The following is a 134,903-nucleotide window of genomic DNA, read 5'->3' on the forward strand; positions in this document are numbered from 1 at the left end:
GCAGCGTTGGAGGAGAGCGGTGAACCCAGTGTGGAGCAGCCATGGAGGAGAGCGGCGAACCCAGTGTGGAGCAGCATTGGAGGAGAGTGGTGAACCCAGTGTGGAGAAGCGTTGGAGGAGAGCGGTGATCCCAGTGTGGAGCAGTGTTGGAGGAGAGCGGTGAACCCAGTGTGGAGCAGCGTTGGAGGAGAGCGGTGAACCCAGTGTGGAGCAGCGCTGGAGGAGAGCGGTGAACCCAGTGTGGAGCAGCGCTGGAGGACAGCGGTGAACACAGTGTGGAGCAGCATTGGAGGTGAGCGGTGAACCCAGTGTGGAGCAGAATTGGAGGTGAGCGGTGAACCCAGTGTGGAGCAGCTTGGAGGAGAGCGGTGAACCCAATGTGGAGCAGCATTGGAGGAGAGCGATGAACCCATTGTGTAGCAGCGTTGGAGGAGAGCGGTGAACCCAGTGTGGAGCAGCGTTGGAGGAGAGAGTTGAACCCAGTGTGGAGCAGCGATGGAGGATAGCGGTGAACCCAGTGTGGAGCAGCATTGGAGGAGAGCGGTGAAACTAGTGTGGAGCAGCGCTGGAGGAGACGATGAACCCAGTGTGGAGCAGCGTTGGAGGAGAGCGGTGAACCCAGTGTGGAGCAGCATTGGAGGAGAGCGGTGAACCCAGTGTGGAGCAGTGTTGGAGGAGAACAGTGAACCCAGTGTGGAGCAGCGTTGGAGGAGAGCGTTGAACCCAGTGTGGAGCAGCGTTGGAGGAGAGCAGTGAACCCAGTGTGGAGCAGCGTTGGAGGAGAGCGGTGAACCAAGTGTGGAGCAGCCTTTGAGGAGAGCGGTGAACCCAGTGTGGAGCAGCGTTGGAGAAGGGCGGTGAACCCAGTGTGGAGCAGCGTTGGATGAGACGATGAACCCTGTGTGGAGCAGTGTTGGAGGAGACGATGAACCCAGTGTGGAGCAGTGCTGGAGGAGACGTTGAATCCAGTGTGGAGCAGCGTTGGAGGTGAGCGGTGAAACCAGTGTGGAGCAGCGTTGGGGGAGAGCGGTGAACCCAGTGTGGAGCAGCGTTGGGGGAGAGCGGTGAACCCAGTGTGAAGCAGTGCTGGAGGATAGCGGTGAACCCAGTGTGGAGCAGTGCTGGAGGAGAGCGGTGAACCCAGAGTGGAGCAGCATTGGAGGAGAGCAGTGAACCCAGTGTGGAGCAGTGTTGGAGGAGAGCAGTGAGCCCAGTGTGGAGCAGCGTTGGAGGAGAGCGGTGAACCTAGTGTGGAGCAGTGTTGGAGGAGAGCAGTGAGCCCAGTGTGGAGCAGCGTTGGAGGAGAGCGTTGAACCCAGTGTGGAGCAGCGTTGGAGGAGAGCAGTGAACCCAGTGTGGAGCAGCGTTGGAGGAGAGCGGTGAACCCAGTGTGGAGCAGCGCTGGAGGAGAGCAGTGAACCCAGTGTGGAGCAGCGTTGGAGGAGAGCGGTGAACCAAGTGTGGAGCAGCCTTGGAGGAGGGCGGTGAACCCAGTATGGAGCAGCGTTGGAGAAGGGCGGTGAACCCAGTGTGGAGCAGCGTTGGATGAGACGATGAACCCAGTGTGGAGCAGTGTTGGAGGAGACGATGAACCCAGTGTGGAGCAGTGCTGGAGGAGACGTTGAATCCAGTGTGGAGCAGCGTTGGAGGTGAGCGGTGAAACCAGTGTGGAGCAGCGTTGGACCCAGTGTGGAGCAGAGTTGCAGGAGAGCGGTGAACCAAGTGTGGAGCAGTGCTGGAGGAGAGCGGTGAACCCAGTGTGGAGCAGTGCTGGAGGAGAGCGGTGAACCCAGTGTGGAGCAGCATTGGAGGAGAGCGGTGAACCCAGTGTGGAGCAGTGTTGGAGGAGGGCGGTGAACCCTGTGTGGAGCAGTGCAGGAGGAGAGCGGTGAACCCAGTGTGGAGCAGCATTGGAGGAGATGATGAACCCAGTGTGGAGCAGTGTTGGAGGAGACGATGAACCCAGTGTGGAGCAGCGTTGGAGGTGAGCGGTGAAACCAGTGTGGAGCAGCGTTGGGGGAGAGCGGTGAACCCAGTGTGGAGCAGTGCTGGAGGAGACGTTGAATCCAGTGTGGAGCAGCGTTGGAGGTGAGCGGTGAAACCAGTGTGGAGCAGCGTTGGGGGAGAGCGGTGAACCCAGTGTAGAGCAGAGTTGCAGGAGAGCGGTGAACCCAGTGTGGAGCAGTGCTGGAGGAGAGTGGTGGACCCAATGTGGAGCTGTGCTGGAGGAGAGCGGTGAACCCAGTGTGGAGCAGCATTGGAGGAGAGCGGTGAACCCAGTGTGGATCAGTGTTGGGGGAGAGCGGTGAACCCAGTGTGGAGCAGCGTTGGAGGAGACGATGAACACTGTGTGGAGCAGCGTTGGAGGTGACGATCAAACCAGTGTGGAGCAGCGTTGGAGGAGAGCGGTGAACCCAGTGTGGAGCAGTGTTAGAGGTGACAACGAACCCAGTTTGCAGCAGGGCTGGAGGAGAGCGGTGAACGCAGTGTGGAGCAGCGTTGGAGGAGAGAGATGAACCCAGTGTGGAGCAGCGTTGGAGGAGACGATGAACACTGTGTGGAGCAGCGTTGGAGGTGACGATCAAACCAGTGTGGAGCAGCGTTGGAGGAGAGCGGTGAACCCAGCGTGGAGCAGTGTTAGAGGTGACGATGAACCCAGTTTGCAGCAGGGCTGGAGGAGAGCGGTGAACCCAGTGTGGAGCAGCGTTGGAGGAGAGAGGTGAACCCAGTGTGGAGCAGCGTTGGAGCAGAGCGGTGAACCCAGTGTGGAGCAGCGTTGGAGGAGAGCGGTGAACCCAGTGTGGAGCAGTGTTGGAGGAGAGCGGTGAGCCCTGTGTGGAGCAGCATTGGAGGAGAGTGGTGAGCCCAGTGTGGAGCAGCGTTGGAGGAGAGCGGTGATCCCAGTGTGGAGCAGTGTTGGAGGAGAGCGGTGAACCCAGTGTGGAGCAGCGTTGGAGGAGAGCGGTGAACCCAGTGTGGAGCAGCGTTGGAGGAGAGCGATGAACCCAGTGTGGAGCAGCGCTGTAGGAGAGCGGTGAACCCAGTGTGGAGCAGCGTTGGAGGAGAGAGTTGAAACCAGTGTGGAGCAGCGATGGAGGATAGCGGTGAACCCAGTGTGGAGCAGCATTGGAGGAGAGCAGAGAAACCAATGTGGAGCAGCGCTGGAGGAGACGATGAACCCAGCGTGGAGCAGCGCTGGTTGAGACGATGAACCCAGTGTGGAGCAGCGTTGGAGGAGAGCGGTGAACCCAGTGTGGAGCAGCATTGGAGGAGAGCGGTGAACCCAGTGTGGAGCAGTGTTGGAGGAGAGCAGTGAACCCAGTGTGGAGCAGCGTTGGAGGAGAGCGGTGAACCAAGTGTGGAGCAGCCTTGGAGGAGGGCGGTGAACCCAGTGTGGAGCAGCGTTGGAGGAGATCGGTGAACCCACTGTGGAGCAGCCTTGGAGAAGGGCGGTGAACCCAGTGTGGAGCAGCGTTGGATGAGACGATGAACCCAGTGTGGAGCAGTGTTGGAGGAGACGATGAACCCAGTGTGGAGCAGTGCTGGAGGAGACGTTGAATCCAGTGTGGAGCAGCGTTGGAGGTGAGCGGTGAAACCAGTGTGTAGCAGAGTTGCAGGAGAGCGGTGAACCCAGTGTGAAGCAGTGCTGGAGGAGAGCAGTGAACCCAGTGTGGAGCAGCGTTGGAGGAGAGCGTTGAACCCAGTGTGGAGCAGCGTTGGAGGAGAGCAGTGAACCCAGTGTGGAGCAGCGTTGGAGGAGAGTGGTGAACCAAGTGTGGAGCAGCCTTGGAGGAGGGTGGTTAACCCAGTGTGGAGCAGCGTTGGAGGAGAGCAGTGAACCCAGTGTGGAGCAGCGTTGGAGAAGGGCGGTGAACCCAGTGTGGAGCTGCGTTGGATGAGACGATGAACCCAGTGTGGAGCAGTGTTGGAGGAGACGATGAACCCAGTGTGGAGCAGTGCTGGAGGAGACGTTGAATCCAGTGTTGAGCAGCGTTGGAGGTGAGCGGTGAAACCAGTGTGGAGCAGCGTTGGGGGAGAGCGGTGAACCCAGTGTGGAGCTGAGTTGCAGGAGAGCGGTGAACCAAGTGTGGAGCAGTGCTGGAGGAGAGCGCTGAACCCAGTGTGGAGCAGTGCTGGAGGAGAGCGGTAAACCCAGTGTGGAGCAGCATTGGAGGAGAGCGGTGAACCCAGTGTGGAGCAGTGCAGGAGGAGAGCGGTGAACCCAGTGTGGAGCAGCATTGGAGGAGACGATGAACCCAGTGTGGAGCAGTGCTGGAGGAGACGATGAATCCAGTGTGGAGCAGCGTTGGAGGTGAGCGGTGAAACCAGTGTGGAGCAGCGTTGGGGGAGATCGGTGAACCCAGTGTGGAGCAGAGTTGCAGGAGAGCGGTGAACCCAGTGTGGAGCAGTGCTGGAAAACCTTCACGGTTTTGTGAAGGGGAGGTCGTGTCTCACTAACTTGATAGAGTTTATCGAGGAGGTCACTAAGATGATTGATGCAGGTAGGGCAGTGGATGTTGTCTATATGGACTTCAGTAAGGCCTTTGACAAGGTCCCTCATGGTAGACTAGTACAAAAGGTGAAGTCACACGGGATCAGGGGTGAACTGGCAAGGTGGATTCAGAACTGGCTAGGCCATAGAAGGCAGAGGGTAGCAATGGAGGGATGCTTTTCTAATTGGAGGGCTGTGACCAGTGGTGTTCCACAGGGATCAGTGCTGGGACCTTTGCTCTTTGTAGTATATATAAATGATTTGGAGGAAAATGTAACTGGTCTGATTAGTAAGTTTGCAGCCGACACAAAGGTTGGTGGAATTGCGGATAGCGATGAGGACTGTCTGAGGATACAGCAGGATTTAGATTGTCTGGAGACTTGGGCGGAGAGATGGCAGATGGAGTTTAATCCGGACAAATGTGAGGTAATGCATTTTGGAAGGGCTAATGCAGGTAGGGAATATACAGTGAATGGTAGAACCCTCAAGAGTATTGAAAGTCAAAGAGATCTAGGAGTACAGGTGCACAGGTCATTGAAAGGGGCAACACAGGTGGAGAAGGTAGTCAAGAAGGCATACGGCATGCTTGCCTTCATTGGCCGGGGCATTGAGTATAATAATTGGCAAGTCATGTTGCAGCTGTTTAGAACCTTAGTTAGGCCACACTTGGAGTATAGTGTTCAATTCTGGTCGCCACACTACCAGAAGGATGTGGAGGCTTTAGAGAGGGTGCAGAAGAGATTTACCAGAATGTTGCCTGGTATGGAGGGCATAAGCTATGAGGAGCGATTGAATAAACTCGGTTTGTTCGCTCTGGAACGAAGGAGGTTGAGGGGCGACCTGATAGAGGTATACAAAATTATGAGGGGCATAGACAGAGTGGATAGTCAGAGGCTTTTCCCCAGGGTAGAGGGGTCAATTACTAGGGGGCATAGGTTTAAGGTGAGAGGGGCAAGGTTTAGAGTAGATGTACGAGGCAAGTTTTTTTACGCAGAGGGTAGTGGGTGCCTGGAACTCGCTACCGGAGGAGGTAGTGGAAGCAGGGACGATAGGGACATTTAAGGGGCATCTTGACAAAGAGATGAATAGGATGGGAATAGAAGGATACGGACCCAGGAAGTGTAGAAGATTGTAGTTTAGTCGGGCAGTATGGTCGGCGCGGGCTTGGAGGGCCGAAGGGCCTGTTCCTGTGCTGTACATTTCTTTGTTCTTTGTTCTTTGTTCTTTGAGAGTGGTGAACCCAGTGTGGAGCTGTGCTGGAGGAGAGTGGTGAACCCAGTGTGGAGCAGCGTTGGACGAGAGCGGTGAACCCAGTGTGGAGCAGCGTTGGAGGTGACGATCAACCCAGTGTGGAGCAGCGTTGGAGGAGAGCGGTGAACCCAGTGTGGAGCAGTGTTAGAGGTGATGATGAACCCAGTGTGGAGCAGGGCTGGAGGAGAGCGGTGAACCCAGTGTGGAGCAGCGTTGGAGGAGAGAGGTGACCCCAGTGTCGAGCAGTGTTGGAGGAGAGCGGTGAACCCAGTGTGGAGCAGCGTTGGAGGAGAGTGGTGAACCCAGTGTGGAGCAGTGTTGGAGCTGAGCTGTGAACCCAGTGTGGAGCAGTGTTGGAGCAGAGCGGTGAACCCAGTGTGGAGCAGTGTTGGAGGAGAGCGGTGAACCCAGTGTGGAGCAGCCTTGGAGGAGAGCGGTGAACCCAGTGTGGAGCAGCCTTGGAGGAGAGCGGTGAACCCAGTGTGGAGCAGTGCAGGAGGAGAGCGGTGAACCCAGTGAGGAGCAGCGTTGGAGGAGACGATGAACCCAGTGTGGAGCAGCGTTGGAGGAGACGATGAACCCAGTGTGGAGCAGCGTTGGAGGAGAGCGGTGAACCCAGTGTGGAGCAGCGTTGGAGGAGTGCGGTGAACCCAGTGTGGAGCAGCGTTGGAGGAGAGCGGTGAACCCAGTGTGGAGCAGCGTTGGAGGAGACGATGAACCCAGTGTGGAGCAGCGTTGGAGGAGGGCGGTGAACACAGTGTGGAGCAGCGTTGGAGGAGAGCGGTGAACCCAGTGTGGAACAGTGTTGGAGGAGAGCGGTGAACCCAGTGTGGAGCAGCGTTGGGGGAGGGCGGTGAACCCAGTGTGGAGCAGGGTTGGAGGAGAGCGGTGAACCCAGTGTGGAGCAGCGTTGGAGGTGACGATGAACCCAGTGTGGAGCAGCGTTGGAGGAGAGTGGTGAACCCAGTGTGGAGCAGTGCTGGAGGAGAGCGGAGACCCCAGTGTGGTGCAGCGATGGAGGAGAGCGGTGAACCCAGTGTGGAGCAGCGTTGGAAGAGAGCGGTGAACCCAGTGTGGAGCAGCCATGGAGGAGAGCTGTGATCCCAGTGTGGAGCAGCGTTGGAGGAGAGCGGTGAACCCAGTGTGGAGCAGCCATGGAGGAGAGCGGTGAACCCAGTGTGGAGCAGCGTTGGAGGAGAGCTGTGAATCCAGAGTGGAGCAGCGTTGGAGGAGAGCGGTGAACCCAGTGTGGAGCAGCGTTGGAGGAGAGCGGTGAATCCAGTGCGGAGCAGCGTTGGAGGAGAGCAGTGAACCCAGTGTGGAGCAGCGTTGGAGGAGAGCGGTGAACACAGTGTGGAGCAGCGTTGGAGGAGAGCGGTGAACACAGTGTGGAGCAGCGTTGGAGGAGAGCGGTGAACCCAGTGTGGAGCAGCCTTGGAGGAGAGCGGTGAACCCACTGTGGAGCAGCCTTGGAGAAGGGGGGTGAACCCAATGTGGAGCAGCATTGGAGGAGAGCGGTGAACCCAGTGTGGAGCAGTGTTGGAGGAGAGCGGTGAACCCAGTGTGGAGCAGCGCTGGAGGAGAGCGGTGAACCCAGTGTGGAACAGCGCTGGAGAGCGGTGAACCCAGTGTGGAACAGCGCTGGAGGAGAAAGGTGAACCCAGTGTGGTGCAGCATTGGAGGAGAGTGGTGAGCCCAGTGTGGAGCAGCGTTGGAGGAGAGCGGTGAACCCAGTGTGGAGCAGCGTTGGAGGAGAGCCGTGAACCCAGTGTGGAGCAGCGTTGGAGGAGAGCGGTGAACCCAGTGTGGAGCAGCGTTGGAGGAGAGCGGTGAACCCAGTGTGGAGCAGCGTTGTAGGAGAGTGATGAACCCAGTGTTGGGCAGCGTTGGAGGAGAGCGGTGAACCCAGTGTGGAGCAGCAATGGAGGAGAGTCGTGAGCCCAGTGTGGAGCAGCGTTGGATGAGAGCGGTGAACCCAGTGTGGAGCAGTGTTGGAGGAGACGATGAACCCAGTGTGGAGCAGTGTTGGAGCAGAGCTGTGAACCCAGTGTGGAGCAGTGTTGGAGTAGAGCGGTGAACAAAGTGTGGAGCAGTGTTGGAGGAGAGCGGTGAACCCAGTGTGGAGCAGCGTTGGAGGAGAGCAGTGAACCCAGTGCGGAACAGCCTTGGAGGAGAGCGGTGAACCCAGTGTGGAGCAATGCAGGAGGAGACGATGAACCCAGTGTGGAGCAGCGTTGGAGGAGACGATGAACCCAGTGTGGAGCAGCGTTGGAGGAGATCGGTGAACCCAGTGTGGAGCAGCGTAGGAGGAGAGCGGTGAACCCAGTGTGGAGCAGCGTTGGAGGAGAGCGGTGAACCCAGTGTGGAGCAGCGTTGGAGGAGACGATGAACCCAGCGTGGAGCAGCGTTGGGGGAGGGCGGTGAACCCAGTGTGGAGCAGCGTTGGATGTGACGGTGAACCCAGTGTGGAGCAGCATTGGAGGAGAGCGGTGAACCCAGTGTGGAGCAGTGCTGGAGGAGAGCGGTGACCCCAGTGTGGTGCAGCGATGGAGGAGAGCGGTGAACCCAGTGTGGAGCAGCGTTGGAAGAGAGCGGTGAACCCAGTGTGTAGCAGGGTTGGAGGAGAGCGGTGAACCCAGTGTGGCGCAGTGCTGGAGGAGAGCGGTGACCCCAGTGTGGTGCAACGATGGAGGAGAGCGGTAAACCCAGTGTGGAGCAGTGCTGGAGGAGAGCGGTGACCCCAGTGTGGTGCAGCGATGGAGGAGAGCGGTGAACCCAGTGTGGAGCAGTGCTGGAGGAGAGCGGTGACCCCAGTGTGGTGCATCGATGGAGGAGAGCGGTGAACCCAGTGTGGAGTAGCGTTGGTGGAGTGCGGTGAACCCAGTGTGGAACAGTGCTGGAGGAGAGCGGTGAACCCACTGTGGAGCAGCATTGGAGGAGAGCGGTGAACCCAGTGTGGAGCAGCATTGGAGGAGAGCGGTGAACCCAGTGTGGAGAAGCGTTGGAGGAGAGCGGTGTACCCAGTGTGGAGAAGTGCAGGAGGAGAACGGTGAACCCAGTGTGGAGCAGCGTTGGAGGAGAGCGGTGAACCCAGTGTGGAGCAGTGTTAGAGGTGACGATGAACCCAGTGTGGAGAAGGACTGGAGGAGAGCGGTGATCCCAGTGTGGAACAGCGCTGGAGGAGAGTGGTGAACCCAGTGTGGAGCAACGTTGGAGGAGAGAGGTGAACCCAGTGTGGAGCAGTGTTAGAGGAGACGATGAACCCAGTGTGGAGCAGGGCTGGAGGAGAGCGGTGAACCCAGTGTGGAACAGTGCTGGAGGAGAGCGGTGAACCCAGTGTGGAGCAACGTTGGAGGAGAGAGGTGAACCCAGTGTGGAGCAGCGTTGGAGCAGAGCGCTGAACCCAGTGGGGAGCAGCGTTGGAGGAGAGCGGTGAACCCAGTGTGGAGCAGTGTTGGAGGAGAGCGGTGAACCCAGTGTGGAGCAGCGTTGGTGGAGACGATGAACCCAGTGTGGAGCAGCGTTGGAGGAGAGCGGTGAACCCAGTGTGGAGCAGCGTTGGAGCAGAGCGGTGAACCCAGTGTGGAGCAGCGTTGGAGCAGAGTGGTGAACCCAGTGTGGAGCAGCGTTGGAGCAGGGCGGTGAACCCAGTGTGGAGCAGCGTTGGAGGAGAGAGGTGAACCCAATGTGGAGCAGCCATGGAGGAGAGCGGTGAACCCAGTTTGGAGCAGCGTTGGAGGAGAGCGGTGAACCCACTGTGGAGCAGCGTTGGAGGAGAGCGGTGAACCCAGTGTGGAGCAGCGTTGGAGGAGAGCGGTGAATCCAGTATGGAGCAGCGTTGGAGGAGAGCAGTGAACCCAGTGTGGAGCAGCGTTGGAGGAGAGCGGTGAACACAGTGTGGAGCAGCGTTGGAGGAGAGCTGTGAACACAGTGTGGAGCAGCGTTGGAGGAGAGCGGTGAACCCAGTGTGGAGCAGCCTTGGAGGAGAGCGGTGAACCCACTGTGGAGCAGCCTTGGAGAAGGGCGGTGAACCCAATGTGGAGCAGCATTGGAGGAGAGCGGTGTACCCAGTGTGGAGCAGTGTTGGAGGAGAGCGGTGAACCCAGTGTGGAGCAGCCTTGGAGGAGAGCGGTGAACCCACTGTGGAGCAGCCTTGGAGAAGGGCGGTGAACCCAATGTGGAGCAGCATTGGAGGAGAGCGGTGAACCCAGTGTGGAGCAGTGTTGGAGGAGAGCGGTGAACCCAGTGTGGAGCAGCGCTGGAGGAGAGCGGTGAACCCAGTGTGGAACAGCGCTGGAGAGCGGTGAACCAAGTGTGGAACAGCGCTGGAGGAGAAAGGTGAACCCAGTGTGGTGCAGCATTGGAGGAGAGTGGTGAGCCCAGTGTGGAGCAGCGTTGGAGGAGAGCGGTGAACCCAGTGTGGAGCAGCGTTGTAGGAGAGTGATGAACCCAGTGTTGGGCAGCGTTGGAGGAGAGCGGTGAACCCAGTGTGGAGCAGTGTTGTAGGAGATACGTGAACCCAATGTGGAACAGCGCTGGAGGAGAACGGTGAACCCAGTGTGGAGCAGTGTTGTAGGAGAGAGGTGAACCCAGTGTGGAACAGCGCTGGAGGAGAGCGGTGAACCCAGCGTGGAGCAGCAATGGAGGAGAGTCGTGAGCCCAGTGTGGAGCAGCGTTGGATGAGAGCGGTGAACCCAGTGTGGAGCAGTGTTGGAGGAGACGATGAACCCAGTGTGGAGCAGTGTTGGAGCAGAGCTGTGAACCCAGTGTGGAGCAGTGTTGGAGTAGAGCGGTGAACAAAGTGTGGAGCAGTGTTGGAGGAGAGCGGTGAACCCAGTGTGGAGCAGCGTTGGAGGAGAGCAGTGAACCCAGTGCGGAACAGCCTTGGAGGAGAGCGGTGAACCCAGTGTGGAGCAATGCAGGAGGAGACGATGAACCCAGTGTGGAGCAGCGTTGGAGGAGACGATGAACCCAGTGTGGAGCAGCGTTGGAGGAGATCGGTGAACCCAGTGTGGAGCAGCGTAGGAGGAGAGCGGTGAACCCAGTGTGGAGCAGCGTTGGAGGAGAGCGGTGAACCCAGTGTGGAGCAGCGTTGGAGGAGACGATGAACCCAGCGTGGAGCAGCGTTGGGGGAGGGCGGTGAACCCAGTGTGGAGCAGCGTTGGATGTGACGGTGAACCCAGTGTGGAGCAGCATTGGAGGAGAGCGGTGAACCCAGTGTGGAGCAGTGATGGAGGAGAGCGGTGACCCCAGTGTGGTGCAGCGATGGAGGAGAGCGGTGAACCCAGTGTGGAGCAGCGTTGGAAGAGAGCGGTGAACCCAGTGTGTAGCAGGGTTGGAGGAGAGCGGTGAACCCAGTGTGGCGCAGTGCTGGAGGAGAGCGGTGACCCCAGTGTGGTGCAACGATGGAGGAGAGCGGTAAACCCAGTGTGGAGCAGTGCTGGAGGAGAGCGGTGACCCCAGTGTGGTGCAGCGATGGAGGAGAGCGGTGAACCCAGTGTGGAGCAGTGCTGGAGGAGAGCGGTGACCCCAGTGTGGTGCAGCGATGGAGGAGAGCGGTGAACCCAGTGTGGAGTAGCGTTGGTGGAGTGCGGTGAACCCAGTGTGGAACAGTGCTGGAGGAGAGCGGTGAACCCAGTGTGGAGCAGCATTGGAGGAGAGCGGTGAACCCAGTGTGGAGCAGCATTGGAGGAGAGCGGTGAACCCAGTGTGGAGAAGCGTTGGAGGAGAGCGGTGCACCCAGTGTGGAGAAGTGCAGGAGGAGAGCGGTGAACCCAGTGTGGAGCAGTGTTAGAGGTGACGATGAACCCAGTGTGGAGAAGGACTGGAGGAGAGCGGTGATCCCAGTGTGGAACAGCGCTGGAGGAGAGTGGTGAACCCAGTGTGGAGCAACGTTGGAGGAGAGAGGTGAACCCAGTGTGGAGCAGTGTTAGAGGAGACGATGAACCCAGTGTGGAGCAGGGCTGGAGGAGAGCGGTGAACCCAGTGTGGAACAGCGCTGGAGGAGAGCGGTGAACCCAGTGTGGAGCAACGTTGGAGGAGAGAGGTGAACCCAGTGTGGAGCAGCGTTGGAGCAGAGCGCTGAACCCAGTGGGGAGCAGCGTTGGAGGAGAGCGGTGAACCCAGTGTGGAGCAGTGTTGGAGGAGAGCGGTGAACCCAGTGTGGAGCAGCGTTGGTGGAGACGATGAACCCAGTGTGGAGCAGCGTTGGAGGAGAGCGGTGAACCCAGTGTGGAGCAGCGTTGGAGCAGAGCGGTGAACCCAGTGTGGAGCAGCGTTGGAGCAGAGTGGTGAACCCAGTGTGGAGCAGCGTTGGAGCAGAGCGGTGAACCCAGTGTGGAGCAGCGTTGGAGGAGAGAGGTGAACCCAATGTGGAGCAGCCATGGAGGAGAGCGGTGAACACAGTGTGGAGCAGCGTTGGAGGAGAGCGGTGAACACAGTGTGGAGCAGCGTTGGAGGAGAGCGGTGAACCCAGTGTGGAGCAGCCTTGGAGGAGAGCGGTGAACCCACTGTGGAGCAGCCTTGGAGAAGGGGGGTGAACCCAATGTGGAGCAGCATTGGAGGAGAGCGGTGAACCCAGTGTGGAGCAGTGTTGGAGGAGAGCGGTGAACCCAGTGTGGAGCAGCGCTGGAGGAGAGCGGTGAACCCAGTGTGGAACAGCGCTGGAGAGCGGTGAACCCAGTGTGGAACAGCGCTGGAGGAGAAAGGTGAACCCAGTGTGGTGCAGCATTGGAGGAGAGTGGTGAGCCCAGTGTGGAGCAGCGTTGGAGGAGAGCGGTGAACCCAGTGTGGAGCAGCGTTGGAGGAGAGCCGTGAACCCAGTGTGGAGCAGCGTTGGAGGAGAGCGGTGAACCCAGTGTGGAGCAGCGTTGGAGGAGAGCGGTGAACCCAGTGTGGAGCAGCGTTGTAGGAGAGTGATGAACCCAGTGTTGGGCAGCGTTGGAGGAGAGCGGTGAACCCAGTGTGGAGCAGCAATGGAGGAGAGTCGTGAGCCCAGTGTGGAGCAGCGTTGGATGAGAGCGGTGAACCCAGTGTGGAGCAGTGTTGGAGGAGACGATGAACCCAGTGTGGAGCAGTGTTGGAGCAGAGCTGTGAACCCAGTGTGGAGCAGTGTTGGAGTAGAGCGGTGAACAAAGTGTGGAGCAGTGTTGGAGGAGAGCGGTGAACCCAGTGTGGAGCAGCGTTGGAGGAGAGCAGTGAACCCAGTGCGGAACAGCCTTGGAGGAGAGCGGTGAACCCAGTGTGGAGCAATGCAGGAGGAGACGATGAACCCAGTGTGGAGCAGCGTTGGAGGAGACGATGAACCCAGTGTGGAGCAGCGTTGGAGGAGATCGGTGAACCCAGTGTGGAGCAGCGTAGGAGGAGAGCGGTGAACCCAGTGTGGAGCAGCGTTGGAGGAGAGCGGTGAACCCAGTGTGGAGCAGCGTTGGAGGAGACGATGAACCCAGCGTGGAGCAGCGTTGGGGGAGGGCGGTGAACCCAGTGTGGAGCAGCGTTGGATGTGACGGTGAACCCAGTGTGGAGCAGCATTGGAGGAGAGCGGTGAACCCAGTGTGGAGCAGTGCTGGAGGAGAGCGGTGACCCCAGTGTGGTGCAGCGATGGAGGAGAGCGGTGAACCCAGTGTGGAGCAGCGTTGGAAGAGAGCGGTGAACCCAGTGTGTAGCAGGGTTGGAGGAGAGCGGTGAACCCAGTGTGGCGCAGTGCTGGAGGAGAGCGGTGACCCCAGTGTGGTGCAACGATGGAGGAGAGCGGTAAACCCAGTGTGGAGCAGTGCTGGAGGAGAGCGGTGACCCCAGTGTGGTGCAGCGATGGAGGAGAGCGGTGAACCCAGTGTGGAGCAGTGCTGGAGGAGAGCGGTGACCCCAGTGTGGTGCATCGATGGAGGAGAGCGGTGAACCCAGTGTGGAGTAGCGTTGGTGGAGTGCGGTGAACCCAGTGTGGAACAGTGCTGGAGGAGAGCGGTGAACCCAGTGTGGAGCAGCATTGGAGGAGAGCGGTGAACCCAGTGTGGAGCAGCATTGGAGGAGAGCGGTGAACCCAGTGTGGAGAAGCGTTGGAGGAGAGCGGTGTACCCAGTGTGGAGAAGTGCAGGAGGAGAACGGTGAACCCAGTGTGGAGCAGCGTTGGAGGAGAGCGGTGAACCCAGTGTGGAGCAGTGTTAGAGGTGACGATGAACCCAGTGTGGAGAAGGACTGGAGGAGAGCGGTGATCCCAGTGTGGAACAGCGCTGGAGGAGAGTGGTGAACCCAGTGTGGAGCAACGTTGGAGGAGAGAGGTGAACCCAGTGTGGAGCAGTGTTAGAGGAGACGATGAACCCAGTGTGGAGCAGGGCTGGAGGAGAGCGGTGAACCCAGTGTGGAGCAACGTTGGAGGAGAGAGGTGAACCCAGTGTGGAGCAGCGTTGGAGCAGAGCGCTGAACCCAGTGGGGAGCAGCGTTGGAGGAGAGCGGTGAACCCAGTGTGGAGCAGTGTTGGAGGAGAGCGGTGAACCCAGTGTGGAGCAGCGTTGGTGGAGACGATGAACCCAGTGTGGAGCAGCGTTGGAGGAGAGCGGTGAACCCAGTGTGGAGCAGCGTTGGAGCAGAGCGGTGAACCCAGTGTGGAGCAGCGTTGGAGCAGAGTGGTGAACCCAGTGTGGAGCAGCGTTGGAGCAGGGCGGTGAACCCAGTGTGGAGCAGCGTTGGAGGAGAGAGGTGAACCCAATGTGGAGCAGCCATGGAGGAGAGCGGTGAACCCAGTTTGGAGCAGCGTTGGAGGAGAGCGGTGAACCCACTGTGGAGCAGCGTTGGAGGAGAGCGGTGAACCCAGTGTGGAGCAGCGTTGGAGGAGAGCGGTGAATCCAGTATGGAGCAGCGTTGGAGGAGAGCAGTGAACCCAGTGTGGAGCAGCGTTGGAGGAGAGCGGTGAACACAGTGTGGAGCAGCGTTGGAGGAGAGCTGTGAACACAGTGTGGAGCAGCGTTGGAGGAGAGCGGTGAACCCAGTGTGGAGCAGCCTTGGAGGAGAGCGGTGAACCCACTGTGGAGCAGCCTTGGAGAAGGGCGGTGAACCCAATGTGGAGCAGCATTGGAGGAGAGCGGTGTACCCAGTGTGGAGCAGTGTTGGAGGAGAGCGGTGAACCCAGTGTGGAGCAGCCTTGGAGGAGAGCGGTGAACCCACTGTGGAGCAGCCTTGGAGAAGGGCGGTGAACCCAATGTGGAGCAGCATTGGAGGAGAGCGGTGAACCCAGTGTGGAGCAGTGTTGGAGGAGAGCGGTGAACCCAGTGTGGAGCAGCGCTGGAGGAGAGCGGTGAACCCAGTGTGGAACAGCGCTGGAGAGCGGTGAACCCAGTGTGGAACAGCGCTGGAGGAGAAAGGTGAACCCAGTGTGGTGCAGCATTGGAGGAGAGTGGTGAGCCCAGTGTGGAGCAGCGTTGGAGGAGAGCGGTGAACCCAGTGTGGAGCAGCGTTGTAGGAGAGTGATGAACCCAGTGTTGGGCAGCGTTGGAGGAGAGCGGTGAACCCAGTGTGGAGCAGTGTTGTAGGAGAGAGGTGAACCCAATGTGGAACAGCGCTGGAGGAGAACGGTGAACCCAGTGTGGAGCAGTGTTGTAGGAGAGAGGTGAACCCAGTGTGGAACAGCGCTGTAGGAGAGCGGTGAACCCAGCGTGGAGCAGCAATGGAGGAGAGTCGTGAGCCCAGTGTGGAGCAGCGTTGGATGAGAGCGGTGAACCCAGTGTGGAGCAGTGTTGGAGGAGACGATGAACCCAGTGTGGAGCAGTGTTGGAGCAGAGCTGTGAACCCAGTGTGGAGCAGTGTTGGAGTAGAGCGGTGAACAAAGTGTGGAGCAGTGTTGGAGGAGAGCGGTGAACCCAGTGTGGAGCAGCGTTGGAGGAGAGCAGTGAACCCAGTGCGGAACAGCCTTGGAGGAGAGCGGTGAACCCAGTGTGGAGCAATGCAGGAGGAGACGATGAACCCAGTGTGGAGCAGCGTTGGAGGAGACGATGAACCCAGTGTGGAGCAGCGTTGGAGGAGATCGGTGAACCCAGTGTGGAGCAGCGTAGGAGGAGAGCGGTGAACCCAGTGTGGAGCAGCGTTGGAGGAGAGCGGTGAACCCAGTGTGGAGCAGCGTTGGAGGAGACGATGAACCCAGCGTGGAGCAGCGTTGGGGGAGGGCGGTGAACCCAGTGTGGAGCAGCGTTGGATGTGACGGTGAACCCAGTGTGGAGCAGCATTGGAGGAGAGCGGTGAACCCAGTGTGGAGCAGTGCTGGAGGAGAGCGGTGACCCCAGTGTGGTGCAGCGATGGAGGAGAGCGGTGAACCCAGTGTGGAGCAGCGTTGGAAGAGAGCGGTGAACCCAGTGTGTAGCAGGGTTGGAGGAGAGCGGTGAACCCAGTGTGGCGCAGTGCTGGAGGAGAGCGGTGACCCCAGTGTGGTGCAACGATGGAGGAGAGCGGTAAACCCAGTGTGGAGCAGTGCTGGAGGAGAGCGGTGACCCCAGTGTGGTGCAGCGATGGAGGAGAGCGGTGAACCCAGTGTGGAGCAGTGCTGGAGGAGAGCGGTGACCCCAGTGTGGTGCAGCGATGGAGGAGAGCGGTGAACCCAGTGTGGAGTAGCGTTGGTGGAGTGCGGTGAACCCAGTGTGGAACAGTGCTGGAGGAGAGCGGTGAACCCAGTGTGGAGCAGCATTGGAGGAGAGCGGTGAACCCAGTGTGGAGCAGCATTGGAGGAGAGCGGTGAACCCAGTGTGGAGAAGCGTTGGAGGAGAGCGGTGCACCCAGTGTGGAGAAGTGCAGGAGGAGAGCGGTGAACCCAGTGTGGAGCAGTGTTAGAGGTGACGATGAACCCAGTGTGGAGAAGGACTGGAGGAGAGCGGTGATCCCAGTGTGGAACAGCGCTGGAGGAGAGTGGTGAACCCAGTGTGGAGCAACGTTGGAGGAGAGAGGTGAACCCAGTGTGGAGCAGTGTTAGAGGAGACGATGAACCCAGTGTGGAGCAGGGCTGGAGGAGAGCGGTGAACCCAGTGTGGAACAGCGCTGGAGGAGAGCGGTGAACCCAGTGTGGAGCAACGTTGGAGGAGAGAGGTGAACCCAGTGTGGAGCAGCGTTGGAGCAGAGCGCTGAACCCAGTGGGGAGCAGCGTTGGAGGAGAGCGGTGAACCCAGTGTGGAGCAGTGTTGGAGGAGAGCGGTGAACCCAGTGTGGAGCAGCGTTGGTGGAGACGATGAACCCAGTGTGGAGCAGCGTTGGAGGAGAGCGGTGAACCCAGTGTGGAGCAGCGTTGGAGCAGAGCGGTGAACCCAGTGTGGAGCAGCGTTGGAGCAGAGTGGTGAACCCAGTGTGGAGCAGCGTTGGAGCAGAGCGGTGAACCCAGTGTGGAGCAGCGTTGGAGGAGAGAGGTGAACCCAATGTGGAGCAGCCATGGAGGAGAGCGGTGAACCCAGTTTGGAGCAGCGTTGGAGGAGAGCGGTGAACCCACTGTGGAGCAGCGTTGGAGGAGAGCGGTGAACCCAGTGTGGAGCAGCGTTGGAGGAGAGCGGTGAATCCAGTATGGAGCAGCGTTGGAGGAGAGCAGTGAACCCAGTGTGGAGCAGCGTTGGAGGAGAGCGGTGAACACAGTGTGGAGCAGCGTTGGAGGAGAGCTGTGAACACAGTGTGGAGCAGCGTTGGAGGAGAGCGGTGAACCCAGTGTGGAGCAGCCTTGGAGGAGAGCGGTGAACCCACTGTGGAGCAGCCTTGGAGAAGGGCGGTGAACCCAATGTGGAGCAGCATTGGAGGAGAGCGGTGTACCCAGTGTGGAGCAGTGTTGGAGGAGAGCGGTGAACCCAGTGTGGAGCAGCGCTGGAGGAGAGCGGTGAACCCAGTGTGGAACAGCGCTGGAGAGCGGTGAACCCAGTGTGGAACAGCGCTGGAGGAGAAAGGTGAACCCAGTGTGGTGCAGCATTGGAGGAGAGTGGTGAGCCCAGTGTGGAGCAGCGTTGGAGGAGAGCGGTGAACACAGTGTGGAGCAGCGTTGGAGGAGAGCTGTGAACACAGTGTGGAGCAGCGTTGGAGGAGAGCGGCGAACCCAGTGTGGAGCAGCCTTGGAGGAGAGCGGTGAACCCACTGTGGAGCAGCCTTGGAGAAGGGCGGTGAACCCAATGTGGAGCAGCATTGGAGGAGAGCGGTGTACCCAGTGTGGAGCAGTGTTGGAGGAGAGCGGTGAACCCAGTGTGGAGCAGCGCTGGAGGAGAGCGGTGAACCCAGTGTGGAACAGCGCTGGAGAGCGGTGAACCCAGTGTGGAACAGCGCTGGAGGAGAAAGGTGAACCCAGTGTGGTGCAGCATTGGAGGAGAGTGGTGAGCCCAGTGTGGAGCAGCGTTGGAGGAGAGCGGTGAAACCAGTGTGGAGCAGCGTTGTAGGAGAGTGATGAACCCAGTGTTGGGCAGCGTTGCAGGACAGCGGTGAAACCAGTGTGGAGCAGTGTTGTAGGAGAGAGGTGAACCCAATGTGTAACAGCGCTGGAGGAGAACGGTGAACCCAGTGTGGAGCAGTGTTGTAGGAGAGAGGTGAACCCAGTGTGGAACAGCGCTGGAGGAGAGCGGTGAACCCAGTGTGGAGCAGCATTGGAGGAGAGTCGTGAGCCCAGTGTGGAGCAGCGTTGGAGGAGAGCGGTGAACCCAGTGTGGAGCAGTGTTGGAGGAGACGATGAACCCAGTGTGGAGCAGTGTTGGAGGAGACGATGAACCCAGTGTGGAGCAGCGTTGGAGGACAGCGGTGAACCCAGTGTGGAGCAGCGTTCGAGAAGAGCGGTGAACCCAGTGTGGAGCAGCCATGGAGGAGAGCGGTGAACCCAGTGTGGAGCAGCGTTGGAGGAGAGCGGTGAACCCAGTGTGGAGCAGCCATGGAGGAGAGCGGTGAACCCAGTGTGGAGTAGCGTTGGAGGAGAGCGGTGAACCCAGTGTGGAGCAGCGTTGGAGGAGAGCAGTGAACCCAGTGTGGAGCAGCGTTGGAGGAGAGCGGTGAACCCAGTGTGGAGCAGCGTTGGAGGAGAGCGGTGAACCCACAGTGAAGCAGCCTTGGAGAACGGCGGTGAACCCAGTGTGGAGCAGCGTTGGAGGAGACAATGAACCCAGTGTGGAGCAGTGTTGGAGAGACGATTAACCCAGTGTGGAGCAGTGCTGGAGGAGACGTTGAATCCTGTGTGGAGCAGTGTTGTAGGTGAGCGGTGAAACCAGTGTGGAGCAGCGTTGGGGGAGAGCGGTGAACCCAGTGTGGAGCAGAGTTGCAGGAGAGCGCTGAACCCAGTGTGGAGCAGTGCTGGAGGAGAGCGGTGAACCCAGTGTGGAGCAGTGCTGGAGGAGAGCGGTGAACCCAGTGTGGAGCAGCATTGGAGGAGAGCGGTGAACCCAGTGTGGAGCAGTGTTGGAGGAGAGCGGTGAACCCAGTGTGGATCAGTGTTGGGGGAGAGCGGTGAACCCAGTGTGGAGCAGTGCAGGAGTAGAGCGGTGAAGCCAGTGTGGAGCAGCGTTGGAGGAGACGATGAACCCAGTGTGGAGCAGCGTTGGAGGAGAGCGGTGAACCCAGTGTGGAGCAGCGTTGGTGGAGAGCGGTGAACCCAGTGTGGAACAGCGTTGGAGGAGAGCGGTGAACCCAGTGTGGAGCAGCGTTGGAGGACACGATGAACCCAGTGTGGAGCAGCGTTGGAGGTGACGATGAACCCAGTGTGGAGCAGTGTCGGAGGAGAGCGGTGAACACAGTGTGGAGCAGCGTTGGAGGTGAGCGGTGAACCCAGCGTGGAGCAGTGTTGTAGGAGAGAGGTGAACCCAGTGTGGAACAGCGCTAGAGGAGAGCGGTGAACCCAGTGTGGAGCAGTGTTGTAGGAGAGAGGTGAAACCAGTGTGGAACAGCGCTGGAGGAGAGCGGTGAACCCAGCGTGGAGCAGCATTGGAGGAGAGTGGTAAGCCCAGTGTGGAGCAGCGTTGGAGGAGAGCGGTGAACCCAGTGTGGAGCAGCGTTGGAGATGAGCGGTGAACCCAGTGTGGAACAGCGCTGGAGGAGAGCGGTGAACCCAGTGTGGAGCAGCGTTGGAGGAGAGCGGCGAACCCAGTGTGGAACAGCGCTGGAGGAGAGCGGTGAACCCAGCGTGGAGCAGCATTGGAGGAGAGCGGTAAGCCCAGTGTGGAGCAGCGTTGGAGGAGAGCGGTGAACCCAGTGTGGAGCAGCGTTGGAGATGAGCGGTGAACCCAGTGTGGAGCAGCGTTGGGGGAGAGCGGTGAACCCAGTGTGGAGCAGCGTTGGAGGAGAGTGGTAAGCCCAGTGTGGAGCAGCGTTGGAGGAGAGCGGTGAACCCAGTGTGGAGCAGCGTTGGAGGTGAGCGGTGAACCCAGTGTGGAGCAGCGTTCGAGGAGAGCGGTGAACCCAGTGTGGAGCAGCCACGGAGGAGAGCGGTGAACCCAGTGTGGAGCAGTGCTGGAGGAGAGCGGTGAACCCAGTGTGGAGCAGTGTTGGAGGAGAGCGGTGAACCCAGTGTGGAGCAGTGTTGTAGGTGAGAGGTGAACCCAGTGTGGAACAGCGCTGGAGGCGAGCGGTGAACACAGCGTGGAGCAGCATTGGAGGAGAGCGGTGAACCCAGTGTGGAGCAGCGTTGGGGGAGAGCGGTGAACCCAGAGTGGAGCAGCGTTGGAGGAGAGCGGTGAACCCAGTGTGGAGCAGCGTTGGAGGTGACGATCAACCCTGTGTGGAGCAGCGTTGGAGGAGAGCGGTGAACCCACTGTGGAGCAGTGCTGGACGAGAGCGGTGAACCCAGTGTGGAGCAGTGCTGGAGGAGAGCGGTGAACCCAGTGTGGAGCAGTGCTGGAGGAGAGCGGTGAACCCAGTGTGGAGCAGCATTAGAGGAGAGCGGTGAACCCAGTGTGGAGCAGTGTTGGAGGAGAGCGGTGAACCCAGTGTGGAGCAGTGTTGGAGGAGACGATGAACCCAGTGTGGAGCAGCGTTGGAGGAGAGCGGTGAACCCAGTGTGGAGCAGCGTTGGAGGAGAGCGGTGAACCCACAGTGAAGCAGCCTTGGAGAACGGCGGTGAACCCAGTGTGGAGCAGCGTTGGAGGAGACAATGAACCCAGTGTGGAGCAGTGTTGGAGAGACGATTAACCCAGTGTGGAGCAGTGCTGGAGGAGACGTTGAATCCTGTGTGGAGCAGTGTTGTAGGTGAGCGGTGAAACCAGTGTGGAGCAGCGTTGGGGGAGAGCGGTGAACCCAGTGTGGAGCAGAGTTGCAGGAGAGCGCTGAACCCAGTGTGGAGCAGTGCTGGAGGAGAGCGGTGAACCCAGTGTGGAGCAGTGCTGGAGGAGAGCGGTGAACCCAGTGTGGAGCAGCATTGGAGGAGAGCGGTGAACCCAGTGTGGAGCAGTGTTGGAGGAGAGCGGTGAACCCAGTGTGGATCAGTGTTGGGGGAGAGCGGTGAACCCAGTGTGGAGCAGTGCAGGAGTAGAGCGGTGAAGCCAGTGTGGAGCAGCGTTGGAGGAGACGATGAACCCAGTGTGGAGCAGCGTTGGAGGAGAGCGGTGAACCCAGTGTGGAGCAGCGTTGGTGGAGAGCGGTGAACCCAGTGTGGAACAGCGTTGGAGGAGAGCGGTGAACCCAGTGTGGAGCAGCGTTGGAGGACACGATGAACCCAGTGTGGAGCAGCGTTGGAGGTGACGATGAACCCAGTGTGGAGCAGTGTCGGAGGAGAGCGGTGAACACAGTGTGGAGCAGCGTTGGAGGTGAGCGGTGAACCCAGTGTGGAGCAGTGTTGTAGGAGAGAGGTGAACCCAGTGTGGAACAGCGCTAGAGGAGAGCGGTGAACCCAGTGTGGAGCAGTGTTGTAGGAGAGAGGTGAAACCAGTGTGGAACAGCGCTGGAGGAGAGCGGTGAACCCAGCGTGGAGCAGCATTGGAGGAGAGTGGTAAGCCCAGTGTGGAGCAGCGTTGGAGGAGAGCGGTGAACCCAGTGTGGAGCAGCGTTGGAGATGAGCGGTGAACCCAGTGTGGAGCAGCGTTGGGGGAGAGCGGTGAACCCAGTGTGGAGCAGCGTTGGAGGAGAGTGGTAAGCACAGTGTGGAGCAGCGTTGGAGGAGAGCGGTGAACCCAGTGTGGAGCAGCGTTGGAGGTGAGCGGTGAACCCAGTGTGGAGCAGCGTTCGAGGAGAGCGGTGAACCCAGTGTGGAGCAGCCACGGAGGAGAGCGGTGAACCCAGTGTGGAGCAGTGCTGGAGGAGAGCGGTGAACCCAGTGTGGAGCAGTGCTGGAGGAGAGCGGTGAACCCAGTGTGGAGCAGTGTTGGAGGAGAGCGGTGAACCCAGTGTGGATCAGTGTTGGGGGAGAGCGGTGAACCCAGTGTGGAGCAGTGTTGTAGGTGAGAGGTGAACCCAGTGTGGAACAGCGCTGGAGGCGAGCGGTGAACACAGCGTGGAGCAGCATTGGAGGAGAGCGGTGAACCCAGTGTGGAGCAGCGTTGGGGGAGAGCGGTGAACCCAGAGTGGAGCAGCGTTGGAGGAGAGCGGTGAACCCAGTGTGGAGCAGCGTTGGAGGTGAGCGGTGAACCCAGTGTGGAGCAGCGTTCGAGGAGAGCGGTGAACCCAGTGTGGAGCAGCCACGGAGGAGAGCGGTGAACCCAGTGTGGAGCAGTGCTGGAGGAGAGCGGTGAACCCAGTGTGGAGCAGTGCTGGAGGAGAGCGGTGAACCCAGTGTGGAGCAGTGTTGGAGGAGAGCGGTGAACCCAGTGTGGAGCAGTGTTGTAGGTGAGAGGTGAACCCAGTGTGGAACAGCGCTGGAGGCGAGCGGTGAACACAGCGTGGAGCAGCATTGGAGGAGAGCGGTGAACCCAGTGTGGAGCAGCGTTGGGGGAGAGCGGTGAACCCAGAGTGGAGCAGCGTTGGAGGAGAGCGGTGAACCCAGTGTGGAGCAGCGTTGGAGGTGACGATCAACCCTGTGTGGAGCAGCGTTGGAGGAGAGCGGTGAACCCACTGTGGAGCAGTGCTGGACGAGAGCGGTGAACCCAGTGTGGAGCAGTGCTGGAGGAGAGCGGTGAACCCAGTGTGGAGCAGTGCTGGAGGAGAGCGGTGAACCCAGTGTGGAGCAGCATTAGAGGAGAGCGGTGAACCCAGTGTGGAGCAGTGTTGGAGGAGAGCGGTGAACCCAGTGTGGAGCAGTGTTGGAGGAGACGATGAACCCAGTGTGGAGCAGCGTTGGAGGAGACGATGAACCCAGTGTGGAGCAGCGTTGGAGGAGAGCGGTGAACCCAGTGTGGAGCAGCCATGGAGGAGAGTGGTGAACCCAGTGTGGAGTAGCGTTTGGAGGAGAGCGGTGAACCAAGTGTGGAGCAGCGTTGGAGGAGAGTGGTGAACCCAGTGTGGAGCAGCGTTGGAGGAGAGCGGTGAACCTAGTGTGGAGCAGCCATGGAGGAGAGTGGTGAACCCAGTGTGGAGTAGCGTTTGGAGGAGAGCGGTGAAACCAGTGTGGAGCAGCGTTGGAGGAGAGCGGTGAACCCAGTGTGGAACAGCGTTGGAGGAGAGCGGTGAACCAAGTGTGGAGCAGCGTTGGAGGAGAGCCGTGAACCCAGTGTGGAGCAGCGTTGGAGGAGAGCCGTGAACCCAGTGTGGAGCAGCCTTGGAGAAGGGCGGTGAACCCAGTGTGGAACAGCGTTGGAGGAGACGATGAACCCAGTGTGGAGCAGTGTTGGAGGAGAAGATGAACCCAGTGTGGAGCAGCGTTGGAGGAGAGCCGTGAACCCAGTGTGGAGCAGCGCTGGAGGAGAGCGGTGAACCCAGTGTGGAGCAGCGTTGGAGGAGAGAGTTGAACCCAGCGTGTAGCAGCATTGGAGGAGAGCCGTGAGCCCAGTGTGGAGCAGCGTTGGAGGAGAGCGGTGAACCCAGTGTGGAGCAGTGTTGGAGGTGACGATGAACCCAGTGTGGAGCAGTGTTGGAGGACAGCGGTGAACCAAGTGTGGAGCAGCGTTCGAGGAGAGCGGTGAACCCAGTGTGGAGCAGCCATGGAGGAGAGCGGTGAACCCAGTGTGGAGTAGCGTTGGAGGAGAGCGGTGAACCCAGTGTGGAGCAGCGTTGGAGGAGAGCGGTGAACCCAGTGTGGAGCAGCGTTGGAGGAGAGCCGTGAACCCAGTGTGGAGCAGCATTGGAGGAGACGATGAACCCAGTGTGGAGCAGTGTTGGAGGAGACGATGAACCCAGTGTGGAGCAGTGTTGGAGGAGGCGATGAACCCAGTGTGGAGCAGTGCTGGAGGAGACGTTGAATCCAGTGTGGAGCAGCATTGGAGGAGAGTGGTAAGCCCAGTGTGGAGCAGCGTTGGAGGAGAGCGGTGAACCCAGTGTGGAGCAGCGTTGGGGGAGAGCGGTGAACCCAGTGTGGAGCAGCGTTGGAGGAGAGCGGTGAACCCAGTGTGGAGCAGCGTTGGAGGTGACGATCAACCCAGTGTGGAGCAGCGTTGAAGGAGAGCGGTGAACCCAGTGTGGAGCAGCGTTGGAGGAGAGCGGTGAACCCAGTGTGGAGCAGCGTTGGAGGAGAGCGGTGAACCTTGTGTGGAGCAGCGTTGGAGGAGAGCGGTGAACCCAGTGTGGAGCAGCGTTGGAGGAGAGCGGTGAACCCAGTGTGGAGCAGCGTTGGAGGAGAGCGGTGAACCCAGTGTGGAGCAGCGTTGGAGGAGACGATGAACCCAGTGTGAAGCAGCGTTGGAGGTGACGATGAACCCAGTGTGGTGAAGTGTTGGAGGAGAGCGGTGAACACAGTGTGGAGCAGCGTTGGAGGTGAGCGGTGAACCCAGCGTGGAGCAGTGTTGTAGGAGAGAGGTGAACCCAGTGTGGAACAGCGCTGGAGGAGAGCGGTGAACCCAGTGTGGAGCAGTGTTGTAGGAGAGAGGTGAACCCAGTGTGGAACAGCGCTGGAGGAGAGCGGTGAACCCAGCGTGGAGCAGCATTGGAGGAGAGTGGTAAGCCCAGTGTGGAGCAGCGTTGGAGGAGAGCGGTGAACCCAGTGTGGAGCAGCGGTGGAGGTGAGCGGTGAACCCAGTGTGGAGCAGCGTTGGAGGAGAGCAGTGAACCCAGTGTGGATCAGTGTTGGGGGAGAGCGGTGATCCCAGTGTGGAGCAGCGTTGGAGGAGACGATGAACCCAGCGTGGAGCAGCATTGGAGGAGAGTGGTAAACCCAGTGTGGAGCAGCGTTGGAGGAGCGCGGTGAACCCAGTGTGGAGCAGCGTTGGAGGTGAGCGGTGAACCCAGTGTGGAGCAGCGCTGGAGGAGAGCGGTGAACCCAGTGTGGAGCAGCGTTGGAGGAGAGCGGTGAACCCACTGTGGAGCAGTGCTGGAGGAGACGATGAACACAGTGTGGAGTAGCGTTGGAGGAGAGCGGTGAATCCAGTGTGGAGCAGCGTTCGAGGAGAGCGGTGAACCCAGTGTGGAGCAGCCATGGAGGAGAGCGGTGAACCCAGTGTGGAGCAGCGTTGGAGGAGAGCAGTCAACCCAGTGCGGATCAGTGTTGGGGGAGAGCGCTGAACCCAGAGTGGAGCAGCGTTGGAGGAGAGCGGTGAACCCAGTGTGGAGCAGCGTTGGAGGAGAGCGGTGAATCCAGTGCGGAGCAGCGTTGGAGGAGAGCAGTGAACCCACTGTGGAGCAGCCTTGGAGAAGGGCGGTGAACCCAATGTGGAGCAGCATTGGAGGAGAGAAGTGAACCCAGTGTGGAGGAGCATTGGAGGAGAGCGGTGAGCCCAGTGTGGAGCAGCGTTGGAGGAGAGCGGTGAACCCAGTGTGGAGCAGCGTTGTAGGAGAGTGATGAACCCAGTGTTGGGCAGCGTTGCAGGACAGCGGAAAACCCAGTGTGGAGCAGTGTTGTAGGAGAGAGGTGAACCCAATGTGTAACAGCGCTGGAGGAGAACGGTGAACCCAGTGTGGAGCAGTGTTGTAGGAGAGAGGTGAACCCAGTGTGGAACAGCGCTGGAGGAGAGCGGTGAACCCAGCGTGGAGCAGCATTGGAGGAGAGTCGTGAGCCCAGTGTGGAGCAGCGTTGGAGGAGAGCGGTGAACCCAGTGTGGAGCAGTGTTGGAGGAGACGATGAACCCAGTGTGGAGCAGCGTTGGAGGACAGCGGTAACCCAGTGTGGAGCAGCGTTCGAGAAGAGCGGTGAACCCAGTGTGGAGCAGCCATGGAGGAGAGCGGTGAACCCAGTGTGGAGCAGCGTTGGAGGAGAGCGGTGAACCCAGTGTGGAGCAGCCATGGAGGAGAGCGGTGAACCCAGTGTGGAGCAGCGTTGGAGGAGAGCAGTGAACCCAGTGTGGAGCAGCGTTGGAGGAGAGCGGTGAACCCAGTGTGGAGCAGCGTTGGAGGAGAGCGGTGAACCCACTGTGGAGCAGCCTTGGAGAACGGCGGTGAACCCAGTGTGGAGCAGCGTTGGAGGAGACAATGAACCCAGTGTGGAGCAGTGTTGGAGAGACGATGAACCCAGTGTGGAGCAGTGTTGGAGGAGAGCGGTGAACCCAGTGTGGAGCAGTGCTGGAGGAGACGTTGAATCCAGTGTGGAGCAGTGCTGGAGGAGAGCGGTGAACCCAGTGTGGAGCAGTGCTGGAGGAGAGCGGTGAACCCAGTGTGGAGCAGCATTGGAGGAGAGCGGTGAACCCAGTGTGGAGCAGTGTTGGAGGAGAGCGGTGAACCCAGTGTGGATCAGTGTTGGGGGAGAGCAGTGAACCCAGTGTGGAGCAGTGCAGGAGTAGAGCGGTGAAGCCAGTGTGGAGCAGCGTTGGAGGAGACGATGAACCCAGTGTGGAGCAGCGTTGGAGGAGAGCGGTGAACCCAGTGTGGAGCAGCGTTGGTGGAGAGCGGTGAACCCAGTGTGGAACAGCGTTGGAGGAGAGCGGTGAACCCAGTGTGGAGCAGCGTTGGAGGACACGATGAACCCAGTGTGGAGCAGCGTTGGAGGTGACGATGAACCCAGTGTGGAGCAGCGTTGGAGGTGAGCGGTGAACCCAGTGTGGAGCAGTGTTGTAGGAGAGAGGTGAACCCAGTGTGGAACAGCGCTAGAGGAGAGCGGTGAACCCAGTGTGGAGCAGTGTTGTAGGAGAGAGGTGAAACCAGTGTGGAACAGCGCTGGAGGAGAGCGGTGAACCCAGCGTGGAGCAGCATTGGAGGAGAGTGGTAAGCCCAGTGTGGAGCAGCGTTGGAGGAGAGCGGTGAACCCAGTGTGGAGCAGCGTTGGAGGTGAGCGGTGAACCCAGTGTGGAGCAGCGTTGGGGGAGAGCGGTGAACCCAGTGTGGAGCAGCGTTGGAGGAGAGTGGTAAGCCCAGTGTGGAGCAGCGTTGGAGGAGAGCGGTGAACCCAGTGTGGAGCAGCGTTGGAGGTGAGCGGTGAAACCAGTGTGGAGCAGCGTTCGAGGAGAGCGGTGAACCCAGTGTGGAGCAGCCACGGAGGAGAGCGGTGAAACCAGTGTGGAGCAGTGCTGGAGGAGAGCGGTGAACCCAGTGTGGAGCAGTGCTGGAGGAGAGCGGTGAACCCAGTGTGGAGCAGCATTGGAGGAGAGCGGTGAACCCAGTGTGGAGCAGTGTTGGAGGAGAGCGGTGAACTCAGTGTGGATCAGTGTTGGGGGAGAGCGGTGAACCCAGTGTGGAGCAGTGTTGTAGGTGAGAGGTGAACCCAGTGTGGAACAGCGCTGGAGGCGAGCGGTGAACACAGCGTGGAGCAGCATTGGAGGAGAGCGATGAACCCAGTGTTGAGCAGCGTTGGAGGAGAGCGGTGAACCCAGTGTGGAGCAGCGTTGGAGGTGACGATCAACCCTGTGTGGAGCAGAGTTGGAGGAGAGCGGTGAACCCACTGTGGAGCAGTGCTGGAGGAGAGCGGTGAACCCAGTGTGGAGCAGTGCTGGAGGAGAGCGGTGAACCCAGTGTGGAGCAGTGCTGGAGGAGAGCGGTGAACCCAGTGTGGAGCAGCATTAGAGGAGAGCGGTGAACCCAGTGTGGAGCAGTGTTGGAGGAGAGCGGTGAACCCAGTGTGGAGCAGTGTTGGAGGAGACGATGAACCAGTGTGGAGCAGTGTTGGAGGAGACGATGAACCCAGGTTGGAGCAGCGTTGGAGGAGACGATGAACACAGTGTGGAGCAGCGTTGGAGGAGAGCGGTGAACCCAGTGTGTAGCAGCGTTGGAGGAGAGCGGTGAACCCAGTGTGGAGCAGCCATGGAGGAGAGTGGTGAACCCAGTGTGGAGTAGCGTTTGGAGGAGAGCGGTGAACCCAGTGTGGAGCAGCGTTGGAGGAGAGCGGTGAACCCACTGTGGAGCAGCGTTGGAGGAGAGCGGTGAACCTAGTGTGGAGCAGCCATGGAGGAGAGTGGTGAACCCAGTGTGGAGTAGCGTTTGGAGGAGAGCGGTGAACCCACTGTGGAGCAGTGCTGGAGGAGAGCGGTGAACCCAGTGTGGAGCAGTGCTGGAGGAGAGCGGTGAACCCAGTGTGGAGCAGTGCTGGAGGAGAGCGGTGAACCCAGTGTGGAGCAGCATTAGAGGAGAGCGGTGAACCCAGTGTGGAGCAGTGTTGGAGGAGAGCGGTGAACCCAGTGTGGAGCAGTGTTGGAGGAGACGATGAACCCAGTGTGGAGCAGTGTTGGATGAGACGATGAACCCAGGTTGGAGCAGCGTTGGAGGAGACGATGAACACAGTGTGGAGCAGCGTTGGAGGAGAGCGGTGAACCCAGTGTGTAGCAGCGTTGGAGGAGAGCGGTGAACCCAGTGTGGAGCAGCCATGGAGGAGAGTGGTGAACCCAGTGTGGAGTAGCGTTTGGAGGAGAGCGGTGAACCCAGTGTGGAGCAGCGTTGGAGGAGAGTGGTGAACCCAGTGTGGAGCAGCGTTGGAGGAGAGCGGTGAACCCACTGTGGAGCAGCGTTGGAGGAGAGCGGTGAACCTAGTGTGGAGCAGCCATGGAGGAGAGTGGTGAACCCAGTGTGGAGTAGCGTTTGGAGGAGATAGGTGAACCAAGTGTGGAGCAGCGTTGGAGGAGAGCGGTGAACCCAGTGTGGAGCAGCGTTGGAGGAGAGCGGTGAACCCAGTGTGGAGCAGCGTTGGAGGAGAGCCGTGAACCCAGTGTGGAGCAGCGTTGGAGGAGAGCGGTGAACCCACTGTGGAGCAGCCTTGGAGAAGGGCGGTGAACCCAGTGTGGAACAGCGTTGGAGGAGACGATGAACCCAGTTTGGAGCAGTGTTGGAGGAGATGATGAACACAGTGTGGAGCAGCGTTGGAGGAGAGCCGTGAACCCAGTGTGGAGCAGCGTTGGAGGAGAGCGGTGAACCCAGTGTGGAGCAGTGTTGGAGGTGACGATGAACCCAGTGTGGAGCAGTGTTGGAGGAGACGATGAACCCAGTGTGGAGCAGCGTTGGAGGACAGCGGTGAACCAAGTGTAGAGCAGCGTTCGAGGAGAGCGGTGAACCCAGTGTGGAGCAGCCATGGAGGAGAGCGGTGAACCCAGTGTGGAGTAGCGTTGGAGGAGAGCGGTGAACCCAGTTTGGAGCAGCGTTGGAGGAGAGCAGTGAACCCAGTGTGGAGCAGCGTTGGAGGAGAGCGGTGAACCCAGTTTGGAGCAGCGTTGGAGGAGAGCGGTGAACCCACTGTGGAGCAGCCTTGGAGAAGGGCTGTGAACCCAGTGTGGAGCAGCGTTGGAGGAGACGATGAACCCAGTGTGGAGCAGTGTTGGAGGAGGCGATGAACCCAGTGTGGAGCAGTGCTGGAGGAGACGGTGAACCCAGTGTGGAGCAGCGTTGGAGGAGAGCGGTGAACCCAGTGTGGAGCAGCGTTGGAGGTGACGATCAACCCAGTGTGGAGCAGCGTTGGAGGAGAGCGGTGAACCCAGTGAGGAGCAGTGTTGGAGGAGAGCTGTGAACCCAGTGTGGATCAGTGTTGGGGGAGAGCGGTGAACCCAGTGTGGAGCAGTGCAGGAGGAGAGCGGTGAACCCAGTGTGGAGCAGCGTTGGAGGAGACGATGAACCCAGTGTGGAGCAGCGTTGAAGGAGAGCGGTGAACCCAGTTTGGAGCAGCGTTGGAGGAGAGCGGTGAACCCAGTGTGGAGCAGCGTTGGAGGAGAGCGGTGAACCCAGTGTGGAGCAGCGTTGGAGGAGAGCGGTGAACCCAGTGTGGAGCAGCGTTGGAGGAGACGATGAACCCAGTGTGGAGCAGCGTTGGAGGTGACGATGAACCCAGTGTGGTGCAGTGTTGGAGGAGAGCGGTGAACACAGTGTGGAGCAGCGTTGGAGGTGAGCGGTGAACCCAGCGTGGAGCAGTGTTGTAGGAGAGAGGTGAACCCAGTGTGGAACAGCGCTGGAGGAGAGCGGTGAACCCAGTGTGGAGCAGTGTTGTAGGAGAGAGGTGAACCCAGTGTGGAACAGCGCTGGAGGAGAGCGGTGAACCCAGCGTGGAGCAGCATTGGAGGAGAGTGGTAAGCCCAGTGTGGAGCAGCGTTGGAGGAGAGCGGTGAACCCAGTGTGGAGCAGCGGTGGAGGTGAGCGGTGAACCCAGTGTGGAGTAGCGTTGGAGGAGAGCAGTGAACCCAGTGTGGATCAGTGTTGGGGGCGAGCGGTGAACCCAGTGTGGAGAAGCGTTGGAGGAGAGCGGTGAACCCAGCGTGGAGCAGCGTTGGAGGTGAGCGGTGAACCCAGTGTGGAGCAGCGTTGGGGGAGAGCGGTGAACCCAGTGTGGAGCAGCGTTGGAGGTGAGCGGTGAACCCAGTGTGGAGCAGCGTTGGGGGAGAGCGGTGAACCCAGTGTGGAGCAGCGTTGGAGGAGAGCGGTGATCCCAGTGTGGAGCAGCGTTGGAGGTGACGATCAACCCAGTGTGGAGCAGCGTTGGAGGAGAGCGGTGAACCCACTGTGGAGCAGTGCTGGAGGAGAGCGGTGAACCCAGTGTGGAGCAGTGCTGGAGGAGACGATGAACACAGTGTGGAGTAGCGTTGGAGGAGAGCGGTGAATCCAGTGTGGAGCAGCGTTCGAGGAGAGCGGTGAACCCAGTGTGGAGCAGCCATGGAGGAGAGCGGTGAACCCACTGTGGAGCAGCGTTGGAGGAGAGCGGTGAACACAGTGTGGAGCAGCGTTGGAGGAGAGCGGTGAACACAGTGTGGAGCAGCGTTGGAGGAGAGCGGTGAACCCAGTGTGGAGCAGCCTTGGAGGAGAGCGGTGAACCCACTGTGGAGCAGCCTTGGAGAAGGGCGGTGAACCCAATGTGGAGCAGCATTGGAGGAGAGCGGTGAACCCAGTGTGGAGCAGTGTTGGAGGAGAGCGGTGAACCCAGTGTGGAGCAGCGCTGGAGGAGAGCGGTGAACCCAGTGTGGAACAGCGCTGGAGAGCGGTGAACCCAGTGTGGAACAGCGCTGGAGGAGAAAGGTGAACCCAGTGTGGTGCAGCATTGGAGGAGAGTGGTGAACCCAGTATGGAGCAGTGTTGTAGGAGAGAGGTGAACCCAATGTGGAACAGCGCTGGAGGAGAACGGTGAACCCAGTGTGGAGCAGTGTTGTAGGAGAGAGGTGAACCCAGTGTGGAACAGCGCTGGAGGAGAGCGGTGAACCCAGCGTGGAGCAGCATTGGAGGAGAGTCGTGAGCCCAGAATGGAGCAGCGTTGGATGAGAGCGGTGAACCCAGTGTGGAGCAGTGTTGGAGGAGACGATGAACCCAGTGTGGATCAGTGTTGGAGCAGTGCTGTGAACCCAGTGTGGAGCAGTGTTGGAGCAGAGCGGTGAACCCAGTGTGGAGCAGTGTTGGAGGAGAGCGGTGAACCCAGTGTGGAGCAGAGTTGGAGGAGAGCAGTGAACCCAGTGCGGAGCAGCCTTGGAGGAGAGCGGTGAACCCAGTGTGGAGCAATGCAGGAGGAGACGATGAACCCAGTGTGGAGCAGCGTTGGAGGAGACGATGAACCCAGTGTGGAGCAGCGTTGGAGGAGAGCGGTGAACCCAGTGTGGAGCAGCGTTGGAGGAGAGCGGTGAACCCAGTGTGGAGCAGCGTTGGAGGAGAGCGGTGAACCCACTGTGGAGCAGCGTTGGAGGAGACGATGAACCCAGTGTGGAGCAGCGTTGGAAGAGGGCGGTGAACACAGTGTGGAGCAGCGTTGGGGGAGGGCGGTGAACCCAGTGTGGAGCAGGGTTGGAGGAGAGCGGTGAACCCAGTGTGGAGCAGCGTTGGAGGTGACGGTGAACCCAGTGTGGAGCAGCATTGGAGGAGAGCGGTGAACCCAGTGTGGAGCAGTGCTGGAGGAGAGCGGTGACCCCAGTGTGGTGCAGCGATGGAGGAGAGCGGTGAACCCAGTGTGGAGCAGCGTTGGAAGAGAGCGGTGAACCCAGTGTGGAGCAGGGTTTGAGGAGAGCGGTGAACCCAGTGTGGCGCAGTGCTGGAGGAGAGCGGTGACCCCAGTGTGGTGCAACGATGGAGGAGAGCGGTGAACCCAGTGTGGAGCAGTGCTGGAGGAGAGCGGTGACCCCAGTGTGGTGCAGCGATGGAGGAGAGCGGTGAACCCAGTGTGGAGCAGTGCTGGAGGAGAGCGGTGACCCCAGTGTGGTGCAGCGATGGAGGAGAGCGGTGAACCCAGTGTGGAGTAGCGTTGGTGGAGTGCGGTGAACCCATGTGGAGCAGCGTTGGAGGAGACGATGAACCCAGTGTGGAGCAGTGTTGGAGGAGGCGATGAACCCAGTGTGGAGCAGTGCTGGAGGAGACGTTGAATCCAGTGTGGAGCAGCATTGGAGGAGAGTGGTAAGCCCAGTGTGGAGCAGCGTTGGAGGAGAGCGGTGAACCCAGTGTGGAGCAGCGTTGGAGGTGAGCGGTGAACCCAGTGTGGAGCAGCGTTGGGGGAGAGCGGTGAACCCAGTGTGGAGCAGCGTTGGAGGAGAGCGGTGAACCCAGTGTGGAGCAGCGTTGGAGGTGACGATCAACCCAGTGTGGAGCAGCGTTGGAGGAGAGCGGTGAACCCAGTGAGGAGCAGTGTTGGAGGAGAGCTGTGAACCCAGTGTGGATCAGTGTTGGGGGAGAGCGGTGAACTCAGTGTGGAGCAGTGCAGGAGGAGAGCGGTGAACCCAGTGTGGAGCAGCGTTGGAGGAGACGATGAACCCAGTGTGGAGCAGCGTTGAAGGAGAGCGGTGAACCCAGTTTGGAGCAGCGTTGGAGGAGAGCGGTGAACCCAGTGTGGAGCAGCGTTGGAGGAGAGCGGTGAACCCAGTGTGGAGCAGCGTTGGAGGAGAGCGGTGAACCCAGTGTGGAGCAGCGTTGGAGGAGACGATGAACCCAGTGTGGAGCAGCGTTGGAGGTGACGATGAACCCAGTGTGGAACAGCGCTGGAGGAGAGCGGTGAACCCAGCGTGGAGCAGCATTGGAGGAGAGTGGTAAGCCCAGTGTGGAGCAGCGTTGGAGGAGAGCGGTGAACCCAGTGTGGAGCAGCGGTGGAGGTGAGCGGTGAACCCAGTGTGGAGTAGCGTTGGAGGAGAGCAGTGAACCCAGTGTGGATCAGTGTTGGGGGCGAGCGGTGAACCCAGTGTGGAGAAGCGTTGGAGGAGAGCGGTGAACCCAGCGTGGAGCAGCGTTGGAGGTGAGCGGTGAACCCAGTGTGGAGCAGCGTTGGGGGAGAGCGGTGAACCCAGTGTGGAGCAGCGTTGGAGGTGAGCGGTGAACCCAGTGTGGAGCAGCGTTGGGGGAGAGCGGTGAACCCAGTGTGGAGCAGCGTTGGAGGAGAGCGGTGATCCCAGTGTGGAGCAGCGTTGGAGGTGACGATCAACCCAGTGTGGAGCAGCGTTGGAGGAGAGCGGTGAACCCACTGTGGAGCAGTGCTGGAGGAGAGCGGTGAACCCAGTGTGGAGCAGTGCTGGAGGAGACGATGAACACAGTGTGGAGTAGCGTTGGAGGAGAGCGGTGAATCCAGTGTGGAGCAGCGTTCGAGGAGAGCGGTGAACCCAGTGTGGAGCAGCCATGGAGGAGAGCGGTGAACCCAGTGTGGAGCAGCGTTGGAGGAGAGCGGTGAACACAGTGTGGAGCAGCGTTGGAGGAGAGCGGTGAACCCAGTGTGGAGCAGCCTTGGAGGAGAGCGGTGAACCCACTGTGGAGCAGCCTTGGAGAAGGGCGGTGAACCCAATGTGGAGCAGCATTGGAGGAGAGCGGTGAACCCAGTGTGGAGCAGTGTTGGAGGAGAGCGGTGAACCCAGTGTGGAGCAGCGCTGGAGGAGAGCGGTGAACCCAGTGTGGAACAGCGCTGGAGAGCGGTGAACCCAGTGTGGAACAGCGCTGGAGGAGAAAGGTGAACCCAGTGTGGTGCAGCATTGGAGGAGAGTGGTGAACCCAGTATGGAGCAGTGTTGTAGGAGAGAGGTGAACCCAATGTGGAACAGCGCTGGAGGAGAACGGTGAACCCAGTGTGGAGCAGTGTTGTAGGAGAGAGGTGAACCCAGTGTGGAACAGCGCTGGAGGAGAGCGGTGAACCCAGCGTGGAGCAGCATTGGAGGAGAGTCGTGAGCCCAGAATGGAGCAGCGTTGGATGAGAGCGGTGAACCCAGTGTGGAGCAGTGTTGGAGGAGACGATGAACCCAGTGTGGATCAGTGTTGGAGCAGTGCTGTGAACCCAGTGTGGAGCAGTGTTGGAGCAGAGCGGTGAACCCAGTGTGGAGCAGTGTTGGAGGAGAGCGGTGAACCCAGTGTGGAGCAGAGTTGGAGGAGAGCAGTGAACCCAGTGCGGAGCAGCCTTGGAGGAGAGCGGTGAACCCAGTGTGGAGCAATGCAGGAGGAGACGATGAACCCAGTGTGGAGCAGCGTTGGAGGAGACGATGAACCCAGTGTGGAGCAGCGTTGGAGGAGAGCGGTGAACCCAGTGTGGAGCAGCGTTGGAGGAGAGCGGTGAACCCAGTGTGGAGCAGCGTTGGAGGAGAGCGGTGAACCCACTGTGGAGCAGCGTTGGAGGAGACGATGAACCCAGTGTGGAGCAGCGTTGGAAGAGGGCGGTGAACACAGTGTGGAGCAGCGTTGGGGGAGGGCGGTGAACCCAGTGTGGAGCAGGGTTGGAGGAGAGCGGTGAACCCAGTGTGGAGCAGCGTTGGAGGTGACGGTGAACCCAGTGTGGAGCAGCATTGGAGGAGAGCGGTGAACCCAGTGTGGAGCAGTGCTGGAGGAGAGCGGTGACCCCAGTGTGGTGCAGCGATGGAGGAGAGCGGTGAACCCAGTGTGGAGCAGCGTTGGAAGAGAGCGGTGAACCCAGTGTGGAGCAGGGTTTGAGGAGAGCGGTGAACCCAGTGTGGCGCAGTGCTGGAGGAGAGCGGTGACCCCAGTGTGGTGCAACGATGGAGGAGAGCGGTGAACCCAGTGTGGAGCAGTGCTGGAGGAGAGCGGTGACCCCAGTGTGGTGCAGCGATGGAGGAGAGCGGTGAACCCAGTGTGGAGCAGTGCTGGAGGAGAGCGGTGACCCCAGTGTGGTGCAGCGATGGAGGAGAGCGGTGAACCCAGTGTGGAGTAGCGTTGGTGGAGTGCGGTGAACCCAGTGTGGAACAGTGCTGGAGGAGAGCGGTGAACCCAGTGTGGAGCAGCATTGCAGGAGAGCGGTGACCCAGTGTGGAGCAGCATTGGAGGAGAGCGGTGAACCCAGTGTGGAGAAGCGTTGGAGGAGAGCGGTGAACCCAGTGTGGAGAAGTGCAGGAGGAGAGCGGTGAACCCAGTGTGGAGCAGCGTTGGAGGAGAGCGGTGAACCCAGTGTGGAGCAGTGTTAGAGGTGACGATGAACCCAGTGTGGAGCAGGGCTGGAGGAGAGCGGTGATCCCAGTGTGGAACAGCGCTGGAGGAGAGCGGTGAACCCAATGTGGAGCAGCATTGGAGGAGAGCGGTGAACCCAGTGTGGAGCAGTGTTGGAGGAGAGCGGTGAAGCCAGTGTGGAGCAGCGCTTGAGGAGAGCGGTGAACCCAGTGTGGAACAGCGCTGCAGAGCGGTGAACCCAGTGTGGAACAGCGCTGGAGGAGAAAGGTGAACCCAGTGTGGTGCAGCATTGGAGGAGAGTGGTGAGCCCAGTGTGGAGCAGCGTTGGAGGAGAGCGGTGAACCCAGTGGGGAGCAGCGTTGTAGGAGAGTGATGAACCCAGTGTTGGGCAGCATTGGAGGACAGCGGTGAACCCAGTGTGGAGCAGTGTTGTAGGAGAGAGGTGAACCCAATGTGTAACAGCGCTGGAGGAGAACGGTGAACCCAGTGTGGAGCAGTGTTGTAGGAGAGAGGTGAACCCAGTGTGGAACAGCGCTGGAGGAGAGCGGTGAACCCAGTGTGGAGCAGCATTGGAGGAGAGTCGTGAGCCCAGTGTGGAGCAGCGTTGGAGGAGAGCGGTGAACCCAGTGTGGAGCAGTGTTGGAGGAGACGATGAACCCAGTGTGGAGCAGTGTTGGAGGAGACGATGAACCCAGTGTGGAGCAGCGTTGGAGGACAGCGGTGAACCCAGGGTGGAGCAGCATTCGAGAAGAGCGGTGAACCCAGTGTGGAGCAGCCATGGAGGAGAGCGGTGAACCCAGTGTGGAGCAGCGTTGGAGGAGAGCGGTGAACCCAGTGTGGAGCAGCCATGGAGGAGAGCGGTGAACCCAGTGTGGAGTAGCGTTGGAGGAGATCGGTGAACCCAGTGTGGAGCAGCGTTGGAGGAGAGCAGTGAACCCAGTGTGGAGCAGCGTTGGAGGAGAGCGGTGAACCCACTGTGGAGCAGCCTTGGAGAACGGCAGTGAACCCAGTGTGGAGCAGCGTTGCAGGAGACAATGAACCCAGTGTGGAGCAGTGTTGGAGAGACGATGAACCCAGTGTGGAGCAGTGCTGGAGGAGACGTTGAATCCTGTGTGGAGCAGTGTTGTAGGTGAGCGGTGAAACCAGTGTGGAGCAGCGTTGGGGGAGAGCGGTGAACCCAGTGTGGAGCAGAGTTGCAGGAGAGCGCTGAACCCAGTGTGGAGCAGTGCTGGAGGAGAGCGGTGAACCCAGTGTGGAGCAGTGCTGGAGGAGACGGTGAACCCAGTGTGGAGCAGCATTGGAGGAGAGCGGTGAACCCAGTGTGGAGCAGTGCTGGAGGAGAGCGGTGACCCCAGTGTGGTGCAGCGATGGAGGAGAGCGGTGAACCCAGTGTGGAGCAGCGTTGGAAGAGAGCGGTGAACCCAGTGTGGAGCAGGGTTGGAGGAGAGCGGTGAACCCAGTGTGGCGCAGTGCTGGAGGAGAGCGGTGACCCCAGTGTGGTGCAACGATGGAGGAGAGCGGTGAACCCAGTGTGGTGCAGCGATGGAGGAGAGCGGTGAACCCAGTGTGGAGCAGTGCTGGAGGAGAGCGGTGACCCCAGTGTGGTGCAGCGATGGAGGAGAGCGGTGAACCCAGTGTGGAGTAGCGTTGGTGGAGTGCGGTGAACCCAGTGTGGAACAGTGCTGGAGGAGAGCGGTGAACCCAGTGTGGAGCAGCATTGGAGGAGAGCGGTGAACCCAGTGTGGAGCAGCATTGGAGGAGAGCGGTGAACCCAGTGTGGAGCAGTGTTGGAGGAGAGCGGTGAACCCAGTGTGGAGAAGTGCAGGAGGAGAGCGGTGAACCCAGTGTGGAGCAGCGTTGGAGGAGAGCGGTGAACCCAGTGTGGAGCAGTGTTAGATGTGACGATGAACCCAGTGTGGAGCAGGGCTGGAGGAGAGCGGTGATCCCAGTGTGGAACAGCGCTGGAGGAGAGCGGTGAACCCAGTGTGGAGCATTGTTGGAGGAGAGCGGTGAACCCAGTGTGGAGCAGCGTTGGAGGAGAGCGGTGAACCCAGTGTGGAGCAGCGTTCGAGGAGAGCGGTGAACCCAGTGTGGAGCAGCCATGGAGGAGAGCGGTGAACCCAGTGTGGAGCAGCGTTGGAGGAGAGCGTTGAACCCAGTGTGGAGCAGCGTTGGAGGAGAGCGGTGAACCCACTGTGGAGCAGCCTTGGAGAAGGGCGGTGAACACAGTGTGAAGCAGCATTGGAGGAGACGATGAACCCAGTGTGGAGCAGTGTTGGAGGAGATGATGACCCCAGTGTGGAGCAGCGTTGGAGGAGAGCGGTGAACCCAGTGTGGAGCAGCGTTGGAGGAGAGATTTGAACCCAGTGTGGAGCAGCGATGGAGGATAGCGGTGAACCCAGTGTGGAGCAGCATTGGAGGAGAGTGGTGAACCCAGTATGGAGCAGTGTTGTAGGAGAGAGGTGAACCCAATGTGGAACAGCGCTGGAGGAGAACGGTGAACCCAGTGTGGAGCAGTGTTGTAGGAGAGAGGTGAACCCAGTGTGGAACAGCGCTGGAGGAGAGCGGTGAACCCAGCGTGGAGCAGCATTGGAGGAGAGTCGTGAGCCCAGAATGGAGCAGCGTTGGATGAGAGCGGTGAACCCAGTGTGGAGCAGTGTTGGAGGAGACGATGAACCCAGTGTGGATCAGTGTTGGAGCAGTGCTGTGAACCCAGTGTGGAGCAGTGTTGGAGCAGAGCGGTGAACCCAGTGTGGAGCAGTGTTGGAGGAGAGCGGTGAACCCAGTGTGGAGCAGAGTTGGAGGAGAGCAGTGAACCCAGTGCGGAGCAGCCTTGGAGGAGAGCGGTGAACCCAGTGTGGAGCAATGCAGGAGGAGACGATGAACCCAGTGTGGAGCAGCGTTGGAGGAGACGATGAACCCAGTGTGGAGCAGCGTTGGAGGAGAGCGGTGAACCCAGTGTGGAGCAGCGTTGGAGGAGAGCGGTGAACCCAGTGTGGAGCAGCGTTGGAGGAGAGCGGTGAACCCACTGTGGAGCAGCGTTGGAGGAGACGATGAACCCAGTGTGGAGCAGCGTTGGAAGAGGGCGGTGAACACAGTGTGGAGCAGCGTTGGGGGAGGGCGGTGAACCCAGTGTGGAGCAGGGTTGGAGGAGAGCGGTGAACCCAGTGTGGAGCAGCGTTGGAGGTGACGGTGAACCCAGTGTGGAGCAGCATTGGAGGAGAGCGGTGAACCCAGTGTGGAGCAGTGCTGGAGGAGAGCGGTGACCCCAGTGTGGTGCAGCGATGGAGGAGAGCGGTGAACCCAGTGTGGAGCAGCGTTGGAAGAGAGCGGTGAACCCAGTGTGGAGCAGGGTTTGAGGAGAGCGGTGAACCCAGTGTGGCGCAGTGCTGGAGGAGAGCGGTGACCCCAGTGTGGTGCAACGATGGAGGAGAGCGGTGAACCCAGTGTGGAGCAGTGCTGGAGGAGAGCGGTGACCCCAGTGTGGTGCAGCGATGGAGGAGAGCGGTGAACCCAGTGTGGAGCAGTGCTGGAGGAGAGCGGTGACCCCAGTGTGGTGCAGCGATGGAGGAGAGCGGTGAACCCAGTGTGGAGTAGCGTTGGTGGAGTGCGGTGAACCCAGTGTGGAACAGTGCTGGAGGAGAGCGGTGAACCCAGTGTGGAGCAGCATTGCAGGAGAGCGGTGACCCAGTGTGGAGCAGCATTGGAGGAGAGCGGTGAACCCAGTGTGGAGAAGCGTTGGAGGAGAGCGGTGAACCCAGTGTGGAGAAGTGCAGGAGGAGAGCGGTGAACCCAGTGTGGAGCAGCGTTGGAGGAGAGCGGTGAACCCAGTGTGGAGCAGTGTTAGAGGTGACGATGAACCCAGTGTGGAGCAGGGCTGGAGGAGAGCGGTGATCCCAGTGTGGAACAGCGCTGGAGGAGAGCGGTGAACCCAATGTGGAGCAGCATTGGAGGAGAGCGGTGAACCCAGTGTGGAGCAGTGTTGGAGGAGAGCGGTGAAGCCAGTGTGGAGCAGCGCTTGAGGAGAGCGGTGAACCCAGTGTGGAACAGCGCTGCAGAGCGGTGAACCCAGTGTGGAACAGCGCTGGAGGAGAAAGGTGAACCCAGTGTGGTGCAGCATTGGAGGAGAGTGGTGAGCCCAGTGTGGAGCAGCGTTGGAGGAGAGCGGTGAACCCAGTGGGGAGCAGCGTTGTAGGAGAGTGATGAACCCAGTGTTGGGCAGCATTGGAGGACAGCGGTGAACCCAGTGTGGAGCAGTGTTGTAGGAGAGAGGTGAACCCAATGTGTAACAGCGCTGGAGGAGAACGGTGAACCCAGTGTGGAGCAGTGTTGTAGGAGAGAGGTGAACCCAGTGTGGAACAGCGCTGGAGGAGAGCGGTGAACCCAGTGTGGAGCAGCATTGGAGGAGAGTCGTGAGCCCAGTGTGGAGCAGCGTTGGAGGAGAGCGGTGAACCCAGTGTGGAGCAGTGTTGGAGGAGACGATGAACCCAGTGTGGAGCAGTGTTGGAGGAGACGATGAACCCAGTGTGGAGCAGCGTTGGAGGACAGCGGTGAACCCAGGGTGGAGCAGCATTCGAGAAGAGCGGTGAACCGAGTGTGGAGCAGCCATGGAGGAGAGCGGTGAACCCAGTGTGGAGCAGCGTTGGAGGAGAGCGGTGAACCCAGTGTGGAGCAGCCATGGAGGAGAGCGGTGAACCCAGTGTGGAGTAGCGTTGGAGGAGATCGGTGAACCCAGTGTGGAGCAGCGTTGGAGGAGAGCAGTGAACCCAGTGTGGAGCAGCGTTGGAGGAGAGCGGTGAACCCACTGTGGAGCAGCCTTGGAGAACGGCGGTGAACCCAGTGTGGAGCAGCGTTGCAGGAGACAATGAACCCAGTGTGGAGCAGTGTTGGAGAGACGATGAACCCAGTGTGGAGCAGTGCTGGAGGAGACGTTGAATCCTGTGTGGAGCAGTGTTGTAGGTGAGCGGTGAAACCAGTGTGGAGCAGCGTTGGGGGAGAGCGGTGAACCCAGTGTGGAGCAGAGTTGCAGGAGAGCGCTGAACCCAGTGTGGAGCAGTGCTGGAGGAGAGCGGTGAACCCAGTGTGGAGCAGTGCTGGAGGAGACGGTGATCCCAGTGTGGAGCAGCATTGGAGGAGAGCGGTGAACCCAGTGTGGAGCAGTGCTGGAGGAGAGCGGTGACCCCAGTGTGGTGCAGCGATGGAGGAGAGCGGTGAACCCAGTGTGGAGCAGCGTTGGAAGAGAGCGGTGAACCCAGTGTGGAGCAGGGTTGGAGGAGAGCGGTGAACCCAGTGTGGCGCAGTGCTGGAGGAGAGCGGTGACCCCAGTGTGGTGCAACGATGGAGGAGAGCGGTGAACCCAGTGTGGTGCAGCGATGGAGGAGAGCGGTGAACCCAGTGTGGAGCAGTGCTGGAGGAGAGCGGTGACCCCAGTGTGGTGCAGCGATGGAGGAGAGCGGTGAACCCAGTGTGGAGTAGCGTTGGTGGAGTGCGGTGAACCCAGTGTGGAACAGTGCTGGAGGAGAGCGGTGAACCCAGTGTGGAGCAGCATTGGAGGAGAGCGGTGAACCCAGTGTGGAGCAGCATTGGAGGAGAGCGGTGAACCCAGTGTGGAGAAGCGTTGGAGGAGAGCGGTGAACCCAGTGTGGAGAAGTGCAGGAGGAGAGCGGTGAACCCAGTGTGGAGCAGCGTTGGAGGAGAGCGGTGAACCCAGTGTGGAGCAGTGTTAGATGTGACGATGAACCCAGTGTGGAGCAGGGCTGGAGGAGAGCGGTGATCCCAGTGTGGAACAGCGCTGGAGGAGAGCGGTGAACCCAGTGTGGAGCATTGTTGGAGGAGAGCGGTGAACCCAGTGTGGAGCAGCGTTGGAGGAGAGCGGTGAACCCAGTGTGGAGCAGCGTTCGAGGAGAGCGGTGAACCCAGTGTGGAGCAGCCATGGAGGAGAGCGGTGAACCCAGTGTGGAGCAGCGTTGGAGGAGAGCGGTGAACCCAGTGTGGAGCAGCGTTGGAGGAGAGCGGTGAACCCACTGTGGAGCAGCCTTGGAGAAGGGCGGTGAACACAGTGTGAAGCAGCATTGGAGGAGACGATGAACCCAGTGTGGAGCAGTGTTGGAGGAGATGATGACCCCAGTGTGGAGCAGCGTTGGAGGAGAGCGGTGAACCCAGTGTGGAGCAGCGCTGGAGGAGAGCGGTGAACAACGTGTGGAGCACCGTTGGAGGAGAGATTTGAACCCAGTGTGGAGCAGCGATGGAGGATAGCGGTGAACCCAGTGTGGAGCAGCATTGGAGGAGAGCGGTGAACCCAGTGTGGTGCAGCGCTGGAGGCGACGATGAACCCAACGTGGAGCAGTGCTGGTGGAGACGATGAACCCAGTGTGGAGCAGTGTTGGAGGAGAGCGTTGAACCCAGTGTGGAGCAGCATTTGAGGAGAGCGGTGAACCCCGTGTGGAGCAGCGCTGGAGGAGACGATGAACCCAGCGTGGAGCAGTGCTGGAGGAGAGCGGTGAACCCAGTGTGGAGCAGCGTTGGAGGAGAGCAGTGAACCCAGTGTGGAGCAGCGTTGGAGGAGAGCGGTGAACCCAGTGTGGAGCAGCGTTGGAGGAGAGAGTTGAACCCAGTGTGGACAGCGCTGGAGGAGACGATGACCCCAGCGTGGAGCAGTGCTGGTGGAGATGATGAACCCAGTGTGGAGCAGCGTTGGAGGAGAGCTGTGAACCCAGTGTTGAGCAGCGCTGGAGGAGACGATGAACCCAGCGTGGAGCAGTGCTGGAGGAGACGATGAACCCAGTGTGAAGCAGCGATGGAGGAGAGCGGTGAGCCCAGTGTGGAGCAGGTTTGGAGGAGAGCGGTGAACCCAGTGTGGAGCAGCGTTGTAGGAGAGTGGTGAACACAGTGTGGAGCAGTGTTGTAGGAGAGACGTGAACCCAATGTGGAACAGCGCTGGAGGAGAGCGGTGAACCCAGTGTGGAGCAGTGTTGTAGGAGAGAGGTGAACCCAGTGTGGAACAGCGCTGGAGGAGAGCGGTGAACCCAGTGTGGAGCAGCCTTGGAGGAGGGTGGTGAGCCCAGTGTGGAGCAGCCTTGGAGGAGAGCGGTGAACCCAGTGTGGAGCAGTGTTGGAGGAGAGCGGTGAACCCAGTGTGGAGCAGCGTTGGAGGAGAGCGGTGAACCCAGTGTGGAGCAGCGCTGGAGGAGAGCGGTGAACCCAGTGTGGAGCAGCGTTGGAGGAGAGCGGTACCCCAGTGTGGAGCAGCGCTGGAGGAGAGCGGTGAACCCAGTGTGGAGCAGCGTTGGAGGAGAGCGGTGAACCCAGTGTGGAGCAGCATTGGAGGTGAGCGGTGAACCCAGTGTGGAGCAGCTTGGAGGAGAGTGGTGAACCCAGTGTGGAGCAGCGTTGGAGCAGAGAGTTGAACCCAGTGTGGAGCAGCGATGGAGGAGAGCGGTGAAACCAGTGTGGAGCAGCATTGGAGGAGAGCGGTGAACCCAGTGTGGAGCAGCGCTGGAGGAGACGATGAACCCAGCGTGGAGCAGTGCTGGAGGAGACGATGAACCCAGTGTGAAGCAGCGATGGAGGAGAGCGGTGAGCCCAGTGTGGAGCAGTGTTGTAGGAGAGAGGTGAACCCAGTGTGGAACAGCGCTGGAGGGGAGCGTTGAACCCAGTGTGGAGCAGTGTTGTAGGAGAGAGGTGAACCCAGTGTGGAACAGCGCTGGAGGGGAGCGTTGAACCCAGTGTGGAGCAGCGTTGGAGCAGAGCGGTGAACCCAGTGTGGAGCAGCGTTGGAGGAGTGCGGAGAACCCAGTGTGGAGCAGCGCTGGAGGAGAGCGGTGAACCCAGTCTGGAGCAGCGTTGGAGTAGAGCGGTGAAGCCAGTGTGGAGCAGTGTTGGAGGAGAGCGCTGAACCCAGTGTGGAGCTGCGCAGGTGGAGAGCGGTGAACCCAGTGTGGAGCAGCGTTGGAGTAGAGCAGTGAACCCAGAGTGGAGCAGCGTTGGAGGAGAGCGGTGAACCCAGTGTGGAGCAGCGCTGGAGGAGAGCGGTGAACCCAGTGTGGAGCAGCATTGGACGAGAGCGATGAACCCAGTGTGGAGCAGCGCAGGTGGAGAGCGGTGAACCCAGTGTGGAGCAGCGTTGGAGGAGAGCGGTGAACCCAGTGTGGAGCAACGTTGGAGGAGAGCGGTGAACCCAGTGTGGAGCAGCGCTGGAGGAGAGCGGTGAACCCAGTGTGGAGCAATGTTGGAGGAGAGCGGTGAACCCAGTGTGGAGCAGCGTTGGAGGAGAGTGGTGAGCCCATTGTGGCAGCGTTGGAGGAGAGCGGTGAACCCAGTGTGGAGCAGTGTTGGAGGAGAGTGGTGAGCCCAGTGTGGAGCAGCGTTGGAGGAGAGCGGTGAACCCAGTGTGGAGCAGTGTTGGAGGAGAGCGGTGAACTCAGTGTGGAGCAGCGTTGGAGGAGAGCGGTGAACCCAGTGTGGAACAGCACTGGAGGAGAGCGGTGAACCCAGTGTGGAGCAGCGTTGGAGGAGAGCGGTGAACCCAGTGTGGAGCAGCGCTGGAGGAGTGCGGTGAACCCAGTGTGGAGCAGCGTTGGAGGAGAGCGGTGAACCCAGTGTGGAGCAGCATTGGAGGTGAGCGGTGAACCCAGTGTGGAGCAGCTTGGAGGAGAGCGGTGAACCCAGTGTGGAGCAGCGTTGGGGGAGAGAGTTGAACCCAGTGTGGAGCAGCGATGGAGGAGAGCGGTGAAACCAGTGTGGAGCAGCATTGGAGGACAGCGGTGAACCCAGTGTGGAGCAGCGCTGGAGGAGACGATGAACCCAGCGTGGAGCAGTGCTGGTGGAGATGATGAACCCAGTGTGGAGCAGCGATGGAGGAGAGCGGTGAGCCCAGTGTGGAGCAGTGTTGTAGGAGAGAGGTGAACCCAGTGTGGAACAGCGCTGGAGGGGAGCGTTGAACCCAGTGTGGAGCAGTGTTGTAGGAGAGAGGTGAACCCAGTGTGGAACAGCGCTGGAGGGGAGCGTTGAACCCAGTGTGGAGCAGCGTTGGAGCAGAGCGGTGAACCCAGTGTGGAGCAGCGCTGGAGGAGAGCGGTGAACCCAGTCTGGAGCAGCGTTGGAGTAGAGCGGTGAAGCCAGTGTGGAGCAGCGTTGGAGGTGAGCGGTGAACCCAGTGTGGAGCAGTGTTGGAGGAGAGCGCTGAACCCAGTGTGGAGCTGCGCAGGTGGAGAGCGGTGAACCCAGTGTGGAGCAGCGTTGGAGGAGAGCAGTGAACCCAGAGTGGAGCAGCGTTGGAGGAGAGCGGTGAACCCAGTGTGGAGCAGCGCTGGAGGAGAGCGGTGAACCCAGTGTGGAGCAGCATTGGAGGAGAGCGATGAACCCAGTGTGGAGCAGCGCAGGTGGAGAGCGGTGAACCCAGTGTGGAGCAGCGTTGGAGGAGAGCGGTGAACCCAGTGTGGAGCAACGTTGGAGGAGAGCGGTGAACCCAGTGTGGAGCAGCGCTGGAGGAGAGCGGTGAACCCAGTGTGGAGCAATGTTGGAGGAGAGCGGTGAACCCAGTGTGGAGCAGCGTTGGAGGAGAGTGGTGAGCCCATTGTGGCAGCGTTGGAGGAGAGCGTTGAACCCAGTGTGGAGCAGCGATGGAGGAGAGCGGTGAAACCAGTGTGGAGCAGCATTGGAGGAGAGCGGTGAACCCAGTGTGGAGCAGCGCTGGAGGAGACAATGAACCCAGCGTGGAGCAGTGCTGGAGGAGACGATGAACCCAGTGTGAAGCAGCGATGGAGGAGAGCGGTGAGCCCAGTGTGGAGCAGTGTTGTAGGAGAGAGGTGAACCCAGTGTGGAACAGCGCTGGAGGGGAGCGTTGAACCCAGTGTGGAGCAGTGTTGTAGGAGAGAGGTGAACCCAGTGTGGAACAGCGCTGGAGGGGAGCGTTGAACCCACTGTGGAGCAGCGTTGGAGCAGAGCGGTGAACCCAGTGTGGAGCAGCGTTGGAGGAGTGCGGAGAACCCAGTGTGGAGCAGCGCTGGAGGAGAGCGGTGAACCCAGTCTGGAGCAGCGTTGGAGGAGAGCGGTGAACCCAGCGTGGAGCAGCGTTGGAGGTGAGCGGTGAACCCAGTGTGGAGCAGTGTTGGAGGAGAGCGGTGAACCCAGTGTGGAGCAGCGCAGGTGGAGGGCGGTGAACCCAGTGTGGAGCAGCGTTGGAGGAGAGCGGTGAACCCAGTGTGGAGCAGCATTGGAGGAGAGCGGTGAACATTGTGTGGAGCAGCGCTGGAGGAGAGCGGTGAACCCAGTGTGGAGCAGCATTGGGGGAGAGCGATGAACCCAGTGTGGAGCAGCGTTGGAGGAGAGTGGTGTACCCAGTGTGGAGCAGCGCTGGAGGAGATCGGTGTACCCAGTGAGGAGCAGCGCTGGAGGAGAGCGGTGAACCCAGTGTGGAGCAGTGTTGGAGGAGAGAGGTGAACCCAGTGTGGAGCAGTGTTGGAGGAGAGCGGTGAAGCCAGTGTGGAGCAGTGTTGGAGGAGACGATGAACCCAGTGAGGAGCTTTGTTGGAGGAGAGCGGTGAACCCCGTGTGGAGCAGCTTTGGAGGAGAGAGTTGAACCCAGTGTGGAGCAGCGATGGAGGATAGCGGTGAACCCAGTGTGGAGCAGCATTGGAGGAGAGCGGTGAACCCAGTGTGGAGCAGCGCTGGTGGAGACGATGAACCCAGTGTGGAGCAGCGTTGGAGGAGAGCGGTGAACCCAGTGTGGAGCAGCATTGGAGGAGAGCGGTGAACCCCGTGTGGAGCAGCGCTGGAGGAGACGATGAACCCAGCGTGGAGCAGCGCTGGAGGAGTCGATGAACCCAGTGTGGAGCAGCGATGGAGGAGAGCGGTGAACCCAGTGTGGAACAGCGCAGGAGGAGAGCGGTGAACCCAGTGTGGTGCAGCGTTGGACGAGAGCGGTGAACCCAGTGTGGAGCAGCGTTGGAGTAGAGCGGTGAACCCAGTGTGGAGCAGCGTTGGAGGAGAGCGGTAAACCCAGTGTGGAGCTGCGTTGGAGGAGTGCTGTGAACCCAGTGTGGAGCAGCTTTGGAGGAGAGCGATGAACCCAGTATGGAGCAGTGTTGGAGCAGAGCGGGGAACCCAGTGTGGAGCAGCGTTGGAGGAGATCGGTGTACCCAGTGTGGAGCAGCGTTGGAGGAGAGAGGTGAACCCAGTGTGGAGCAGCGTTGGAGAAGAGTGGTGAGCCCAGTGTGGAGCAGCGTTGGAGGAGAGCGCTGAACCCAGTGTGGAGCTGCGCAGGTGGAGAGCGGTGAACCCAGTGTGGAGCAGCGTTGGAGTAGAGCAGTGAACCCAGAGTGGAGCAGCGTTGGAGGAGAGCGGTGAACCCAGTGTGGAGCAGCGCTGGAGGAGAGCGGTGAACCCAGTGTGGAGCAGCATTGGACGAGAGCAATGAACCCAGTGTGGAGCAGCGCAGGTGGAGAGCGGTGAACCCAGTGTGGAGCAGCGTTGGAGGAGAGCGGTGAACCCAGTGTGGAGCAACGTTGGAGGAGAGCGGTGAACCCAGTGTGGAGCAGCGCTGGAGGAGAGCGGTGAACCCAGTGTGGAGCAATGTTGGAGGAGAGCGGTGAACCCAGTGTGGAGCAGCGTTGGAGGAGAGTGGTGAGCCCATTGTGGCAGCGTTGGAGGAGAGCGGTGAACCCAGTGTGGAGCAGTGTTGGAGGAGAGTGGTGAGCCCAGTGTGGAGCAGCGTTGGAGGAGAGCGGTGAACCCAGTGTGGAGCAGTGTTGGAGGAGAGCGGTGAACTCAGTGTGGAGCAGCGTTGGAGGAGAGCGGTGAACCCAGTGTGGAACAGCACTGGAGGAGAGCGGTGAACCCAGTGTGGAGCAGCGTTGGAGGAGAGCGGTGAACCCAGTGTGGAGCAGCGCTGGAGGAGTGCGGTGAACCCAGTGTGGAGCAGCGTTGGAGGAGAGCGGTGAACCCAGTGTGGAGCAGCATTGGAGGTGAGCGGTGAACCCAGTGTGGAGCAGCTTGGAGGAGAGCGGTGAACCCAGTGTGGAGCAGCGTTGGGGGAGAGAGTTGAACCCAGTGTGGAGCAGCGATGGAGGAGAGCGGTGAAACCAGTGTGGAGCAGCATTGGAGGACAGCGGTGAATCCAGTGTGGAGCAGCGCTGGAGGAGACGATGAACCCAGCGTGGAGCAGTGCTGGTGGAGATGATGAACCCAGTGTGGAGCAGCGATGGAGGAGAGCGGTGAGCCCAGTGTGGAGCAGTGTTGTAGGAGAGAGGTGAACCCAGTGTGGAACAGCGATGGAGGGGAGCGTTGAACCCAGTGTGGAGCAGTGTTGTAGGAGAGAGGTGAACCCAGTGTGGAACAGCGCTGGAGGGGAGCGTTGAACCCAGTGTGGAGCAGCGTTGGAGCAGAGCGGTGAACCCAGTGTGGAGCAGCGCTGGAGGAGAGCGGTGAACCCAGTCTGGAGCAGCGTTGGAGTAGAGCGGTGAAGCCAGTGTGGAGCAGCGTTGGAGGTGAGCGGTGAACCCAGTGTGGAGCAGTGTTGGAGGAGAGCGCTGAACCCAGTGTGGAGCTGCGCAGGTGGAGAGCGGTGAACCCAGTGTGGAGCAGCGTTGGAGGAGAGCAGTGAACCCAGAGTGGAGCAGCGTTGGAGGAGAGCGGTGAACCCAGTGTGGAGCAGCGCTGGAGGAGAGCGGTGAACCCAGTGTGGAGCAGCATTGGAGGAGAGCGATGAACCCAGTGTGGAGCAGCGCAGGTGGAGAGCGGTGAACCCAGTGTGGAGCAGCGTTGGAGGAGAGCGGTGAACCCAGTGTGGAGCAACGTTGGAGGAGAGCGGTGAACCCAGTGTGGAGCAGCGCTGGAGGAGAGCGGTGAACCCAGTGTGGAGCAATGTTGGAGGAGAGCGGTGAACCCAGTGTGGAGCAGCGTTGGAGGAGAGTGGTGAGCCCATTGTGGCAGCGTTGGAGGAGAGCGTTGAACCCAGTGTGGAGCAGCGATGGAGGAGAGCGGTGAAACCAGTGTGGAGCAGCATTGGAGGAGAGCGGTGAACCCAGTGTGGAGCAGCGCTGGAGGAGACAATGAACCCAGCGTGGAGCAGTGCTGGAGGAGACGATGAACCCAGTGTGAAGCAGCGATGGAGGAGAGCGGTGAGCCCAGTGTGGAGCAGTGTTGTAGGAGAGAGGTGAACCCAGTGTGGAACAGCGCTGGAGGGGAGCGTTGAACCCAGTGTGGAGCAGTGTTGTAGGAGAGAGGTGAACCCAGTGTGGAACAGCGCTGGAGGGGAGCGTTGAACCCACTGTGGAGCAGCGTTGGAGCAGAGCGGTGAACCCAGTGTGGAGCAGCGTTGGAGGAGTGCGGAGAACCCAGTGTGGAGCAGCGCTGGAGGAGAGCGGTGAACCCAGTCTGGAGCAGCGTTGGAGTAGAGCGGTGAACCCAGCGTGGAGCAGCGTTGGAGGTGAGCGGTGAACCCAGTGTGGAGCAGTGTTGGAGGAGAGCGGTGAACCCAGTGTGGAGCAGCGCAGGTGGAGGGCGGTGAACCCAGTGTGGAGCAGCGTTGGAGGAGAGCGGTGAACCCAGTGTGGAGCAGCATTGGAGGAGAGCGGTGAACATTGTGTGGAGCAGCGCTGGAGGAGAGCGGTGAACCCAGTGTGGAGCAGCATTGGGGGAGAGCGATGAACCCAGTGTGGAGCAGCGTTGGAGGAGAGTGGTGTACCCAGTGTGGAGCAGCGCTGGAGGAGATCGGTGTACCCAGTGAGGAGCAGCGCTGGAGGAGAGCGGTGAACCCAGTGTGGAGCAGTGTTGGAGGAGAGAGGTGAACCCAGTGTGGAGCAGTGTTGGAGGAGAGCGGTGAAGCCAGTGTGGAGCAGTGTTGGAGGAGACGATGAACCCAGTGAGGAGCTTTGTTGGAGGAGAGCGGTGAACCCCGTGTGGAGCAGCTTTGGAGGAGAGAGTTGAACCCAGTGTGGAGCAGCGATGGAGGATAGCGGTGAACCCAGTGTGGAGCAGCATTGGAGGAGAGCGGTGAACCCAGTGTGGAGCAGCGCTGGTGGAGACGATGAACCCAGTGTGGAGCAGCGTTGGAGGAGAGCGGTGAACCCAGTGTGGAGCAGCATTGGAGGAGAGCGGTGAACCCCGTGTGGAGCAGCGCTGGAGGAGACGATGAACCCAGCGTGGAGCAGCGCTGGAGGAGTCGATGAACCCAGTGTGGAGCAGCGATGGAGGAGAGCGGTGAACCCAGTGTGGAACAGCGCAGGAGGAGAGCGGTGAACCCAGTGTGGTGCAGCGTTGGACGAGAGCGGTGAACCCAGTGTGGAGCAGCGTTGGAGTAGAGCGGTGAACCCAGTGTGGAGCAGCGTTGGAGGAGAGCGGTAAACCCAGTGTGGAGCTGCGTTGGAGGAGTGCTGTGAACCCAGTGTGGAGCAGCTTTGGAGGAGAGCGATGAACCCAGTATGGAGCAGTGTTGGAGCAGAGCGGGGAACCCAGTGTGGAGCAGCGTTGGAGGAGATCGGTGTACCCAGTGTGGAGCAGCGTTGGAGGAGAGAGGTGAACCCAGTGTGGAGCAGCGTTGGAGAAGAGTGGTGAGCCCAGTGTGGAGCAGCGTTGGAGGAGAGCGGTGAACCCAGTGTGGAGCAGCGTTGGAGCAGAGCGCTGAACCCAGTGTGGAGCAGCGTTGGAGGAGAGCGGTGAACCCAGTGTGGAGCAGCGCTGGAGGAGAGCGGTGAACCCAGTGTGGAGCAGTGTTGGAGGAGAGCGGTGAACCCAGTGTGGAGCAGCGCAGGTGGCGGGCGGTGAACCCAGTGTGGAGCAGCGTTGGAGGAGAGCGGTGAACCCAGTGTGGAGCAGCGTTGGAGGAGAGCGGTGAACATTGTGTGGAGCAGCGCTGGAGGAGAGCGGTGAACCCAGTGTGGAGCAGCATTGGGGGAGAGCGATGAACCCAGTGTGGAGCAGTGCAGGTGGAGAGCGGTGAACCCAGTGTGGAGCAGCGTTGGAGGAGAGTGCTGTATCCAGTGTGGAGCAGCGCTGGAGGAGAGCGGTGTACCCAGTGTGGAGCAGCGCTGGAGGAGAGCGGTGAACCCAGTGTGGAGCAGTTTTGGAGGAGAGCGGGGAACCCAGTGTGGAGCAGCGTTGGAGGAGAGTGGTGAGCCCAGTGTGGGCAGCGTTGGAGGAGAGAGGTGAACCCAGTGTGGAGCAGTGTTGGAGGAGAGTGGTGAGCCCAGTGTGGAGCAGCGTTGGAGGAGAGCGATGAACCCAGTGTGGAGCAATGTTGGAGGAGAGCGGTGAACCCAGTGTGGAGCAGCGTTGGAGGAGAGCGGTGAACCCAGTGTGGAGCAGCGTTCGAGGAGAGCGGTGAACCCAGTGTGGAGCAGCCATGGAGGAGAGCGGTGAACCCAGTGTGGAGCAGCGTTGGAGGAGAGCGGTGAACCCAGTGTGGAGCAGCGTTGGAGGAGAGCGGTGAACCCACTGTGGAGCAGCCTTGGAGAAGGGCGGTGAACACAGTGTGAAGCAGCGTTGGAGGAGACGATGAACCCAGTGTGGAGCAGTGTTGGAGGAGATGATGACCCCAGTGTGGAGCAGCGTTGGAGGAGAGCGGTGAACCCAGTGTGGATCAGCGCTGGAGGAGAGCGGTGAACCCCGTGTGGAGCACCGTTGGAGGAGAGATTTGAACCCAGTGTGGAGCAGCGATGGAGGATAGCGGTGAACCCAGTGTGGAGCAGCATTGGAGGAGAGCGGTGAACCCAGTGTGGAGCAGTGCTGGTGGAGACGATGAACCCAGTGTGGAGCAGTGTTGGAGGAGAGCGTTGAACCCAGTGTGGAGCAGCATTTGAGGAGAGCGGTGAACCCCGTGTGGAGCAGCGCTGGAGGAGACGATGAACCCAGTGTGGAGCAGCATTGGAGGTGAGCGGTGAACCCAGTGTGGAGCAGCTTGGAGGAGAGTGGTGAACCCAGTGTGGAGCAGCGTTGGAGGAGAGAGTTGAACCCAGTGTGGACAGCGCTGGAGGAGACGATGAACCCAGCGTGGAGCAGTGCTGGTGGAGACGATGAACCCAGTGTGGAGCAGCGTTGGAGGAGAGCTGTGAACCCAGTGTTGAGCAGCGCTGGAGGAGACGATGAACCCAGCGTGGAGCAGTGCTGGAGGAGACGATGAACCCAGTGTGAAGCAGCGATGGAGGAGAGCGGTGAGCCCAGTGTGGAGCAGGTTTGGAGGAGAGCGGTGAACCCAGTGTGGAGCAGCGTTGTAGGAGAGTGGTGAACACAGTGTGGAGCAGTGTTGTAGGAGAGACGTGAACCCAGTGTGGAACAGCGCTGGAGGAGAGCGGTGAACCCAGTGTGGAGCAGTGTTGTAGGAGAGAGGTGAACCCAGTGTGGAACAGCGCTGGAGGAGAGCGGTGAACCCAGTGTGGAGCAGTGTTGGAGGAGAGCGGTGAACCCAGTGTGGAGCAGCGTTGGAGGAGAGCGGTGAACCAAGAGTGGAGCAGCGCTGGAGGAGAGCGGTGAACCCAGTGTGGAGCAGCGTTGGAGGAGAGCGGTAACCCAGTGTGGAGCAGCGCTGGAGGAGAGCGGTGAACCCAGTGTGGAGCAGCTTGGAGGAGAGTGGTGAACCCAGTGTGGAGCAGCGTTGGAGGAGAGAGTTGAACCCAGTGTGGAGCAGCGATGGAGGAGAGCGGTGAGCCCAGTGTGGAGCAGTGTTGTAGGAGAGAGGTGAACCCAGTGTGGAACAGCGCTGGAGGGGAGCGTTGAACCCAGTGTGGAGCAGTGTTGTAGGAGAGAGGTGAACCCAGTGTGGAACAGCGCTGGAGGGGAGCGTTGAACCCAGTGTGGAGCAGCGTTGGAGCAGAGCGGTGAACCCAGTGTGGAGCAGCGTTGGAGGAGTGCGGAGAACCCAGTGTGGAGCAGCGCTGGAGGAGAGCGGTGAACCCAGTCTGGAGCAGCGTTGGAGTAGAGCGGTGAACCCAGTGTGGAGCAGCGTTGGAGGTGACGATCAACCCAATGTGGAGCAGTGTTGGAGGAGAGTGGTGAGCCCAGTGTGGAGCAGCGTTGGAGGAGAGCGGTGAACCCAGTGTGGAGCAGTGTTGGAGGAGAGCGGTGAACCCAGTGTGGAGCAGCGCTGGAGGAGAGCGGTGAACCCAGTGTGGAGCAGCGTTGGAGGAGAGCGGTAACCCAGTGTGGAGCAGCGCTGGAGGAGAGCGGTGAACCCAGTGTGGAGCAGCGTTGGAGGAGAGCGGTGAACCCGGTGTGGAGCAGCATTGGAGGTGAGCGGTGAACCCAGTGCGGAGCAGCTTGGAGGAGAGTGGTGAACCCAGTGTGGAGCAGCGTTGGAGGAGAGAGTTGAACCCAGTGTGGAGCAGCGATGGAGGAGAGCGGTGAAACCAGTGTGGAGCAGCATTGGAGGAGAGCGGTGAACCCAGTGTGGAGCAGCGCTGGAGGAGACAATGAACCCAGCGTGGAGCAGTGCTGGAGGAGACGATGAACCCAGTGTGAAGCAGCGATGGAGGAGAGCGGTGAGCCCAGTGTGGAGCAGTGTTGTAGGAGAGAGGTGAACCCAGTGTGGAACAGCGCTGGAGGGGAGCGTTGAACCCAGTGTGGAGCAGCGTTGGAGCAGAGCGGTGAACCCAGTGTGGAGCAGCGTTGGAGGAATGCGGAGAACCCAGTGTGGAGCAGCGCTGGAGGAGAGCGGTGAACCCAGTCTGGAGCAGCGTTGGAGTAGAGCGGTGAAGCCAGTGTGGAGCAGCGTTGGAGGTGAGCGGTGAACCCAGTGTGGAGCAGTGTTGGAGGAGAGCGCTGAACCCAGTGTGGAGCTGCGCAGGTGGAGAGCGGTGAACCCAGTGTGGAGCAGCGTTGGAGGAGAGCAGTGAACCCAGAGTGGAGCAGCGTTGGAGGAGAGCGGTGAACCCAGTGTGGAGCAGCGCTGGAGGAGAGCGGTGAATCCAGTGTGGAGCAGCATTGGAGGAGAGCGATGAACCCAGTGTGGAGCAGCGCAGGTGGAGAGCGGTGAACCCAGTGTGGAGCAGCGTTGGAGGAGAGCGGTGAACCCAGTGTGGAGCAACGTTGGAGGAGAGCGGTGAACCCAGTGTGGAGCAGCGCTGGAGGAGAGCGGTGAACCCAGTGTGGAGCAACGTTGGAGGAGAGCGGTGAACCCAGTGTGGAGCAGCGCTGGAGGAGAGCGGTGAACCCAGTGTGGAGCGGTTTGGAGGAGAGTGGTGAGCCCATTGTGGCAGCGTTGGAGGAGAGCGGTGAACCCAGTGTGGAGCAGTGTTGGAGGAGAGTAGTGAGCCCAGTGTGGAGCAGCGTTGGAGGAGAGCGGTGAACCCAGTGTGGAGCAGTGTTGGAGGAGAGCGGTGAACTCAGTGTGGAGCAGCGTTGGAGGAGAGCGGTGAACCCAGTGTGGAACAGCACTGGAGGAGAGCGGTGAACCCAGTGTGGAGCAGCGTTGGAGGAGAGCGGTGAACCCAGTGTGGAGCAGCGCTGGAGGAGTGCGGTGAACCCAGTGTGGAGCAGCGTTGGAGGAGAGCGGTGAACCCAGTGTGGAGCAGCATTGGAGGTGAGCGGTGAACCCAGTGTGGAGCAGCTTGGAGGAGAGCGGTGAACCCAGTGTGGAGCAGCGTTGGGGGAGAGAGTTGAACCCAGTGTGGAGCAGCGATGGAGGAGAGCGGTGAAACCAGTGTGGAGCAGCATTGGAGGAGAGCGGTGAACCCAGTGTGGAGCAGCGCTGGAGGAGACGATGAACCCAGCGTGGAGCAGTGCTGGTGGAGACGATGAACCCAGTGTGGAGCATCGATGGAGGAGAGCGGTGAGCCCAGTGTGGAGCAGTGTTGTAGGAGAGAGGTGAACCCAGTGTGGAACAGCGCTGGAGGGGAGCGTTGAACCCAGTGTGGAGCAGTGTTGTAGGAGAGAGGTGAACCCAGTGTGGAACAGCGCTGGAGGGGAGCGTTGAACCCACTGTGGAGCAGCGTTGGAGCAGAGCGGTGAACCCAGTGTGGAGCAGCGTTGGAGGAGTGCGGAGAACCCAGTGTGGATAAGCGCTGGAGGAGAGCGGTGAACCCAGTCTGGAGCAGCGTTGGAGTAGAGCGGTGAAGCCAGTGTGGAGCAGCGTTGGAGGTGAGCGGTGAACCCAGTGTGGAGCAGTGTTGGAGGAGAGCGCTGAACCCAGTGTGGAGCTGCGCAGGTGGAGAGCGGTGAACCCAGTGTGGAGCAGCGTTGGAGGAGAGCAGTGAACCCAGAGTGGAGCAGCGTTGGAGGAGAGCGGTGAACCCAGTGTGGGGCAGCGCTGGAGGAGAGCGGTGAACCCAGTGTGGAGCAGCATTGGAGGAGAGAGATGAACCCAGTGTGGAGCAGCGCAGGTGGAGAGCAGTGAACCCAGTGTGGAGCAGCGTTGGAGGAGAGCGGTGAACCCAGTGTGGAGCAACGTTGGAGGAGAGCGGTGAACCCAGTGTGGAGCAGCGTTGGAGGAGAGCGGTGAACCCAGTGTGGAGCAATGTTGGAGGAGAGCGGTGAACCCAGTGTGGAGCAGCGTTGGAGGAGAGTGGTGAACCCATTGTGGCAGCGTTGGAGGAGAGCGGTGAACCCAGTGTGGAGCAGCGATGGAGGAGAGCGGTGAAACCAGTGTGGAGCAGCATTGGAGGAGAGCGGTGAACCCAGTGTGGAGCAGCGCTGGAGGAGACAATGAACCCAGCGTGGAGCAGTGCTGGAGGAGACGATGAACCCAGTGTGAAGCAGCGATGGAGGAGAGCGGTGAGCCCAGTGTGGAGCAGTGTTGTAGGAGAGAGGTGAACCCAGTGTGGAACAGCGCTGGAGGGGAGCGTTGAACCCAGTGCGGAGCAGTGTTGTAGGAGAGAGGTGAACCCAGTGTGGAACAGCGCTGGAGGGGAGCGTTGAACCCAGTGTGGAGCAGCGTTGGAGCAGAGCGGTGAACCCAGTGTGGAGCAGCGTTGGAGGAGAGCGGTGAACCCAGTCTGGAGCAGCGTTGGAGTAGAGCGGTGAAGCCAGTGTGGAGCAGCGTTGGAGGTGAGCGGTGAACCCAGTGTGGAGCAGTGTTGGAGGAGAGCGCTGAACCCAGTGTGGAGCTGCGCAGGTGGAGAGCGGTGAACCCAGTGTGGAGCAGCGTTGGAGGAGAGCAGTGAACCCAGAGTGGAGCAGCGTTGGAGGAGAGCGGTGAACCCAGTGTGGAGCAGCATTGGACGAGAGCGATGAACCCAGTGTGGAGCAGCGCAGGTGGAGAGCGGTGAACCCAGTGTGGAGCAGCGTTGGAGGAGAGCGGTGAACCCAGTGTGGAGCAACGTTGGAGGAGAGCGGTGAACCCAGTGTGGAGCAGCGCTGGAGGAGAGCGGTGAACCCAGTGTGGAGCAATGTTGGAGGAGAGCGGTGAACCCAGTGTGGAGCAGCGTTGGAGGAGAGTGGTGAGCCCATTGTGGCAGCGTTGGAGGAGAGCGGTGAACCCAGTGTGGAGCAGTGTTGGAGGAGAGTGGTGAGCCCAGTGTGGAGCAGCGTTGGAGGAGAGCGGTGAACCCAGTGTGGAGCAGTGTTGGAGGAGAGCGGTGAACTCAGTGTGGAGCAGCGTTGGAGGAGAGCGGTGAACCCAGTGTGGAACAGCACTGGAGGAGAGCGGTGAACCCAGTGTGGAGCAGCGTTGGAGGAGAGCGGTGAACCCAGTGTGGAGCAGCGCTGGAGGAGTGCGGTGAACCCAGTGTGGAGCAGCGTTGGAGGAGAGCGGTGAACCCAGTGTGGAGCAGCATTGGAGGTGAGCGGTGAACCCAGTGTGGAGCAGCTTGGAGGAGAGCGGTGAACCCAGTGTGGAGCAGCGTTGGGGGAGAGAGTTGAACCCAGTGTGGAGCAGCGATGGAGGAGAGCGGTGAAACCAGTGTGGAGCAGCATTGGAGGAGAGCGGTGAACCCAGTGTGGAGCAGCGCTGGAGGAGACGATTAACCCAGCGTGGAGCAGTGCTGGTGGAGACGATGAACCCAGTGTGGAGCAGCGTTGGAGGAGAGGGGTGAACCCGTGTGGAGAAGCGCTGTAGGAGACGATGAACCCAGCGTGGAGCAGTGCTGGAGGAGACGATGAACCCAGTGTGAAGCATCGTTGGAGGAGAGCAGTGAACCCAGTGTGGAGCAGCGTTGGAGGAGAGCAGTGAACCCAGTGTGGAGCAGCGTTGGAGGAGAGCGGTGAACCCAGTGTGGAGCAGCGTTGGAGGAGAGCGGTGAACCCACTGTGGAGCAGCCTTGGAGAAGGGCAGTGAACCCTGTGTGAAGCAGCGTTGGAGGAGACGATGAACCCAGTGTGGAGCAGTGTTGGAGGAGACGATGAACCCAGTGTGGAGCAGTGCTGGAGGAGACTTTAAATCCAGTGTGGAGCAGCGTTGGAGGTGAGCGGTGAAACCAGTGTGGAGCAGCGTTGGGGGAGAGCGGTGAACCCAGTGCGGAGCAGAGTTGTAGGAGAGCGGTGAACCCAGTGTGGAGCAGTGCTGGAGGAGAGCGGTGAACCCAGTGTGGAGCAGCATTGGAGGAGAGCGGTGAACCCAGTGTGGAGCAGTGTTGGAGGAGAGCGGTGAACCCAGTGTGGATCACTGTTGGGGGAGAGCGGTGAACCCAGTGTGGAGCAGTGCAGAAGGAGAGCGGTGAACCCAGTGTGGAGCATCGTTGGAGGGGAAGATGAATCCAGTGTGGAGCAGCGTTGGAGGAGAGCGGTGAACCCAGTGTGGAGCAGCGTAGGAGGAGAGCGGTGAACCCAATGTGGAGCAGCGTTGGAGGAGAGCGGTGAACCCAGTGTGGAGCAGCGTAGGAGGTGACGATGAACCCAGTGTGGAGCAGCGTTGGAGGTGAGCGGTGAACCCAGTGTGGAGCAGCGATGGGGGAGGGCGGTGAACCCAGTGTGGAGCAGCGTTGGGGGAGAGCGCTGAACCCAGTGTGGAGCAGCGTTGGAGGTGACGATGAACCCAGTTTGGAGCAGCGTTGGAGGAGAGCGGTGAACCCAGTGTGGAGCAGCGTTGGAGGTGAGCGGTGAAACCAGTGTGGAGCAGCGTTGGGGGAGAGCGGTGAACCCAGTGTGGAGCAGCATTGGAGGTGAGCGGTGAACCCAGTGTGGAGCAGCTTGGAGGAGAGTGGTGAACCCAGTGTGGAGCAGCGTTGGGGGAGAGAGTTGAACCCAGTGTGGAGCAGCGATGGAGGAGAGCGGTGAAACCAGTGTGGAGCAGCATTGGAGGAGAGCGGTGAACCCAGTGTGGAGCAGCGCTGGAGGAGACGATGAACCCAGCGTGGAGCAGTGCTGGTGGAGACGATGAACCCAGTGTGGAGCAGCGTTGGAGGAGAGGGGTGAACCCGTGTGGAGCAGCGCTGTAGGAGACGATGAAACCAGCGTGGAGCAGTGCTGGAGGAGACGATGAACCCAGTGTGAAGCAGCGATGGAGGAGAGCGGTGAGCCCAGTGTGGAGCAGGTTTGGAGGAGAGCGGTGAACCCAGTGTGGAGCAGCATTTTAGGAGAGTGGTGAACACAGTGTGGAGCAGTGTTGTAGGAGAGACGTGAACCCAGTGTGGAACAGCGCTGGAGGAGAGCGGTGAACCCAGTGTGGAGCAGTGTTGTAGGAGAGAGGTGAACCCAGTGTGGAACAGCGCTGGAGGAGAGCGGTGAACCCAGCGTGGAGCAGCATTGGAGGAGGATGGTGAGCCCAGTGTGGAGCAGCGTTGGAGGAGAGCGGTGAACCCAGTGTGGAGCAGCGTTGGAGGTGAGCAGTGAACCCCTTGTGGAGCAGCGTTGGGGGAGAGCGGTGAACCCAGTGTGGAGCAGCGTTGGAGGAGAGAGGTGAACCCAGTGTGGAGCAGCGTTGGAGGTGACGATCAACCCAATGTGGAGTAGCGTTGGAGGAGAGCGGTGAACCCAGTGTGGAGCTGCGTTGGAGGAGAGCAGTGAACCCAGTGTGGAGCAGCGTTGGAGGAGAGCGGTGAACCCAGTGTGGAGCAGCGTTGGAGGAGAGCGGTGAACCCACTGTGGAGCAGCCTTGGAGAAGGGCAGTGAACCCAGTGTGAAGCAGCGTTGGAGGAGACGATGAACCCAGTGTGGAGCAGTGTTGGAGGAGACGATGAACCCAGTGTGGAGCAGTGCTGGAGGAGACTTTAAATCCAGTGTGGAGCAGCGTTGGAGGTGAGCGGTGAACCCAGTGCGGAGCAGAGTTGCAGGAGAGCGGTGAACCCAGTGTGGAGCAGTGCTGGAGGAGAGCGGTGAACCCAGTGTGGAGCAGCATTGGAGGAGAGCGGTGAACCCAGTGTGGAGCAGTGTTGGAGGAGAGCGGTGAACCCAGTGTGGAGCATCGTTGGAGGGGACGATGAATCCAGTGTGGAGCAGCGTTGGAGGAGAGCGGTGAACCCAGTGTGGAGCAGCGTTGGAGGAGAGCGGTGAACCCAGTGTGGAGCAGCGTTGGAGGAGAGCGGTGAACCCAGTGTGGAGCAGCGTAGGAGGTGACGATGAACCCAGTGTGGAGCAGTGTTGGAGGAGAGCGGTGAACACAGTGTGGAGCAGCGTTGGAGGTGAGCGGTGAACCCAGTGTGGAGCAGCGATGGGGGAGGGCGGTGAACCCAGTGTGGAGCAGCGTTGGGGGAGAGCGCTGAACCCAGTGTGGAGCAGCGTTGGAGGTGACGATGAACCCAGTGTGGAGCAGCGTTGGAGGAGAGCGGTGAACCCAGTGTGGAGCAGTGCTGGAGGAGACGTTGAATCCAGTGTGGAGCAGCGTTGGAGGTGAGCGGTGAAACCAGTGTGGAGCAGCGTTGGGGGAGAGCGGTGAACCCAGTGCGGAGCAGAGTTGCAGGAGAGCGGTGAACCCAGTGTGGAGCAGTGCTGGAGGAGAGCGGTGAACCCAGTGTGGAGCAGCATTGGAGGAGAGCGGTGAACCCAGTGTGGAGCAGTGTTGGAGGAGAGCGGTGAACCCAGTGTGGATCAGTGTTGGGGGAGAGAGGTGAACCCAGTGTGGAGCAGTGCAGGAGGAGAGCGGTGAACCCAGTGTGGAGCATCGTTGGAGGGGACGATGAATCCAGTATGGAGCAGCGTTGGAGGAGAGCGGTGAACCCAGTGTGGAGCAGCGTTGGAGGAGAGCGGTGAACCCAGTGTGGAGCAGCGTTGGAGGAGAGCGGTGAACCCAGTGTGGAGCAGCGTAGGAAGTGACGATGAACCCAGTGTGGAGCAGCGTTGGAGGTGAGCGGTGAACCCAGTGTGGAGCAGCGATGGGGGAGGGCGGTGAACCCAGTGTGGAGCAGCGTTGGGGGAGAGCGGCGAACCCAGTGTGGAGCAGCGATGGAGGAGAGCGGTGAAGCCAGTGTGGAGCAGTGTTGTAGGAGAGAGGTGAACCCAGTGTGGAACAGCGCTGGAGGGGAGCGTTGAACCCAGTGCGGAGCAGTGTTGTAGGAGAGAGGTGAACCCAGTGTGGAACAGCGCTGGAGGGGAGCGTTGAACCCAGTGTGGAGCAGCGTTGGAGCAGAGCGGTGAACCCAGTGTGGAGCAGCGTTGGAGGAGTGCGGAGAACCCAGTGTGGAGCAGCGCTGGAGGAGAGCGGTGAACTCAGTCTGGAGCAGCGTTGGAGTAGAGCGGTGAAGCCAGTGTGGAGCAGCGTTGGAGGTGAGCGGTGAACCCAGTGTGGAGCAGTGTTGGAGGAGAGCGCTGAACCCAGTGTGGAGCTGCGCAGGTGGAGAGCGGTGAACCCAGTGTGGAGCAGCGTTGGAGGAGAGCAGCGAACCCAGAGTGGAGCAGCGTTGGAGGAGAGCGGTGAACCCAGTGTGGAGCAGCGCTGGAGGAGAGCGGTGAACCCAGTGTGGAGCAGCATTGGAGGAGAGCGATGAACCCAGTGTGGAGCAGCGCAGGTGGAGAGCGGTGAACCCAGTGTGGAGCAGCGTTGGAGGAGAGCGGTGAACCCAGTGTGGAGCAACGTTGGAGGAGAGCGGTGAACCCAGTGTGGAGCAGCGCTGGAGGAGAGCGGTGAACCCAGTGTGGAGCAATGTTGGAGGAGAGCGGTGAACCCAGTGTGGAGCAGCGTTGGAGGAGAGTGGTGAGCCCATTGTGGCAGCGTTGGAGGAGAGCGGTGAGCCCAGTGTGGAGCAGTGTTGGAGGAGAGTGGTGAGCCCAGTGTGGAGCAGCGTTGGAGGAGAGCGGTGAACCCAGTGTGGAGCAGTGTTGGAGGAGAGCGGTGAACTCAGTGTGGAGCAGCGTTGGAGGAGAGCGGTGAACCCAGTGTGACACAGCACTGGAGGAGAGCGGTGAACCCAGTGTGGAGCAGCGTTGGAGGAGTGCGGTGAACCCAGTGTGGAGCAGCGCTGGAGGAGTGCGGTGAACCCAGTGTGGAGCAGCGTTGGAGGAGAGCGGTGAACCCAGTGTGGAGCAGCATTGGAGGTGAGCGGTGAACCCAGTGTGGAGCAGCTTGGAGGAGAGCGGTGAACCCAGTGTGGAGCAGCGTTGGGGGAGAGAGTTGAACCCAGTGTGGAGCAGCGATGGAGGAGAGCGGTGAAACCAGTGTGGAGCAGCATTGGAGGAGAGCGGTGAACCCAGTGTGGAGCAGCGCTGGAGGAGACGATGAACCCAGCGTGGAGCAGTGCTGGTGGAGACGATGAACCCAGTGTGGAGCAGCGTTGGAGGAGAGGGGTGAACCCGTGTGGAGCAGCGCTGTAGGAGACGATGAACCCAGCGTGGAGCAGTGCTGGAGGAGACGATGAACCCAGTGTGAAGCAGCGTTGGAGGAGAGCAGTGAACCCAGTGTGGAGCAGCGTTGGAGGAGAGCAGTGAACCCAGTGTGGAGCAGCGTTGGAGGAGAGCGGTGAACCCACTGTGGAGCAGCCTTGGAGAAGGGCAGTGAACCCTGTGTGAAGCAGCGTTGGAGGAGACGATGAACCCAGTGTGGAGCAGTGTTGGAGGAGACGATGAACCCAGTGTGGAGCAGTGCTGGAGGAGACTTTAAATCCAGTGTGGAGCAGCGTTGGAGGTGAGCGGTGAAACCAGTGTGGAGCAGCGTTGGGGGAGAGCGGTGAACCCAGTGCGGAGCAGAGTTGTAGGAGAGCGGTGAACCCAGTGTGGAGCAGTGCTGGAGGAGAGCGGTGAACCCAGTGTGGAGCAGCATTGGAGGAGAGCGGTGAACCCAGTGTGGAGCAGTGTTGGAGGAGAGCGGTGAACCCAGTGTGGATCACTGTTGGGGGAGAGCGGTGAACCCAGTGTGGAGCAGTGCAGAAGGAGAGCGGTGAACCCAGTGTGGAGCATCGTTGGAGGGGACGATGAATCCAGTGTGGAGCAGCGTTGGAGGAGAGCGGTGAACCCAGTGTGGAGCAGCGTAGGAGGAGAGCGGTGAACCCAATGTGGAGCAGCGTTGGAGGAGAGCGGTGAACCCAGTGTGGAGCAGCGTAGGAGGTGACGATGAACCCAGTGTGGAGCAGCGTTGGAGGTGAGCGGTGAACCCAGTGTGGAGCAGCGATGGGGGAGGGCGGTGAACCCAGTGTGGAGCAGCGTTGGGGGAGAGCGCTGAACCCAGTGTGGAGCAGCGTTGGAGGTGACGATGAACCCAGTTTGGAGCAGCGTTGGAGGAGAGCGGTGAACCCAGTGTGGAGCAGCGTTGGAGGTGAGCGGTGAAACCAGTGTGGAGCAGCGTTGGGGGAGAGCGGTGAACCCAGTGTGGAGCAGCATTGGAGGTGAGCGGTGAACCCAGTGTGGAGCAGCTTGGAGGAGAGTGGTGAACCCAGTGTGGAGCAGCGTTGGGGGAGAGAGTTGAACCCAGTGTGGAGCAGCGATGGAGGAGAGCGGTGAAACCAGTGTGGAGCAGCATTGGAGGAGAGCGGTGAACCCAGTGTGGAGCAGCGCTGGAGGAGACGATGAACCCAGCGTGGAGCAGTGCTGGTGGAGACGATGAACCCAGTGTGGAGCAGCGTTGGAGGAGAGGGGTGAACCCGTGTGGAGCAGCGCTGTAGGAGACGAGGAAACCAGCGTGGAGCAGTGCTGGAGGAGACGATGAACCCAGTGTGAAGCAGCGATGGAGGAGAGCGGTGAGCCCAGTGTGGAGCAGGTTTGGAGGAGAGCGGTGAACCCAGTGTGGAGCAGCATTGTAGGAGAGTGGTGAACACAGTGTGGAGCAGTGTTGTAGGAGAGACGTGAACCCAGTGTGGAACAGCGCTGGAGGAGAGCGGTGAACCCAGTGTGGAGCAGTGTTGTAGGAGAGAGGTGAACCCAGTGTGGAACAGCGCTGGAGGAGAGCGGTGAACCCAGCGTGGAGCAGCATTGGAGGAGGATGGTGAGCCCAGTGTGGAGCAGCGTTGGAGGAGAGCGGTGAACCCAGTGTGGAGCAGCGTTGGAGGAGAGCGGTGAACCCAGTGTGGAGCAGCGTTGGAGGTGAGCAGTGAACCCCTTGTGGAGCAGCGTTGGGGGAGAGCGGTGAACCCAGTGTGGAGCAGCGTTGGAGGAGAGAGGTGAACCCAGTGTGGAGCAGCGTTGGAGGTGACGATCAACCCAATGTGGAGTAGCGTTGGAGGAGAGCGGTGAACCCAGTGTGGAGCAGCGTTGGAGGAGAGCAGTGAACCCAGTGTGGAGCAGCGTTGGAGGAGAGCGGTGAACCCAGTGTGGAGCAGCGTTGGAGGAGAGCGGTGAACCCAGTGTGGAGCTGCGTAGGAGGTGACGATGAACCCAGTGTGGAGCAGCGTTGGAGGTGAGCGGTGAACCCAGTGTGGAGCAGCGATGGGGGAGGGCGGTGAACCCAGTGTGGAGCAGCGTTGGGGGAGAGCGCTGAACCCAGTGTGGAGCAGCGTTGGAGGTGACGATGAACCCAGTGTGGAGCAGCGTTGGAGGAGAGCGGTGAACCCAGTGTGGAGCAGTGCTGGAGGAGACGTTGAATCCAGTGTGGAGCAGCGTTGGAGGTGAGCGGTGAAACCAGTGTGGAGCAGCGTTGGGGGAGAGCGCTGAACCCAGTGTGGAGCAGCGTTGGAGGTGACGATGAACCCAGTGCGGAGCAGAGTTGCAGGAGAGCGGTGAACCCAGTGTGGAGCAGTGCTGGAGGAGAGCGGTGAACCCAGTGTGGAGCAGCATTGGAGGAGAGCGGTGAACCCAGTGTGGAGCAGTGTTGGAGGAGAGCGGTGAACCCAGTGTGGATCAGTGTTGGGGGAGAGCGGTGAACCCAGTGTGGAGCAGTGCAGAAGGAGAGCGGTGAACCCAGTGTGGAGCATCGTTGGAGGGGACGATGAATCCAGTATGGAGCAGCGTTGGAGGAGAGCGGTGAACCCAGTGTGGAGCAGCGTTGGAGGAGAGCGGTGAACCCAGTGTGGAGCAGCGTTGAAGGAGAGCGGTGAACCCAGTGTGGAGCAGCGTAGGAGGTGACGATGAACCCAGTGTGGAGCAGCGTTGGAGGTGAGCGGTGAACCCAGTGTGGAGCAGCGATGGGGGAGAGCGGCGAACCCAGTGTGGAGCAGCGTTGAAGGTGACGATGAACCCAGTGTGGAGCAGCGTTGGAGGAGAGCGGTGAACCCAGTGTGGAGCAGTGCTGGAGGAGAGCGGTGAACCCAGTGTGGAGCAGTGTTGGAGGAGAGCGGTGAACCCAGTGTGGAGCAGTGTTGGGGGAGAGCGGTGAACCCAGTGTGGAGCAGTGCAGGAGGAGAGCGGTGAACCCAGTGTGGAGCAGCGTTGGAGGAGAGCGGTGAACCCAGTGTGGAGCAGCGTTGGAGCAGAGCGGTAACCCAGTGTGGAGCAGCGCTGGAGGAGAGCGGTGAACCCAGTGTGGAGCAGCATTGGAGGAGAGTGGTGAGCCCAGTGTGGAGCAGTGTTTTAGGAGAGAGCTGAACCCAGTGTGGAGCAGCATTGGAGGAGAGCGGTGAACCCAGTGTGGAGCAGTGTTGGAGGAGAGCGGTGAACCCAGTGTGGATCAGTGTTGGGGGAGAGCGGTGAACCCAGTGTGGAGAAGTGCAGAAGGAGAGCGGTGAACCCAGTGTGGAGCATCGTTGGAGGGGACGATGAATCCAGTGTGGAGCAGCGTTGGAGGAGAGCGGTGAACCCAGTGTGGAGCAGCGTTGGGGGAGAGGGGTGAACCCAGTGTGGAGCAGCGTTGGAGGTGACGATGAACCCAGTGTGGAGCAGCGTTGGAGGAGAGCGGTGAACCCAGTGTGGAGCAGTGCTGGAGGAGAGCGGTGAACCCAGTGTGGAGCAGTGCTGGAGGGGAGCGGTGAACCCAGTGTGGAGCAGTGTTGGAGGAGAGCGGTGAACCCAGTGTGGAGCAGTGTTGGGGGAGAGCGGTGAACCCAGTGTGGATCAGTGCAGGAGGAGAGCGGTGAACCCAGTGTGGAGCAGCGTTGGAGGAGACGATGAAACCAGTGTGGAGCAGCGTTGGAGGAGAGCGGTGAACCCAGTGTGGAGCAGCGTTGGAGGAGAGCGGTGAACCCAGTGTGGAGCAGCGTTGGAGCAGAGCGGGGAACCCAGTGTGGAGCAGCGCTGGAGGAGAGCGGTGAACCCAGTGTGGAGCAGCATTAGAGGAGAGCGGTGAACCAAGTGTGGAGCAGTGTTGGAGGAGAGCGGTGAAGCCAGTGTGGAGCAGTGTTGGAGGAGACGATGAACCCAGTGTGGAGCAGCGCTGGAGGAGAGCGGTGAACCCCGTGTGGAGCAGCGTTGGAGGAGAGAGTTGAACCCAGTGTGGAGCAGTGTTGGAGGAGAGCGGTGAACCCCGTGTGGAGCAGCTTTGGAGGAGAGAGTAGAACCCAGTGTGGAGCAGCGATGGAGGATAGCGGTGAACCCAGTGTGGAGCAGCGCTGGAGGAGAGCGATGAACCCAGTGTGGAGCAGCGTTGGAGGTGAGCAGTGAACCCCTTGTGGAGCAGCGTTGGGGGAGAGCGGTGAACCCAGTGTGGAGCAGCATTGGAGGAGAGCGGTGAACCCAGTGTGGAGCAGCGTTGGAGGTGACGATCAACCCAATGTGGAGTAGCGTTGGAGGAGAGCGGTGAACCCAGTGTGGAGCAGCGTTGGAGGAGAGCAGTGAACCCAGTGTGGAGCAGCGTTGGAGGAGAGCGGTGAACCCAGTGTGGAGCAGCGTTGGAGGAGAGCGGTGAACCCACTGTGGAGCAGCCTTGGAGAAGGGCAGTGAACCAAGTGTGAAGCAGCGTTGGAGGAGACGATGAACCCAGTGTGGAGCAGTGTTGGAGGAGACGATGAACCCAGTGTGGAGCAGCGCTGTAGGAGACGATGAAACCAGCGTGGAGCAGTGCTGGAGGAGACGATGAACCCAGTGTGAAGCAGCGATGGAGGAGAGCGGTGAGCCCAGTGTGGAGCAGGTTTGGAGGAGAGCGGTGAACCCAGTGTGGAGCAGCATTGTAGGAGAGTGGTGAACACAGTGTGGAGCAGTGTTGTAGGAGAGACGTGAACCCAGTGTGGAACAGCGCTGGAGGAGAGCGGTGAACCCAGTGTGGAGCAGTGTTGTAGGAGAGAGGTGAACCCAGTGTGGAACAGCGCTGGAGGAGAGCGGTGAACCCAGCGTGGAGCAGCATTGGAGGAGGATGGTGAGCCCAGTGTGGAGCAGCGTTGGAGGAGAGCGGTGAACCCAGTGTGGAGCAGCGTTGGAGGAGAGCGGTGAACCCAGTGTGGAGCAGCGTTGGAGGTGAGCAGTGAACCCCTTGTGGAGCAGCGTTGGGGGAGAGCGGTGAACCCAGTGTGGAGCAGCGTTGGAGGAGAGAGGTGAACCCAGTGTGGAGCAGCGTTGGAGGTGACGATCAACCCAATGTGGAGTAGCCTTGGAGGAGAGCGGTGAACCCAGTGTGGAGCAGCGTTGGAGGAGAGCAGTGAACCCAGTGTGGAGCAGCGTTGGAGGAGAGCGGTGAACCCAGTGTGGAGCAGCGTTGGAGGAGAGCGGTGAACCCAGTGTGGAGCTGCGTAGGAGGTGACGATGAACCCAGTGTGGAGCAGTGTTGGAGGAGAGCGGTGAACACAGTGTGGAGCAGCGTTGGAGGTGAGCGGTGAACCCAGTGTGGAGCAGCGATGGGGGAGGGCGGTGAACCCAGTGTGGAGCAGCGTTGGGGGAGAGCGCTGAACCCAGTGTGGAGCAGCTTTGGAGGTGACGATGAACCCAGTGTGGAGCAGCGTTGGAGGAGAGCGGTGAACCCAGTGTGGAGCAGTGCTGGAGGAGACGTTGAATCCAGTGTGGAGCAGCGTTGGAGGTGAGCGGTGAAACCAGTGTGGAGCAGCGTTGGGGGAGAGCGCTGAACCCAGTGTGGAGCAGCGTTGGAGGTGACGATGAACCCAGTGCGGAGCAGAGTTGCAGGAGAGCGGTGAACCCAGTGTGGAGCAGTGCTGGAGGAGAGCGGTGAACCCAGTGTGGAGCAGCATTGGAGGAGAGCGGTGAACCCAGTGTGGAGCAGTGTTGGAGGAGAGCGGTGAACCCAGTGTGGATCAGTGTTGGGGGAGAGCGGTGAACCCAGTGTGGAGCAGTGCAGAAGGAGAGCGGTGAACCCAGTGTGGAGCATCGTTGGAGGGGACGATGAATCCAGTATGGAGCAGCGTTGGAGGAGAGCGGTGAACCCAGTGTGGAGCAGCGTTGGAGGAGAGCGGTGAACCCAGTGTGGAGCAGCGTTGAAGGAGAGCGGTGAACCCAGTGTGGAGCAGCGTAGGAGGTGACGATGAACCCAGTGTGGAGCAGCGTTGGAGGTGAGCGGTGAACCCAGTGTGGAGCAGCGATGGGGGAGGGCGGTGAACCCAGTGTGGAGCAGCGGTGGGGGAGAGCGGCGAACCCAGTGTGGAGCAGCGTTGAAGGTGACGATGAACCCAGTGTGGAGCAGCGTTGGAGGAGAGCGGTGAACCCAGTGTGGAGCAGTGCTGGAGGAGAGCGGTGAACCCAGTGTGGAGCAGTGTTGGAGGAGAGCGGTGAACCCAGTGTGGAGCAGTGTTGGGGGAGAGCGGTGAACCCAGTGTGGAGCAGTGCAGGAGGAGAGCGGTGAACCCAGTGTGGAGCAGCGTTGGAGGAGAGCGGTGAACCCAGTGTGGAGCAGCGTTGGAGCAGAGCGGTAACCCAGTGTGGAGCAGCGCTGGAGGAGAGCGGTGAACCCAGTGTGGAGCAGCATTGGAGGAGAGTGGTGAGCCCAGTGTGGAGCAGTGTTTTAGGAGAGAGCTGAACCCAGTGTGGAGCAGCATTGGAGGAGAGCGGTGAACCCAGTGTGGAGCAGTGTTGGAGGAGAGCGGTGAACCCAGTGTGGATCAGTGTTGGGGGAGAGCGGTGAACCCAGTGTGGAGAAGTGCAGAAGGAGAGCGGTGAACCCAGTGTGGAGCATCGTTGGAGGGGACGATGAATCCAGTGTGGAGCAGCGTTGGAGGAGAGCGGTGAACCCAGTGTGGAGCAGCGTTGGGGGAGAGGGGTGAACCCAGTGTGGAGCAGCGTTGGAGGTGACGATGAACCCAGTGTGGAGCAGCGTTGGAGGAGAGCGGTGAACCCAGTGTGGAGCAGTGCTGGAGGAGAGCGGTGAACCCAGTGTGGAGCAGTGCTGGAGGGGAGCGGTGAACCCAGTGTGGAGCAGTGTTGGAGGAGAGCGGTGAACCCAGTGTGGAGCAGTGTTGGAGGAGAGCGGTGAACCCAGTGTGGATCAGTGCAGGAGGAGAGCGGTGAACCCAGTGTGGAGCAGCGTTGGAGGAGACGATGAAACCAGTGTGGAGCAGCGTTGGAGGAGAGCGGTGAACCCAGTGTGGAGCAGCGTTGGAGGAGAGCGGTGAACCCAGTGTGGAGCAGCGTTGGAGCAGAGCGGGGAACCCAGTGTGGAGCAGCGCTGGAGGAGAGCGGTGAACCCAGTGTGGAGCAGCATTAGAGGAGAGCGGTGAACCAAGTGTGGAGCAGTGTTGGAGGAGAGCGGTGAAGCCAGTGTGGAGCAGTGTTGGAGGAGACGATGAACCCAGTGTGGAGCAGCGCTGGAGGAGAGCGGTGAACCCCGTGTGGAGCAGCGTTGGAGGAGAGAGTTGAACCCAGTGTGGAGCAGTGTTGGAGGAGAGCGGTGAACCCCGTGTGGAGCAGCTTTGGAGGAGAGAGTAGAACCCAGTGTGGAGCAGCGATGGAGGATAGCGGTGAACCCAGTGTGGAGCAGCGCTGGAGGAGAGCGATGAACCCAGTGTGGAGCAGCGTTGGAGGTGAGCAGTGAACCCCTTGTGGAGCAGCGTTGGGGGAGAGCGGTGAACCCAGTGTGGAGCAGCGTTGGAGGAGAGCGGTGAACCCAGTGTGGAGCAGCGTTGGAGGTGACGATCAACCCAATGTGGAGTAGCGTTGGAGGAGAGCGGTGAACCCAGTGTGGAGCAGCGTTGGAGGAGAGCAGTGAACCCAGTGTGGAGCAGCGTTGGAGGAGAGCGGTGAACCCAGTGTGGAGCAGCGTTGGAGGAGAGCGGTGAACCCACTGTGGAGCAGCCTTGGAGAAGGGCAGTGAACCAAGTGTGAAGCAGCGTTGGAGGAGACGATGAACCCAGTGTGGAGCAGTGTTGGAGGAGACGATGAACCCAGTGTGGAGCAGCGCTGGAGGAGACGTTGAATCCAGTGTGGAGCAGCGTTGGAGGAGAGCGGTGAACCCAGTGTGGAGCAGCTTTGGAGGAGAGCGGTGAACCCAGTGTGGAGCAGCGTTGGAGGAGAGCGGTGAACCCAGTGTGGAGCAGTGCTGGAGGAGAGCGGTGAACCCAGTGTGGAGCAGTGCTGGAGGAGAGCGGTGAACCCAGTGTGGAGCAGTGTTGGAGGAGAGCGGTGAACCCAGTGTGGAGCAGTGTTGGGGGAGAGCGGTGAACCCAGTGTGGAGCAGTGCAGGAGGAGAGCGGTGAACCCAGTGTGGAGCAGCGTTGGAGGATACGATGAACCCAGTGTGGAGCAGCGTTGGAGGAGAGCGGTGAACCCAGTGTGGAGCAGCGTTGGAGGAGAGCGGTGAACCCAGTGTGGAGCAGCGTTGGAGCAGAGCGGTGAGCCCAGTGTGGAGCAGCGTTGGAGGAGAGCGGTGAACCCAGTGTGGAGCAGCGTTGTAGGAGAGTGGTGAACCCTGTGTGGAGCAGTGTTTTAGGAGAGAGCTGAACCCAGTGTGGAGCAGCATTGGAGGAGAGCGGTGAACCCAGTGTGGAGCAGTGTTGGAGGAGAGCGGTGAACCCAGTGTGGATCAGTGTTGGGGGAGAGCAGTGAACCCAGTGTGGAGCAGTGCAGAAGGAGAGCGGTGAACCCAGTGTGTAGCTTCGTTGGAGGGGACGATGAATCCAGTGTGGTGCAGCGTTGGAGGAGAGCGGTGAACCCAGTGTGGAGCAGCGTTGGAGGAGAGCGGTGAACCCAGAGTGGAGCAGCGTAGGAGGTGACGATGAACCCAGTGTGGAGCAGCGTTGGAGGTGAGCGGTGAACCCAGTGTGGAGCAGCGATGGGGGAGGGCGGTGAACCCAGTGTGGAGCAGCGTTGGGGGAGAGCGGTGAACCCAGTGTGGAGCAGCGTTGGAGGTGACGATGAACCCAGTGTGAAGCAGCGTTGGAGGAGAGCGGTGAACCCAGTGTGGAGCAGTGCTGGAGGAGAGCGGTGAACCCAGTGTGGAGCAGTGCTGGAGGAGAGCGGTGAACCCAGTGTGGAGCAGTGTTGGAGGAGAGCGGTGAACCCAGTGTGGAGCAGTGTTGGGGGAGAGCGGTGAACCCAGTGTGGAGCAGTGCAGGAGGTGAGCGGTGAACCCAGTGTGGAGCAGCGTTGGAGGAGACGATGAACCCAGTGTGGAGCAGCGTTGGAGGAGAGCGGTGAACCCAGTGTGGAGCAGCGTTGGAGGAGAGCGGTGAACCCAGTGTGGAGCAGCGTTGGAGCAGAGCGGTGAACCCAGTGTGGAGCAGCGCTGGAGGAGAGCGGTGAACCCAGTGTGGAGCAGCATTCGAGGAGAGTGGTGAGCCCAGTGTGGAGCAGTGCTGGAGGTGACGATCAACCCAGTGTGGAGCAGCGTTGGAGGAGAGCGGTGAACCCACTGTGGAGCAGTGTTGGAGGAGAGCGGTGAAGCCAGTGTGGAGCAGTGTTGGAGGAGAGCGGTGAACCCCGTGTGGAGCAGCTTTGGAGGAGAGAGTTGAACCCAGTGTGGAGCAGCGATGGAGGATAGCGGTGAACCCAGTGTGGAGCAGCATTGGAGGAGAGCGGTGAACCCAGTGTGGAGCAGCGCTGGAGGAGAGCGGTGAACCCCGTGTGGAGCAGCGTTGGAGGAGAGAGTTGAACCCAGTGTGGAGCAGTGTTGGAGGAGAGCGGTGAACCCCGTGTGGAGCAGCTTTGGAGGAGAGAGTTGAACCCAGTGTGGAGCAGCGATGGAGGATAGCGGTGAACCCAGTGTGGAGCAGCATTGGAGGAGAGCGGTGAACCCAGTATGGAGCAGCGCTGGAGGAGACGATGAACCCAGCGTGGAGCAGCTTTGGAGGAGAGCGGTGAACCCAGTGTGGAGCAGTGTTGGAGCAGAGCGGGGAACCCAGTGTGGAGCAGCGTTGGAGGAGAGAGGTGAACCCAGTGTGGAGCAGCATTGGAGAAGAGTGGTGAGCCGAGTGTGGAGCAGCGTTGGAGGAGAGCGGTGAACCCAGTGTGGAGCAGCGTTGGAGCAGTGCCGTGAACCCAGTGTGGAGCAGCGTTGGAGGAGAGCGGTGAACCCAGTGTGGAGCAGCGCTGGAGGAGAGCGGTGAACCCAGTCTGGAGCAGCGTTGGAGTAGAGCGGTGAACCCAGTGTGGAGCAGCGTTGGAGGAGAGCGGTGAACCCAGTGTGGAGCAGCGCTGGAGGAGAGCGGTGAACCCAGTCTGGAGCAGCGTTGGAGTAGAGCGGTGAACCCAGTGTGGAGCAGCGCTGGAGGAGAGCGGTGAACCCAGTCTGGAGCAGCGTTGGAGTAGAGCGGTGAACCCAGTGTGGAGCAGTGTTGGAGGAGAGCGGTGAAGCCAGTGTGGAGCAGTGTTGGAGGAGACGATGAACCCAGTGTGGAGCAGCGCTGGAGGAGAGCGGTGAACCCCATGTGGAGCAGCGTTGGAGGAGAGAGTTGAACCCAGTGTGGAGCAGTGTTCGAGGAGAGCGGTGAACCCCGTGTGGAGCAGCTTTGGAGGAGAGAGTTGAACCCAGTGTGGAGCAGCGATGGAGGATAGCGGTGAACCCAGTGTGGAGCAGCGCTGGAGGAGAGCGGTGAACCCAGTGTGGAGCAGCGTTGGAGGTGAGCAGTGAACCCCTTGTGGAGCAGCGTTGGGGGAGAGCGGTGAACCCAGTGTGGAGCAGCGTTGGAGCAGAGCGGTAACCCAGTGTGGAGCAGCGCTGGAGGAGAGCGGTGAACCCAGTGTGGAGCAGCATTGGAGGAGAGTGGTGAGCCCAGTGTGGAGCAGTGTTTTAGGAGAGAGCTGAACCCAGTGTGGAGCAGCATTGGAGGAGAGCGGTGAACCCAGTGTGGAGCAGTGTTGGAGGAGAGCGGTGAACCCAGTGTGGATCAGTGTTGGGGGAGAGCGGTGAACCCAGTGTGGAGAAGTGCAGAAGGAGAGCGGTGAACCCAGTGTGGAGCATCGTTGGAGGGGACGATGAATCCAGTGTGGAGCAGCGTTGGAGGAGAGCGGTGAACCCAGTGTGGAGCAGCGTTGGGGGAGAGCGGTGAACCCAGTGTGGAGCAGCGTTGGAGGTGACGATGAACCCAGTGTGGAGCAGCGTTGGAGGAGAGCGGTGAACCCAGTGTGGAGCAGTGCTGGAGGAGAGCAGTGAACCCAGTGTGGAGCAGTGCTGGAGGGGAGCGGTGAACCCAGTGTGGAGCAGTGTTGGAGGAGAGCGGTGAACCCAGTGTGGAGCAGTGTTGGGGGAGAGCGGTGAACCCAGTGTGGATCAGTGCAGGAGGAGAGCGGTGAACCCAGTGTGGAGCAGCGTTGGAGGAGACGATGAAACCAGTGTGGAGCAGCGTTGGAGGAGAGCGGTGAACCCAGTGTGGAGCAGCGTTGGAGGAGAGCGGTGAACCCAGTGTGGAGCAGCGTTGGAGCAGAGCGGGGAACCCAGTGTGGAGCAGCGCTGGAGGAGAGCGGTGAACCCAGTGTGGAGCAGCATTAGAGGAGAGCGGTGAACCAAGTGTGGAGCAGTGTTGGAGGAGAGCGGTGAAGCCAGTGTGGAGCAGTGTTGGAGGAGACGATGAACCCAGTGTGGAGCAGCGCTGGAGGAGAGCGGTGAACCCCGTGTGGAGCAGCGTTGGAGGAGAGAGTTGAACCCAGTGTGGAGCAGTGTTGGAGGAGAGCGGTGAACCCCGTGTGGAGCAGCTTTGGAGGAGAGAGTTGAACCCAGTGTGGAGCAGCGATGGAGGATAGCGGTGAACCCAGTGTGGAGCAGCGCTGGAGGAGAGCGATGAACCCAGTGTGGAGCAGCGTTGGAGGTGAGCAGTGAACCCCTTGTGGAGCAGCGTTGGGGGAGAGCGGTGAACCCAGTGTGGAGCAGCGTTGGAGGAGAGCGGTGAACCCAGTGTGGAGCAGCGTTGGAGGTGACGATCAACCAAATGTGGAGTAGCGTTGGAGGAGAGCGGTGAACCCAGTGTGGAGCAGCGTTGGAGGAGAGCAGTGAACCCAGTGTGGAGCAGCGTTGGAGGAGAGCGGTGAACCCAGTGTGGAGCAGCGTTGGAGGAGAGCGGTGAACCCACTGTGGAGCAGACTTGGAGAAGGGCAGTGAACCCAGTGTGAAGCAGCGTTGGAGGAGACGATGAACCCAGTGTGGAGCAGTGTTGGAGGAGACGATGAACCCAGTGTGGAGCAGCGCTGGAGGAGACGTTGAATCCAGTGTGGAGCAGCGTTGGAGGAGAGCGGTGAACCCAGTGTGGAGCAGCTTTGGAGGAGAGCGGTGAACCCAGTGTGGAGCAGCGTTGGAGGAGAGCGGTGAACCCAGTGTGGAGCAGTGCTGGAGGAGAGCGGTGAACCCAGTGTGGAGCAGTGCTGGAGGAGAGCGGTGAACCCAGTGTGGAGCAGTGTTGGAGGAGAGCGGTGAACCCAGTGTGGAGCAGTGTTGGGGGAGAGCGGTGAACCCAGTGTGGAGCAGTGCAGGAGGAGAGCGGTGAACCCAGTGTGGAGCAGCGTTGGAGGATACGATGAACCCAGTGTGGAGCAGCGTTGGAGGAGAGCGGTGAACCCAGTCTGGAGCAGCGTTGGAGGAGAGCGGTGAACCCAGTGTGGAGCAGCGTTGGAGCAGAGCGGTGAGCCCAGTGTGGAGCAGCGTTGGAGGAGAGCGGTGAACCCAGTGTGGAGCAGCGTTGTAGGAGAGTGGTGAACCCTGTGTGGAGCAGTGTTTTAGGAGAGAGCTGAACCCAGTGTGGAGCAGCATTGGAGGAGAGCGGTGAACCCAGTGTGGAGCAGTGTTGGAGGAGAGCGGTGAACCCCGTGTGGATCAGTGTTGGGGGAGAGCGGTGAACCCAGTGTGGAGCAGTGCAGAAGGAGAGCGGTGAACCCAGTGTGTAGCTTCGTTGGAGGGGACGATGAATCCAGTGAGGTGCAGCGTTGGAGGAGAGCGGTGAACCCAGTGTGGAGCAGCGTTGGAGGAGAGCGGTGAACCCAGAGTGGAGCAGCGTAGGAGGTGACGATGAACCCAGTGTGGAGCAGCGTTGGAGGTGAGCGGTGAACCCAGTGTGGAGCAGCGATGGGGGAGGGCGGTGAACCCAGTGTGGAGCAGTGCTGGAGGAGAGCGGTGAACCCAGTGTGGAGCAGTGTTGGAGGAGAGCGGTGAACCCAGTGTGGAGCAGTGTTGGGGGAGAGCGGTGAACCCAGTGTGGAGCAGTGCAGGAGGTGAGCGGTGAACCCAGTGTGGAGCAGCGTTGGAGGAGACGATGAACCCAGTGTGGAGCAGCGTTGGAGGAGAGCGGTGAACCCAGTGTGGAGCAGCGTTGGAGGAGAGCGGTGAACCCAGTGTGGAGCAGCGTTGGAGCAGAGCGGTGAACCCAGTGTGGAGCAGCGCTGGAGGAGAGCGGTGAACCCAGTGTGGAGCAGCATTCGAGGAGAGTGGTGAGCCCAGTGTGGAGCAGTTCTGGAGGAGAGCGGTGAACCCAGTGTGGAGCAGCATTAGAGGAGAGCGGTGAACCCAGTGTGGAGCAGTGTTGGAGGTGACGATCAACCCAGTGTGGAGCAGCGTTGGAGGAGAGCGGTGAACCCACTGTGGAGCAGTGTTGGAGGAGAGCGGTGAAGCCAGTGTGGAGCAGTGTTGGAGGAGAGCGGTGAACCCCGTGTGGAGAAGCTTTGGAGGAGAGAGTTGAACCCAGTGTGGAGCAGCGATGGAGGATAGCGGTGAACCCAGTGTGGAGCAGCATTGGAGGAGAGCGGTGAACCCAGTGTGGAGCAGCGCTGGAGGAGAGCGGTGAACCCAGTATGGAGCAGCGCTGGAGGAGACGATGAACCCAGCGTGGAGCAGCTTTGGAGGAGAGCGGCGAACCCAGTGTGGAGCAGTGTTGGAGCAGAGCGGGGAACCCAGTGTGGAGCAGCGTTGGAGGAGAGAGGTGAACCCAGTGTGGAGCAGCATTGGAGAAGAGTGGTGAGCCGAGTGTGGAGCAGCGTTGGAGGAGAGCGGTGAACCCAGTGTGGAGCAGCGTTGGAGCAGAGCCGTGAACCCAGTGTGGAGCAGCGTTGGAGGAGAGCGGTGAACCCAGTGTGGAGCAGCGCTGGAGGAGAGCGGTGAACCCAGTCTGGAGCAGCGTTGGAGTAGAGCGGTGAACCCAGTGTGGAGCAGCGTTGGAGGAGAGCGGTGAACCCAGTGTGGAGCAGCGCTGGAGGAGAGCGGTGAACCCAGTCTGGAGCAGCGTTGGAGTAGAGCGGTGAACCCAGTGTGGAGCAGCGCTGGAGGAGAGCGGTGAACCCAGTCTGGAGCAGCGTTGGAGTAGAGCGGTGAACCCAGTGTGGAGCAGCGTTGGAGGTGAGCGGTGAACCCAGTGTGGAGCAGTGTTGGAGGAGAGCGGTGAACCCAGTGTGGAGCAGCGCTGGAGGAGAGCGGTGAACCCAGTGTGGAGCAGCATTAGAGGAGAGCGGTGAACCCAGTGTGGAGCAGTGTTGGAGGAGAGCGGTGAAGCCAGTGTGGAGCAGTGTTGGAGGAGACGATGAACCCATTGTGGAGCAGCGCTGGAGGAGAGCGGTGAACCCCGTGTGGAGCAGCGTTGGAGGAGAGAGTTGAACCCAGTGTGGAGCAGTGTTGGAGGAGAGCGGTGAACCCCGTGTGGAGCAGCTTTGGAGGAGAGAGTTGAACCCAGTGTGGAGCAGCGATGGAGGATAGCGGTGAACCCAGTGTGGAGCAGCGCTGGAGGAGAGCGGTGAACCCAGTGTGGAGCAGCGTTGGAGGTGAGCAGTGAACCCCTTGTGGAGCAGCGTTGGGGGAGAGCGGTGAACCCAGTGTGGAGCAGCGTTGGAGGAGAGCGGTGAACCCAGTGTGGAGCAGCGTTGGAGGTGACGATCAACCCAATGTGGAGTAGCGTTGGAGGAGAGCGGTGAACCCAGTGTGGAGCAGCGTTGGAGGAGAGCAGTGAACCCAGTGTGGAGCAGCGTTGGAGGAGAGCGGTGAACCCAGTGTGGAGCAGCGTTGGAGGAGAGCGGTGAACCCACTGTGGAGCAGCCTTGGAGAAAGGCAGTGAACCCAGTGTGAAGCAGCGTTGGAGGAGACGATGAACCCAGTGTGGAGCAGTGTTGGAGGAGACGATGAACCCAGTGTGGAGCAGCGCTGGAGGAGACGTTGAATCCAGTGTGGAGCAGCGTTGGAGGTGAGCGGTGAAACCAGTGTGGAGCAGTGCTGGAGGAGAGCGGTGAACCCAGTGTGGAGCAGTGCTGGAGGAGAGCGGTGAACCCAGTGTGGAGCAGTGTTGGAGGAGAGCGGTGAACCCAGTGTGGAGCAGTGTTGGGGGAGAGCGGTGAACCCAGTGTGGAGCAGTGCAGGAGGAGAGCGGTGAACCCAGTGTGGAGCAGCGTTGGAGGATACGATGAACCCAGTGTGGAGCAGCGTTGGAGGAGAGCGGTGAACCCAGTGTGGAGCAGCGTTGGAGGAGAGCGGTGAACCCAGTGTGGAGCTGCGTAGGAGGTGACGATGAACCCAGTGTGGAGCAGTGTTGGAGGAGAGCGGTGAACACAGTGTGGAGCAGCGTTGGAGGTGAGCGGTGAACCCAGTGTGGAGCAGCGATGGGGGAGGGCGGTGAACCCAGTGTGGAGCAGCGTTGGGGGAGAGCGCTGAACCCAGTGTGGAGCAGCGTTGGAGGTGACGATGAACCCAGTGTGGAGCAGCGTTGGAGGAGAGCGGTGAACCCAGTGTGGAGCAGTGCTGGAGGAGACGTTGAATCCAGTGTGGAGCAGCGTTGGAGGTGAGCGGTGAAACCAGTGTGGAGCAGCGTTGGGGGAGAGCGCTGAACCCAGTGTGGAGCAGCGTTGGAGGTGACGATGAACCCAGTGCGGAGCAGAGTTGCAGGAGAGCGGTGAACCCAGTGTGGAGCAGTGCTGGAGGAGAGCGGTGAACCCAGTGTGGAGCAGCATTGGAGGAGAGCGGTGAACCCAGTGTGGAGCAGTGTTGGAGGAGAGCGGTGAACCCAGTGTGGATCAGTGTTGGGGGAGAGCGGTGAACCCAGTGTGGAGCAGTGCAGAAGGAGAGCGGTGAACCCAGTGTGGAGCATCGTTGGAGGGGACGATGAATCCAGTATGGAGCAGCGTTGGAGGAGAGCGGTGAACCCAGTGTGGAGCAGCGTTGGAGGAGAGCGGTGAACCCAGTGTGGAGCAGCGTTGAAGGAGAGCGGTGAACCCAGTGTGGAGCAGCGTAGGAGGTGACGATGAACCCAGTGTGGAGCAGCGTTGGAGGTGAGCGGTGAACCCAGTGTGGAGCAGCGATGGGGGAGGGCGGTGAACCCAGTGTGGAGCAGCGGTGGGGGAGAGCGGCGAACCCAGTGTGGAGCAGCGTTGAAGGTGACGATGAACCCAGTGTGGAGCAGCGTTGGAGGAGAGCGGTGAACCCAGTGTGGAGCAGTGCTGGAGGAGAGCGGTGAACCCAGTGTGGAGCAGTGTTGGAGGAGAGCGGTGAACCCAGTGTGGAGCAGTGTTGGGGGAGAGCGGTGAACCCAGTGTGGAGCAGTGCAGGAGGAGAGCGGTGAACCCAGTGTGGAGCAGCGTTGGAGGAGAGCGGTGAACCCAGTGTGGAGCAGCGTTGGAGCAGAGCGGTAACCCAGTGTGGAGCAGCGCTGGAGGAGAGCGGTGAACCCAGTGTGGAGCAGCATTGGAGGAGAGTGGTGAGCCCAGTGTGGAGCAGTGTTTTAGGAGAGAGCTGAACCCAGTGTGGAGCAGCATTGGAGGAGAGAGGTGAACCCAGTGTGGAGCAGTGTTGGAGGAGAGCGGTGAACCCAGTGTGGATCAGTGTTGGGGGAGAGCGGTGAACCCAGTGTGGAGAAGTGCAGAAGGAGAGCGGTGAACCCAGTGTGGAGCATCGTTGGAGGGGACGATGAATCCAGTGTGGAGCAGCGTTGGAGGAGAGCGGTGAACCCAGTGTGGAGCAGCGTTGGGGGAGAGGGGTGAACCCAGTGTGGAGCAGCGTTGGAGGTGACGATGAACCCAGTGTGGAGCAGCGTTGGAGGAGAGCGGTGAACCCAGTGTGGAGCAGTGCTGGAGGAGAGCGGTGAACCCAGTGTGGAGCAGTGCTGGAGGGGAGCGGTGAACCCAGTGTGGAGCAGTGTTGGAGGAGAGCGGTGAACCCAGTGTGGAGCAGTGTTGGGGGAGAGCGGTGAACCCAGTGTGGATCAGTGCAGGAGGAGAGCGGTGAACCCAGTGTGGAGCAGCGTTGGAGGAGACGATGAAACCAGTGTGGAGCAGCGTTGGAGGAGAGCGGTGAACCCAGTGTGGAGCAGCGTTGGAGGAGAGCGGTGAACCCAGTGTGGAGCAGCGTTGGAGCAGAGCGGGGAACCCAGTGTGGAGCAGCGCTGGAGGAGAGCGGTGAACCCAGTGTGGAGCAGCATTAGAGGAGAGCGGTGAACCAAGTGTGGAGCAGTGTTGGAGGAGAGCGGTGAAGCCAGTGTGGAGCAGTGTTGGAGGAGACGATGAACCCAGTGTGGAGCAGCGCTGGAGGAGAGCGGTGAACCCCGTGTGGAGCAGCGTTGGAGGAGAGAGTTGAACCCTGTGTGGAGCAGTGTTGGAGGAGAGCGGTGAACCCCGTGTGGAGCAGCTTTGGAGGAGAGAGTAGAACCCAGTGTGGAGCAGCGATGGAGGATAGCGGTGAACCCAGTGTGGAGCAGCGCTGGAGGAGAGCGATGAACCCAGTGTGGAGCAGCGTTGGAGGTGAGCAGTGAACCCCTTGTGGAGCAGCGTTGGGGGAGAGCGGTGAACCCAGTGTGGAGCAGCGTTGGAGGAGAGCGGTGAACCCAGTGTGGAGCAGCGTTGGAGGTGACGATCAACCCAATGTGGAGTAGCGTTGGAGGAGAGCGGTGAACCCAGTGTGGAGCAGCGTTGGAGGAGAGCAGTGAACCCAGTGTGGAGCAGCGTTGGAGGAGAGCGGTGAACCCAGTGTGGAGCAGCGTTGGAGGAGAGCGGTGAACCCACTGTGGAGCAGCCTTGGAGAAGGGCAGTGAACCAAGTGTGAAGCAGCGTTGGAGGAGACGATGAACCCAGTGTGGAGCAGTGTTGGAGGAGACGATGAACCCAGTGTGGAGCAGCGCTGGAGGAGACGTTGAATCCAGTGTGGAGCAGCGTTGGAGGAGAGCGGTGAACCCAGTGTGGAGCAGCTTTGGAGGAGAGCGGTGAACCCAGTGTGGAGCAGCGTTGGAGGAGAGCGGTGAACCCAGTGTGGAGCAGTGCTGGAGGAGAGCGGTGAACCCAGTGTGGAGCAGTGCTGGAGGAGAGCGGTGAACCCAGTGTGGAGCAGTGTTGGAGGAGAGCGGTGAACCCAGTGTGGAGCAGTGTTGGGGGAGAGCGGTGAACCCAGTGTGGAGCAGTGCAGGAGGAGAGCGGTGAACCCAGTGTGGAGCAGCGTTGGAGGATACGATGAACCCAGTGTGGAGCAGCGTTGGAGGAGAGCGGTGAACCCAGTGTGGAGCAGCGTTGGAGGAGAGCGGTGAACCCAGTGTGGAGCAGCGTTGGAGCAGAGCGGTGAGCCCAGTGTGGAGCAGCGTTGGAGGAGAGCGGTGAACCCAGTGTGGAGCAGCGTTGTAGGAGAGTGGTGAACCCTGTGTGGAGCAGTGTTTTAGGAGAGAGCTGAACCCAGTGTGGAGCAGCATTGGAGGAGAGCGGTGAACCCAGTGTGGAGCAGTGTTGGAGGAGAGCGGTGAACCCAGTGTGGATCAGTGTTGGGGGAGAGCGGTGAACCCAGTGTGGAGCAGTGCAGAAGGAGAGCGGTGAACCCAGTGTGTAGCTTCGTTGGAGGGGACGATGAATCCAGTGTGGTGCAGCGTTGGAGGAGAGCGGTGAACCCAGTGTGGAGCAGCGTTGGAGGAGAGCGGTGAACCCAGAGTGGAGCAGCGTAGGAGGTGACGATGAACCCAGTGTGGAGCAGCGTTGGAGGTGAGCGGTGAACCCAGTGTGGAGCAGCGATGGGGGAGGGCGGTGAACCCAGTGTGGAGCAGCGTTGGGGGAGAGCGGTGAACCCAGTGTGGAGCAGCGTTGGAGGTGACGATGAACCCAGTGTGAAGCAGCGTTGGAGGAGAGCGGTGAACCCAGTGTGGAGCAGTGCTGGAGGAGAGCGGTGAACCCAGTGTGGAGCAGTGCTGGAGGAGAGCGGTGAACCCAGTGTGGAGCAGTGTTGGAGGAGAGCGGTGAACCCAGTGTGGAGCAGTGTTGGGGGAGAGCGGTGAACCCAGTGTGGAGCAGTGCAGGAGGTGAGCGGTGAACCCAGTGTGGAGCAGCGTTGGAGGAGACGATGAACCCAGTGTGGAGCAGCGTTGGAGGAGAGCGGTGAACCCAGTGTGGAGCAGCGTTGGAGGAGAGCGGTGAACCCAGTGTGGAGCAGCGTTGGAGCAGAGCGGTGAACCCAGTGTGGAGCAGCGCTGGAGGAGAGCGGTGAACCCAGTGTGGAGCAGCATTCGAGGAGAGTGGTGAGCCCAGTGTGGAGCAGTGCTGGAGGAGAGCGGTGAACCCAGTGTGGAGCAGCATTAGAGGAGAGCGGTGAACCCAGTGTGGAGCAGTGTTGGAGGTGACGATCAACCCAGTGTGGAGCAGCGTTGGAGGAGAGCGGTGAACCCACTGTGGAGCAGTGTTGGAGGAGAGCGGTGAAGCCAGTGTGGAGCAGTGTTGGAGGAGAGCGGTGAACCCCGTGTGGAGCAGCTTTGGAGGAGAGAGTTGAACCCAGTGTGGAGCAGCGATGGAGGATAGCGGTGAACCCAGTGTGGAGCAGCATTGGAGGAGAGCGGTGAACCCAGAGTGGAGCAGCGCCGGAGGAGAGCGGTGAACCCCGTGTGGAGCAGCGTTGGAGGAGAGAGTTGAACCCAGTGTGGAGCAGTGTTGGAGGAGAGCGGTGAACCCCGTGTGGAGCAGCTTTGGAGGAGAGAGTTGAACCCAGTGTGGAGCAGCGATGGAGGATAGCGATGAACCCAGCGTGGAGCAGCTTTGGAGGAGAGCGGTGAACCCAGTGTGGAGCAGTGTTGGAGCAGAGCGGGGAACCCAGTGTGGAGCAGCGTTGGAGGAGAGAGGTGAACCCAGTGTGGAGCAGCATTGGAGAAGAGTGGTGAGCCGAGTGTGGAGCAGCGTTGGAGGAGAGCGGTGAACCCAGTGTGGAGCAGCGTTGGAGCAGAGCCGTGAACCCAGTGTGGAGCAGCGTTGGAGGAGAGCGGTGAACCCAGTGTGGAGCAGCGCTGGAGGAGAGCGGTGAACCCAGTCTGGAGCAGCATTGGAGTAGAGCGGTGAACCCAGTGTGGAGCAGCGTTGGAGGAGAGCGGTGAACCCAGTGTGGAGCAGCGCTGGAGGAGAGCGGTGAACCCAGTCTGGAGCAGCGTTGGAGTAGAGCGGTGAACCCAGTGTGGAGCAGCGCTGGAGGAGAGCGGTGAACCCAGTCTGGAGCAGCGTTGGAGTCGAGCGGTGAACCCAGTGTGGAGCAGCGTTGGAGGTGAGCGGTGAACCCAGTGTGGAGCAGTGTTGGAGGAGAGCGGTGAACCCAGTGTGGAGCAGCGCTGGAGGAGAGCGGTGAACCCAGTGTGGAGCAGCATTAGAGGAGAGCGGTGAACCCAGTGTGGAGCAGTGTTGGAGGAGAGCGGTGAAGCCAGTGTGGAGCAGTGTTGGAGGAGACGATGAACCCAGTGTGGAGCAGCGCTGGAGGAGAGCGGTGAACCCCGTGTGGAGCAGCGTTGGAGGAGAGAGTTGAACCCAGTGTGGAGCAGTGTTCGAGGAGAGCGGTGAACCCCGTGTGGAGCAGCTTTGGAGGAGAGAGTTGAACCCAGTGTGGAGCAGCGATGGAGGATAGCGGTGAACCCAGTGTGGAGCAGCGCTGGAGGAGAGCGGTGAACCCAGTGTGGAGCAGCGTTGGAGGTGAGCAGTGAACCCCTTGTGGAGCAGCGTTGGGGGAGAGCGGTGAACCCAGTGTGGAGCAGCGTTGGAGCAGAGCGGTAACCCAGTGTGGAGCAGCGCTGGAGGAGAGCGGTGAACCCAGTGTGGAGCAGCATTGGAGGAGAGTGGTGAGCCCAGTGTGGAGCAGTGTTTTAGGAGAGAGCTGAACCCAGTGTGGAGCAGCATTGGAGGAGAGTGGTGAGCCCAGTGTGGAGCAGTGTTTTAGGAGAGAGCTGAACCCAGTGTGGAGCAGTGTTGGAGGAGAGCGGTGAACCCAGTGTGGATCAGTGTTGGGGGAGAGCGGTGAACCCAGTGTGGAGCATCGTTGGAGGGGACGATGAATCCAGTGTGGAGCAGCGTTGGAGGAGAGCGGTGAACCCAGTGTGGAGCAGCGTTGGGGGAGAGCGGTGAACCCAGTGTGGAGCAGCGTTGGAGGTGACGATGAACCCAGTGTGGAGCAGCGTTGGAGGAGAGCGGTGAACCCAGTGTGGAGCAGTGCTGGAGGAGAGCAGTGAACCCAGTGTGGAGCAGTGCTGGAGGGGAGCGGTGAACCCAGTGTGGAGCAGTGTTGGAGGAGAGCGGTGAACCCAGTGTGGAGCAGTGTTGGGGGAGAGCGGTGAACCCAGTGTGGATCAGTGCAGGAGGAGAGCGGTGAACCCAGTGTGGAGCAGCGTTGGAGGAGACGATGAAACCAGTGTGGAGCAGCGTTGGAGGAGAGCGGTGAACCCAGTGTGGAGCAGCGTTGGAGGAGAGCGGTGAACCCAGTGTGGAGCAGCGTTGGAGCAGAGCGGGGAACCCAGTGTGGAGCAGCGCTGGAGGAGAGCGGTGAACCCAGTGTGGAGCAGCATTAGAGGAGAGCGGTGAACCAAGTGTGGAGCAGTGTTGGAGGAGAGCGGTGAAGCCAGTGTGGAGCAGTGTTGGAGGAGACGATGAACCCAGTGTGGAGCAGCGCTGGAGGAGAGCGTTGAACCCCGTGTGGAGCAGCGTTGGAGGAGAGAGTTGAACCCAGTGTGGAGCAGTGTTGGAGGAGAGCGGTGAACCCCGTGTGGAGCAGCTTTGGAGGAGAGAGTTGAACCCAGTGTGGAGCAGCGATGGAGGATAGCGGTGAACCCAGTGTGGAGCAGCGCTGGAGGAGAGCGATGAACCCAGTGTGGAGCAGCGTTGGAGGTGAGCAGTGAACCCCTTGTGGAGCAGCGTTGGGGGAGAGCGGTGAACCCAGTGTGGAGCAGCGTTGGAGGAGAGCGGTGAACCCAGTGTGGAGCAGCGTTGGAGGTGACGATCAACCCAATGTGGAGTAGCGTTGGAGGAGAGCGGTGAACCCAGTGTGGAGCAGCGTTGGAGGAGAGCAGTGAACCCAGTGTGGAGCAGCGTTGGAGGAGAGCGGTGAACCCACTGTGGAGCAGACTTGGAGAAGGGCAGTGAACCCAGTGTGAAGCAGCGTTGGAGGAGACGATGAACCCAGTGTGGAGCAGTGTTGGAGGAGACGATGAACCCAGTGTGGAGCAGCGCTGGAGGAGACGTTGAATCCAGTGTGGAGCAGCGTTGGAGGAGAGCGGTGAACCCAGTGTGGAGCAGCTTTGGAGGAGAGCGGTGAACCCAGTGTGGAGCAGCGTTGGAGGAGAACGGTGAACCCAGTGTGGAGCAGTGCTGGAGGAGAGCGGTGAACCCAGTGTGGAGCAGTGCTGGAGGAGAGCGGTGAACCCAGTGTGGAGCAGTGTTGGAGGAGAGCGGTGAACCCAGTGTGGAGCAGTGTTGGGGGAGAGCGGTGAACCCAGTGTGGAGCAGTGCAGGAGGAGAGCGGTGAACCCAGTGTGGAGCAGCGTTGGAGGATACGATGAACCCAGTGTGGAGCAGCGTTGGAGGAGAGCGGTGAACCCAGTGTGGAGCAGCGTTGGAGGAGAGCGGTGAACCCAGTGTGGAGCAGCGTTGGAGCAGAGCGGTGAGCCCAGTGTGGAGCAGCGTTGGAGGAGAGCGGTGAACCCAGTGTGGAGCAGCGTTGTAGGAGAGCGGTGAACCCTGTGTGGAGCAGTGTTTTAGGAGAGAGCTGAACCCAGTGTGGAGCAGCATTGGAGGAGAGCGGTGAACCCAGTGTGGAGCAGTGTTGGAGGAGAGCGGTGAACCCCGTGTGGATCAGTGTTGGGGGAGAGCGGTGAACCCAGTGTGGAGCAGTGCAGAAGGAGAGCGGTGAACCCAGTGTGTAGCTTCGTTGGAGGGGACGATGAATCCAGTGAGGTGCAGCGTTGGAGGAGAGCGGTGAACCCAGTGTGGAGCAGCGTTGGAGGAGAGCGGTGAACCCAGAGTGGAGCAGCGTAGGAGGTGACGATGAACCCAGTGTGGAGCAGCGTTGGAGGTGAGCGGTGAACCCAGTGTGGAGCAGCGATGGGGGAGGGCGGTGAACCCAGTGTGGAGCAGCGTTGGGGGTGACGATGAACCCAGTGTGAAGCAGCGTTGGAGGAGAGCGGTGAACCCAGTGTGGAGCAGTGCTGGAGGAGAGCGGTGAACCCAGTGTGGAGCAGTGCTGGAGGAGAGCGGTGAACCCAGTGTGGAGCAGTGTTGGAGGAGAGCGGTGAACCCAGTGTGGAGCAGTGTTGGGGGAGAGCGGTGAACCCAGTGTGGAGCAGTGCAGGAGGTGAGCGGTGAACCCAGTGTGGAGCAGCGTTGGAGGAGACGATGAACCCAGTGTGGAGCAGCGTTGGAGGAGAGCGGTGAACCCAGTGTGGAGCAGCGTTGGAGGAGAGCGGTGAACCCAGTGTGGAGCAGCGTTGGAGCAGAGCGGTGAACCCAGTGTGGAGCAGCGCTGGAGGAGAGCGGTGAACCCAGTGTGGAGCAGCATTCGAGGAGAGTGGTGAGCCCAGTGTGGAGCAGTGCTGGAGGAGAGCGGTGAACCCAGTGTGGAGCAGCATTAGAGGAGAGCGGTGAACCCAGTGTGGAGCAGTGTTGGAGGTGACGATCAACCCAGTGTGGAGCAGCGTTGGAGGAGAGCGGTGAACCCACTGTGGAGCAGTGTTGGAGGAGAGCGGTGAAGCCAGTGTGGAGCAGTGTTGGAGGAGAGCGGTGAACCCCGTGTGGAGAAGCTTTGGAGGAGAGAGTTGAACCCAGTGTGGAGCAGCGATGGAGGATAGCGGTGAACCCAGTGTGGAGCAGCATTGGAGGAGAGCGGTGAACCCAGTGTGGAGCAGCGCTGGAGGAGAGCGGTGAACCCAGTATGGAGCAGCGCTGGAGGAGACGATGAACCCAGCGTGGAGCAGCTTTGGAGGAGAGCGGCGAACCCAGTGTGGAGCAGTGTTGGAGCAGAGCGGGGAACCCAGTGTGGAGCAGCGTTGGAGGAGAGAGGTGAACCCAGTGTGGAGCAGCATTGGAGAAGAGTGGTGAGCCGAGTGTGGAGCAGCGTTGGAGGAGAGCGGTGAACCCAGTGTGGAGCAGCGTTGGAGCAGAGCCGTGAACCCAGTGTGGAGCAGCGTTGGAGGAGAGCGGTGAACCCAGTGTGGAGCAGCGCTGGAGGAGAGCGGTGAACCCAGTCTGGAGCAGCGTTGGAGTAGAGCGGTGAACCCAGTGTGGAGCAGCGTTGGAGGAGAGCGGTGAACCCAGTGTGGAGCAGCGCTGGAGGAGAGCGGTGAACCCAGTCTGGAGCAGCGTTGGAGTAGAGCGGTGAACCCAGTGTGGAGCAGCGCTGGAGGAGAGCGGTGAACCCAGTCTGGAGCAGCGTTGGAGTAGAGCGGTGAACCCAGTGTGGAGCAGCGTTGGAGGTGAGCGGTGAACCCAGTGTGGAGCAGTGTTGGAGGAGAGCGGTGAACCCAGTGTGGAGCAGCGCTGGAGGAGAGAGTTGAACCCAGTGTGGAGCAGTGTTGGAGGAGACGATGAACCCATTGTGGAGCAGCGCTGGAGGAGAGCGGTGAACCCCGTGTGGAGCAGCGTTGGAGGAGAGAGTTGAACCCAGTGTGGAGCAGTGTTGGAGGAGAGCGGTGAACCCCGTGTGGAGCAGCTTTGGAGGATAGAGTTGAACCCAGTGTGGAGCAGCGATGGAGGATAGCGGTGAACCCAGTGTGGAGCAGCGCTGGAGGAGAGCGGTGAACCCAGTGTGGAGCAGCGTTGGAGGTGAGCAGTGAACCCCTTGTGGAGCAGCGTTGGGGGAGAGCGGTGAACCCAGTGTGGAGCAGCGTTGGAGGAGAGCGGTGAACCCAGTGTGGAGCAGCGTTGGAGGTGACGATCAACCCAATGTGGAGTAGCGTTGGAGGAGAGCGGTGAACCCAGTGTGGAGCAGCGTTGGAGGAGAGCAGTGAACCCAGTGTGGAGCAGCGTTGGAGGAGAGCGGTGAACCCAGTGTGGAGCAGCGTTGGAGGAGAGCGGTGAACCCACTGTGGAGCAGCCTTGGAGAAAGGCAGTGAACCCAGTGTGAAGCAGCGTTGGAGGAGACGATGAACCCAGTGTGGAGCAGTGTTGGAGGAGACGATGAACCCAGTGTGGAGCAGCGCTGGAGGAGACGTTGAATCCAGTGTGGAGCAGCGTTGGAGGTGAGCGGTGAAACCAGTGTGGAGCAGTGCTGGAGGAGAGCGGTGAACCCAGTGTGGAGCAGTGCTGGAGGAGAGCGGTGAACCCAGTGTGGAGCAGTGTTGGAGGAGAGCGGTGAACCCAGTGTGGAGCAGTGTTGGGGGAGAGCGGTGAACCCAGTGTGGAGCAGTGCAGGAGGAGAGCGGTGAACCCAGTGTGGAGCAGCGTTGGAGGATACGATGAACCCAGTGTGGAGCAGCGTTGGAGGAGAGCGGTGAACCCAGTGTGGAGCAGCGTTGGAGGAGAGCGGTGAACCCAGTGTGGAGCAGCGTTGGAGCAGAGCGGTGAGCCCAGTGTGGAGCAGCGTTGGAGGAGAGCGATGAACCCAGTGTGGAGCAGCGTTGTAGGAGAGTGGTGAACCCTGTGTGGAGCAGTGTTTTAGGAGAGAGCTGAACCCAGTGTGGAGCAGCATTGGAGGAGAGCGGTGAACCCAGTGTGGAGCAGTGTTGGAGGAGAGCGGTGAACCCAGTGTGGATCAGTGTTGGGGGAGAGCGGTGAACCCAGTGTGGAGCAGTGCAGAAGGAGAGCGGTGAACCCAGTGTGTAGCTTCGTTGGAGGGGACGATGAATCCAGTGTGGAGCAGCGTTGGAGGAGAGCGGTGAACCCAGTGTGGAGCAGCGTTGGAGGAGAGCGGTGAACCCAGAGTGGAGCAGCGTAGGAGGTGACGATGAACCCAGGGTGGAGCAGCGTTGGAGGTGAGCGGTGAACCCAGTGTGGAGCAGCGATGGGGGAGGGCGGTGAACCCAGTGTGGAGCTGCGTTGGGGGAGAGCGGTGAACCCAGTGTGGAGCAGCGTTGGAGGTGACGATGAACCCAGTGTGAAGCAGCGTTGGAGGAGAGCGGTGAACCCAGTGTGGAGCAGTGCTGGAGGAGAGCGGTGAACCCAGTGTGGAGCAGCGCTGGAGGAGAGCGGTGAACCCAGTGTGGAGCAGCGCTGGAGGAGAGTGGTGAGCCCAGTGTGGAGCAGTGCTGGAGGAGAGCGGTGAACCCAGTGTGGAGCAGCATTAGAGGTGAGCGGTGAACCCAGTGTGGAGCAGTGTTGGTGGAGAGCGGTGAAGCCAGTGTGGAGCAGTGCTGGAGGAGAGCGGTGAACCCAGTGTGGAGCAGCGTTGGAGGAGAGCGGAGAACCCACTGTGGAGCAGTGCTGGAGGAGAGCGGTGAACCCAGTGTGGAGCAGTGCTGGAGGAGAGCGGTGAACCCAGTGTGGAGCAGCATTAGAGGAGAGCGGTGAACCCAGTGTGGAGCAGTGTTGGAGGAGAGCGGTGAACCCCGTGTGGAGCAGCTTTGGAGGAGAGAGTTGAACCCAGTGTGGAGCAGCGATGGAGGATAGCGGTGAACCCAGTGTGGAGCAGCATTGGAGGAGAGCGGTGAACCCAGTGTGGAGCAGCGCTGGAGGAGAGCGGTGAACCCCGTGTGGAGCAGCGTTGGAGGAGAGAGTTGAACCCAGTGTGGAGCAGTGTTGGAGGAGAGCGGTGAACCCCATGTGGAGCAGCTTTGGAGGAGAGAGTTGAACCCAGTGTGGAGCAGCGATGGAGGATAGCGGTGAACCCAGTGTGGAGCAGCATTGGAGGAGAGCGGTGAACCCAGTATGGAGCAGCGCTGGAGGAGACGATGAACCCAGCGTGGTGCAGTGCTGGTGGAGACGATGAGCCCACTGTGGAGCAGCGTTGGAGGAGAGCGGTCAACCCAGTGTGGAGCAGCATTGGATGAGAGCGGTGAACCCCGTGTGGAGCAGCGCTGGAGGAGACGATGAACCCAGCGTGGAGCAGTGCTGGAGGAGAGCGGTGAACCCTGTGTGGAGCAGCGTTGGACGAGAGCGGTGAACCCACTGTGGAGCAGCGTTGGAGGAGAGCGGTGAACCCAGAGTGGAGCAGCGTTGGAGGAGAGCGGTGAACCCAGTGTGGAGCAGCTTTGGAGGAGAGCGGTGAACCCAGTGTGGAGCAGTGTTGGAGCAGAGCGGGGAACCCAGTGTGGAGCAGCGTTGGAGGAGAGAGGTGAACCCAGTGTGGAGCAGCGTTGGAGGAGTGCGGTGAACCCAGTGTGGAGCAGCGCTGGAGGAGAGCGGTGAACCCAGTCTGGAGCAGCGTTGGAGTAGATAGGTGAACCCAGTGTGGAGCAGCGTTGGAGGTGAGCGGTGAACCCAGTGTGGAGCAGTGTTGGAGGAGAGCGGTGAACCCAGTGTGGAGCAGCGCAGGTGGAGGGCGGTGAACCCAGTGTGGAGCAGCGTTGGAGGAGAGCGGTGAACCCAGTGTGGAGCAGCGTTGGAGGAGAGCGGTGAACCCAGTGTGGAGCAGCGCTGGAGGAGAGCGGTGAACCCAGTCTGGAGCAGCGTTGGAGTAGAGCGGTGAACCCAGTGTGGAGCAGCGTTGGAGGTGAGCGGTGAACCCAGTGTGGAGCAGCGCAGGTGGAGGGCGGTGAACCCAGTGTGGAGCAGCGTTGGAGAAGAGCGGTGAACCCAGTGTGGAGCAGCGTTGGAGGAGAGCGGTGAACCCAGTGTGGAGCAGCGCGGGAGGAGAGCGGTGATCCCAGAGTGGAGCAGCAGTGGAGGAGAGCGATGAATCCAGTGTGGAGCAGCGCAGGTGGAGAGCGGTGAATCCAGTGTGGAGCAGCGTTGGAGGAGAGCGGTGAACCCAGTGTGGAGCAGTGTTGGAGGAGAGCGGTGAGCCCAGTGTGGAGCAGCGTTGGAGGAGAGCGGTGAACCCAGTGTGGAGCAGCGTTGGAGGAGAGCGGTGAACACAGTGTGGAGCAGCGTTCGAGGAGAGCGGTGAACCCAGTGTGGAGCAGCCATGGAGGAGAGCGGTGAACCCAGTGTGGAGCAGCGTTGGAGGAGAGCGGTGAGCCCAGTGTGGAGCAGCGTTGGAGGAGAGCGGTGAACCCAGTCTGGAGCAGCGTTGGAGGAGAGCCGTGAACCCAGTGTGGAGCAGCGTTGGAGGAGAGCGGTGAACCCAGTGTGGAGCAGCGTTGGAGGAGAGCGGTGAACCCAGTGTGGAGCAGCCATGGAGGAGAGTGGTGAGCCCAGTGTGGAGCAGCGTTGGAGGAGAGCGGTGAACCCAGTGTGGAGCAGCGTTGGAGGAGAGCCGTGAACCCAGTGTGGAGCAGCATTGGAGGAGAGCGGTGAACCCAGTGTGGAGCAGCGTTGGAGGAGAGCCGTGAACCAAGTGTTGAGCAGCGTTGGTGGAGAGCGGTGAACCCACTGTGGAGCAGCCTTGGAGAAGAGCGGTGAACCCAGTGTGAAGCAGCGTTGGAGGAGACGATGAACCCAGTGTGGAGCAGTGTTGGAGGAGATGATGACCCCAGTGTGGAGCAGCTTTGGAGGAGAGCGGTGAACCCAGTGTGGAGCAGCGCTGGAGGAGAGCGGTGAACCCCGTGTGGAGCAGCATTTGAGGAGAGCGGTGAACCCCGTGTGGAGCAGCGCTGGAGGAGACGATGAACCCAGCGTGGAGCAGCGATGGAGGAGAGCGGTGAACCCAGTGTGGAGCAGCGCTGGAGGATAGCGGTGAACCCAGTGTGGAGCAGCGCTGGAGGAGAGCGGTGAACCCAGTGTGGAGCAGCGTTGGACGAGAGCGGTGAACCCAGTGTGGTGCAGCGCTGGAGGAGAGCGGTGAACCCCGTGTGGAGCAACGTTGGAGGAGAGAGTAGAACCCAGTGTGGAGCAGCGATGGAGGATAGCGGTGAACCCAGTGTGGAGCAGCATTGGAGGAGAGCGGTGAACCCAGTGTGGAGCAGCGCTGGAGGAGACGATGAACCCAGTGTGGAGCAGCATTTGAGGACAGCGGTGAACCCCGTGTGGAGCAGCGCTGGAGGAGACGATGAACCCAGCGTGGAGCAGCGATGGAGGAGAGCGGTGAACCCAGTGTGGAGCAGCGCTGGAGGAGAGCGGTGAACCCAGTGTGGAGCAGCGTTGGAGGATAGCGGTGAACCCAGTGTGGAGCAGCATTGGAGGAGAGCGGTGAACCCAGTGTGGAGCAGCGCTGGAGGAGAGCAGTGAACCCCGTGTGGAGCAGCGTTGGAGTAGAGAGTTGAAACCAGTGTGGAGCGGCGATGGAGGATAGCGGTGAACCCAGTGTGGAGCAGCATTGGAGGAGAGCGGTGAACCCAGTGTGGAGCAGCGCTGGAGGAGACGATGAACCCAGTGTGGAGCAGTGTTTTAGGAGAGAGGTGAACCCAGTGTGGAACAGCGCTGGAGTAGAGCGGTTATCCCAGTGTGGAGCAGTGTTGTAGGAGAGAGGTGAACCCATTGTGGAACAGCGCTGGAGGAGAGCGGTGAACCCAGCGTGGAGCAGCATTGGAGGAGAGTGGTGAGCCCAGTGTGGAGCATCTTTGGAGGAGAGCGGTGAACCCAGTGTGGAGCAGCGTTGGAGGTGTGCGGTGAACCCAGTGTGGAGCAGCGTTGGGTGAGAGCGGTGAACCCAGTGTGGAGCAGCGTTGGAGGAGAGCGGTAAACCCAGTGTGGAGCAGCGTTGGAGGAGAGCGGTGAACCCACTGTGGAGCAATGCTGGAGGAGAGCGGTGAACCGAGTGTGGAGCAGTGCTGGAGGAGAGCGGTGAACCCAGTGTGGAGCAGCATTAGAGGAGAGCGGTGAACCCAGTGTGGAGCAGTGTTGGAGGAGAGCGGTGAACCCAGTGTGGAGCAGCATTGGAGGAGAGCGGTGAACCCAGTGTGGAGCAGCGCTGGAGGAGAGCAGTGAACCCCGTGTGGAGCAGCGTTGGAGTAGAGAGTTGAACCCAGTGTGGAGCGGCGATGGAGGATAGCGGTGAACCCAGTGTGGAGCAGCATTGGAGGAGAGCGGTGAACCCAGTGTGGAGCAGCGCTGGAGGAGACGATGAACCCAGCGTGGAGCAGTGCTGGAGGAGACGATGAACCCAGCGTGGAGCAGTGCTGGAGGAGAGCGGTGAACCCAGTGTGGAGCAGCGTTGGACGAGAGCGGTGAACCCAGTGTGGAGCAGCGTTGGAGGAGAGCGGTAAACCCTGTGTGGAGCAGCGTTGGAGGAGAGCGGTGAACCCAGTGTGGAGCAGCTTTGGAGGAGAGCGGTGAACCCAGTGTGGAGCAGTGTTGGAGCAGAGCGGGGAACCCAGTGTGGAGCAGCGTTGGAGGAGATCGGTGAATCCAGTGTGGAGCAGCGTTGGAAGAGAGAGGTGAGCCCAGTGTGGAGCAGCGTTGGAGGAGAGCGGTGAACCCAGTGTGGAGCAGCGTTGGAGCAGAGCGGTGAACCCAGTGTGGAGCACCGTTGGAGGAGAGCGGTGAACCCAGTGTGGAGCAGCGCTGGAGGAGAGCGGTGAACCCAGTCTGGATCAGCGTTGGAGTAGAGCGGTGAACCCAGTGTGGAGCAGCGTTGGAGGTGAGCGGTGAACCCAGTGTGGAGCAGTGTTGGAGGAGAGCGGTGAACCCCGTGTGGAGCAGCGCAGGTGGAGGGCGGTGAACCCAGTGTGGAGCAGCGCTGGAGGAGAGTGGTGAGCCCAGTGTGGGCAGCGTTGGAGGAGAGAGGTGAACCCAGTGTGGAGCAGTGTTGGAGGAGAGTGGTGAGCCCAGTGTGGAGCAGCGTTGGAGGAGAGCGGTGAACCCAGTGTGGAGCAATGTTGGAGTAGAGCGGTGAACCCAGTGTGGAGCAGCGTTGGAGGAGAGCGGTGAACCCAGTGTGGAGCAGCGTTCGAGGAGAGCGGTGAACCCAGTGTGGAGCAGCCATGGAGGAGAGCGGTGAACCCAGTGTGGAGCAGCGTTGGAGGAGAGCGGTGAACCCAGTGTGGAGCAGCCATGGAGGAGAGTGGGGAACCCAGTGTGGAGTAGCGTTTGGAGGAGAGCGGTGAACCCAGTGTGGAGCAGCGTTGGAGGAGAGCGGTGAACCCAGTGTGGAGCAGCATTGGAGGAGAGCGGTGAACCCAGTGTGGAGCAGCCTTGGAGAAGGGCGGTGAACCCAGTGTGAAGCAGCGATGGAGGAGACGATGAACCCAGTGTGGAGCAGTGTTGGAGGAGATAATGACCCCAGTGTGGAGCAGCGTTGGAGGAGAGCGGTGAACCCAGTGTGGAGCAGCGCTGGAGGAGAGCGGTGAACCCCGTGTGGAGCAGCGTTGGAGGAGAGAGTAGAACCCAGTGTGGAGCAGCGATGGAGGATAGCGGTGAACCCAGTGTGGAGCAGCGCTGGAGGAGACGATGAACCCAGTGTGGAGCAGCATTTGAGGAGAGCGGTGTACCCCGTGTGGAGCAGCGCTGGAGGAGACGATGAACCCAGCGTGGAGCAGCGATGGAGGAGAGCGGTGAACCCAGTGTGGAGCAGCGCTGGAGGAGAGCGGTGAACCCAGTGTGGAGCAGCGTTGGACGAGAGCGGTGAACCCAGTGTGGTGCAGCGCTGGAGGAGAGCGGTGAACCCCGTGTGGAGCAACGTTGGAGGAGAGAGTAGAACCCAGTGTGGAGCAGCGATGGAGGATAGCGGTGAACCCAGTGTGGAGCAGCATTGGAGGAGAGCGGTGAACCCAGTGTGGAGCAGCGCTGGAGGAGACGATGAACCCAGTGTGGAGCAGCATTTGAGGACAGCGGTGAACCCCGTGTGGAGCAGCGCTGGAGGAGACGATGAACCCAGCGTGGAGCAGCGATGGAGGAGAGCGGTGAACCCAGTGTGGAGCAGCGCTGGAGGAGAGCGGTGAACCCAGTGTGGAGCAGTGTTGGAGGATAGCGGTGAACCCAGTGTGGAGCAGCATTGGAGGAGAGCGGTGAACCCAGTGTGGAGCAGCGCTGGAGGAGAGCAGTGAACCCCGTGTGGAGCAGCGTTGGAGTAGAGAGTTGAACCCAGTGTGGAGCGGCGATGGAGGATAGCGGTGAACCCAGTGTGGAGCAGCATTGGTGGAGAGCGGTGAACCCAGTGTGGAGCAGCGCTGGAGGAGACGATGAACCCAGCGTGGAGCAGTGCTGGAGGAGACGATGAACCCAGCGTGGAGCAGTGCTGGAGGAGAGCGGTGAACCCAGTGTGGAGCAGCGTTGGACGAGAGCGGTGAACCCAGTGTGGAGCAGCGTTGGAGGAGAGCGGTAAACCCTGTGTGGAGCAGCGTTGGAGGACAGCGGTGAACCAAGTGTGGAGCAGCTTTGGAGGAGAGCGGTGAACCCAGTGTGGAGCAGTGTTGGAGCAGAGCGGGGAACCCAGTGTGGAGCAGCGTTGGAGGAGATCGGTGAATCCAGTGTGGAGCAGCGTTGGAGGAGAGAGGTGAACCCAGTGTGGAGCAGCGTTGGAGGAGAGAGGTGAGCCCAGTGTGGAGCAGCGTTGGAGGAGAGCGGTGAACCCAGTGTGGAGCAGCGTTGGAGCAGAGCGGTGAACCCAGTGTGGAGCACCGTTGGAGGAGAGCGGTGAACCCAGTGTGGAGCACCGTTGGAGGAGAGCGGTGAACCCAGTGTGGAGCAGCGCTGGAGGAGAGCGGTGAACCCAGTCTGGAGCAGCGTTGGAGTAGAGCCGTGAACCCAGTGTGGAGCAGCGTTGGAGGTGAGCGGTGAACCCAGTGTGGAGCAGTGTTGGAGGAGAGCGGTGAACCCCGTGTGGAGCAGCGCAGGTGGAGGGCGGTGAACCCAGTGTGGAGCAGCGTTGGAGGAGAGCGGTGAACCCAGTGTGGAGCAGCGTTGGAGGAGAGCGGTGAACCCAGTGTGGAGCAGTGTTGGAGGAGAGCGGTGAACCCCGTGTGGAGCAGCGCAGGTGGAGGGCGGTGAACCCAGTGTGGAGCAGCGTTGGAGGAGAGCGGTGAACCCAGTGTGGAGCAGCGTTGGAGGAGAGCGGTGAACATTGTCTCGAGCAGCGCTGGAGGAGAGCGGTGAACCCAGTGTGGAGCAGCATTGGAGGAGAGCGATGAACCCAGTGTGGAGCAGTGCAGGTGGAGAGCGGTGAACCCAGTGTGGAGCAGCGTTGGAGGAGAGCGGTGTACCCAGTGTGGAGCAGCGCTGGAGGAGAGCGGTGTACCCAGTGTGGAGCAGCGCTGGAGGAGTGCGGTGAACCCAGTGTGGAGCAGTGTTTGAGGAGAGCGGGGAACCCAGTGTGGAGCAGCGTTGGAGGAGAGTGGTGAGCCCAGTGTGGGCAGCGTTGGAGGAGAGCGGTAAACCCTGTGTGGAGCAGCGTTGGAGGAGAGCGGTGAACCCAGTGTGGTGCAGCGCTGGAGGAGAGCGGTGAACCCCGTGTGGAGCAACGTTGGAGGAGAGAGTAGAACCCAGTGTGGAGCAGCGATGGAGGATAGCGGTGAACCCAGTGTGGAGCAGCATTGGAGGAGAGCGGTGAACCCAGTGTGGAGCAGCGCTGGAGGAGACGATGAACCCAGTGTGGAGCAGCATTTGAGGACAGCGGTGAACCCCGTGTGGAGCAGCGCTGGAGGAGACGATGAACCCAGCGTGGAGCAGCGATGGAGGAGAGCGGTGAACCCAGTGTGGAGCAGCGCTGGAGGAGAGCGGTGAACCCAGTGTGGAGCAGCGTTGGAGGATAGCGGTGAACCCAGTGTGGAGCAGCATTGGAGGAGAGCGGTGAACCCAGTGTGGAGCAGCGCTGGAGGAGAGCAGTGAACCCCGTGTGGAGCAGCGTTGGAGTAGAGAGTTGAACCCAGTGTGGAGCGGCGATGGAGGATAGCGGTGAACCCAGTGTGGAGCAGCATTGGAGGAGAGCGGTGAACCCAGTGTGGAGCAGCGCTGGAGGAGACGATGAACCCAGCGTGGAGCAGTGCTGGAGGAGACGATGAACCCAGCGTGGAGCAGTGCTGGAGGAGAGCGGTGAACCCAGTGTGGAGCAGCGTTGGACGAGAGCGGTGAACCCAGTGTGGAGCAGCGTTGGAGGAGAGCGGTAAACCCTGTGTGGAGCAACGTTGGAGGAGAGCGGTGAACCCAGTGTGGAGCAGCTTTGGAGGAGAGCGGTGAACCCAGTGTGGAGCAGTGTTGGAGCAGAGCGGGGAACCCAGTGTGGAGCAGCGTTGGAGGAGATCGGTGAATCCAGTGTGGAGCAGCGTTGGAGGAGAGCGGTGAACCCAGTGTGGAGCAGCGTTGGAGGAGAGAGGTGAGCCCAGTGTGGAGCAGCGTTGGAGGAGAGCGGTGAACCCAGTGTGGAGCAGCGTTGGAGCAGAGCGGTGAACCCAGTGTGGAGCACCGTTGGAGGAGAGCGGTGAACCCAGTGTGGAGCAGCGCTGGAGGAGAGCGGTGAACCCAGTCTGGAGCAGCGTTGGAGTAGAGCCGTGAACCCAGTGTGGAGCAGCGTTGGAGGTGAGCGGTGAACCCAGTGTGGAGCAGTGTTGGAGGAGAGCGGTGAACCCCGTGTGGAGCAGCGCAGCTGGAGGGCGGTGAACCCAGTGTGGAGCAGCGTTGGAGGAGAGCGGTGAACCCAGTGTGGAGCAGCGTTGGAGGAGAGCGGTGAACATTGTCTCGAGCAGCGCTGGAGGAGAGCGGTGAACCCAGTGTGGAGCAGCATTGGAGGAGAGCGATGAACCCAGTGTGGAGCAGCGCGGGAGGAGAGCGGTGAACCCAGAGTGGAGCAGCAGTGGAGGAGAGCGATGAACCCAGTGTGGAGCAGCGCAGGTGGAGAACGGTGAATCCAGTGTGGAGCAGCGTTGGAGGAGAGCGGTGAACCCAGTGTGGAGCAGTGTTGGAGGAGAGCGGTGAACCCTGTGTGGAGCAGCGTTGGAGGAGAGTTGTGAGCCCTGTGTGGGCAGCGTTGGAGGAGAGAGGTGAACCCAGTGTGGAGCAGCGTTGGAGGAGAGCGGTGAACACAGTGTGGAGCAGCGTTCGAGGAGAGCGGTGAACCCAGTGTGGAGCAGCCATGGAGGAGAGCGGTGAACCCTGTGTGGAGCAGCGTTGGAGGAGAGCGGTGAACCCAGTGTGGAGCAGCCATGGAGGAGAGCGGTGAACCCAGTGTGGAGCAGCATTGGAGGAGAGCGGTGAACCCAGTGTGGAGCAGCGTTGGAGGAGAGCCGTGAACCAAGTGTGGAGCAGCGTTGGTGGAGAGCGGTGAACCCACTGTGGAGCAGCCTTGGAGAAGAGCGGTGAACCCAGTGTGAAGCAGCGTTGGAGGAGACGATGAACCCAGTGTGGAGCAGTGTTGGAGGAGATGATGACCCCAGTGTGGAGCAGCTTTGGAGGAGAGCGGTGAACCCAGTGTGGAGCAGCGCTGGAGGAGAGCGGTGAACCCCGTGTGGAGCAGCATTTGAGGAGAGCGGTGAACCCCGTGTGGAGCAGCGCTGGAGGAGACGATGAACCCAGCGTGGAGCAGCGATGGAGGAGAGCGGTGAACCCAGTGTGGAGCAGCGCTGGAGGAGAGCGGTGAACCCAGTGTGGAGCAGCGTTGGACGAGAGCGGTGAACCCAGTGTGGTGCAGCGCTGGAGGAGAGCGGTGAACCCCGTGTGGAGCAACGTTGGAGGAGAGAGTAGAACCCAGTGTGGAGCAGCGATGGAGGATAGCGGTGAACCCAGTGTGGAGCAGCATTGGAGGAGAGCGGTGAACCCAGTGTGGAGCAGCGCTGGAGGAGAGCGGTGAACCCAGTGTGGAGCAGCGTTGGAGGATAGCGGTGAACCCAGTGTGGAGCAGCATTGGAGGAGAGCGGTGAACCCAGTGTGGAGCAGCGCTGGAGGAGAGCAGTGAACCCCGTGTGGAGCAGCGTTGGAGTAGAGAGTTGAACCCAGTGTGGAGCGGCGATGGAGGATAGCGGTGAACCCAGTGTGGAGCAGCATTGGAGGAGAGCGGTGAACCCAGTGTGGAGCAGCGCTGGAGGAGACGATGAACCCAGCGTGGAGCAGTGCTGGAGGAGACGATGAACCCAGTGTGGAGCAGTGTTTTAGGAGAGAGGTGAACCCAGTGTGGAACAGCGCTGGAGTAGAGCGGTTATCCCAGTGTGGAGCAGTGTTGTAGGAGAGAGGTGAACCCATTGTGGAACAGCGCTGGAGGAGAGCGGTGAACCCAGCGTGGAGCATCGTTGGAGGAGAGCGGTGAATCCAGTGTGGAGCAGCGTTGGAGGTGTGCGGTGAACCCAGTGTGGAGCAGCGTTGGGTGAGAGCGGTGAACCCAGTGTGGAGCAGCATTGGAGGAGAGTGGTGAGCCCAGTGTGGAGCATCGTTGGAGGAGAGCGGTGAATCCAGTGTGGAGCAGCGTTGGAGGTGTGCGGTGAACCCAGTGTGGAGCAGCGTTGGGTGAGAGCGGTGAACCCAGTGTGGAGCAGCGTTGGAGGAGAGCGGTAAACCCAGTGTGGAGCAGCGTTGGAGGAGAGCGGTGAACCCACTGTGGAGCAATGCTGGAGGAGAGCGGTGAACCCAGTGTGGAGCAGTGCTGGAGGAGAGCGGTGAACCCAGTGTGGAGCAGCATTAGAGGAGAGCGGTGAACCCAGTGTGGAGCAGTGTTGGAGGAGAGCGGTGAAGCCAGTGTGGAGCAGTGTTGGAGGAGACGATGAACCCAGTGTGGAGCTTTGTTGGAGTAGAGCGGTGAACCCCCTGTGGAGCAGCTTTGGAGGAGAGAGTTGAACCCAGTGTGGAGCAGCGATGGAGGATAGCGGTGAACCCAGTGTGGAGCAGCATTGGAGGAGAGCGGTGAACCCAGTGTGGAGCAGCGCTGGAGGAGAGCAGTGAACCCCGTGTGGAGCAGCGTTGGAGTAGAGAGTTGAACCCAGTGTGGAGCGGCGATGGAGGATAGCGGTGAACCCAGTGTGGAGCAGCATTGGAGGAGAGCGGTGAACCCAGTGTGGAGCAGCGCTGGAGGAGACGATGAACCCAGCGTGGAGCAGTGCTGGAGGAGACGATGAACCCAGCGTGGAGCAGTGCTGGAGGAGAGCGGTGAACCCAGTGTGGAGCAGCGTTGGACGAGAGCGGTGAACCCAGTGTGGAGCAGCGTTGGAGGAGAGCGGTAAACCCTGTGTGGAGCAGCGTTGGAGGAGAGCGGTGAACCCAGTGTGGAGCAGCTTTGGAGGAGAGCGGTGAACCCAGTGTGGAGCAGTGTTGGAGCAGAGCGGGGAACCCAGTGTGGAGCAGCGTTGGAGGAGATCGGTGAATCCAGTGTGGAGCAGCGTTGGAGGAGAGAGGTGAGCCCAGTGTGGAGCAGCGTTGGAGGAGAGCGGTGAACCCAGTGTGGAGCAGCGTTGGAGCAGAGCGGTGAACCCAGTGTGGAGCACCGTTGGAGGAGAGCGGTGAACCCAGTGTGGAGCAGCGCTGGAGGAGAGCGGTGAACCCAGTCTGGATGAGCGTTGGAGTAGAGCGGTGAACCCAGTGTGGAGCAGCGTTGGAGGTGAGCGGTGAACCCAGTGTGGAGCAGTGTTGGAGGAGAGCGGTGAACCCCGTGTGGAGCAGCGCAGGTGGAGGGCGGTGAACTCAGTGTGGAGCAGCGCTGGAGGAGAGCGGTGTACCCAGTGTGGAGCAGCGCTGGAGGAGTGCGGTGAACCCAGTGTGGAGCAGTGTTGGAGGAGAGCGGGGAACCCAGTGTGGAGCAGCGTTGGAGGAGAGTGGTGAGCCGAGTGTGGGCAGCGGTGGAGGAGAGAGGTGAACCCAGTGTGGAGCAGTGTTGGAGGAGAGTGGTGAGCCCAGTGTGGAGCAGCGTTGGAGGAGAGCGGTGAACCCAGTGTGGAGCAGCGTTCGAGGAGAGCGGTGAACCCAGTGTGGAGCAGCCATGGAGGAGAGCGGTGAACCCAGTGTGGAGCAGCGTTGGAGGAGAGCGGTGAACCCAGTGTGGAGCAGCCATGGAGGAGAGTGGGGAACCCAGTGTGGAGTAGCGTTTGGAGGAGAGCGGTGAACCCAGTGTGGAGCAGCGTTGGAGGAGAGCGGTGAACCCAGTGTGGAGCAGCATTGGAGGAGAGCGGTGAACCCAGTGTGAAGCAGCGATGGAGGAGAGCGGTGAACCCAGTGTGAAGCAGCGATGGAGGAGACGATGAACCCAGTGTGGAGCAGTGTTGGAGGAGATAATGACCCCAGTGTGGAGCAGCGTTGGAGGAGAGCGGTGAACCCAGTGTGGAGCAGCGCTGGAGGAGAGCGGTGAACCCCGTGTGGAGCAGCGTTGGAGGAGAGAGTAGAAACCAGTGTGGAGCAGCGATGGAGGATAGCGGTGAACCCAGTGTGGAGCAGCGCTGGAGGAGACGATGAACCCAGTGTGGAGCAGCATTTGAGGAGAGCGGTGAACCCCGTGTGGAGCAGCGCTGGAGGAGACGATGAACCCAGCGTGGAGCAGCGATGGAGGAGAGCGGTGAACCCAGTGTGGAGCAGCGCTGGAGGAGAGCGGTGAACCCAGTGTGGAGCAACGATGGACGAGAGCGGTGAACCCAGTGTGGTGCAGCGCTGGAGGAGAGCGGTGAACCCCGTGTGGAGCAACGTTGGAGGAGAGAGTAGAACCCAGTGTGGAGCAGCGATGGAGGATAGCGGTGAACCCAGTGTGGAGCAGCATTGGAGGAGAGCGGTGAACCCAGTGTGGAGCAGCGCTGGAGGAGACGATGAACCCAGTGTGGAGCAGCATTTGAGGACAGCGGTGAACCCCGTGTGGAGCAGCGCTGGAGGAGACGATGAACCCAGCGTGGAGCAGCGATGGAGGAGAGCGGTGAACCCAGTGTGGAGCAGCGCTGGAGGAGAGCGGTGAACCCAGTGTGGAGCAGTGTTGGAGGATAGCGGTGAACCCAGTGTGGAGCAGCATTGGAGGAGAGCGGTGAACCCAGTGTGGAGCAGCGCTGGAGGAGAGCAGTGAACCCCGTGTGGAGCAGCGTTGGAGTAGAGAGTTGAACCCAGTGTGGAGCGGCGATGGAGGATAGCGGTGAACCCAGTGTGGAGCAGCATTGGAGGAGAGCGGTGAACCCAGTGTGGAGCAGCGCTGGAGGAGACGATGAACCCAGCGTGGAGCAGTGCTGGAGGAGACGATGAACCCAGCGTGGAGCAGTGCTGGAGGAGAGCGGTGAACCCAGTGTGGAGCAGCGTTGGACGAGAGCGGTGAACCCAGTGTGGAGCAGCGTTGGAGGAGAGCGGTAAACCCTGTGTGGAGCAGCGTTGGAGGACAGCGGTGAACCCAGTGTGGAGCAGCTTTGGAGGAGAGCGGTGAACCCAGTGTGGAGCAGTGTTGGAGCAGAGCGGGGAACCCAGTGTGGAGCAGCGTTGGAGGAGATCGGTGAATCCAGTGTGGAGCAGCGTTGGACGAGAGAGGTGAACCCAGTGTGGAGCAGCGTTGGAGGAGAGAGGTGAGCCCAGTGTGGAGCAGCGTTGGAGGAGAGCGGTGAACCCAGTGTGGAGCAGCGTTGGAGCAGAGCGGTGAACCCAGTGTGGAGCACCGTTGGAGGAGAGCGGTGAACCCAGTGTGGAGCACCGTTGGAGGAGAGCGGTGAACCCAGTGTGGAGCAGCGCTGGAGGAGAGCGGTGAACCCAGTCTGGAGCAGCGTTGGAGTAGAGCCGTGAACCCAGTGTGGAGCAGCGTTGGAGGTGAGCGGTGAACCCAGTGTGGAGCAGTGTTGGAGGAGAGCGGTGAACCCCGTGTGGAGCAGCGCAGGTGGAGGGCGGTGAACCCAGTGTGGAGCAGCGTTGGAGGAGAGCGGTGAACCCAGTGTGGAGCAGCGTTGGAGGAGAGCGGTGAACATTGTCTCGAGCAGCGCTGGAGGAGAGCGGTGAACCCAGTGTGGAGCAGCATTGGAGGAGAGCGATGAACCCAGTGTGGAGCAGTGCAGGTGGAGAGCGGTGAACCCAGTGTGGAGCAGCGTTGGAGGAGAGCGGTGTACCCAGTGTGGAGCAGCGCTGGAGGAGAGCGGTGTACCCAGTGTGGAGCAGCGCTGGAGGAGTGCGGTGAACCCAGTGTGGAGCAGTGTTTGAGGAGAGCGGGGAACCCAGTGTGGAGCAGCGTTGGAGGAGAGTGGTGAGCCCAGTGTGGGCAGCGTTGGAGGAGAGCGGTAAACCCTGTGTGGACCAGCGTTGGAGGAGAGCGGTGAACACAGTGTGGTGCAGCGCTGGAGGAGAGCGGTGAACCCCGTGTGGAGCAACGTTGGAGGAGAGAGTAGAACCCAGTGTGGAGCAGCGATGGAGGATAGCGGTGAACCCAGTGTGGAGCAGCATTGGAGGAGAGCGGTGAACCCAGTGTGGAGCAGCGCTGGAGGAGACGATGAACCCAGTGTGGAGCAGCATTTGAGGACAGCGGTGAACCCCGTGTGGAGCAGCGCTGGAGGAGACGATGAACCCAGCGTGGAGCAGCGATGGAGGAGAGCGGTGAACCCAGTGTGGAGCAGCGCTGGAGGAGAGCGGTGAACCCAGTGTGGAGCAGCGTTGGAGGATAGCGGTGAACCCAGTGTGGAGCAGCATTGGAGGAGAGCGGTGAACCCAGTGTGGAGCAGCGCTGGAGGAGAGCAGTGAACCCCGTGTGGAGCAGCGTTGGAGTAGAGAGTTGAACCCAGTGTGGAGCGGCGATGGAGGATAGCGGTGAACCCAGTGTGGAGCAGCATTGGAGGAGAGCGGTGAACCCAGTGTGGAGCAGCGCTGGAGGAGACGATGAACCCAGCGTGGAGCAGTGCTGGAGGAGACGATGAACCCAGCGTGGAGCAGTGCTGGAGGAGAGCGGTGAACCCAGTGTGGAGCAGCGTTGGACGAGAGCGGTGAACCCAGTGTGGAGCAGCGTTGGAGGAGAGCGGTAAACCCTGTGTGGAGCAGCGTTGGAGGAGAGCGGTGAACCCAGTGTGGAGCAGCTTTGGAGGAGAGCGGTGAACCCAGTGTGGAGCAGTGTTGGAGCAGAGCGGGGAACCCAGTGTGGAGCAGCGTTGGAGGAGATCGGTGAATCCAGTGTGGAGCAGCGTTGGAGGAGAGAGGTGAACCCAGTGTGGAGCAGCGTTGGAGGAGAGAGGTGAGCCCAGTGTGGAGCAGCGTTGGAGGAGAGCGGTGAACCCAGTGTGGAGCAGCGTTGGAGCAGAGCGGTGAACCCAGTGTGGAGCACCGTTGGAGGAGAGCGGTGAACCCAGTGTGGAGCAGCGCTGGAGGAGAGCGGTGAACCCAGTCTGGAGCAGCGTTGGAGTAGAGCCGTGAACCCAGTGTGGAGCAGCGTTGGAGGTGAGCGGGGAACCCAGTGTGGAGCAGTGTTGGAGGAGAGCGGTGAACCCCGTGTGGAGCAGCGCAGGTGGAGGGCGGTGAACCCAGTGTGGAGCAGCGTTGGAGGAGAGCGGTGAACCCCGTGTGGAGCAGCGTTGGAGGAGAGCGGTGAACCCAGTGTGGAGCAGCATTGGAGGAGAGCGATGAGCCCAGTGTGGAGCAGTGCAGGTGGAGAGCGGTGAACCCAGTGTGGAGCAGCGTTGGAGGAGAGCGGTGTACCCAGTGTGGAGCAGCGCTGGAGGAGAGCGGTGTACCCAGTGTGGAGCAGCGCTGGAGGAGTGCGGTGAACCCAGTGTGGAGCAGTGTTTGAGGAGAGCGGGGAACCCAGTGTGGAGCAGCGTTGGAGGAGAGTGGTGAGCCCAGTGTGGGCAGCGTTGGAGGAGAGCGGTGAACCCAGTGTGGAGCAGTGTTGGAGGAGAGTGGTGAACCCAGTGTGGAGCAGCGTTGGAGGAGAGCGGTGAACCCAGTGTGGAGCAATGTTGGAGGAGAGCGGTTAACCCAGTGTGGAGCAGCGTTGGAGGAGAGCGGTGAACCCAGTGTGGAGCAGCGTTCGAGGAGAGCGGTGAACCCAGTGTGGAGCAGCCATGGAGGAGAGCGGTGAACCCAGTGTGGAGCAGCGTTGGAGGAGAGCGGTGAACCCAGTGTGGAGCAGCCATGGAGGAGAGTGGGGAACCCAGTGTGGAGTAGCGTTTGGAGGAGAGCGGTGAACCCAGTGTGGAGCAGCGTTGGAGGAGAGCGGTGAACCCAGTGTGGAGCAGCATTGGAGGAGAGCGGTGAACCCAGTGTGGAGCAGCCTTGGAGAAGGGCGGTGAACCCAGTGTGAAGCAGCGATGGAGGAGACGATGAACCCAGTGTGGAGCAGTGTTGGAGGAGATAATGACCCCAGTGTGGAGCAGCGTTGGAGGAGAGCGGTGAACCCAGTGTGGAGCAGCGCTGGAGGAGAGCGGTGAACCCCGTGTGGAGCAGCGTTGGAGGAGAGAGTAGAACCCAGTGTGGAGCAGCGCTGGAGGATAGCGGTGAACCCAGTGTGGAGCAGCATTGGAGGAGAGCGGTGAACCCAGTGTGGAGCAGCGCTGGAGGAGACGATGAACCCAGTGTGGAGCAGCATTTGAGGAGAGCGGTGAACCCCGTGTGGAGCAGCGCTGGAGGAGACGATGAACCCAGCGTGGAGCAGCGATGGAGGAGAGCGGTGAACCCAGTGTGGAGCAGCGCTGGAGGAGAGCGGTGAACCCAGTGTGGAGCAGCGTTGGACGAGAGCGGTGAACCCAGTGTGGTGCAGCGCTGGAGGAGAGCGGTGAACCCAGTGTGGAGCAGCGTTGGAGGAGAGAGGTGAACCCAGTGTGGATCAGCGTTGGAGGAGAGCGGAGAACCCACTGTGGAGCAGTGCTGGAGGAGAGCGGTGAACCCAGTGTGGAGCAGTGCTGGAGGAGAGCGGTGAACCCAGTGTGGAGCAGCATTAGAGGAGAGCGGTGAACCCAGTGTGGAGCAGTGTTGGAGGAGAGCGGTGAAGCCAGTGTGGAGCAGTGTTGGAGGAGAGCGGTGAACCCCGTGTGGAGCAGCTTTGGAGGAGAGAGTTGAACCCAGTGTGGAGCAGCGATGGAGGATAGCGGTGAACCCAGTGTGGAGCAGCATTGGAGGAGAGCGGTGAACCCAGTGTGGAGCAGCGCTGGAGGAGAGCGGTGAACCCCGTGTGGAGCAGCGTTGGAGGAGAGAGTTGAACCCAGTGTGGAGCAGTGTTGGAGGAGAGCGGTGAACCCCGTGTGGAGCAGCTTTGGAGGAGAGCGGTGAACCCAGTATGGAGCAGCGCTGGAGGAGATGATGAACCCAGCGTGGAGCAGTGCTGGTGGAGACGATGAGCCCAGTGTGGAGCAGCGTTGGAGGAGAGCGGTCAACCCAGTGTGGAGCAGCATTGGATGAGAGCGGTGAACCCCGTGTGGAGCAGCGCTGGAGGAGACGATGAACCCAGCGTGGAGCAGCGTTGGACGAGAGCGGTGAACCCACTGTGGAGCAGCGTTGGAGGAGAGCGGTGAACCCACTGTGGAGCAGCGTTGGAGGAGAGCGGTGAACCCAGTGTGGAGCAGCGTTGGAGGAGAGCGGTGAACCCACTGTGGAGCAGCGTTGGAGGAGAGCGGTGAACCCAGTGTGGAGCAGCGTTGGAGGAGAGCGGTGAACCCAGTGTGGAGCAGCTTTGGAGGAGAGCGGTGAACCCAGTGTGGAGCAGTGTTGGAGCAGAGCGGGGAACCCAGTGTGGAGCAGCGTTGGAGGAGAGAGGTGAACCCAGTGTGGAGCAGCGTTGGAGAAGAGTGGTGAGCCCAGTGTGGAGCAGCGTTGGAGGAGAGCGGTGAACCCAGTGTGGAGCAGCGTTGGAGCAGAGCCGTGAACCCAGTGTGGAGCAGCGTTGGAGGAGTGCGGTGAACCCAGTGTGGAGCAGCGCTGGAGGAGAGCGGTGAACCCAGTCTGGAGCAGCGTTGGAGTAGAGCGGTGAACCCAGTGTGGAGCAGCGTTGGAGGTGAGCGGTGAACCCAGTGTGGAGCAGCGCAGGTGGAGGGCGGTGAACCCAGTGTGGAGCAGCGTTGGAGGAGAGCGGTGAACCCAGTGTGGAGCAGCGTTGGAGGAGAGCGGTGAACCCAGTGTGGAGCAGCGCTGGAGGAGAGCGGTGAACCCAGTCTGGAGCAGCGTTGGAGTAGAGCGGTGAACCCAGTGTGGAGCAGCGTTGGAGGTGAGCGGTGAACCCAGTGTGGAGCAGCGCAGGTGGAGGGCGGTGAACCCAGTGTGGAGCAGCGTTGGAGAAGAGCGGTGAACCCAGTGTGGAGCAGCGTTGGAGTAGAGCGGTGAACCCAGTGTGGAGCAGCGTTGGAGGTGAGCGGTGAACCCAGTGTGGAGCAGTGTTGGAGGAGAGCGGTGAACCCAGTGTGGAGCAGCGCTGGAGGAGAGCGGTGAACCCAGTGTGGAGCAGCATTAGAGGAGAGCGGTGAACCCAGTGTGGAGCAGTGTTGGAGGAGAGCGGTGAAGCCAGTGTGGAGCAGTGTTGGAGGAGACGATGAACCCAGTGTGGAGCAGCGCTGGAGGAGAGAGTTGAACCCAGTGTGGAGCAGTGTTGGAGGAGAGCGGTGAACCCAGTGTGGAGCAGCGCTGGAGGAGAGCGGTGAACCCCGTGTGGAGCAGCTTTGGAGGAGAGAGTTGAACCCAGTGTGGAGCAGCGATGGAGGATAGCGGTGAACCCAGTGTGGAGCAGCGCTGGAGGAGAGCGGTGAACCCAGTGTGGAGCAGCGTTGGAGGTGAGCATTGAACCCCTTGTGGAGCAGCGTTGGGGGAGAGCGGTGAACCCAGTGTGGAGCAGCGTTGGAGGAGAGCGGTGAACCCAGTGTGGAGCAGCGTTGGAGGAGAGCGGTGAACCCAGTGTGGAGTAGCGTTGGAGGAGAGCGGTGAACCCAGTGTGGAGCAGCGTTGGAGGAGAGCAGTGAACCCAGTGTGGAGCAGCGTTGGAGGAGAGCAGTGAACCCAGTGTGGAGCAGCGTTGGAGGAGAGCGGTGAACCCAGTGTGGAGCAGCGTTGGAGGAGAGCGGTGAACCCACTGTGGAGCAGCCTTGGAGAAGGGCAGTGAACCCAGTGTGAAGCAGCGTTGGAGGAGACGATGAACCCAGTGTGGAGCAGCGCTGGAGGAGACGTTGAATCCAGTGTGGAGCAGCGTTGGAGGTGAGCGGTGAAACCAGTGTGGAGCAGTGCTGGAGGAGAGCGGTGAACCCAGTGTGGAGCAGTGCTGGAGGAGAGCGGTGAACCCAGTGTGGAGCAGTGTTGGAGGAGAGCGGTGAACCCAGTGTGGAGCAGTGTTGGGGGAGAGCGGTGAACCCAGTGTGGAGCAGTGCAGGAGGAGAGCGGTGAACCCAGTGTGGAGCAGCGTTGGAGGATACGATGAACCCAGTGTGGAGCAGCGTTGGAGGAGAGCGGTGAACCCAGTGTGGAGCAGCGTCGGAGGAGAGCGGTGAACCCAGTGTGGAGCAGCGTTGGAGCAGAGCGGTGAGCCCAGTGTGGAGCAGCGTTGGTGGAGAGCGGTGAACCCAGTGTGGAGCAGCGTTGTAGGAGAGTGGTGAACCCTGTGTGGAGCAGTGTTTTAGGAGAGAGCTGAACCCAGTGTGGAGCAGCATTGGAGGAGAGCGGTGAACCCAGTGTGGAGCAGTGTTGGAGGAGAGCGGTGAACCCAGTGTGGATCAGTGTTGGGGGAGAGCGGTGAACCCAGTGTGGAGCAGTGCAGAAGGAGAGCGGTGAACCCAGTGTGTAGCTTCGTTGGAGGGGACGATGAATCCAGTGTGGAGCAGCGTTGGAGGAGAGCGGTGAACCCAGTGTGGAGCAGCGTTGGAGGAGAGCGGTGAACCCAGAGTGGAGCAGCGTAGGAGTTGACGATGAACCCAGGGTGGAGCAGCGTTGGAGGTGAGCGGTGAACCCAGTGTGGAGCAGCGATGGGGGAGGGCGGTGAACCCAGTGTGGAGCTGCGTTGGGGGAGAGCGGTGAACCCAGTGTGGAGCAGCGTTGGAGGTGACGATGAACCCAGTGTGAAGCAGCGTTGGAGGAGAGCGGTGAACCCAGTGTGGAGCAGTGCTGGAGGAGAGCGGTGAACCCAGTGTGGAGCAGTGCTGGAGGAGAGCGGTGAACCCAGTGTGGAGCAGTGTTGGAGGAGAGCGGTGAACCCAGTGTGGAGCAGTGTTGGGGGAGAGCGGTGAACCCAGTGTGGAGCAGTGCAGGAGGAGAGCGGTGAACCCAGTGTGGAGCAGCGTTGGAGGAGACGATGAACCCAGTGTGGAGCAGCGTTGGAGGAGAGCGGTGAACCCAGTGTGGAGCAGCGTTGGAGGAAAGCGGTGAACCCAGTGTGGAGCAGCGTTGGAGCAGAGCGGTGAACCCAGTGTGGAGCAGCGCTGGAGGAGAGCGGTGAACCCAGTGTGGAGCAGCATTGGAGGAGAGTGGTGAGCCCAGTGTGGAGCAGTGCTGGAGGAGAGCGGTGAACCCAGTGTGGAGCAGCATTAGAGGAGAGCGGTGAACCCAGAGTGGAGCAGTGTTGGTGGAGAGCGGTGAAGCCAGTGTGGAGCAGTGCTGGAGGAGAGCGGTGAACCCAGTGTGGAGCAGCGTTGGAGGAGAGCGGAGAACCCACTGTGGAGCAGTGCTGGAGGAGAGCGGTGAACCCAGTGTGGAGCAGTGCTGGAGGAGAGCGGTGAACCCAGTGTGGAGCAGCATTAGAGGAGAGCGGTGAACCCAGTGTGGAGCAGTGTTGGAGGAGAGCGGTGAAGCCAGTGTGGAGCAGTGTTGGAGGAGAGCGGTGAACCCCGTGTGGAGCAGCTTTGGAGGAGAGAGTTGAACCCAGTGTGGAGCAGCGATGGAGGATAGCGGTGAACCCAGCGTGGAGCAGCGCTGGAGGAGAGCGGTGAACCCCGTGTGGAGCAGCGTTGGAGGAGAGAGTTGAACCCAGTGTGGAGCAGTGTTGGAGGAGAGCGGTGAACCCCGTGTGGAGCAGCTTTGGAGGAGAGAGTTGAACCCAGTGTGGAGCAGCGATGGAGGATAGCGGTGAACCCAGTGTGGAGCAGCATTGGAGGAGAGCGGTGAACCCAGTATGGAGCAGCGCTGGAGGAGACGATGAACCCAGCGTGGAGCAGTGCTGGTGGAGACGATGAGCCCAGTGTGGAGCAGCGTTGGAGGAGAGCGGTCAACCCAGTGTGGAGCAGCATTGGATGAGAGCGGTGAACCCCGTGTGGAGCAGCGCTGGAGGAGACGATGAACCCAGCGTGGAGCAGCGTTGGACGAGAGCGGTGAACCCACTGTGGAGCAGTGTTGGAGGAGAGCGGTGAACCCAGAGTGGAGCAGCGTTGGAGGAGAGCGGTGAACCCAGTGTGGAGCAGCGTTGGAGGAGAGCGGTGAACCCAGTGTGGAGCAGCGTTGGAGGAGAGCGGTGAACCCAGAGTGGAGCAGCGTTGGAGGAGAGCGGTGAACCCAGTGTGGAGCAGCGTTGGACGAGAGCGGTGAACCCACTGTGGAGCAGCGTTGGAGGAGAGCGGTGAACCCAGAGTGGAGCAGCGTTGGAGGAGAGCGGTGAACCCAGTGTGGAGCAGCGTTGGAGGAGAGCGGTGAACCCAGTGTGGAGCAGCTTTGGAGGAGAGCGGTGAACCCAGTGTGGAGCAGTGTTGGAGCAGAGCGGGGAACCCAGTGTGGAGCAGCGTTGGAGGAGAGAGGTGAACCCAGTGTGGAGCAGCGTTGGAGGAGTGCGGTGAACCCAGTGTGGAGCAGCGCTGGAGGAGAGCGGTGAACCCAGTCTGGAGCAGCGTTGGAGGTGAGCGGTGAACCCAGTTTGGAGCAGTGTTGGAGGAGAGCGGTGAACCCAGTGTGGAGCAGCGCAGGTGGAGGGCGGTGAACCCAGTGTGGAGCAGCGTTGGAGGAGAGCGGTGAACCCAGTTTGGAGCAGTGTTGGAGGAGAGCGGTGAACCCAGTGTGGAGCAGCGCTGGAGGAGAGCGGTGAACCCAGTCTGGAGCAGCGTTGGAGGTGAGCGGTGAACCCAGTTTGGAGCAGTGTTGGGGGAGAGCGGTGAACCCAGTGTGGAGCAGTGCAGAAGGAGAGCGGTGAACCCAGTGTGTAGCTTCGTTGGAGGGGACGATGAATCCAGTGTGGAGCAGCGTTGGAGGAGAGCGGTGAACCCAGTGTGGAGCAGCGTTGGAGGAGAGCGGTGAACCCAGAGTGGAGCAGCGTAGGAGTTGACGATGAACCCAGGGTGGAGCAGCGTTGGAGGTGAGCGGTGAACCCAGTGTGGAGCAGCGATGGGGGAGGGCGGTGAACCCAGTGTGGAGCTGCGTTGGGGGAGAGCGGTGAACCCAGTGTGGAGCAGCGTTGGAGGTGACGATGAACCCAGTGTGAAGCAGCGTTGGAGGAGAGCGGTGAACCCAGTGTGGAGCAGTGCTGGAGGAGAGCGGTGAACCCAGTGTGGAGCAGTGCTGGAGGAGAGCGGTGAACCCAGTGTGGAGCAGTGTTGGAGGAGAGCGGTGAACCCAGTGTGGAGCAGTGTTGGGGGAGAGCGGTGAACCCAGTGTGGAGCAGTGCAGGAGGAGAGCGGTGAACCCAGTGTGGAGCAGCGTTGGAGGAGACGATGAACCCAGTGTGGAGCAGCGTTGGAGGAGAGCGGTGAACCCAGTGTGGAGCAGCGTTGGAGGAAAGCGGTGAACCCAGTGTGGAGCAGCGTTGGAGCAGAGCGGTGAACCCAGTGTGGAGCAGCGCTGGAGGAGAGCGGTGAACCCAGTGTGGAGCAGCATTGGAGGAGAGTGGTGAGCCCAGTGTGGAGCAGTGCTGGAGGAGAGCGGTGAACCCAGTGTGGAGCAGCATTAGAGGAGAGCGGTGAACCCAGAGTGGAGCAGTGTTGGTGGAGAGCGGTGAAGCCAGTGTGGAGCAGTGCTGGAGGAGAGCGGTGAACCCAGTGTGGAGCAGCGTTGGAGGAGAGCGGAGAACCCACTGTGGAGCAGTGCTGGAGGAGAGCGGTGAACCCAGTGTGGAGCAGTGCTGGAGGAGAGCGGTGAACCCAGTGTGGAGCAGCATTAGAGGAGAGCGGTGAACCCAGTGTGGAGCAGTGTTGGAGGAGAGCGGTGAAGCCAGTGTGGAGCAGTGTTGGAGGAGAGCGGTGAACCCCGTGTGGAGCAGCTTTGGAGGAGAGAGTTGAACCCAGTGTGGAGCAGCGATGGAGGATAGCGGTGAACCCAGCGTGGAGCAGCGCTGGAGGAGAGCGGTGAACCCCGTGTGGAGCAGCGTTGGAGGAGAGAGTTGAACCCAGTGTGGAGCAGTGTTGGAGGAGAGCGGTGAACCCCGTGTGGAGCAGCTTTGGAGGAGAGAGTTGAACCCAGTGTGGAGCAGCGATGGAGGATAGCGGTGAACCCAGTGTGGAGCAGCATTGGAGGAGAGCGGTGAACCCAGTATGGAGCAGCGCTGGAGGAGACGATGAACCCAGCGTGGAGCAGTGCTGGTGGAGACGATGAGCCCAGTGTGGAGCAGCGTTGGAGGAGAGCGGTCAACCCAGTGTGGAGCAGCATTGGATGAGAGCGGTGAACCCCGTGTGGAGCAGCGCTGGAGGAGACGATGAACCCAGCGTGGAGCAGCGTTGGACGAGAGCGGTGAACCCACTGTGGAGCAGTGTTGGAGGAGAGCGGTGAACCCAGAGTGGAGCAGCGTTGGAGGAGAGCGGTGAACCCAGTGTGGAGCAGCGTTGGAGGAGAGCGGTGAACCCAGTGTGGAGCAGCGTTGGAGGAGAGCGGTGAACCCAGAGTGGAGCAGCGTTGGAGGAGAGCGGTGAACCCAGTGTGGAGCAGCGTTGGACGAGAGCGGTGAACCCACTGTGGAGCAGCGTTGGAGGAGAGCGGTGAACCCAGAGTGGAGCAGCGTTGGAGGAGAGCGGTGAACCCAGTGTGGAGCAGCGTTGGAGGAGAGCGGTGAACCCAGTGTGGAGCAGCTTTGGAGGAGAGCGGTGAACCCAGTGTGGAGCAGTGTTGGAGCAGAGCGGGGAACCCAGTGTGGAGCAGCGTTGGAGGAGAGAGGTGAACCCAGTGTGGAGCAGCGTTGGAGGAGTGCGGTGAACCCAGTGTGGAGCAGCGCTGGAGGAGAGCGGTGAACCCAGTCTGGAGCAGCGTTGGAGGTGAGCGGTGAACCCAGTTTGGAGCAGTGTTGGAGGAGAGCGGTGAACCCAGTGTGGAGCAGCGCAGGTGGAGGGCGGTGAACCCAGTGTGGAGCAGCGTTGGAGGAGAGCGGTGAACCCAGTGTGGAGCAGCGTTGGAGGAGAGCGGTGAACCCAGTGTGGAGCAGCGCTGGAGGAGAGCGGTGAACCCAGTCTGGAGCAGCGTTGGAGGAGAGCGGTGAACCCAGTGTGGAGCAGCGTTGGAGGTGAGCGGTGAAGCCAGTGTGGAGCAGCGTTGGAGGAGACGATGAACCCAGTGTGGAGCAGCGTTGGAGGAGAGCGGTGAACCCAGTGTGGAGCAGCGTTGGAGGAAAGCGGTGAACCCAGTGTGGAGCAGCGTTGGAGCAGAGCGGTGAACCCAGTGTGGAGCAGCGCTGGAGGAGAGCGGTGAACCCAGTGTGGAGCAGCATTGGAGGAGAGTGGTGAGCCCAGTGTGGAGCAGTGCTGGAGGAGAGCGGTGAACCCAGTGTGGAGCAGCATTAGAGGAGAGCGGTGAACCCAGAGTGGAGCAGTGTTGGTGGAGAGCGGTGAAGCCAGTGTGGAGCAGTGCTGGAGGAGAGCGGTGAACCCAGTGTGGAGCAGCGTTGGAGGAGAGCGGAGAACCCACTGTGGAGCAGTGCTGGAGGAGAGCGGTGAACCCAGTGTGGAGCAGTGCTGGAGGAGAGCGGTGAACCCAGTGTGGAGCAGCATTAGAGGAGAGCGGTGAACCCAGTGTGGAGCAGTGTTGGAGGAGAGCGGTGAAGCCAGTGTGGAGCAGTGTTGGAGGAGAGCGGTGAACCCCGTGTGGAGCAGCTTTGGAGGAGAGAGTTGAACCCAGTGTGGAGCAGCGATGGAGGATAGCGGTGAACCCAGCGTGGAGCAGCGCTGGAGGAGAGCGGTGAACCCCGTGTGGAGCAGCGTTGGAGGAGAGAGTTGAACCCAGTGTGGAGCAGTGTTGGAGGAGAGCGGTGAACCCCGTGTGGAGCAGCTTTGGAGGAGAGAGTTGAACCCAGTGTGGAGCAGCGATGGAGGATAGCGGTGAACCCAGTGTGGAGCAGCATTGGAGGAGAGCGGTGAACCCAGTATGGAGCAGCGCTGGAGGAGACGATGAACCCAGCGTGGAGCAGTGCTGGTGGAGACGATGAGCCCAGTGTGGAGCAGCGTTGGAGGAGAGCGGTCAACCCAGTGTGGAGCAGCATTGGATGAGAGCGGTGAACCCCGTGTGGAGCAGCGCTGGAGGAGACGATGAACCCAGCGTGGAGCAGCGTTGGACGAGAGCGGTGAACCCACTGTGGAGCAGTGTTGGAGGAGAGCGGTGAACCCAGAGTGGAGCAGCGTTGGAGGAGAGCGGTGAACCCAGTGTGGAGCAGCGTTGGAGGAGAGCGGTGAACCCAGTGTGGAGCAGCGTTGGAGGAGAGCGGTGAACCCAGAGTGGAGCAGCGTTGGAGGAGAGCGGTGAACCCAGTGTGGAGCAGCGTTGGACGAGAGCGGTGAACCCACTGTGGAGCAGCGTTGGAGGAGAGCGGTGAACCCAGAGTGGAGCAGCGTTGGAGGAGAGCGGTGAACCCAGTGTGGAGCAGCGTTGGAGGAGAGCGGTGAACCCAGTGTGGAGCAGCTTTGGAGGAGAGCGGTGAACCCAGTGTGGAGCAGTGTTGGAGCAGAGCGGGGAACCCAGTGTGGAGCAGCGTTGGAGGAGAGAGGTGAACCCAGTGTGGAGCAGCGTTGGAGGAGTGCGGTGAACCCAGTGTGGAGCAGCGCTGGAGGAGAGCGGTGAACCCAGTCTGGAGCAGCGTTGGAGGTGAGCGGTGAACCCAGTTTGGAGCAGTGTTGGAGGAGAGCGGTGAACCCAGTGTGGAGCAGCGCAGGTGGAGGGCGGTGAACCCAGTGTGGAGCAGCGTTGGAGGAGAGCGGTGAACCCAGTGTGGAGCAGCGTTGGAGGAGAGCGGTGAACCCAGTGTGGAGCAGCGCTGGAGGAGAGCGGTGAACCCAGTCTGGAGCAGCGTTGGAGGAGAGCGGTGAACCCAGTGTGGAGCAGCGTTGGAGGTGAGCGGTGAAGCCAGTGTGGAGCAGCGCAGGTGGAGGGCGGTGAACCCAGTTTGGAGCAGCGTTGGAGAAGAGCGGTGAACCCAGTGTGGAGCAGCGTTGGAGGAGAGCGGTGAACCCAGTGTGGAGCAGCGTTGGAGGAGAGCGGTGAACCCAGTGTGGAGCAGCGCTGGAGGAGAGCGATGAACCCAGTGTGGAGCAGCGCAGGTGGAGAGCGGTGAATCCAGTGTGGAGCAGCGTTGGAGGAGAGCGGTGAACCCAGTGTGGAGCAGTGTTGGAGGAGAGCGGTGAACCCTGTGTGGAGCAGCGTTGGAGGAGAGTTGTGAGCCCAGTGTGGGCAGCGTTGGAGGAGAGAGGTGAACCCAGTGTGGAGCAGTGTTGGAGGAGAGTGGTGAGCCCAGTGTGGAGCAGCGTTGGAGGAGAGCGGTGAACATAGTGTGGAGCAGTGTTGGAGGAGAGCGGTGAACCCAGTGTGGAGCAGCGTTGGAGGAGAGCGGTGAACACAGTGTGGAGCAGCGTTCGAGGAGAGCGGTGAACCCAGTGTGGAGCAGCCATGGAGGAGAGCGGTGAACCCAGTGTGGAGCAGCGTTGGAGGAGAGCGGTGAACCCAGTGTGGAGCAGCCATGGAGGAGAGTGGTGTACCCAGTGTGGAGTAGCGTTTGGAGGAGAGCGGTGAGCCCAGTGTGGAGCAGCGTTGGAGGAGAGCGGTGAACCCAGTGTGGAGCAGCGTTGGAGGAGAGCCGTGAACCAAGTGTGGAGCAGCGTTGGTGGAGAGCAGTGAACCCACTGTGGAGCAGCCTTGGAGAAGAGCGGTGAACCCAGTGTGAAGCAGCGTTGGAGGAGACGATGAACCCAGTGTGGAGCAGTGTTGGAGGAGATGATGACCCCAGTGTGGAGCAGCTTTGGAGGAGAGCGGTGAACCCAGTGTGGAGCAGCGCTGGAGGAGAGCGGTGAACCCCGTGTGGAGCAGCGTTGGAGGAGAGAGTTGAACCCAGTGTAGAGCAGCGATGGAGGATAGCGGTGAACCCAGTGTGGAGCAGCATTGGAGGTGAGCGGTGAACCCAGTGTGGAGCAGCGCTGTAGGACAGGATGAACCCAACGTGGAGCAGTGCTGGTGGAGACGATGAACCCAGTGTGGAGCAGCGTTGGAGGAGAGCGTTGAACCCAGTGTGGAGCAGCATTGGAGGAGAGTGGTGAGCCCAGTGTGGAGCAGCGTTGGAGGAGAGCGGTGAACCCAGTGTGGAGCAGCATTGTAGGAGTGTGGTGAACCAAGTGTGGAGCAGTGTTTTAGGAGAGAGGTGAACCCAGTGTGGAACAGCGCTGGAGTAGAGCGGTTATCCCAGTGTGGAGCAGTGTTGTAGGAGAGAGGTGAACCCATTGTGGAACAGCGCTGGAGGAGAGCGGTGAACCCAGTGTGGAGCATCGTTGGAGGAGAGCGGTGAACCCAGTGTGGAGCAGCGTTGGAGGTGTGCGGTGAACCCAGTGTGGAGCAGCGTTGGGTGAGAGCGGTGAACCCAGTGTGGAGCAGCGTTGGAGGAGAGCGGTAAACGCAGTGTGGAGCAGCGTTGGAGGAGAGCGGTGAACCCACTGTGGAGCAATGCTGGAGGAGAGCGGTGAACCCAGTGTGGAGCAGTGCTGGAGGAGAGCGGTGAACCCAGTGTGGAGCAGCATTAGAGGAGAGCGGTGAACCCAGTGTGGAGCAGTGTTGGAGGAGAGCGGTGAAGCCAGTGTGGAGCATTGTTGGAGGAGACGATGAACCCAGTGTGGAGCTTTGTTGGAGGAGAGCGGAGAACCCCGTGTGGAGCAGCTTTGGAGGAGAGAGTTGAACCCAGTGTGGAGCAGCGATGGAGGATAGCGGTGAACCCAGTGTGGAGCAGCATTGGAGGAGAGCGGTGAACCCAGTGTGGAGCAGCGCTGGAGGAGAGCAGTGAACCCCGTGTGGAGCAGCGTTGGAGTAGAGAGTTGAACCCAGTGTGGAGCGGCGATGGAGGATAGCGGTGAACCCAGTGTGGAGCAGCATTGGAGGAGAGCGGTGAACCCAGTGTGGAGCAGCGCTGGAGGAGACGATGAACCCAGCGTGGAGCAGTGCTGGAGGAGACGATGAACACAGTGTGGAGCAGCGCTGGAGGAGACGATGAACCCAGCGTGGAGCAGTGCTGGAGGAGACGATGAACAGAGTGTGGAGCAGTGCTGGAGGAGAGCGGTGAACCCAGTGTGGAGCAGCGTTGGACGAGAGCGGTGAACCCAGTGTGGAGCAGCGTTGGAGGAGAGCGGTAAACCCTGTGTGGAGCAGCGTTGGAGGAGAGCGGTGAACCCAGTGTGGGCAGCGTTGGAGGAGAGAGGTGAACCCAGTGTGGAGCAGTGTTGGAGGAGAGCGGTGAACCCAGTGTGGATCAGTGTTGGAGGAGAGCGGTGAACCCAGTGTGGATCAGTGTTGGGGGAGAGCGGTGAACCCAGTGTGGATCAGTGTTGGAGGAGAGCGGTGAACCCAATGTGGATCAGTGTTGGGGGAGAGCGGTGAACCCAGTGTGGAGCAGCGTTGGAGGAGAGTGGTGAGCCCAGTGTGGGCAGCGTTGGAGGAGAGAGGTGAACCCAGTGTGGAGCAGTGTTGGAGGAGAGCGGTGAACCCAGTGTGGATCAGTGTTGGGGGAGAGCGGTGAACCCAGTGTGGAGCAGTGCAGAAGGAGAGCGGTGAACCCAGTGTGTAGCTTCGTTGGAGGGGACGATGAATCCAGTGTGGAGCAGCATTGGAGGAGAGCGGTGAACCCAGTGTGGAGCAGCGTTGGAGGAGAGCGGTGAACCCAGAGTGGAGCAGCGTAAGAGGTGACGATGAACCCAGGGTGGAGCAGCGTTGGAGGTGAGCGGTGAACCCAGTGTGGAGCAGCGATGGGGGAGGGCGGTGAACCCAGTGTGGAGCTGCGTTGGGGGAGAGCGGTGAACCCAGTGTGGAGCAGCGTTGGAGGTGACGATGAACCCAGTGTGAAGCAGCGTTGGAGGAGACCGGTGAACCCAGTGTGGAGCAGTGCTGGAGGAGAGCGGTGAACCCAGTGTGGAGCAGTGCTGGAGGAGAGCGGTGAACCCACTTTGAAGCAGTGTTGGAGGAGAGCGGTGAACCCAGTGTGGAGCAGTGTTGGGGGAGAGCGGTGAACCCAGTGTGGAGCAGTGCAGGAGGAGAGCGGTGAACCCAGTGTGGAGCAGCGTTGGAGGAGACGATGAACCCAGTGTGGAGCAGCGTTGGAGGAGAGCGGTGAACCCAGTGTGGAGCAGCGTTGGAGGAAAGCGGTGAACCCGGTGTGGAGCAGCGTTGGAGCAGAGCGGTGAACCCAGTGTGGAGCAGCGCTGGAGGAGAGCGGTGAACCCAGTGTGGAGCAGCATTGGAGGAGAGTGGTGAGCCCAGTGTGGAGCAGTGCTGGAGGAGAGCGGTGAACCCAGTGTGGAGCAGCATTAGAGGAGAGCGGTGAACCCAGTGTGGAGCAGTGTTGGTGGAGAGCGGTGAAGCCAGTGTGGAGCAGTGCTGGAGGAGAGCGGTGAACCCAGTGTGGAGCAGCGTTGGAGGAGAGCGGAGAACCCACTGTGGAGCAGTGCTGGAGGAGAGCGGTGAACCCAGTGTGGAGCAGTGCTGGAGGAGAGCGGTGAACCCAGTGTGAAGCAGCATTAGAGGAGAGCGGTGAACCCAGTGTGGAGCAGTGTTGGAGGAGAGCGGTGAAGCCAGTGTGGAGCAGTGTTGGAGGAGAGCGGTGAACCCCGTGTGGAGCAGCTTTGGAGGAGAGAGTTGAACCCAGTGTGGAGCAGCGATGGAGGATAGCGGTGAACCCAGTGTGGAGCAGCATTGGAGGAGAGCGGTGAACCCAGTGTGGAGCAGCGCTGGAGGAGAGCGGTGAACCCAGTGTGGAGCAGCCATGGAGGAGAGTGGTGTACCCAGTGTGGAGTAACGTTTGGAGGAGAGCGGTGAGCCCAGTGTGGAGCAGCGTTGGAGGAGAGCGGTGAACCCAGTGTGGAGCAGCATTGGAGGAGAGCGGTGAACCCAGTGTGGAGCAGCGTTGGAGGAGACGATGAACTCAGTGTGGAGCAGTGTTGGAGGAGATGATGACCCCAGTGTCGAGCAGCTTTGGAGGAGAGCGGTGAACCCAGTGTGGAGCAGCGCTGGAGGAGAGCGGTGAACCCCGTGTGGAGCAGCGTTGGAGGAGAGAGTTGAACCCAGTGTAGAGCAGCGATGGAGGATAGCGGTGAACCCAGTGTGGAGCAGCATTGGAGGTGAGCGGTGAACCCAGTGTGGAGCAGCGCTGTAGGACAGGATGAACCCAACGTGGAGCAGTGCTGGTGGAGACGATGAACCCAGTGTGGAGCAGCGTTGGAGGAGAGCGGTGAACCCAGTGTGGAGCAGCATTGGAGGAGAGTGGTGAGCCCAGTGTGGAGCAGCATTGTAGGAGTGTGGTGAACCAAGTGTGGAGCAGTGTTTTAGGAGAGAGGTGAACCCAGTGTGGAACAGCGCTGGAGTAGAGCGGTTATCCCAGTGTGGAGCAGTGTTATAGGAGAGTGGTGAGCCCAGTGTGGAGCATCGTTGGAGGAGAGCGGTGAACCCAGTGTGGAGCAGCGTTGGAGGTGTGCGGTGAACCCAGTGTGGAGCAGCGTTGGGTGAGAGCGGTGAACCCAGTGTGGAGCAGCGTTGGAGGAGAGCGGTAAACCCAGTGTGGAGCAGCGTTGGATGAGAGCGGTGAACCCACTGTGGAGCAATGCTGGAGGAGAGCGGTGAACCCAGTGTGGAGCAGCATTAGAGGAGAGCGGTGAACCCAGTGTGGAGCAGTGTTGGAGGAGAGCGGTGAAGCCAGTGTGGAGCAGTGTTGGAGGAGACGATGAACCCAGTGTGGAGCTTTGTTGGAGGAGAGCGGTGAACCCCGTGTGGAGCAGCTTTGGAGGAGAGAGTTGAACCCAGTGTGGAGCAGCGATGGAGGATAGCGGTGAACCCAGTGTGGAGCAGCATTGGAGGAGAGCGGTGAACCCAGTGTGGAGCAGCGCTGGAGGAGAGCAGTGAACCCCGTGTGGAGCAGCTTTGGAGGAGAGAGTTGAACCCAGTGCGGAGCAGCGATGGAGGATAGCGGTGAACCCAGTGTGGAGCAGCATTGGAGGAGAGCGGTGAACCCAGCGTGGAGCAGTGCAGGAGGAGACGATGAACACAGTGTGGAGCAGCGCTGGAGGAGACGATGAACCCAGCGTGGAGCAGTGCTGGAGGAGACGATGAACCCAGTGTGGAGCAGTGCTGGAGGAGAGCGGTGACACCAGTGTGGAGCAGTGCTGGAGGAGAGCGGTGAACCCAGTGTGGAGCAGCATTGGACGAGAGCGGTGAACCCAGTGTGGAGCAGCGTTGGAGGAGAGCGGTAAACCCTGTGTGGAGCAGCGTTGGAGGAGAGCGGTGAACCAGTGTGGAGCAGCTTTGGAGGAGAGCGGTGAACCCAGTGTGGAGCAGCGTTGGAGGAGAGTGGTGAGCCCAGTGTGGGCAGCGTTGGAGGAGAGAGGTGAACCCAGTGTGGAGCAGTGTTGGAGGAGAGTGGTGAGCCAAGTGTGGAGCAGCATTGGAGGAGAGCGGTGAACCCAGTCTGGAGCAGTGCAGAAGGAGAGCGGTGAACCCAGTGTGGAGCAGTGCAGAAGGAGAGCGGTGAACCCAGTGTGGAGCAGTGCAGAAGGAGAGCGGTGAACCCAGTGTGTAGCTTCGTTGGAGGGGACGATGAATCCAGTGTGGAGCAGCGTTGGAGGAGAGCGGTGAACCCAGTGTGGAGCAGCGTTGGAGGAGAGCGGTGAACCCAGAGTGGAGCAGCGTAGGAGGTGACGATGAACCCAGGGTGGAGCAGCGTTGGAGGTGAGCGGTGAACCCAGTGTGGAGCAGCGATGGGGGAGGGCGGTGAACCCAGTGTGGAGCTGCGTTGGAGGTGACGATGAACCCAGTGTGAAGCAGCGTTGGAGGAGAGCGGTGAACCCAGTGTGGAGCAGTGCTGGAGGAGAGCGGTGAACCCAGTGTGGAGCAGTGCTGGAGGAGAGCGGTGAACCCAGTGTGGAGCAGTGTTGGAGGAGAGCGGTGAACCCAGTGTGGAGCAGTGTTGGGGGAGAGCGGTGAACCCAGTGTGGAGCAGTGCAGGAGGAGAGCGGTGAACCCAGTGTGGAGCAGCGTTGGAGGAGACGATGAACCCAGTGTGGAGCAGCGTTGGAGGAGAGCGGTGAACCCAGTGTGGAGCAGCGTTGGAGGAAAGCGGTGAACCCAGTGTGGAGCAGCGTTGGAGCAGAGCGGTGAACCCAGTGTGGAGCAGCGCTGGAGGAGAGCGGTGAACCCAGTGTGGAGCAGCGTTGGAGGAGAGCGGTGAACCCAGTGTGGAGCAGCGTTGGAGGAGAGCGGTGAACCCAATGTGGAGCAGCGCTGGAGGAGAGCGGTGAACCCAGTGTGGAGCAGCATTGGAGGAGAGCGATGAACCCAGTGTGGAGCAGCGCAGGTGGAGAGCGGTGAACCCAGTGTGGAGCAGCGTTGGAGGTGAGCGGTGAACCCAGTGTGGAGCAGCGTTGGAGGAGAGAGTTGAACCCAGTGTAGAGCAGCGATGGAGGATAGCAGTGAACCCAGTGTGGAGCAGCATTGGAGGAGAGCGGTGAACCCAGTGTGGAGCAGCGCTGGAGGAGAGGATGAACCCAACGTGGAGCAGTGCTGGTGGAGACGATGAACCCAGTGTGGAGCAGCGTTGGAGGAGAGCGGTGAACCCAGTGTGGAGCAGCATTGGAGGAGAGTGGTGAACCCAGTGTGGAGCAGCGTTGAAGGAGAGTGGTGAACCAAGTGTGGAGCAGTGTTTTAGGAGAGAGCTGAACCCAGTGTGGAGCAGTGTTGTAGGAGAGCGGTGAACCCAGTGTGGAGCAGCGTTGTAGGAGAGTGGTGAACCAAGTGTGGAGCAGTGTTTTAGGAGAGAGCTGAACCCAGTGTGGAGCAGTGTTGGAGTAGAGCGGTGAACCCAGTGTGGAGCAGCGTTGGAGGAGAGCCGGAAACCAAGTGTGGAGCAGCGTTGGAGGAGAGCGGTGAACCCAGTGTGGAGCAGCTTTGGAGGAGAGCGGTGAACCCAGTGTGGAGCAGTGTTGGAGCAGAGCGGGGAACCCAGTGTGGAGCAGCGTTGGAGGAGATCGGTGAACCCAGTGTGGAGCAGCGTTGGAGGAGAGCGGTGAACCCAGTGTGGAGCAGCATTGGAGGAGAGTGGTGAGCCCAGTGTGGAGCAGCGTTGGAGGAGAGCGGTGAACCCAGTGTTGAGCAGCGTTGTAGGAGAGTGGTGAACCAAGTGTGGAGCAGTGTTTTAGGAGAGAGGTGAACCCAGTGTGGAACAGCGCTGGAGTAGAGCGGTGAACCCAGTGTGGAGCAGTTTTGTAGGAGAGAGGTGAACCCATTGTGGAACAGCGCTGGAGGAGAGCGGTGAACCCAGTGTGGAGCATCGTTGGAGGAGAGCGGTGAACCCAGTGTGGAGCAGCGTTGGAGCTGTGCGGTGAACCCAGTGTGGAGCAGCGTTGGGTGAGAGCGATGAACCCAGTGTGGAGCAGCGTTGGAGGAGAGCGGTAAACCCAGTGTGGAGCAGCGTTGGAGGTGACGATCAACCCAGTGTGGAGCAGCGTTGGGTGAGAGCGGTGAACCCAGTGTGGAGCAGCGTTGGAGGAGAGCGGTGAACCCACTGTGGAGCAGTGCTGGAGGAGAGCGGTGAACCCAGTGTGGAGCAGTGCTGGAGGAGAGCGGTGAACCCAGTGTGGAGCAGCATTAGAGGAGAGCGGTGAACCCAGTGTGGAGCAGTGTTAGAGGAGAGCGGTGAAGCCAGTGTGGAGCAGTGTTGGAGGAGACGATGAACCCAGTGTGGAGCTTTGTTGGAGGAGAGCGGTGAACCCCGTGTTGAGCAGCTTTGGAGGAGAGAGTTGAACCCAGTGTGGAGCAGCGATGGAGGATAGCCGTGAACCCAGTGTGGAGCAGCATTGGAGGAGAGCGGTGAACCCAGTGTGGAGCAGCGCTGGAGGAGAGCGGTGAACCCCGTGTGGAGCAGCGTTGGAGGAGAGAGTTGAACCCAGTGTGGAGCAGCATTGGAGGAGAGCGGTGAACCCAGCGTGGAGCAGTGCTGGTGGAGACGATGAACCCAGTGTGGAGCAGCGTTGGAGGAGAGCGGTGAACCCAGTGTGGAGCAGCATTGGAGGAGAGCGGTGAACCCCGTGTGGAGCAGCGCTGGAGGAGACGATGAACCCAGCGTGGAGCACTGCTGGAGGAGACGATGAACCCAGTGTGGAGCAGCGATGGAGGAGAGCGGTGAACCCAGTGTGGAACAGCGCTGGAGGAGAGCGGTGAACCCAGTGTGGAGCAGCGTTGGACGAGAGCGGTGAACCCAGTGTGGAGCAGCGTTGGAGGAGAGCGGTAAACCCAGTGTGGTGCAGCGTTGGAGGAGAGCGGTGAACCCAGTGTGGAGCAGCTTTGGAGGAGAGCGGTGAACCCAGTGTGGAGCAGTGTTGGAGCAGAGCGGGGAACCCAGTGTGGAGCAGCGTTGGAGGAGATCGGTGAACCCAGTGTGGAGCAGCGTTGGAGGAGATCGGTGAACCCAGTGTGGAGCAGCGTTGGAGGAGAGAGGTGAACCCAGTGTGGAGCAGCGTTGGAGGAGAGAGGTGAGCCCAGTGTGGAGCAGTGTTGGAGCAGAGCGGTGAACCCAGTGTGGAGCAGCGTTGGAGGAGAGCGGTGAACCCAGTGTGGAGCAGCGCTGGAGGAGAGCGGTGAACCCAGTCTGGAGCAGCGTTGGAGTAGAGCGGTGAACCCAGTGTGGAGCAGCGTTGGAGGTGAGCGGTGAACCCAGTGTGGAGCAGTGTTGGAGGAGAGCGGTGAACCCAGTGTGGAGCAGCGCAGGTGGAGGGCGGTGAACCCAGTGTGGAGCAGCGTTGGAGGAGAGCGGTGAACCCAGTGTGGAGCAGCGTTGGAGAAGAGCGGTGAACCCAGTGTGGAGCAGCATTGGAGGAGAGCGATGAACCCAGTGTGGAGCAGTGCAGGTGGAGAGCGGTGAACCCAGTGTGGAGCAGCGTTGGAGGAGAGCGGTGAACCCAGTGTGGAGCAGCGCTGGAGGAGAGCGGTGTACCCAGTGTGGAGCAGCGCTGGAGGAGAGCGGTGAACCCAGTGTGGAGCAGCATTGGAGGAGAGCGATGAACCCAGTCTGGAGCAGTGCAGGTGGAGAGCGGTGAACCCAGTGTGGAGCAGCGTTGGAGGAGAGCGGTGTACCCAGTGTGGAGCAGCGCTGGAGGAAAGCGGTGTACCCAGTGTGGAGCAGCGCTGGAGGAGAGCGGTGAACCCAGTGTGGAGCAGTGTTGGAGGAGATCGGGGAACCCAGTGTGGAGCAGCGTTGGAGGAGAGTGGTGAGCCCAGTGTGGGCAGCGTTGGAGGAGAGAGGTGAACCCAGTGTGGAGCAGTGTTGGAGGAGAGTGGTGAGCCAAGTGTGGAGCAGCGTTGGAGGAGAGCGGTGAACCCAGTGTGGAGCAATGTTGGCGGAGAGCGGTGAACCCAGTGTGGAGCAGCGTTGGAGGAGAGCGGTGAACCCAGTGTGGAGCAGCGTTCGAGGAGAGCGGTGAACCCAGTGTGGAGCAGCCATGGAGGAGAGCGGTGAACCCAGTGTGGAGCAGCGTTGGAGGAGAGCGGTGAACCCAGTGTGGAGCAGCCATGGAGGAGAGTGGGGAACCCAGTGTGGAGTAGCGTTTGGAGGAGAGCGGTGAACCCAGTGTGGAGCAGCGTTGGAGGAGAGCGGTGAACCCAGTGTGGAGCAGCATTGGAGGAGAGCGGTGAACCCAGTGTTGAGCAGCGTTGGAGGAGAGCCGTGAACCCAGTGTGGAGCAGCGTTGGAGGAGAGCGGTGAACCCACTGTGGAGCAGCCTTGGAGAAGGGCGGTGAACCCAGTGTGAAGCAGCGTTGGAGGAGACGATGAACCCAGTGTGGAGCAGTGTTGGAGGAGATGATGACCCCAGTGTGGAGCAGCGTTGGAGGAGAGCGGTGAACCCAGTGTGGAGCAGCGCTGGTGGAGAGCGGTGAACCCCGAGTGGAGCAGCGTTGGAGGAGAGAGTAGAACCCAGTGTGGAGCAGCGATGGAGGATAGCGGTGAACCCAGTGTGGAGCAGCATTGGAGGAGAGCGGTGAACCCAGTGTGGAGCAGTGTTGGAGGAGAGCGGTGAACCCAGTGTGGAGCAGCATTTGAGGAGAGCGGTGAACCCCGTGTGGAGCAGCGCTGGAGGAGACGATGAACCCAGCGTGGAGCAGTGCTGGAGGAGACGATGAACCCAGCGTGGAGCAGCGATGGAGGAGAGCGGTGAACCCAGTGTGGAACAGCGCTGGAGGAGAGCGGTGAACCCAGTGTGGAGCAGCGTTGGTCGACAGCGGTGAACCCATGATGGAGCAGCGTTGGACCAGAGAGGTGAACCCAGTGTGGAGCAGCGTTGGAGAAGAGTGTTGAGCCCAGTGTGGAGCAGCGTTGGAGGAGAGCGGTGAACCCAGTGTGGAGCAGCGTTGGAGCAGAGCGGTGAACCCAGTGTGGAGCAGCGTTGGAGGAGTGCGGAGAAGCCAGTGTGGAGCAGCGCTGGAGGAGAGCGGTGAACCCAGTCTGGAGCAGCGTTGGAGTAGAGCGGTGAAGCCAGTGTGGAGCAGCGTTGGAGGTGAGCGGTGAACCCAGTGTGGAGCAGTTGTTGGAGAAGAGCGGTGAACCCAGTGTGGAGCTGCGCAGGTGGAGAGCGGTGAACCCAGTGTGGAGCAGCGTTGGAGGAGAGCGGTGAACCCAGTGTGGAGCAGCGCAGGAGGAGAGCGGTGAACCCAGTGTAGAGCAGCGCTGGAGGAGAGCGATGAACCCAGTGTGGAGCAGCGCAGGTGGAGAGCGGTGAACCCAGTGTGGAGCAGCGTTGGAGGAGAGCGGTGAACCCAGTGTGGAGCAGCGCTGGAGGAGAGCGGTGAGCCCATTGTGGGCAGCGTTGGAGGAGATCGGTGAACCCAGTGTGGAACAGTGTTGGAGGAGAGTGGTGAGCCCAGTGTGGAGCAGCGTTGGAGGAGAGCATTGAACCCAGTGTGGAGCAGTGCTGGAGGAGAGTGGTGTACCCAGTGTGGAGCAGCGCTGGAGGAGAGCGGTGAACCCAGTGTGGAGCAGTGTTGGAGGAGAGCGGTGAACCCTGTGTGGAGCAGCGTTGGAGGAGAGTGGTGAGCCCAGTGTGGGCAGCGTTGGAGGAGAGAGGTGAACCCAGTGTGGAGCAGCTTTGGAGGAGAGCGGTGAACCCAGTGTGGAGCAGTGTTGGAGCAGAGCGGGGAACCCAGTGTGGAGCAGCGTTGGAGGAGATCGGTGAACCCATTGTGGAGCAGCTTTGGAGGAGAGAGGTGAGCCCAGTGTGGAGCAGCGTTGGAGGAGAGCGGTGAACCCAGTGTGGAGCAGCGTTGGAGCAGAGCGGTGAACCCAGTGTGGAGCAGCGTTGGAGGAGAGCGGTGAACCCAGTGTGGAGCAGCGTTGGAGGAGAGAGGTGAGCCCAGTGTGGAGCAGCGTTGGAGGAGAGCGGTGAACCCAGTGTGGAGCAGCGTTGGAGCAGAGCGGTGAACCCAGTGTGGAGCAGCGTTGGAGGAGAGCGGTGAACCCAGTGTGGAGCAGCGCTGGAGGAGAGCGGTGAACCCAGTCTGGAGCAGCGTTGGAGTAGAGCGGTGAACCCAGTGTGGAGCAGCGTTGGAGGAGAGAGTTGAACCCAGTGTGGAGCAGCATTGGAGGAGAGCGGTGAACCCAGCGTGGAGCAGTGCTGGTGGAGACGATGAACCCAGTGTGGAGCAGCGTTGGAGGAGAGCGGTGAACCCAGTGTGGAGCAGCATTGGAGGAGAGCGGTGAACCCCGTGTGGAGCAGCGCTGGAGGAGACGATGAACCCAGCGTGGAGCACTGCTGGAGGAGACGATGAACCCAGTGTGGAGCAGCGATGGAGGAGAGCGGTGAACCCAGTGTGGAACAGCGCTGGAGGAGAGCGGTGAACCCAGTGTGGAGCAGCGTTGGACGAGAGCGGTGAACCCAGTGTGGAGCAGCGTTGGAGGAGAGCGGTAAACCCAGTGTGGTGCAGCGTTGGAGGAGAGCGGTGAACCCAGTGTGGAGCAGCTTTGGAGGAGAGCGGTGAACCCAGTGTGGAGCAGTGTTGGAGCAGAGCGGGGAACCCAGTGTGGAGCAGCGTTGGAGGAGATCGGTGAACCCAGTGTGGAGCAGCGTTGGAGGAGATCGGTGAACCCAGTGTGGAGCAGCGTTGGAGGAGAGAGGTGAACCCAGTGTGGAGCAGCGTTGGAGGAGAGAGGTGAGCCCAGTGTGGAGCAGTGTTGGAGCAGAGCGGTGAACCCAGTGTGGAGCAGCGTTGGAGGAGAGCGGTGAACCCAGTGTGGAGCAGCGCTGGAGGAGAGCGGTGAACCCAGTCTGGAGCAGCGTTGGAGTAGAGCGGTGAACCCAGTGTGGAGCAGCGTTGGAGGTGAGCGGTGAACCCAGTGTGGAGCAGTGTTGGAGGAGAGCGGTGAACCCAGTGTGGAGCAGCGCAGGTGGAGGGCGGTGAACCCAGTGTGGAGCAGCGTTGGAGGAGAGCGGTGAACCCAGTGTGGAGCAGCGTTGGAGAAGAGCGGTGAACCCAGTGTGGAGCAGCATTGGAGGAGAGCGATGAACCCAGTGTGGAGCAGTGCAGGTGGAGAGCGGTGAACCCAGTGTGGAGCAGCGTTGGAGGAGAGCGGTGAACCCAGTGTGGAGCAGCGCTGGAGGAGAGCGGTGTACCCAGTGTGGAGCAGCGCTGGAGGAGAGCGGTGAACCCAGTGTGGAGCAGCATTGGAGGAGAGCGATGAACCCAGTCTGGAGCAGTGCAGGTGGAGAGCGGTGAACCCAGTGTGGAGCAGCGTTGGAGGAGAGCGGTGTACCCAGTGTGGAGCAGCGCTGGAGGAAAGCGGTGTACCCAGTGTGGAGCAGCGCTGGAGGAGAGCGGTGAACCCAGTGTGGAGCAGTGTTGGAGGAGATCGGGGAACCCAGTGTGGAGCAGCGTTGGAGGAGAGTGGTGAGCCCAGTGTGGGCAGCGTTGGAGGAGAGAGGTGAACCCAGTGTGGAGCAGTGTTGGAGGAGAGTGGTGAGCCAAGTGTGGAGCAGCGTTGGAGGAGAGCGGTGAACCCAGTGTGGAGCAATGTTGGCGGAGAGCGGTGAACCCAGTGTGGAGCAGCGTTGGAGGAGAGCGGTGAACCCAGTGTGGAGCAGCGTTCGAGGAGAGCGGTGAACCCAGTGTGGAGCAGCCATGGAGGAGAGCGGTGAACCCAGTGTGGAGCAGCGTTGGAGGAGAGCGGTGAACCCAGTGTGGAGCAGCCATGGAGGAGAGTGGGGAACCCAGTGTGGAGTAGCGTTTGGAGGAGAGCGGTGAACCCAGTGTGGAGCAGCGTTGGAGGAGAGCGGTGAACCCAGTGTGGAGCAGCATTGGAGGAGAGCGGTGAACCCAGTGTTGAGCAGCGTTGGAGGAGAGCCGTGAACCCAGTGTGGAGCAGCGTTGGAGGAGAGCGGTGAACCCACTGTGGAGCAGCCTTGGAGAAGGGCGGTGAACCCAGTGTGAAGCAGCGTTGGAGGAGACGATGAACCCAGTGTGGAGCAGTGTTGGAGGAGATGATGACCCCAGTGTGGAGCAGCGTTGGAGGAGAGCGGTGAACCCAGTGTGGAGCAGCGCTGGTGGAGAGCGGTGAACCCCGAGTGGAGCAGCGTTGGAGGAGAGAGTAGAACCCAGTGTGGAGCAGCGATGGAGGATAGCGGTGAACCCAGTGTGGAGCAGCATTGGAGGAGAGCGGTGAACCCAGTGTGGAGCAGTGTTGGAGGAGAGCGGTGAACCCAGTGTGGAGCAGCATTTGAGGAGAGCGGTGAACCCCGTGTGGAGCAGCGCTGGAGGAGACGATGAACCCAGCGTGGAGCAGTGCTGGAGGAGACGATGAACCCAGCGTGGAGCAGCGATGGAGGAGAGCGGTGAACCCAGTGTGGAACAGCGCTGGAGGAGAGCGGTGAACCCAGTGTGGAGCAGCGTTGGTCGACAGCGGTGAACCCATGATGGAGCAGCGTTGGACCAGAGAGGTGAACCCAGTGTGGAGCAGCGTTGGAGAAGAGTGTTGAGCCCAGTGTGGAGCAACGTTGGAGGAGAGCGGTGAACCCAGTGTGGAGCAGCGTTGGAGCAGAGCGGTGAACCCAGTGTGGAGCAGCGTTGGAGGAGTGCGGAGAAGCCAGTGTGGAGCAGCGCTGGAGGAGAGCGGTGAACCCAGTCTGGAGCAGCGTTGGAGTAGAGCGGTGAAGCCAGTGTGGAGCAGCGTTGGAGGTGAGCGGTGAACCCAGTGTGGAGCAGTTGTTGGAGAAGAGCGGTGAACCCAGTGTGGAGCTGCGCAGGTGGAGAGCGGTGAACCCAGTGTGGAGCAGCGTTGGAGGAGAGCGGTGAACCCAGTGTGGAGCAGCGCAGGAGGAGAGCGGTGAACCCAGTGTGGAGCAGCGCTGGAGGAGAGCGATGAACCCAGTGTGGAGCAGCGCAGGTGGAGAGCGGTGAACCCAGTGTGGAGCAGCGTTGGAGGAGAGCGGTGAACCCAGTGTGGAGCAGCGCTGGAGGAGAGCGGTGAGCCCATTGTGGGCAGCGTTGGAGGAGATCGGTGAACCCAGTGTGGAACAGTGTTGGAGGAGAGTGGTGAGCCCAGTGTGGAGCAGCGTTGGAGGAGAGCATTGAACCCAGTGTGGAGCAGTGCTGGAGGAGAGTGGTGTACCCAGTGTGGAGCAGCGCTGGAGGAGAGCGGTGAACCCAGTGTGGAGCAGTGTTGGAGGAGAGCGGTGAACCCTGTGTGGAGCAGCGTTGGAGGAGAGTGGTGAGCCCAGTGTGGGCAGCGTTGGAGGAGAGAGGTGAACCCAGTGTGGAGCAGTGTTGGAGGAGAGTGGTGAGCCCAGTGTGGAGCAGCGTTGGAGGAGAGCGGTGAACATAGTGTGGAGCAGTGTTGGAGGAGAGCGGTGAACCCAGTGTGGAGCAGCGTTGGAGGAGAGCGGTGAACCCAGTGTGGAGCAGCCATGGAGGAGAGCGGTGAACCCAGTGTGGAGCAGCGTTGGAGGAGAGCGGTGAACCCAGTGTGGAGCAGCGTTCGAGGAGAGCGGTGAACCCAGTGTGGAGCAGCCATGGAGGAGAGCGGTGAACCCAGTGTGGAGCAGCGTTGGAGGAGAGCGGTGAACCCAGTGTGGAGCAGCCATGGAGGAGAGTGGTGTACCCAGTGTGGAGTAGCGTTTGGAGGAGAGCAGTGAACCCAGTGTGGAGCAGCGTTGGAGGAGAGCGGTGAACCCAGTGTGGAGCAGCATTGGAGGAGAGCGGTGAACCCAGTGTGGAGCAGCGTTGGAGGAGAGCCGTGAACCCAGTGTGTAGCAGCGTTGGTGGAGAGCGGTGAACCCACTGTGGAGCAGCCTTGGAGAAGGGCGGAGAACCCAGTGTGAAGCAGCGTTGGAGGAGACGATGAACCCAGTGTGGAGCAGTGTTGGAGGAGATGATGACCCCAGTGTGGAGCAGCGTTGGAGGAGAGCGGTGAACCCAGTGTGGAGCAGCGCTGGAGGAGAGCGGTGAACCCAGTGTGGAGCAGCATTGGAGGAGAGCGGTGAACCCAGTGTGGAGCAGCGCTGGAGGAGAGGATGAACCCAACGTGGAGCAGTGCTGGTGGAGACGATGAACCCAGTGTGGAGCAGCGTTGGAGGAGAGCGGTGAACCCAGTGTGGAGCAGCATTGGAGGAGAGTGGTGAGCCCAGTGTGGAGCAGCGTTGGAGGAGAGCGGTGAACCCAGTGTGGAGCAGCGTTGTAGGAGAGCGGTGAACCCAGTGTGGAACAGCGCTGGAGTAGAGCGGTGAACCCAGTCTGGAGCAGTGTTGTAGGAGAGAGGTGAACCCATTGTGGAACAGCGCTGGAGGAGAGCGGTGAACCCAGCGTGGAGCAGCGTTAGAGGTGTGCGGTGAACCCAGTGTGGAGCAGCGTTGGGTGAGAGCGGTGAACCCAGTGTGGAGCAGCGTTGGAGGAGAGCGGTGAACCCAGTGTGGAGCAGCGTTAGAGGTGTGCGGTGAACCCAGTGTGGAGCAGCGTTGGGTGAGAGCGGTGAACCCAGTGTGTAGCAGCGTTGGAGGAGAGCGGTGAACCCAGTGTGGAGCAGTGCTGGAGGAGAGCGGTGAACCCAGTGTGGAGCAGCATTAGAGGAGAGCGGTGAACCCAGTGTGGAGCAGTGTTGGAGGAGAGCGGTGAAGCCAGTGTGGAGCAGTGTTGGAGGAGATGATGAACCCAGTGTGGAGCTTTGCTGGAGGAGAGCGGTGAACCCCGTGTGGAGCAGCTTTGGAGGAGAGAGTTGAACCCAGTGTGGAGCAGCGATGGAGGATAGCGGTGAACCCAGTGTGGAGCAGCATTGGAGGAGAGCGGTGAACCCAGTGTGGAGCAGCGCTGGAGGAGAGCGGTGAACCCCGTGTGGAGCAGCGTTGGAGGAGAGAGTTGAACCCAGTGTGGAGCGGCGATGGAGGATAGCGGTGAACCCAGTGTGGAGCAGCATTGGAGGAGAGCGGTGAACCCAGTGTGGAGCAGTGCTGGTGGAGACGATGAACCCAGTGTGGAGCAGCGTTGGAGGAGAGCGGTGAACCTAGTGTGGAGCAGCATTGGAGGAGAGCGGTGAACCCCGTGTGGAGCAGCGCTGGAGGAGACGATGAACCCAGCGTGGAGCAGTGCTGGAGGAGACGATGAACCCAGTGTGGAGCAGCGATGGAGGAGAGCGGTGAACCCAGTGTGGAACAGTGCTGGAGGAGAGCGGTGAACCCAGTGTGGAGCAGCGTTGGACGAGAGCGGTGAACCCAGTGTGGAGCAGCGTTGGAGGAGAGCGGTAAACCCAGTGTGGAGCAGCGTTGGACGAGAGCGGTGAACCCAGTGTGGAGCAGCGTTGGAGGAGAGCGGTAAACCCAGTGTGGAGCAGCGATGGAGGAGAGCGGTGAACCCAGTGTGGAACAGCGCTGGAGGAGAGCGGTGAACCCAGTGTGGAGCAGCGTTGGACGAGAGCGGTGAACCCAGTGTGGAGCAGCGTTGGAGGAGAGCGGTGAACCCAGTGTGGAGCAGCTTTGGAGGAGAGCGGTGAACCCAGTGTGGAGCAGTGTTGGAGCAGAGCGGGGAACCCAGTGTGGAGCAGCGTTGGAGGAGATCGGTGAACCCATTGTGGAGCAGCTTTGGAGGAGAGAGGTGAGCCCAGTGTGGAGCAGCGTTGGAGGAGAGCGGTGAACCCAGTGTGGAGCAGCGTTGGAGCAGAGCGGTGAACCCAGTGTGGAGCAGCGTTGGAGGAGAGCGGTGAACCCAGTGTGGAGCAGCGTTGGAGGAGAGAGGTGAGCCCAGTGTGGAGCAGCGTTGGAGGAGAGCGGTGAACCCAGTGTGGAGCAGCGTTGGAGCAGAGCGGTGAACCCAGTGTGGAGCAGCGTTGGAGGAGAGCGGTGAACCCAGTGTGGAGCAGCGCTGGAGGAGAGCGGTGAACCCAGTCTGGAGCAGCGTTGGAGTAGAGCGGTGAACCCAGTGTGGAGCAGCGTTGGAGGAGAGCGGTGAACATTGTCTCGAGCAGCGCTGGAGGAGAGCGGTGAACCCAGTGTGGAGCAGCATTGGAGGAGAGCGATGAACCCAGTGTGGAGCAGTGCAGGTGGAGAGCGGTGAACCCAGTGTGGAGCAGCGTTGGAGGAGAGCGGTGTACTCAGTGTGGAGCAGCGCTGGAGGAGAGCGGTGTACCCAGTGTGGAGCAGCGTTGTAGGAGAGTGGTGAACCAAGTGTGGAGCAGTGTTTTAGGAGAGAGGTGAACCCAGTGTGGAACAGCGCTGGAGTAGAGCGGTGAACCCAGTCTGGAGCAGTGTTGTAGGAGAGAGGTGAACCCATTGTGGAACAGCGCTGGAGGAGAGCGGTGAACCCAGCGTGGAGCAGCGTTAGAGGTGTGCGGTGAACCCAGTGTGGAGCAGCGTTGGGTGAGAGCGGTGAACCCAGTGTGGAGCAGCGTTGGAGGAGAGCGGTGAACCCAGTGTGGAGCAGCGTTAGAGGTGTGCGGTGAACCCAGTGTGGAGCAGCGTTGGGTGAGAGCGGTGAACCCAGTGTGTAGCAGCGTTGGAGGAGAGCGGTAAACCCACTGTGGAGCAGTGCTGGAGGAGAGCGGTGAACCCAGTGTGGAGCAGTGCTGGAGGAGAGCGGTGAACCCAGTGTGGAGCAGCATTAGAGGAGAGCGGTGAACCCAGTGTGGAGCAGTGTTGGAGGAGAGCGGTGAAGCCAGTGTGGAGCAGTGTTGGAGGAGACGATGAACCCAGTGTGGAGCTTTGCTGGAGGAGAGCGGTGAACCCCGTGTGGAGCAGCTTTGGAGGAGAGAGTTGAACCCAGTGTGGAGCAGCGATGGAGGATAGCGGTGAACCCAGTGTGGAGCAGCATTGGAGGAGAGCGGTGAACCCAGTGTGGAGCAGCGCTGGAGGAGAGCGGTGAACCCCGTGTGGAGCAGCGTTGGAGGAGAGAGTTGAACCCAGTGTGGAGCGGCGATGGAGGATAGCGGTGAACCCAGTGTGGAGCAGCATTGGAGGAGAGCGGTGAACCCAGTGTGGAGCAGCGCTGGAGGAGACGATGAACCCAGCGTGGAGCAGTGCTGGTGGAGACGATGAACCCAGTGTGGAGCAGCGTTGGAGGAGAGCGGTGAACCTAGTGTGGAGCAGCATTGGAGGAGAGCGGTGAACCCCGTGTGGAGCAGCGCTGGAGGAGACGATGAACCCAGCGTGGAGCAGTGCTGGAGGAGACGATGAACCCAGTGTGGAGCAGCGATGGAGGAGAGCGGTGAACCCAGTGTGGAACAGTGCTGGAGGAGAGCGGTGAACCCAGTGTGGAGCAGCGTTGGACGAGAGCGGTGAACCCAGTGTGGAGCAGCGTTGGAGGAGAGCGGTAAACCCAGTGTGGAGCAGCGTTGGACGAGAGCGGTGAACCCAGTGTGGAGCAGCGTTGGAGGAGAGCGGTAAACCCAGTGTGGAGCAGCGATGGAGGAGAGCGGTGAACCCAGTGTGGAACAGCGTTGGAGGAGAGCGGTGAACCCAGTGTGGAGCAGCGTTGGACGAGAGCGGTGAACCCAGTGTGGAGCAGCGTTGGAGGAGAGCGGTGAACCCAGTGTGGAGCAGCTTTGGAGGAGAGCGGTGAACCCAGTGTGGAGCAGTGTTGGAGCAGAGCGGGGAACCCAGTGTGGAGCAGCGTTGGAGGAGATCGGTGAACCCATTGTGGAGCAGCGTTGGAGGAGAGAGATGAGCCCAGTGTGGAGCAGCGTTGGAGGAGAGCGGTGAACCCAGTGTGGAGCAGCGTTGGAGCAGAGCGGTGAACCCAGTGTGGAGCAGCGTTGGAGGAGAGCGGTGAACCCAGTGTGGAGCAGCGTTGGAGGAGAGAGGTGAGCCCAGTGTGGAGCAGTGTTGGTGGAGAGCGGTGAACCCAGTGTGGAGCAGCGTTGGAGGAGAGCGGTGAACCCAGTGTGGAGCAGCGCTGGAGGAGAGCGGTGAACCCAGTCTGGAGCAGCGTTGGAGTAGAGCGGTGAACCCAGTGTGGAGCAGCGTTGGAGGAGAGCGGTGAACATTGTCTCGAGCAGCGCTGGAGGAGAGCGGTGAACCCAGTGTGGAGCAGCATTGGAGGAGAGCGATGAACCCAGTGTGGAGCAGTGCAGGTGGAGAGCGGTGAACCCAGTGTGGAGCAGCGTTGGAGGAGAGCGGTGTACTCAGTGTGGAGCAGCGCTGGAGGAGAGCGGTGTACCCAGTGTGGAGCAGCGCTGGAGGAGAGCGGTGAACCCAGTGTGGAGCAGTGTTGGAGGAGAACGGGGAACCCAGTGTGGAGCAGCGTTGGAGGAGAGTGGTGAGCCCAGTGTGGGCAGCGTTGGAGGAGAGAGGTGAACCCAGTGTGGAGCAGTGTTGGAGGAGAGTGGTGAGCCCAGTGTGGAGCAGCGTTGGAGGAGAGCGGTGAACCCAGTGTGGAGCAATGTTGGAGGAGAGCGGTGAACCCAGTGTGGAGCAGCGTTGGAGGAGAGCGGTGAACCCAGTGTGGAGCAGCGTTCGAGGAGAGCGGTGAACCCAGTGTGGAGCAGCCATGGAGGAGAGCGGTGAACCCAGTGTGGAGCAGTGTTGGAGGAGAGCGGTGAACCCAGTGTGGAGCAGCCATGGAGGAGAGTGGGGAACCCAGTGTGGAGTAGCGTTTGGAGGAGAGCGGTGAACCCAGTGTGGAGCAGCGTTGGAGGAGAGCGGTGAACCCAGTGTGGAGCAGCATTCGAGGATAGCGGTGAACCCAGTGTGGAGCAGCGTTGGAGGAGAGCCGTGAACCCAGTGTGGAGCAGCGTTTGGAGGAGAGCGGTGAACCCACTGTGGAGCAGCCTTGGAGAAGGGCGGTGAACCCAGTGTGAAGCAGCGTTGGAGGAGACGATGAACCCGGTGTGGAGCAGTGTTGGAGGAGATGATGACCCCAGTGTGGAGCAGCGTTGGAGGAGAGCGGTGAACCCAGTGAGGAGCAGCGCTGGAGGAGAGCGGTGAACCCCGTGTGGAGCAGCGTTGGAGGAGAGAGTTGAACCCAGTGTGGAGCAGTGATGGAGGATAGCGGTGAACCCAGTGTGGAGCAGCATTGGAGGAGAGCGGTGAACCCAGTGTGGAGCAGCGCTGGAGGAGACGATGAACCCAGTGTGGAGCAGTGTTGGAGGAGAGCGGTGAACCCAGTGTGGAGCAGCATTTGAGGAGAGAGGTGAACCCCGTGTGGAGCAGCGCTGGAGGAGACGATGAACCCAGCGTGGAGCAGTGCTGGAGGAGACGATGAACCCAGCGTGGAGCAGCGATGGAGAAGAGCGGTGAACCCAGTGTGGAACAGCGCTGGAGGAGAGCGGTGAACCCAGTGTGGAGCAGCGTTGGACGAGAGCGGTGAACCCAGTGTGGAGCAGCGCTGGAGGAGAGCGGTGAACCCAGTGTGGAGCAGCGTTGGAGGAGAGAGTTGAACCCAGTGTGGAGCAGCGTTGGAGGAGTGCGGAGAATCCAGTGTGGAGCAGCGCTGGAGGAGAGCGGTGAACCCAGTCTGGAGCAGCGTTGGAGTAGAGCGGTGAAGCCAGTGTGGAGCAGCGTTGGAGGTGAGCGGTGAACCCAGTGTGGAGCAGTGTTGGAGGAGAGCGGTGAACCCAGTGTGGAGCTGCGCAGGTGGAGAGCGGTGAACCCAGTGTGGAGCAGCGTTGGAGGAGTTCGGTGAACCCAGTGTGGAGCAGCGTTGGAGGAGAGCGGTGAACATTGTCTCGAGCAGCGCTGGAGGAGAGCGGTGAACCCAGTGTGGAGCAGCATTGGAGGAGAGCGATGAACCCAGTGTGGAGCAGTGCAGGTGGAGAGCGGTGAACCCAGTGTGGAGCAGCGTTGGAGGAGAGCGGTGTACTCAGTGTGGAGCAGCGCTGGAGGAGAGCGGTCTACCCAGTGTGGAGCAGCGCTGGAGGAGAGCGGTGAACCCAGTGTGGAGCAGTGTTGGAGGAGAGCGGGGAACCCAGTGTGGAGCAGCGTTGGAGGAGAGTGGTGAGCCCAGTGTGGGCAGCGTTGGAGGTGAGAGGTGAACCCAGTGTGGAGCAGCGTTGGAGGAGAGCGGTGAACCCAGTGTGGAGCAGCCATGGAGGAGAGTGGGGAACCCAGTGTGGAGTAGCGTTTGGAGGAGAGCGGTGAACCCAGTGTGGAGCAGCGTTGGAGGAGAGCGGTGAACCCAGTGTGGAGCAGCATTGGAGGAGAGCGGTGAACCCAGTGTGGAGCAGCGTTGGAGGAGAGCCCTGAACCCAGTGTGGAGCAGCGCTGGAGGAGAGCGGTGAACCC

The sequence above is a fragment of the Scyliorhinus torazame genome, chromosome 9, assembly GCF_047496885.1.
Source record: "Scyliorhinus torazame isolate Kashiwa2021f chromosome 9, sScyTor2.1, whole genome shotgun sequence".
In the NCBI taxonomy this organism is placed as follows: Eukaryota; Metazoa; Chordata; class Chondrichthyes; order Carcharhiniformes; family Scyliorhinidae; genus Scyliorhinus; species Scyliorhinus torazame.